This window comes from Oreochromis aureus, linkage group 4 (genome assembly GCF_013358895.1).
Source record: "Oreochromis aureus strain Israel breed Guangdong linkage group 4, ZZ_aureus, whole genome shotgun sequence".
Taxonomy (NCBI): Eukaryota; Metazoa; Chordata; class Actinopteri; order Cichliformes; family Cichlidae; genus Oreochromis; species Oreochromis aureus.
Genome location: NC_052945.1, coordinates 21,826,695 through 21,970,873, shown reverse-complemented (window position 1 = coordinate 21,970,873; position 144,179 = coordinate 21,826,695). Strand labels below are relative to the sequence as shown.

General features: G+C 37.5%; 2 long non-coding RNA genes, 2 pseudogenes and 8 gene segments (V, D, J or C); 11 read left to right on the top strand and 1 right to left on the bottom strand.

The window, feature by feature from the left end:
• Nucleotides 1–11,082: 11,082 nt before the first annotated feature.
• LOC120439861 lies at nt 11,083–11,545 on the top strand. The segment is given in 2 exon segments: nt 11,083–11,131; nt 11,232–11,545. Coding segments are annotated over 2 exon segments (363 nt in total).
• Nucleotides 11,546–17,176: 5,631 nt separating this feature from the next.
• Nucleotides 17,177–17,641, top strand: LOC116329295. The segment is given in 2 exon segments: nt 17,177–17,225; nt 17,325–17,641. Coding segments are annotated over 2 exon segments (366 nt in total).
• Nucleotides 17,642–22,331: 4,690 nt separating this feature from the next.
• Nucleotides 22,332–24,849, top strand: LOC120439860. The segment is given in 3 exon segments: nt 22,332–22,477; nt 22,559–22,869; nt 24,562–24,849. Coding segments are annotated over 3 exon segments (645 nt in total).
• A 7,009-nt stretch (nt 24,850–31,858) lies between these two features.
• Nucleotides 31,859–32,419, top strand: LOC120439889. The segment is given in 2 exon segments: nt 31,859–31,920; nt 31,995–32,419. Coding segments are annotated over 2 exon segments (366 nt in total).
• Nucleotides 32,420–35,296: 2,877 nt separating this feature from the next.
• Nucleotides 35,297–35,747, top strand: LOC120439859. The segment is given in 2 exon segments: nt 35,297–35,354; nt 35,437–35,747. Coding segments are annotated over 2 exon segments (357 nt in total).
• An 8,229-nt stretch (nt 35,748–43,976) lies between these two features.
• LOC120439898 lies at nt 43,977–44,500 on the top strand (annotated as a pseudogene).
• A 937-nt stretch (nt 44,501–45,437) lies between these two features.
• Nucleotides 45,438–47,747, top strand: LOC116314901. 3 transcript variants are annotated; one of them, XR_005612826.1, is made up of 7 exons: nt 45,438–45,653; nt 45,755–46,062; nt 46,191–46,372; nt 46,465–46,555; nt 46,841–47,113; nt 47,221–47,512; nt 47,606–47,747. It is a non-coding gene; the product is annotated as an uncharacterized LOC116314901 (long non-coding RNA). The 3 variants fall into 3 exon arrangements; XR_005612825.1 differs by having other exon boundaries at nt 47,200–47,512; XR_005612824.1 differs by having other exon boundaries at nt 46,841–47,512.
• Nucleotides 47,748–49,295: 1,548 nt separating this feature from the next.
• LOC120439876 lies at nt 49,296–50,755 on the top strand. The segment is given in 2 exon segments: nt 49,296–49,589; nt 50,314–50,755. Coding segments are annotated over 2 exon segments (486 nt in total).
• A 3,084-nt stretch (nt 50,756–53,839) lies between these two features.
• On the top strand, nt 53,840–115,644 carry LOC120439873. The segment is given in 3 exon segments: nt 53,840–53,956; nt 115,004–115,179; nt 115,265–115,644. Coding segments are annotated over 3 exon segments (495 nt in total).
• On the top strand, nt 59,697–60,234 carry LOC120439894. The segment is given in 2 exon segments: nt 59,697–59,753; nt 59,842–60,234. Coding segments are annotated over 2 exon segments (360 nt in total).
• On the bottom strand, nt 100,505–103,390 carry LOC120439908. Its single transcript, XR_005612823.1, has 5 exons — nt 103,340–103,390; nt 101,495–101,553; nt 101,256–101,407; nt 100,684–100,771; nt 100,505–100,594 (listed from the first exon to the last, which is right to left on the bottom strand). It is a non-coding gene; the product is annotated as an uncharacterized LOC120439908 (long non-coding RNA).
• Nucleotides 115,645–135,590: 19,946 nt separating the features above from the next.
• LOC120439858 lies at nt 135,591–136,051 on the top strand (annotated as a pseudogene).
• The last annotated feature ends 8,128 nt before the right edge of the window (nt 136,052–144,179 follow it).

The window sequence follows — 144,179 nt, the reverse complement described above, 5'->3', positions numbered from 1 at the left end:
TTGTTCATTTGCTGTTGTGTTTTTTTCTTTTCCAATTTTCAAAATGTTTTCAAAATGTTTAAAACAGTGAAAAACAATATTTTAACAATTAAATTATTTTTGTTTGGACCAAAATATAGTCCAAACAATAAAAATGATTATTCTTAACCAAAATGAATCAGAAATGAATTGGTGACTACAATGTCAGAGCAAATTATTATTTATTATCTAATAAATCATAAACAAAATTTGCGCATTTAGAAGTGGTGTGCAGAAATTTGTATGAGGTGAAGTGTATTCCTCTTTGAGGAGGAGTTGATACAGATTCTGATATTTACATATGTGTTGCCAAATATAACACAAGAACTACATGAATGGTTTACACAACTATAGACCAGGCAGAGAGACATGACTCTTACAATGCCCTGTCCTGATTTTATGTTTTATTTTCTTATATTCTCAGTTCACTGGGCTGGTAAGGAAAGAACATTTCTTTTGCAAACACTGGCAGACAAATTATAGGCTTGAAATACAAATGCTAACCATGTGTTTGTAGGTACTGAGGGTCAAACTCTGACAGAGTCTGAATCAGTGGTTAAAAGGCCTGGAGACTCTCACAGACTGACCTTTACATACCCAGGGATTAGTAGTGATTATGACACTGCTTGAATCAGACAGGCTCCTGGAAAAGGACTGGAATGGGTTGCTTGGATCAACAGTGGTGGTGGCCCCTCTTACTCTCAGTCAGTCCAGGGCCGGTTTACCATCTCCAGAGACAACAGCAGAAATCAGTTGTATCTGCAGATGAACAGCTTGATGCCTGAGGATTCAGCTGTTTATTATTGTGTTCAAGGAGCAATGCACCACAAAAACTCAGCACACTAAAAATGACAAAAGAAAAAAATGGGCACTTTTTTGTCTGCAGTTCACCTTTATAAATTATCATAAATCAACACATGCAACATGCATTATGTCTAATGGTGTGTAAGTGTAAATGTTTTCTAGTTTGCTAAATGAAATAAAACAGAGCAAACAATCTCTGAGTTGTTTGCAACACAACTTTCATTTATAACAATTAGTGGAAGAAGAATTTATATTGTTTTTATAGTTTGTCATTGCCAATCTGTATCCAAAGCAAACTTCCTTGCAAACTCACACTGATGTTAATGCTGTGCTGACTTGAATGTGCTGTTAATTTCAACGGAGTAAGCTCCCATCAGTCCTATCATATACAAAAATGTATTCTAAACTTTTGACTCACCAAAGTAGCCACCTTTGGCAGATATAACAGCTGAACATACCCGTGGCATTCTTTCTACAACAGAAATCAAATATTCTTCAGAAGGTTTTTCCCTTATCTGTTGCAGAAGTTCCCATAAATGTTTGGCACTTGTAGGTTGCTTTGCTTTCACTCTTCTGTCTAATTCATCCCAAACCAGCTTAATGGGGTTTAAGTCTGGAGACTGTGCTGGCCTCTCCATGTTTTCAAGCTTACTATCTTGTTCTTTTTTCCTGAGGTAGTTCTAAAACTTTTAACTGTTAGTGTATGTGAAATGTCAGATGCTGACAAAGCCAGCCTCTGTGAATGTGCAGCAGGCCAGCCTCTGACCATCACCAGTTGGTCTCTTAGTCTGTGAGCAGCTGGAGAACTTATTGGATCAGAGAGCCTGTAGGTAAAGGACTGGAGTGTATTGGAAGTGCACATTATGGATACAGCACAAGATTCACTAAAAAACAAGTTCACCATCAACTTAAACACTTCCAGCAACACAGCTACTCTAAATAGACAGAATATGCAGCCTGAAGACACAGCTGTGTATTACTGTGCCAGAGTCCACAGTAAAAGCTATTAAAGTTATAAAAACTTGTAATATGTAAATCATGTGTAAATCATGTTCAAATTAAATTAAATTTGTTATTTTTATAATAAATGTCAATATAATTTTTAAATAAGTTTTTGCCAGATTTTAAAATATTGTACTAAATAAATACATAAATGCTGCAGTATTTATTTATTTATTTATAGCCTGAATAATATGAAATTTGTTGCACAGAAATTTGTATGAGACAGAATAAATTTGAGGAGTAGCCGATGCAAAATGATATTTTGTCCATTTACTGCTTCTTTTACAAACATTATGCTTTGACAACAAATTATATGCTATATACAGAAGCTCATTATTGACTCACGGTCAAACTCAACAGTGGTTAAAAGTCCTGGATATTCCCACAGACTGACCTGTACATATTCAGGGTTGAGTGGTGATACTCATGCCAGTTTATGATCTAAAGAGACAGCATCAGAAAGCAGGTTCATCTGCAGATGAACAGTTTGATGACTGAGTATTCAGCTGTTTATTATTGTATCAGAGAGGCATAGCGGCAGAAGAGGAAGCAACACTGTACAAAACCTCACAAAAAAACATTCACTTTCAGCAATTCACATTTTAGTAAAATAAACTGCACTTGAATATTATCAGCACACTGAAAGAAACAATAAAAGTGCAAAGGCATTCAGAGTATTTAGCACCAGTTGAGCTTAGTAAGTGTTTTGATGGCACTGTTCATAGTGGCATAATAAAATGTAAAATTACCTCAGAATCTTATTTACCTTTCAGACCATATTACCCCATGTTTTAAACTTGTTATCACGTGTTACAGTCTGCAGGAAAAGGGCTCACAGGGATTGGATTTATTCCTTGAAATTCATACTGCAAAGATTCAGTAAGCAGCAAGTTAAGCATCAACTTCAAATCTTTCAGCAATGCAGTGACTGGTTGTGCAGCCTGAAGACACAACTGTTTATTACAATGCCAGAAAATCACAGCAATGTAACATAGACCATAGAGAACATAGCTGCTCAGAACCCCTCAGTGCTTGTTTATAACATGGAGCCAACAGAGGAGGAGCCCTCAGACCAATTCTTTGATCCAAGATCAATTCAAGATCATTTTTCTGAGAAAAAACTGCCTTTCACTGCTTAAAATATGTATATTATGTATTTTCTGAAAGCTATTTTTTTTCTTCTGAAGAAAAACTCAAACTCAGTCATACTGAGTTGAACATACAGGCTTGAGTTTGGTCACATCCAATTATTTTGTTCCCCTCCTCCCTTTTCAGAGGGGTGAATGCTAATCTTAATGAGGCTTTAAACTGACACTGTAAAGCAGAATTAGCTGGTTGTTTTCTGTCACAAATCCTTAAAGCACTTGGGTGGCACAGTGTGTGTGTGTGTGTAACAATACTGCATTTCAGTCCCTGCTGCACTGATATGCGCTGTTATAAGTGGAGGTATGCTCACATGTTGTCAATAGCAACTCAGTTGGTTTTGTTAAAGTTCTAATACAATTTTTTTGCTTAACTTTTTTAATGTTAAAATTTGTAAAGTTTGAATCCCCTTTCACCTTTTTAAATTCTGTCTCTAATCACTTTTTTTAATCACAACAGGAAAATTCATTTTTCTCTTGAACCTGTGAAGTGTCTCACTGTTTTAGTCATCAACAACAACAACAACAACAACAACAACAATCTTTATTTATAGAGCACATTTAAAAACCAACGGTATGCCAAAGTGCTTAACATAAAACAAGGAAATAACACAAGTATAATCAGGGTCATAAAAATGTAAAAATGTGAAATTATGTTCACAGGAGAATGCCACCAATACACAATGGCGATATGACATACACAGCACAAATAAAAGCATAATAGGAAAATTAATAGAATAAATCTATGCAAACAAGGCCAGCATTAACCGGTAGAAAAAGCAAGATTAAACAAATACGTTTTAAGCCGTGATTTAAAAGATTGAATAGAATCAGACGCCCGGATGCCAATCGGAAGGTTGTTCCACAACTCTGGTGCAGCCAGGGCAAACGCTCGGTCACCTCTAGACTTCAGCCGAGATCTAGGCTGCACCAACAGTAACTGTGAAGATGATCTTAAAGCCCTAGCAGGAACATATGAGTTTAGGAGTTCCTTAAGATAGCTCGGTGCTGTGTTATTAGTGATTTTAAAAGTAAACAGCAGAATTTTAAATTGGATGCGGTATTTCACAGGCAGCCAGTGCAAATCAGCTAGGACGGGAGTGATGTGGGCAAACTTCCTAGTTTTGGTTAGAATGCGTGCAGCAGCATTTTGGACTGTCTGTAATCTATGAAGGAGGGCAGAGTGGAGACCAAAATAGAGTGAATTGCAGTAATCCAGCCTCGAAGTTACAAAGGCATGGATGAGCTTTTCCAGGTCTTTATGCGGGATATACTGCCTGGCCTTAGAAATAAGGCGGAGTTGGTAACAACTGGATCTAACAACAGCAGACACTTGTTTATCAAGTTTAAATGAGCTGTCAAGTAACACGCCCAGATTCCTAGCAGTGTCAGAAAAGGAGCTAGTGAGAAAACCAAAAGCATCACGAAGTTGGGCACGAAGAACGTTACTGCCAAAGACCACAATTTCAGTTTTCTTATCATTAAGGATAAGAGTATTTGCCAGGAGCCATTGCTTGACCTCGCACATGCACTCTCGAAAACAATTCAAGGACAAAGCTAGGTCATCATTTAACTCAAAGTAGATCTGAATGTCATCAGCATAACAATGAAAAGCGATCAAACCTGTAGTTTCCTGGCTATTAAGGTGCTGTTGTTGCAGCTAAAATGTTTTCAACATCAACACTTCCCTTCAGCATTTCACCACATTAGCAAGAAAATGTACCATGTGAGTTCTCCTGCTTTAGGTTTAGCTTTGGTCCAAAAACAGAAAACTTCCATCTAACATCTCAGTGTGGGATTTTGAATTGTGGGATTCAAGATTTAGGATGCACAATATTAATTATGTGATTATTATGGAAAATTAACAACCTTTCAATTTATTTTTTAAACAAATTACAAAACTCCAAAATGTAAAAAAAAAGCGTGTTTAAGAGGAAAAACATTTTTAAGCTCAATTTGCGTTAGTTTGGAGTATTAGCAAGTACTTTAGTAAACAACAGGTGTAAAAATGCTTTTCCACATCTGTGCATAGCCTGGTCTATTATATAGGTAACTGGTCAGACATATTGCATGATCTTGATGGTAATGATTGTTGAGCTTCTGGTTATCAGAGACTGGTTAATAACGCTCTATTGCTGTTGAAAAGTTCATAAAGGTGATATCTAGTGTTATGTATTTCTGTTTATCATTTCTTTTGAGGTGACACAGGTCTGACCACAGGACAAGAGATGGTTGCCATGGTAACAGGAGTGTTGCTAGCAGAAGGGTGAAGTGGTGTCTCCAAATAAGGAGATGTCCAGACAGTTGCAGAAGAAGACATTTCAAACCAGAAGATCCTGTTGAACTCATCAATGAAAAGACACTCAAAGTATGATCATAATACTCGGTTAAAACAGTCTTTCAGTATTCAGCATTTTTTTCTCCACAGATGTGGAAAGTCAGCAGTTGACACTGACCTGATAAGATCCCCTATTTTATGAGCAACTGGACAGTTCATTGGATCAGCAAGCCTGTGGGTAAAGATCTGGAGTGGACTGGAAGTGCACATTATGGATACAGCACATCCTATGAAGATTCCCTAAAGGACAAGTTCACCATCAACTTAGACACTCTTAGTTACTCAGTTACTCTAAATCAGGGGTCTCAAACTTAAATGAGCTGTGGGCCACTGCTGGCACTGTCATCTCATTGGAGGTCCACTTTAAGGTTCAAGTAGTAAAAAAACAAACAAACAAGGAAAAACCCTCAAATATTCCTGAAAATGTCATGTTTTGTTTGTTTTTTCATTTTTTAAATATTGTGTAACAAGACAAAACCGCAAACGTGAACACAATTTTTTTCTCACGCTTAACTAACTGAAGACACGTGGCAGCACTTCTGCTATAATTTTGTTTGTATTTAACAAAATAAAAATGCAGACGTAAGTGTACACATTAGTTTTTGACTGCTAGTGAAAATTGTTTTCTTTACAAGTAACTCTCTCAGTGAACTAACACAGCCAATCCCTCAACATGTTTGTACTCTCTGCTCATTTATCTCTGACTCATTCTGAGGGTCAAACTCTGACTGAGTCTGAACCTGTGGTTAAAAACCCTGAAGATTCCCACAGACTGACCTGTACATACTCAGGGTTTGGGGTGATATTAGTGCTGCTTGGATCAGACAGGCTGCTGGAAAAGGACTGGAGTTGGTTGCTTGGATTAGCAATGGCTAGCTAAAACATAGGTATAGCTATGGGAAGAGGAAGAAACAATGTAGAAAAGCTCACATCAAACCAACTCTTTTCTTTCTGTCATTCACAGGATCAACAGCACATTTAAAGAAACAATGAAACAACTTCATCAACAGCTTTGAACATCAAGTATTCTGTTGTCTTATTTTTAATTTAAATTTTTAAATTTGCCTTGTATAGTTGTGTTAAAAATGTATAATGAATATAATGCATTGTTCTTTTTTTAATACATCCCTCCACATGCAAAATAAACTTCTTGCCAAACAAATACAAAGACTTAATATACATGTACTGTTGGATGCAAGAGAGAGAAGCTTTGACCCAGTGGCCTTCAACATCAACATGTTCTGTGAGTCTCACTGAAACACTGAAAGCATGGACAGAATATGCAGCTTAAAGACGATGCTGTGTATTATTGTGCCAGAGAGTCACAGTATCATGAACCATTAGGAGACCTTAACAAATACCCTTTATTGGCCAAACAGCTGTTTCTTCAGATCACCAGAGGAGGCGCTCCAAGACCATAAATGAATTCTGAAACTCTGTGAGATTTTTTCCTAAGATGAATCTTAAAGCTGATCCTCAATAAAATGTCACAAAACAAAACTGAAATCACTCATTATATGTTTAAATTATGCCCAATGTTTGAAAACAAGAAAAAAGGAGGCGTTTGCCTGCTGGAGTAAAATCTATTTTTTGTAATATTTGGCTTGATAAATGAAACAGATGTTAAGTTGGACTGGTGAAAACTTAAATATCCTTTTATAGATATTTAACAGAATACTTACATAAGATGTTTACATATGTTAGAAAAAATCCTCTTGGAAAAAAAAAACTTGGTTCAAAAACTCAGCGGATCAAAAAGCTATTTGCATAAATCTCCTGCAGTTCAGTGTCTTTGACAGATGTTTGGAAACAGACTAATAGAAAGATTTATACTTCTGTTAAACAGAACTCATTTTGATTTACTTTGTTCATACTTTACAGTAAAATGAACCATTATCATAAACACAGAAACTCTGATGCTTCACAAAAACCTGACAAAACCTAAAGGTGCCAGTAGATCAGCATGTAGAAAACATTAAACAAACAGACACACATGTATATTGTAGTTTTGAATTCCTGATTTCCTGGCTTCCAAAAACAAATGCTTAAACATGATGTACTTTTTGAAAGGAGTAACAAGTATGATTTTGATACTAAAAAATAAATAAATGGATTGTGGAGTCTTACCTGAAAACATTTGCTTAACAAGTAAAAACATGTCAAATAATAATGTAATAAAATGATCATTACTACAAGTTACAGTGTGGTTCTGTATTTGAGGGAGGAGCTGATGCAAAACTGTTCTAGTTTATCTTTACATAAAACAGAGAGTAAATCACTGATGTACCCACTGTAGACTGAACAGAGATAAATGGTTTTCATCATGTTCAGATCTCATATTAGGTTCACTTTTCTCATTCTTTTAATGAACTGGGCTGGTAAGGATCATAGGTTTACTTTTACTAATGAAAACACATGAAATGTCTGCATCATTGTATCTAATGAGCTGGGGTTTTTTTGTAGGTACTGAGGGTCAAACACTGACTGAGTCTGAATCAGTGATTAAAAGGCCTGGAGACTCCCACAGACTGACCTGTACATACTCAGGGTTCAGTAGCGATTACTGGAACGCTTGGATCAGACAGGCTGCTGGAAAAGGACTGGAATGGATATCTGCTATCAGTGATAGCAGTACCTACATCTACTACTCTCAGTCAGTCCAAGGCAGATTTACCATCTCCAGAGACAACAGCAGAAAGCAGGTGTATCTGCAGATGAACAGCTTGACGACTGAAGATTCAGCTGTTTATTATTGTGCTCGAGAGTCACAGTGACACAAGAGGAAGAAACGCTGTACAAAAACTCAGAAAACCAAAAATGAATAAATAAAAAAGCTAAATTTTATTTTCTGCAATTCACATTTACAAATTGTTAAACATACACACACTGAAAGGAACAATAAATGTTCCCTACCAGAACAGTGAACCCTAAATATTGTATTCATGTGTTTGTAAGTGTAAATGTTATCATTTGCTTTTTCTTTATGTTACATAACATAACAGCTTATGTTGTGTATTAAAGTGCATGCACCAGTGAATTGTTGCAACACGACTGCCATCTGTAGCTACAGTGGCTTGCAAAAGTATTCGCAGTTATTTATTTGTAAAAAATGTTTGGAATCATGTATGATTTTCATTCCACTTCTCACGTGTACACCACTTTGTATTGGTCTTTCACGTGGAATTCCAATAAAATTGATTCATGTTTGTCGCTGTAATGTGACAAAATATGGGAAAGTTCAAGGGGGCTGAATACTTTTGCAAGCCACTGTATTAGTGACAAGATAATTAACATCACCTTTAAATTGTATCATTGCTAATCTAGAAACAAAGCAGAGTGATGATTTATAAATCGTGATGATGCTGTCAGTTGTAACAGAAGTAGAGAAGCTCCCATCAGATCACCTTCAATAATCACATGTTGTGTGTAGCGCTGCTGCTGCCATACAACACTGAATCCTGTGAGTTTTATAATATATGGATATTATAGCAAAATAATATCCAAACTCACACTCTTGATATTACATTTATCCAAAACAAGTGTTGTAAAACCTAAATACTTTGTCTTTATTGTTTGAAACATTTATTAATGATAAATTGTCAATTTATTATTGTCAGATGTTAGGACATTTATATAATAACAGACACATTTATGGGGGAATTACTGACCTTGGTGAGTTAGCCAGAGCCAGGATATCAGGTATCAACACATACCATATGTGGGGCTGAACAAACACATACTAAATTGTCTTTAACTCCTTGCTTGGTTTTAATTTGTCAAACCAAGGCACAGATTGAGAACCCATCTCAGAGCAACAATCAGGATATTGATATTTGGTATGTCCATGATGCACACCAGTAAGTGAGTCTCTAACACTTTACTGCTCTGTTGCCCTTGAGGTAGCCAATGACTGAAGGTTTAAATGTGAGCAGAGCTCAATCAGCAGTCCTCCCTCACCAGTGAAGCAACAAATGAGACATAAGTCTTTTCTCTAAGACCTGCTGTTTGATGGAGCTGGGCACTTTATTTTTGGGTTACAGAGGTGGATGGAAAAGAACTAGAGTGGCTTGCTACCATTACTGACAGTACAGGTTGCATCTGCTACTCTGTAAGTCTAAAGCCAGCCGACACAAGAGGAAGAAATACTGTACAAAAATTTCAAGATCAAACAGTCACAGTCACATAACTTCAATCAACATCTCAAAACTATACTCGAGGAATATAATAAAACTCTTTTGTGAAGCACTGGTAATCTGCAATGTGCATTTGTTTGTGTGAACACAAAATATTCAGTTGGCGTATATGTGTGTGTAAATCTAAAAGTTTGTGCAGCAGCTGTATCTACAGGTGAACTGACTGAGGACCACAGTGATACAAGATGAGAAACTCTGTACAAAAACTCAGCACGTCAAGTTAAAATCTGAAATTCTCATTTACAGAGGATACCCAAGCCATAGAAATACAACCATTACTTTACCACCCAAACCAATAAAAGGTGGCGGTATAAAACATGAAAGGGGATTAAATATCCAATATTCAGTCATAATTCAGTACATTGAATTCAATCCTTTTTATTGGTATGGTGAATGTTATTGCCTCAGGTTTTTGTTTGAAAGACACTTAAAGGCAAAAAAAAAGAAAAAAAAGAAACAAGCCAAAACTATATTTTATATTCAGCCATTATCTGAATTTACAGATAATGTAACTATTAAATGAACATAAATCATTAACATATAAAGAAGTTCTGTGAGATGAACAATTTTTTATTTGGTATTTTTGAACATATATTTGCTTAGCTGATTTTCCATTCACACAAGTTCATCATGTTCTCTCTTGCTTAAAGGTTCTGGACCCTGAGAGAAGCTTTTAAGTGTATTCAGTCTAATAAACACTATAAAAACAACCGAATAATCAGCTTAATTGTAGAGAAAAAATCTTTTTCCACAGTATTGACCTCATCCAGCCAGAATCAGTGGTTGTACAGCCTGGACAGGCTTTGACGTCAACTGTCAGGTTCCTGGTTATTCATAGACTGAACAGAAAGAATGAAGAAAAATGAATGAACTTGATTTTGGTTCATTATGGAGGATGAGACTTTCACAAGGCTTTGAAGAAAAGTGCAACTACCACACATATACTTCAAATAGTACAATGACATTCACAGTGGTAAATCTGCAGCCTGAAGACACAGATGTTTATTTCTGTGTATGTGGCCCCTCAGTGTTACCAGACATCAATAAACCTACACAAATATGCAGTACACATGAGACTAAGCCACCAACAATTAACAAAAAAAAAACACGGACTAATGCATGAATTAAAATATTTTCATTCTGTTCATTAAAAAAACAAAAAACGTGTTGACATATTTTAGTTGTTAGATGTCTTAAAAGCAATTTTCATCTTTTTCATATGTTTTTGTTTTTGTTTTGTCTCATTTCACATGTCTGTGAAATGAGAAAATGTGTTTCAGTGGTTTTAAGCTAATTGTTATTAATGTATGTTGTACTTCTTGGATTACTTTTACTTTCTTGTCTTTTTTTGTTTTCTCTCAGGGTATTACTGATAAAATTCATGTTTTACATATTTTACAGATTTGTATCGTTATTAGTCAAGTTAAATAAACAGTATAATCAGAATTGAATGAATCAGTTTCTTTTCTTTTTCTTGCACACTGTACATAATGTTTTTCTCTCTCTCATGGGAGGAGTCAATGTAAAACTTGAGGTCTTGAGTGTACTTATCTGACTGCTGGGAACAGTGGACTCACAGTTTAACATGATGGACTGCAGGACAGGACTGCTGCTTCTAGTTGTCTTCTGGGCAGGTGATAAGTCCAACAGATCTTTTATTAACATAGTTTATCTTTAGCCTTTTTCAACATTTTTGATATGTTTCACAATTTTTTTTTTTGTTTTCCTTGACAGGTGTTGATGGTCAGACTTTAACAGAATCTGAACCAGCAGTTAAAAGACCTGGAGATTCCCACAGACTGACATGTACAGCTTCTGGATTCTCATTCAGCAGCTTTGAAATGCACTGGGTCAGACAGGCTCCTGGAAAAGGACTGGAGTGGGTTGCTTATATCAATAGTGGTGGTGGTAGCAAATACTACTCTCAGTCAGTACAAGGCCGGTTTACCATCTCCAGAGACAACAGCAGACAGCAGCTGTATCTGCAGATGAACAGTCTGAGGACTGAAGATTCTGCTGTTTATTACTGTGCTAGAGAAGCACAGTGACAGAAAAGAGAGAAATGCTGTACAAAAACCCATCACAACAAACTAAGTCAACATTTGCTTTTCGGTGACAGAAATTAAATTTAACTTATGAACAAACTCAAAGATAAAATCAATTTGCATTATTGGTGTTTAATAAATATTTGCATTTGTTTTTGTGAACATTATCACCTTTCTTGTTTGAAATGTGTTTTTAAGGAATGGAAAAACAAACAAACAAAACCCAAAATGCTATGTTTCTTTTTATGGTTGCAAAAGATTTTGTCTTTGCTAATAATATTCTAAGTCCAAGGAAAATCCATATTTCAGTTCCATTAAATTCAGTTCAATTTTATTTATATAGCCCCAAATCACAACAACAGGTACCTCAAGGCACTTTATATTGTAAGGTAAAGAATCTACAAAGGAGGAAGGCATGACAAAGGCACAGTATGAAAGAGAGCCAGAGATTAATAATAACTAATTATTAAATGCAGAGTGATGTTTAGACACATGTGTGCACATGAGTGCAAAGAGGTAATTGAAGCAGAAACACTCAGTGCATCATGGGAAGCCAGTTGCAGCATAACTAAGGGAGGATTCAGGGTCACCTGATCCAGCCTTAACTAAAAGCAGAGAGGGTGTCTGTCTCCTGAAACCAAATTCAAAGTTGGTTGCACAGAAGAGGGGCCTGCAAGGTGAATGCTATGCCTCCTATTCTACTTTTCAATAAACTATGAATCAAAAATAAACCAGCAGTCTGAGCATGAAGTCAGGAGAATCCCACACACTGACATGTACAACCTCTGGATTCACATTTAGCAGCTACTATATGGGCTGGGTCAGACAAGCTCCTGGAAAAGGGCTGGAGTGGGTTTCCACTATTGATAGTGGCAGTGGTAGCAGTAAATTCTACTCTCAGTCAGTTCAAGGCCGGTTTACCATCTCCAGAGACAACAACAGGCAGCAGCTGTATCTGCAGATGAACAGTCTGAAGACTGAAGATTCTGCTGTTTATTATTACGCTCGACACTCACATTGACTAAAGGTGGTACAGCAGCTTTACAAAAACCTTCACAATTTTCATAAATTATGGCAATCTTTACTTTGTCATCATGGACTTGGTCAAGGTGTTAGCTTTGGACAGGCTACAAACTATTCTATGAAGAATAAATCTGATATAAAAAAAAAAAGATAAAAAGATTTCTGTTTCTCTTCTTCTGATTAAACTCACTTTGTCTGTCTTGTTTAAATGCCCATATTCATGGACAAGCTCACGTCTAAAAACACAAGATGTTTAGACTTAAAGATAATTTCATTGATGGATCCAGATCAGGCAGATTTAAAGGATACCAGTCAAGTTTTGTTTATTGATGGCAAAATTTACCAAATAAAGATCACAGTCAGTGACTAGGACAATGTCATATTTACTGTGCGAAGAAATATTTATTGGGGCAATAACAGAAGGCTGTTGTGCCTGACCATTGTTGTGGGTTGTTGTGCTCATCCCTGACCCTGAGTTTCTGCACCAAGTGGAAGAGTTTAACTATTATCTATTCTCTGGGTCTTTTTCATGAGTGAGGGTGGCGGGAGATCGACAGACGAATTGGTGCTGTGGCTGTAGTGATGCAGACGCTGTACTAGTGCATCATGGTGAAGAGGGAGCTGAATGTAAAAGAAAAGCTCTCGATTTACTGGTCTTGACATGATCACCTATGGGGTTGGGAAGCTTTTCATGACTGAAAAGACCGAGGTCGCGAATACAAGTGGCAGAAATTAGCTTTCTGCTGAGGGTGGCTGGGACTGAGGGTAGATCTACTACTCCTCCACACTGAAAGGAGCCAGTTGAGGTGGTTCAGGCATTTGGCAAGGATGCCTCCTAGGTGCCTCCTGGGTGAAGTGTTCCAGGCATGTCCCACTGGGAGGAGGCCCCAGGGCAGACCCAGGACACGCTGGAGAGATTATATCTGGCCTGGGAATGCTGGGAAAGCTACTGTTGTAGCCACAGCTGCCCTGGGGCAGACTGACAGAAGCGAGGCTGCCATATCGCACCATCGGCCCCTCTGGCCATCACCAGTAGGCGGTAAGTGTCTTGCCCAAGGACACAACAACCAAGACAGACAGAGCTGGGGATCGAACTGGCATCCGGTTACAAGATGAGCATCCCAACCCCATGAACCACGGTCGCCCTTAAAGCAATTTAAATCAGAATTCTAAAAGCTGATCATCATAACATGGAGAGTTTAAAAATATGCCTGATGATTTAGAAATGCGTAGAAAAAAATATTTTTTTGTTTTAATTTTTCAATTTTAAGCTCAGAGACTCATTCTTTTCACTCTCAACTCAATGTAACATTCATTTAAAGATTCACCATGATCATCTACAAAGATTACAGTTTGATTTAGTGTGAGCTGATCCTCTTGACATGTTTTGATGGTCTGTGACAGAATCTGAATTAATGGTTAAAAAAAAAATATAACACAAAATGAACCTGTATATGCTCTTACTCTATCATCTCCAGAGATGACTCTGACAGGAGTTTGCCTGCTGGAGTAAAATCTATTTTTTGTAATATTAAGCTTGATAATTGAAACAGATGTTAAGTGGCATTTGATAGAAACTTCAATATTCTTCAGTGAATATTTAAAAGAATTTACATAAAATGTTTGCATATGATAGAAAAAATCATCTTTCAAGAAACTGGAAATTTCAAGAAACTGAGTTAAAAAACTCAGCCAATCAAAATTTGCATAAATTACTTGCAGTTCAGTGTCATTGACAGAATTTTGGAAACAGACCACTAGAAGAAAACAGACTTGAGATGAAGATTGAGTCTTTACCATTTACTATAATTAGGTGACAATAACATATGACATCTGTTGTGGTTTGATTAACACAGTCTGCAGACACAGTCAGCGCTGGTACGCAGTCTCTAAGGCTACGTCTACACTAATCCGGATAAATTCGAAAACGGCGTTTTCGTCTAAAAACACTCCGCGTCCACACTATCGTTTTCAATCGTTTCTGAACAGCTGTTCCTCCACACTGAAATGACTGAAAAAGTTGGTGTCGTAAACCACCAACTGTCTGCCATCAAAGATGGTCATTCACAGTGGACATAGATCACTTCTTTCACTCCTCTTTCAAACCATCTGTCTTCTATGTCCAAAACAGAGAACAGAGAAGACAGATGATAATCACATGATGGGGTGATTATCAAAAATTCCAAAGCAGGTGTATCTGCAGATGAATAGCTTGACAACTTCTGATTCTGCTGTTTATCACTGCGCCTGTGACCCAAAGTGACACAAGAGGAAAAAACTCTTTACAAAATTTGATTCAGAGAAATTAATTGCTATTGAACATCAGCAACACTATGGAAGAAACAATAAATGTGCAAGGATCTGCAACACATTTAACAGAATTCATTAAGCTCAGACTAATTGGAATTATTGTTCATACATAATTTGCTCTTTGTTACACCATAGTATGCACTATAAATTGTGCAGATACAGTTAAGTCCTTAAATATTTGGATTAACTTTTGGTTCCAAATACTTATGGACTTATCTGTACCTGCACAATACAGACACTAATTATTACTGTTTGTCTGTAGGTACTGAGGGTCAAACACTGACTGAGTCTGTACTAGTGATCAAAATGCCGGGAGAATCTCACAGACTGACCTGTACATACTCAGGGTTCAGTGGTGATTATAATAATGCTTGGATCAGACAGGCTACTGGAATGGACTGTTAAAGTTGTTACTGTAGGAAACAAAATTTTATCACAGTTTTTATACACTTTGCTATTAGTATTTATTTAGAAGATTTTTTACATATTTCTGTGATACATTGAAGATTCAACACTCTCATTTTTTGGTTAAACAAAGGTATTGGGGGGAGATGCACTGTACAGGTGGCAAAATGAATAAAACCAGCACCTGTTTATTTATAAGTTTAGTATCAATAAGCAGAAATGGAAAAGTGTATTCCTCTTTGAGGAGGAGGAGCTGATGCAAACTGATCTACCATATTTGAATATTTTTGTAGACTATAACACAGAGACTATATGACTGACATACACCACTATAGGTTTGTCATAGAAATGGCTTTGATCATGGGTCGACATGAGTTCATGGCTGTTGTTCTCATCCTGTCAATTAACTGGGCTGGTAAGGATATGACAGTGCTTTTAGAAATATTTTTAATACAAAGTAAAATGACATGTTTTAAATACAGAAGCTAATAATGTGATTGTCTGTAGGTACTGAGGGTCAAACACTGACTGAATCTGGACCAGTAGTCAAAAGGCCAGGAGACTCCCACAGACTGACCTGTACATACTCAGGGTTCAGTAGTGATATTTATGCAGTTTGGGTCAGACAGGCTGCTGGAAAAGGACTGGAGTGGATTGCTAGAATCAGTGATAATAGCAACTATATCTACTACTCTCAGTCAGTCAGAGGCCGGTTTACCATCTCCAGAGACAACAGCAGAAAGCAGGTGTATCTGCAGATGAACAGCTTGACGACGGAGGATTCAGCTGTTTATTATTGTGCTCGAGAGCCACAGTGACACAAGAGGAAGAAACTGTGTACAAAAACTCAGCCCAAGTTAAAATGTGAAATTCACATTCACAGAAAGGAGCTGTAATTTAACATGATTAGTAAATTCATAGAAACAAAAAAATGTGTATGAATGATGGACACACTTATTCTCTCCTTGCTGCTCTCTTTATGCCCTGTGAGCGATTTTGTAGCTGTTTATAGTGATGCCAGTGGAAGTGTGAGGACATATAGAGGTCACCAAAGGTAACAGACCCAGTATGATCTATCACACTCATGGCCAGAGGAGTCTGTATTTTCCAAACTGTGAACTCTGTATATCTCTCCCCTTGACATCACATTTTAACACAATGGGAACTCCTTCAGTGTCTTTTTTCAACATTGCATGTAGTCCAATAAAAATGTGCATCTTAACCCAAACCAAGATCTATTCCAAACATAACCATCATCACCTGTCAGAGAGTGGTTTCCAAAAACTTACCAGCAGGAATCAATACAGTCAGTTCAGCCCTTTTTATTGTTATAGTGAATTTTGCCTCACAGTACCTTTGTTGGTTGGTTGAACATAAAAACATAAAATCAGAAACAGGTTTGATTTATCAGGAATCATAACTGCTCAGTGAACACAAAATAACAAATATTCAACATACAAAGAAGTTTTTAAAGCTGTGATTTAAGCTCCACCTTCTCTTTCTAATCAGCTGAGTGACTTTGATAATGTATATAACAGTATGGACTAGAAAGAGTGCACAGGAGACTCTCATAAATACACTTTGAACATGAAATGCAGCCACCAACACGTTTCATAACAGGGGCTGATCCATGAATTTAAATGTCTTTACCCTCAAATTATAAAGTAAATAAATAAATAAATGATTCAAATAATATGTTTGTTCATTGTTTTACATGCCTGTGTTTAATCTATTTCAATAAACACATAATATAATGAATCAATAACTTTTCACACACACACACACTCATCCTGCACATAGTTTTTTCTCTTAATCTCATGGGAGAAATTCAATGTAAAACTTGTGGTCTTGACTCTATTTATCTAACTTCTGGGGGGAGTGTGCACACAGAGTAACATGATGAACAGCAGGACAGGACTACTGCTTTTAACTGTCTTCTGGGCAGGTAAAGAGTCTAAATTGTCTTGTTTTAATATAGTTTATCTTTAACCTTTTTCAGCATTTCTGATATATTTCACAAAATCTGTTTTTGTGTCCTTGACAGGTGTTGATGGTCAGACTCTGACAGAATCTGAACCAGCCATTAAAAGTCCTGGAGAATCCCACACACTGACATGTACAGCCTCTGGATTCACATTCAGAGACTACTATATGGCTTGGGTCAGACAGGCTCCTGGAAAAGGACTGGAGTGGGTTGCTTATATCAGTAGTGGCAGTGGTAGCACCAAATTCTACTCTCAGTCAGTACAAGGCCGGTTCACCATCTCCAGAGACAACAGCAGACAGCAGCTGTATCTGCAGATGAACAGTCTGAGGACTGAAGATTCTGCTGTTTATTATTGTGCTCGAGACTCACAGTGATGCAAAAGGGAGAAATGCTGTACAAAAACCCAGCGCATTAAACTAAGTCAAAATTAGATTATCAGTGACACAAATTAAATTTAACTGATGACACTGTAAACGCTGTTATGGCAATTACACCGACCATGTATTTTTTCACAGGTGCAGAGTTTGAAGAGGTGAGGCAGCCAGCCTCTCTGACTGTGCAGACAGGTCAGCCTCTGAGCAGTCGATATCAAACATGTTTTCTATGATGATTAGTAAGAGAAAAAATATTCTGGGATCGTAAATCATTAATTCCACTCGAGTAATTCTCTCATTACTTGCAAATGCTATTTTTGTTTCCACATGGTTCTATACATATGATAATGCATGCAATACCATAACCAATCTTCTAGCAGTGAAAGAGCCAGAGGCACCTTGTATAACATGCTGATATAATAGCACAGGGCTATTGTTTCATGTTATAATCACATTTATTTTTAATTTCGTACAAAATGCTGTAACAGAAATGAGCACTCTTCTCTGATACAAATGTTCAGTCTGTGGAGTGGAGTGCTGAGTGGTCCTGTGTATTGTGTGGAGAGCAAGAGGGCACATATTCAGCCTCAGAGTGATGAACATAGTCATGTTTCTGCTGCCACTCTCTATTCTAAAAAAACCCCTGTGGTAATAACGTAATTTTAAAGACCTCAAACTATTAATATGTCACATGATAAATATGGTGATCTGTACTGGAGGTCAAATTCAAAATCAATCTGAATGTAATACCTGAAGATGTTCTATGTTTTGTTTTGTAAGTCACAATAACAGAAACCATCAGAGCTGAATTGTACAAAAAAGCATCAGCAACTAACCACCACACATGCCAAGAGAAACTTGTACCACATTTTTATATTAAATATCGCACAGTTTGTCGAAAGTTTTGTCATGTTTGAAATTTTCTGTCACATTAATCACAGCTGAAAATAGACTACTATATTAACATGGCGTTATTTTTGTGCCAGTATTCTGAGCACACGTAAAAAGATTTTGAGCACACGTTAAAAAATGTTTTGCATTTTGAGGAGAAAATTATTTTGAGCGAAGAAAAGCTAAATTTGAGCGAACAAGATTCATTGCTGCGTGCATAAAATGTATTCCAGTGTTTGCTATTATCCATATACACACTAAAAGCCCCTCTCACTCAGTTTATGCATTTGCTCTTTTTCAGATCTCTGTGGACCTGCTCACAGTGTGTTGCTCCCGCTCTCAACATCTCTGCTCCCTGTGTGCTCAACTCTTTCTGTACACCGTTATATTTGTGCCACAAAACCAACCAATCACAGACTTGGATGCAAAAATTCAGATTGGCTGTTTTGGTCTCCAATCAGCTTGCTAGCTACTGTAGCTAAACCAAGCATAATATCCCAGAATGCATTTCGTCCAGAACTCAACCGCAGCAATGGAAGAGGAAAGCGGCTAAAAAGTCTGAAATATTACTCTTTCTGGGTCACAAAATAAACTTTTAAGTTATTTTCAGGCGAGAATGTAGCTGTGTAAACTTCAAATATCTGCTCGATTTATCAAGACATCACATATTTGGAAAAGTGCTCTGACGTTTTTGGAGATGCCTGTTACCCACCAGCTGGTCAAGGCTCACTAGAGCTGGCGAGAGCAACGGACTCCTGGCACATCGTTTTCAAACCGCCCGCGGTCTTTCGGTACTCAGGTTAAACATTATATATAAGTCACTTAGATAACTTCTAAATGTTAATGTTTGGTTTATTTCAGTGTTTGATTTGTTCCTGAGTAAATCAGTTTGGCTGAGATTAAAGTTAAGCTTCATAACTGGACCGTTTTATTTAATACTTAAGTCTTTACTTGGAAAGCTGTCAGTATATTTTGAATTTCACCCGTCATATCCTCCGATGTAAAATGTTCTGTTCTTATTTAAACAGCTGACTCAGAATTAAATCTAAGATTAAAAACATTTAAATTCAGGAGGAAACATTTAAAAAAAAACAGCATGTTAATATGTAGAGATCCTGCAGGCTGCTCCAAAAATGATCAGATTATATGTTAAATATTTGTTCAATTCTCTTCCAAAACCCAGCTGTCTATTGTAAGTTTTGAGTGTCTACTAAAGTAAAAATAAAAGCATTCAAACATCTCACCTGTTTGTTATTATTCGGACATACATGTATACTATTTTTATTAATAGAGAGATTAAGCTTGTGTTTCTGTCATGTAGTGATTGTGCTTAACTGTATGAAGCTTATTAGACATTATGAAACAGATGATACGTAAAAGTGAATTTTGTCAAAGTGCTTTAGATACTTTTTGAAATTATCTTTAAAAAAACCCATCTACATCATGTGTAATTTCCATTGCAAATATTAATCACACTTAAATTAAGAGGGAATGGCAGTAAAAACTCCAGAATGGAGATGTCATTCTTGCGTTCTCGGGAAGTCCGGACTCCCATGTGAACTTACAAAGTCCGGATTAGCGAGAACGCAAGTACGGACTCGCTTGCTTGAGAATTTAGAAACAGACCCATTTTCGGTTAGTATGGTTAATTATTTTATTTTAAAATGTAAAATGTAATTTTTTAAGACCATTGTTGGTTTTAATCTAGTTTAAACCAAACCACTCCACTGGATTTAGCTACATTTTGGACAGTGCTACCAGAATGCAGAAGCTAGTGAGCTGATTGGAGACCAAAACAGCTAATCAGAATTTTTGCATCCAAGTCTGTGATTGGTTGGTTTTGTGGCGCAACTATAATGGTGTACAGAAAGAGTTGAGCACGCAGGGAGCAGATATGTTGAGAGCGGGAGCAACACACTGTGAGCAGGCCCACAGAGATCTGAAAAAGAGCAAATGCAAAAACTGAGTGAGAGGGGCTGTTTTTGTGTGTGTATATAGATAATAACAAACACTGAAATACATTTTATGCACGCAGCAATGAATCTTGTTGGCTCAAATGAAGCTTTTCTTTGCTCAAAATAATTTTCTCCTCAAAATGAAACACCTGTACTTGCAAAACATTTTTTTACATGTGCTCAAAATCTTTTTACGTGTGCTCAGAATACTGGCAAAAAAATAACGCCATATATAAAACGAAATGAGGCAACACTGTGCAAATTCATGCATATTTAAATGCAGTTCTCCCCTCCCTGTCAGGAGGAGTCATGCAAAACCTAGATGTTTCCCCCTTCTACTTATCTGACCACCAAAGAACAGTGGACACAGATCTACATGATGGAGTATTTGAAAGGACTACTAATTTTATTTATCTGCTGGGCAGGTGAAAATATTCTAACATAACACATGCTGGTCTTTTTTTCCCACGAGCCTATTTATGTTATTTATGTTCTTTTTAAAAAAAAATTCTCTTGACAGGTGTTGATGGTCAGACTCTGACAGAATCTGAACCTGTGGTTAAAAGGCCTGGAGAATCCCACAGACTGACCTGTACAGCCTCTGGATTCTCATTCAGTGGCTACTGGATGGGCTGGGTCAGACAGGCTCCTGGAAAAGGACTGGAGTGGGTTGCTACTCTTGATAGTGGCAGTGGTAGCAGCAAATACTACTCTCAATCAGTTCAAGGCCGGTTTACCATCTCCAGAGACAACAGCAGACAGCAGCTGTATCTGCAGATGAACAGCCTGAGGACTGAAGATTCTGCTGTTTATTATTGTGCTCGATACACACAGTGACTGAAGGTGGTTCAGCAGCTGTACAAAAACCTAAAGTACCTTCACAATTGTAATTAAGCAGGAATATTCAACTAAAAGCTAAAGAGGTCCAGTGAGACATTTTGTTGATACAAAGGTTCCTGATGATCATAATTATTTATTGTCTAATTATTTAGTGTGATATGTAAATAAAACACCTGAGTGTCAAATGAAATTAAATCAGTACAATTCAAAAAAAACTTCTGACAAGAAATTTGACAAATAATTCAAAACCTCAAGCACCATAGAACTGAACATATATGTATGACTGCTGAAAATTCCCACCATTGAAAGGTGAAAATTGTGCATGTTCAAATGAAGTGCTTAACTTCAGGGAAGCTTCATCCACTGAAGAAGCTTCATGGATGAGAGGTGAAACATCTTCAAGAAACTTAAAGAAGTCCAGACGCTTTTCTTTCCGAGCTTTTTAGACTACGAAGACCTGGATGACTGAGAACCTTCACAGACATGTTACATATTGATATTTCTTAACCAGGCAACAGTGTACATGTGACTTTCATAAAGCAGGGTGCAGTTTTCCCCTTTCTTCCTGTGAGATTCATGCAAAACTTGTTTTAGCTATTTTCCCTTCTTTTTAATTGTTCCTTTTTCTAGGGTGGAATGACCGTACACTATACATCTTTAAAGACGTAAAAAAAAAAAAAAAGGAATTATGTAAATAAATTTGAATTTATTTTGGATCTTGAAACACATACAGGAATGAACGCCATGTAAAAACTCCATACAAATTTCAATAAAAAATTCTACCATCAAGGTGAAGAAAGGTTTTCTCACTGATTAAACTAAACCTCACAGAGAGCCTTAATTTAATGATAAAGATAAAATTGGATTACTGCCTTTAAATACCTAATCTACTTAATAATGTATTTATATATTTACTGGTTATTGTATTTTATCATGAGCATCACAGCAAATGATATTCATTTGTATATTTACATAACACAATAAAGCCGTATTAGGTTTTGCTTCCTGTGAGGAGGAGTTAAGACTAAACCCAAATGTCTTTCACCTCTATATATCTAAGTATAGAAAGTTTGACAGAGAGCAGCTGGCACACAGTTTACCAGTATGGGCTACAAGACAGGACTACTGATTTTGATGATCTGCTTTGCAGGTGAAATAGATTCTGTTATCATGCTGATTATAGATCTGAAACCAGCACATTTAATCAGGTTTTTTAAAATTCTCTTTATAGGTGTTGATGGTCAAACCCTGACTGAGTCTGAACCAGCAGTTAAAAGGCCTGGAGAATCCCACAGACTGACCTGTACGACCTCTGGATTCACATTCAGCAGCTACGCTATGGACTGGGTCAGACAGGCTCCTGGAAAAGGACTGGAGTGGATCGCTTTTATACAAACAAGGAGTACTTCTAGGTATTACTCCCAGTCAGTCCAGGGTAGATTCACCATCTCCAGAGATGACTCCAGCAGTAAAGTCTATCTACAGATGAACAATCTGAAGACTGAGGACACAGCAGTTTATTACTGTGCCCGACACAACACAGTGAGAGAAAATAATAAGAGAGTCATACAAAAACTTCCTCTTTTACAGCAACGGGGAACAGAAGAGAAAAGATTACTTAAGTTTTGGAAATAATGTTGTTTATTATGAAATTATCTTTGTACTTGTGTATTCTGTTGTTTAAAATATCTACATATTGCAAATATTATAATGTCTCAAAATGATTAATTTAAAAAAAATCGGTATAATTCATTGCCTATCATCAAGAGATCGTTCTTTATTAAAGTAAGAAGATCAATCAGTACATTTTGTTTTTTAAACACTTTTAACTCTTTAATGCTATGAGTGCTGCTGACTCAGCTATAAAAACTTTATCACTGACATCATGCCAACACATCAGTTTGAACATAAACCATGTTTCCTGTACCTCTGTTACTGTTTTGGGGGGTCTGGTGTGAGTCTGTCTGGACTTGTCATAGCCACAGTTGTTCTTTTTCAGTAAATTTTGATATCTTGCAACAAACAGTTTTCTTGTTTTTAACGATGTGAAGTGTGAACAGCTGACACAGTCATCCTCTGTCTCTGTGTATCTGACCATCACCTGTCAGGTTTCTTATTCTGTTAGTAACTATCACACAGCCTGGATCAGACAGCCTGCAGGGAAAGGACTGGAGTTTATTCAAAGTGCACGTTTTGGATCCATGACATACTACAAAGAATAATTAAAGAACAAGTTCAATATGGACTTACAGTCTTCCAGCAACCAGTGACTCTAAATGGACAGAATATGCTGCCTGAGCATGCTGCTGTGTATTATTGTGCCAGACACTCACAGTAACACAAATCATCAGCAGGTCTGAACAAAACCCCTCAAAGTCTGAACACTTGTAACATGAAACCACCAGAGGAGGCGCCCGAAGACCACTAATGATTTCAGGACCAGACCAAGTCTCTTTAATTACTGTATAAAGCATTCTTGATGTGGAATCATATAAAACAGATAAATGATTATATTCACAATATAAGACATACATGTGTTTGTAACTTGTTCATTTATTGACAGTCTGTGAGCTGTTAGTGTCCACGGATTGTTTTGTTTTTATAATAATTTATATTATTTTGGCATATTGAGCAAAACATATGTGACAGAAATATATCAGCATTTAGAACAAAATGATTTGAAAATACTGGCAACATAGTGTTTAGTTTGCCTTTAATCACCCTAACAAGATTAATAGAACATGCACAAAATTTTGTTTTTTTTGTTTTTTTTTTAATTCTGAGGGTTCATCTTTTTGTCTGCATTAAAGTCTTTTATTTAAACTTTTAAATCTACAGTAATTGATATTTTACTAAATAGATTTATCATCATTATCCTCCTTATTATTCTTAACAAAATTCATTGTAATATATTAATAAAAGCAAAATGTATTTTGGGACTATGGGATTTCCAGCCATACTTAAGGTCTGCAGAATAAACAAATCAACTTAACTTAGCAAGCGGATCATGCGCTGGATTAATTCTATGCAAACTCTGTGGCCTTTCCTGTAACACAGCTATAAAAATTTGACAGCAAACTGTCAGTTTGGTTCACAGCAGATCAGTTACAACATAAAACATGTTTTCTGTGGCTCTCCTGCTGCTTTTCAGTGGTTAATTATTTTGTGGTACAACTTAAAAATTTCTTACAAAACATGTTTATTTTTCTTTTAACAGGGGTGCAATGTGAGCAGCTGACACAACCAGCTTATGTGACTAAGCAGCCAGGCCAGCGTCTGTCCATCACCTGTCAGGTCTCTTATTCTGTGGGCAGCTACTTCACAGCTTGGATCAGACAGCCTGCAGGGAAAGGACTGGAGTGGATTGGTAGCAAATTTACTGGAGCTTCATACTACAAAGATTCACTGAAGAGCAAGTTCAGTATAGACTTAGACTCTTCCAGCAACACAGTTACTCTAAATGGACAGAATATGCAGCCTGAAGACACTGCTGTGTATTACTGTGCCAGAGACCCACAGTAACACAAACCATCAGCAGACCTGAACAAAAACCCCACAATGCCTGAGCAGTTGGTTTGAGAGACAGTATACAAAAACATGTTTCTTTAATTGAACTATTTACATCATCCATCCATCTCTACTTTTCTTCCCTCCTAAAGATGACAGTAAAATGTATAAAATGAGATGAAAGGAAAGAATGAAACTTGTGTAAATATGTAACTGTTTCTGAGTGCAATTTCTAGTCAACATTTTAGAGCAGTACATTTTATAAAATGTTGACTACAAATTGAAGTGTTAATCTTATCGTAATAAATACTGTGTATAAATGATAGTATTAATACATTTTAATAAATATTCAGTTTATCAGCAGAGACAGCTGTTCACACTGTGATTCTGTGACTCTGCAGCCAGGTCAACTCTGTCAATCACCTGTCAGGTTTCTTACTCTCTTAGCAGTTATTGGACAGCTTGTGTCAGAAAGCCTGCAGGGAAAGTGTTAGCATTGATTGAAATAAGATAAACCCAAGATTCAAACTACAGTAAGAGTCACTAAAGAATAAATTAATGTTAACTTGGAGACTTCCAGCAACAGAGGGCAATAGGCCATGAGAGCCATACACACAGATCTGTGTATCATAGTTGGTTTGTTAAAAATATCAAATTATGAATCAGACAGCCTGTTGGCTGATTGGCTGCTCAAACTGAAAGAAACTGAAATACTTTCCTGCCTCACAGCGAGGGCAAATCATAATGAGAATCCATGTAATCCATACTGTTTGTCACATAGACTGGATTTTGTGAAATTTTGTCACAAAATCTGTCCCAGATTTTTTTTTATGGGACAGTAGTGACAGGTTTGCAGAGAACAAGCAAGCAGTTTAACAGTGAAATAACATGGGAGTGATCATATATGGTGTGCAAAAAAACTCAAAGTCATTTAGAAATCAGAGTGTGCCTTGAAACAGGCAGAGTGGAAATAGCATGGCAAAATGGTGGAGTGCTTTGGACTGTTGCCTTATAATGTGTATCCACTAATGATGATGTAACATCCCTAAACAATTACGTTTTGTTGAAACACAAAGTTAAGAATCATCATCCAATAGTCAATCCTGGCTTTAAGAGGAGGAGTCTATGCAAAACTGATATCTTTAGTCGGTTTATATATTCTGCAGTCAGGATCTAAAAAAACTCTGACACAAAGCAAACTTTAACTTTTAACAATGACCACCTTTGTTTGTTTGGCTATTTTCTTCATTCTGTTTTTTAGATTGACTGGTAAGTACTTCAAATTATTTAAAAAAAAAAGTGACTTAAAAAGTGACTGCATTAATGGACTGTTAACATTTCTATAGGTACTGAAGGTCAAACACTGACTGAGTCTGAACCAGTGATTAAAAGGGCTGGGGACTCCCACAGACTGACCTGTACATACTCAGATTTCAATGTTCATGAAGACAATGTTTGGATCAGACAGGCTCCTGGAAATGGACTGGAGTGGATTGCTTACATCAGTGGTGGTGGCAGCTATATCCACTATTCTCAGTCATTCAGAGGCCGCTTTACCATCTCCAGAGACAACAGCAGACAGCAGGTGTATCTGCAGATGAACAGTTTGAATAATGAAGACTCTGCTGTGTATTATTGTGCTCGACACTCACAGTGACACAGGAGGGAAAAAACACTGTACAAAAACCCCTAACACCCATGTCAAGTGGAGTCATTGCTTATAGCCTCTTCCTATTCATGACTCAAAGCAAACTTCCCAACAGTCTGTTATGAAGCCTTGATATCACGCTGTCAGTTGCATCAGAACAGAAGCTTCCATGAGAAAACAAAATGCAGCATTGCATTAAAAAATATATATATATAAATAAGAACATACTGAAGTTTCAAATACACTGTGTTTATGTTTACTTTTGTGTTTACTTTGGTTTAAAGGTAATCATAATTCTAGGAAACAAGCACTTCCAGTAAACCCACATCATAATGAAAGGAGGATCAGCAATTTAAACATATGGTAAACACACTGGAGAACTTTAGAAAGTATCCTACAGCAATTCACAGTTTTTTACTAATCATACACAAGTCAAGTAGTGGACAACAGAAGATGTTTTTTGGGTACTGTAGGTGCTCCCTCATTTCCCAAGTTGTCACCACAGTGGATGATGGGGGAGGAGTCAATGCAAAAATGACATCTTTAAAATCATTACTGTATATGTTGCAGAGCAAAGACGAGGGACTCAATCTGATAGACAAACTGTAAAGTGGAAGTTAACTGACTTTTACAATGATCAAATCTGTTTATTTAATTGTTTCTCTCATTGTGTTTTCTACTTTGTCTGGTAAGGATATAAAAATCTGTTGGATAAGAAGACATATGTATACAAATGATTGTGCTAATGAGCTGTTAATATTTCTGCAGGTACTGAGGGTCAAACACTGACTGAGTCTGAACCAGTGGTTAAAAGACCTGGAGACTCCCACAGACTGACCTGTACATACTCAGGGTTCAATTATAATATTGATGGTGTTTGGGTCAGACAGGCTGCTGGAAAAGGACTGGAATGGATCGCTTATATCAGCAGGAGCAGTGCCATCTTCTACTCTCAGTCATTCAGAGGCCGCTTTTCCATCTCCAGAGACAACAGCAGAAAGCAGGTGTATCTGCAGATGAACAGCTTGACAACTGAGGATTCTGCTGTTTATTACTGTGCAGAACAGCCACAGTGACACGAGAGGGAGAAACACTGTACAATAACTTAACTTGCCAGGTGAACTTTTGCATCTTTTCTGTGATTTCACATGTTCACTTTTTTATTCAACTGCAAATTTTCTTGACTCTTAACACCACACCGAGTATTAAAACAATTAGGTAATAAATAAAAAGAAACTAAAAAAGCTTAGCAGTTACTTTTCATATCAGTCTTCAGAAAGCTTCTTATTGATTTCAAATAGAAAAATAGAAAAAGTGCTCCCGTATGAAGGCGTAGTGGTCAGCTCTGTTGTCTCATAGCAAGAAAGTCCTAATTTCAAATCCATCATCTGGCTTGCACGTTCTCTCCTTATCCACGTGGGTACTTCAGCTTCCTCCCGCAGGACTCACTTCAAGTCATCTTTGACATCAGCCATGTTCTCTGTATGAGCTGCATATGAATAAATACAGAAAAAATGCTAAATATTGAGATGAATGATGGGTATCCCACATTGATGCAAACCACACACTAACCTGCACAAATACCCAGCAATCATAAAAATGAATCATGGCTCTTCATTCTTAAATTCTCTTGAACATGATAATATTATTACTATTATTATGTTATTACTTTTTTCCAATCTCTGAATGTTTTTGTTGTTGATATATATATATATACAAACACCCAGCGCGCCCCTGCGGGCGGTTTATCCTTCAAGCTCGGGTCCTCTACCAGAGGCCTGGGAGCTTGAGGGTCCCTCTTGCAGTATCTTAGCTGTTCCCAGGACTGCGCTCTTCTGGACAGAGATCTCCGATGTTGTTCCCGGGATCTGCTGGAGCCACTCGCCTAGCTTGGGAGTCACCGCACCTAGTGCTCCGATTACCACGGGGACCACCGTCACCTTCACCCTCCACATCCTCTCGAGCTCTTCTCTGAGCCCTTGGTATTTCTCCAGCTGCTATATATATATATATATATATATATATATATATATATATATATATATATATAGTCTTAGTGTGAGTCAAACATACTGTTGCTCTTAATCCTACCATCAGATGGCACTGGCCCTTTCAGGATGCCCCTCTGGGCACTGATAGCTGTATAAAATCCTGCTTTCTCTTGAGGCAGTGCAGTTAAAATTTATGTCTTAAACTAAAAAATATTCCTTTATGTATAAAGGCAGTCTCCTGCACTTTCAGCACTCCACCTGGATGTTTTTACCCTTCTTATTGTTTAAAAGGGAACCATACTTCATGATGGGGGAACAATATTGGAATTAAGAATCTCACAGACATCATAAACATTCACAAGATTTCAGAACTCAAAAAGCCTGCTTATAATATGTCCCTTTAAATAAACTCACACTGGCAATATTCTGCAAAGCACTGATGCATTTATTGCCAATATTATCTGGTGTAGGTGAGGAAGGGAGTGTTGGACTGAACATCTTCATGTTCATTATATATCTGTGCTGCTATATTAATAAAACTTTTCAACACTTTTGTTCACATGGAAAAATGAAGTGCAATGTGTCAGGACTATTTCAGCTGTTTGTGCATGAATGAAATGGATCCCACCCTGCATCCTGTTTAAAATATCGCTAAGCTGCCTCAAGTGCCTTGTACGAGCTTTATTTCCTACTAAAATATTACTGCAAACAGGCAAAGCAATATTAAACCCAAACAGTAAAAAGTACAATTTTTGCAGATCTGCAACCTCTGAAGGAATTAACATATTTCCTGTGAAAATGCAGGAAATAATGTCTTTCTGCAAAGCGTTCACCATATTTGTATAAGGCTGGAAGACATCATAACAATAATGTGCTGAAAAAAAATAAGTACAGGATGTACCTGTTTATATTTCTGTTCCTATATTTATGAGTCTTATTGTCCTGCAATTAATCAAAGTGCCTTTTGAAAGAATAGATAATTAGTTAAATTGTGTAATTAAGATGCACTTATAATATATTTCTGAATCTGACAAATGACTGAATTAGTCAGTTTTGTCAAGAAAATAGCAGACATATTTAAAAATCATGGGTGCACAGATGTGTTATAAGAAAAAAAAAACAGGAGATTAAACTTTCCTTTTGATTTGAAAATGTGAACAAGTAATACGGTACAACAAATGCTAAGCAAAGGTGAGTCCTGGCAAGTTTATATCACACTATTATATTATGGCAGACTTTTCTGTTGGCTTCTGTTGGTTACCAACACTGGTACCTCTTGTTTTTATTCTATGCAAACTCGGTGTCCTTCCTTGCTACTCAGCCATAAAAACTCCTCACATCTTTGGGGTGACGATAGCAGGACATCACCCTCAACATAAACCATGTTTTCTGTAGCTTTGCTGCTGCTGTTGGCAGCTGGATCTGGTGAGTCCCTTTTTATTTGTCAAACTCAATAGTTTATCATTAACGGCTTTACCTAATCATCTGTTAAAAATAATATTTTATAGGTGTGAAGTGTGAGCAGTTGACACAGTCACCCTCTGTGACAGTGCAGCCAGGCCACCGTCTGACCATCACCTGTGAGGTCTCTTATTCTCTTAGCAGCTACTGGACAGGGTGGATCAGGCAGCCTGCAGGGAAAGGACTGGAGTGGACTGGTTCCAGATATACTGGAGGCTCTGCTTACAAAGACTCAGTAAAGACCAAGTTCAGTATTGACTTAGACACTTCAAGCAAGACAGTGACTTTAAATGGACAGAATATGCAGCCTGAAGACACTGCTGTGTATTACTGTGCGAGAGATACACATTAACACAAACCATCAGCAGACCTGAACAAAAACCCCTCTGAGCCTGATCACTTACAGTACATGAAGCTGCCAGAGGAGGAGCTCTAGGATCACAAATGATTGCTCAACATGGTTGAAGGAAAAAGGAAAATCTAAAAATGCTATGGTCCATATGTTCTTATCAACAAATCAAACTTTGTTCCTTTTATTCTAGATGGATTTAGCTTTCATATATCATGTTTGAAAGTGCTATGAAGTCAGGTTTTAGATCTATGCACAACAGATAAACTCCTCTAAATGAAACCAGCAACTTAAAAACTTCTTTTGTTATTATCTCTAATGACATTTCACTTTTGAAGGTGCATTTTTGAGAAATATTTAATTTCAAACTTTTGTATTACTTAGAATAGAGTTTACATGTCCCTTTAGAGTTAAATGATAAGAGTCTGCTGAGCTTGTGGTGTATTGTTGATTTTGAGAGTGTTGCTGGCATAAATACCTGCCTACTAAAAGATTTTCTATGTATAACCATGAATTAACATTTTTTTGTGTTTTTTTTTTTGAAGGAGGAGTTGATGAAAAAATGATATCTGTGATGTATTTAAATATGGTGGATTGCACAGACCTCTAATGTCATGGTCTGTTGTGTGGCAAGGTGACAGTGGACCCAGATCAGGACTCAGCAGACAGACTTGAACTCTAACACAGCTTTATTTGCTGGTTACAGGCAGATTGCACTAATGAGCTGTTACCATGTCTTTAGGTATTGATGGTCAAACATTAACTCAGTCTGGGCCCGTGATTAATCAACAAATCGGCCCTTAAGTTGACCAAAAACCCAAAAGACCTAAAACTTATCACTGATTTCAGCAGGAGGAAGTCTGACCTTCAGCCCATCTTCATCATTGGGAAGTGTGTGGAGAGGCTGATCAGCTTCAAATTCCTGGTTTCTGAGGATCCTCACGAGGATCAACCTGAAGTTGAAGCTGCTGACCATCTCCTACCACTTCTCCACTGAGAGTGTGCTGACATATTGCATCTCTGTGTTGTTCTCAATATAACACACAATAAGCCACTAAGAAGGACCATTAACATTACCAGAACATCACTGGACACCTGAAGGACCTCTATAGCACTTGCTGTCTGTAAAGGGCACACAGCACTTTGCAGAAGTGAACACTCCTGATCTTATACATGATATGTCTGTAATTATGATCATAAATTAAAGAAATTCAGCAAACAATCAAATTAAATAACCTTTTATGAACAAACGGAAAACAGCACACTTAACAAAACTGAAGTAAATTAAACTTCACTTTAGAGTTGCATGTTTAAAGTCATATCACTGGCTTGTGATGAAGCACTTTGTGACAGTAGTGAATCAAAGACATAAATCATAGGCTAATATTCAATTTGCATTTATTCACTATCATAATAAGAGCATTATGGGGCAGGAGTTGAAGATCTAAAAGAAACAGTAACAGTGCTGGAGGAATATACTTATGAATCCTTCTTATGAGGAGGAGCCAATGCAAAACCTAAATGTAATCCAGCGCTTCTTATCTGACTGGAGAGAGGACGACAGAGAAGAGACGACAGACACTTCACCATGATGTACTGTAACATGAGACTGTTGCTTTTAACTGTCTGGTGCACAGGTGAGAAAATATTCTCTGTCTTTTAAAATTTGCCAGCTTGCAGAAAATCACAATTTTCTTGTTTTTTTTACCAGGTGCTTGTGCCCAGACTTTAACAGAATCTGAACCAGCCATTAAAAGGCCTGGACAATCACACACATTGACCTGTACAGCCTCTGGATTAACACTGAGCAGCAACTATATGGCATGGATCAGACAGCCTCTTGGAAAAGGACTGGAGTGGATTGCCTGGCACGATAGTGGCAGTGGTAGCGGGAGATTCTACTCCCAGTCAGTCCAAGGCCGCTTCACCATCTCCAGAGACGACAACAGACAGCTGCTGTTGCTGCAGATGAACAACCTGAAGACTGAAGATTCTGCTGTTTATTATTGTGCTCGAGAGCCACAGTGATTAAAGCTGTTTTAGCTCCTGTACAAAATCCTCTAGCTTTCTACATACAGTTTACTTTTACTTATTAATATTGATAAATTTCTTGTGTAGTTGTATAATGTAGTATACAACCACACACACACACACACACACATATATATAGGCCTAGCAATTACAAACAAATTAAGTACATTTTGTGTTGTTTTGTAAGAAGATACATTCTTCGTGATTGGGTTTCTCAGCATTAAAGACAATGGAATCATAAATGACACACACACACATCATAAACAAACTTGTCTGAAATGTAAAATGATTACTTATCCTGTGTCCCTTACAATACACTCACATTGATAAGATCTGGCACACTGTTACTTTACCTGTAGCTGTTTGTGGCTTGACCAAATCATGTATGTTAGTGTGAAAATAGCATATATAAATTAATTTATACATAAATGAATGTTATGACTTATTCATAACAACTTTGTTCCTGTGTTTATCAGTTTTCCCCATAGGTTTGCTGCCTTAGGAATACAGACACTGAAGTGCATTAGCACAATACTGCTGTCTGTGCACTAAATAACATAAGTATTCAAGGCATAAAGTGCCTTGATTGAGCTTTACCTTTGGACATGATAATTAATCTACTAAAATATTACAGTTTTTATGGCAAATTCTGTGTTACAGGGCAAATTTAAATAATGCAACAAGCTGTTCCTGATATTATAGGATAAATAATTAAATACTGCAGCACATTCTTCATGCATATGTTTCAGTTTTGTCAAGAAAAACAGCAAATATGATTTGAAAAAATCAGCGGTACAGGGATCCTTTCCATAAAAAAAGCAATTAAACTTTATTTTTTATGTGATCTCATGAGGTAATACGGTTAAACAAATGTTAGGCAAATGTGATCTGGTGGCAAGTTTGGCAGATAGAATAGTGACTGCGCTACGTGCTTTGTTCTATGCAAACATCACTCAGCTTCCTCGCTGCTCAGTCATAAAAACTGCTCACATTTTTGGGAGGAGATACCAGAACATCAGTCTCAATTAAACCATGTTTTCTGTAGCTCTGTTCCTGCTGTTGGCAGGTGGATCATGTGAGTCTCCTATATTTGTCATATTCATCAGATTATCTGTAACAACACAATTTAATCACATGTTAAAAATAACCTTTTCCTACTTGCAGGTGTACAGTGTGAGCAGTTGACACAGAAAGCCTTTTTGGAAGGCGGGGGGTCATAACTAAAAAATGATGCAAATGGAAGCTCAACTGATGTGTATTCCCGACATAACATATTATTAGTATACATAAATGTCATTTTTTCACAGTACAATTGAACACACAAAAACAACAACATAATATTGTTGTATAAAAATACAATCTGTGTGAATGTGCTTTTGGTTTGGCCCATTTTGTGAATGCACTGACTACAATAAATTTTTTATCAGTAAATCAGTTTAATGATCCATGTTCTTGTTTGTCTTTTCCATATTTGGAAATAACCACGAAGTTTTCTTCACTCAATGAGCGGGGTAGTTGTTCATCTTCTGAAGAAGTATTGTCAAGCCTTCAGGCAAGCTTGAGGCCTAAACTGTGCGTTTTACTTGTAGTTAGTCTCCATAGTTTTCTTTATATGTTATCAACAACATGAAGAGTGCATGATAGGGGATGATAATAATGAGATAATACAATAGAGCCAATATCATAGCAAAAAAATAAGCATGTGTCATTGGGGTCAGGAGCAGAATAAACAGTAAATAAAAGATAAAGAAAGCAATAAATAAATAAATACAATTCTATTCATATCCTGAATGCTGCATCATAGATTGCAGAGAGAATTGCTGCTTGTAGTTTTTGTTGGGCAGATGATGATTTTCCCTGATCTTTAGTTAACATGCCCTTATTTTCTTTGGAGAACAATTCATGTCATTTTTTTTTTAAATTTTCTTTTCTTCTTTTCTGTCTTTACAGGTGTTGATGGTCAGACTCTGACAGAATCTGAACCGGTGGTTAAAAGGCCCAGAGAGTCTCACAGACTGACCCGTTCAGCCTCTGGATTGACATTCAGCAGCTACGCCATGGCCTGGGTCAGACAGGCTCCTGGAAAAGGGCTGGAGTGGATTGCTTTTATACACACAGCTAGTTCTCCTATCTCCTACTCGCAGACAGTTCAGGGCAGATTCACCATCTCCAAAGATGACTCCAGCAGTAAAGTCTATCTACAGATGTTTGAAGAAGAACAGTTTGAAGGCTGAGGACACAGCAGTTTATTACTGTGCTCGACGAGAAACACTGAGAAGAAGTAATAGGAGAGTCATGCAAAAACTACTTCCCTTCGTCATTACCACTTAATAATATACAGTAGTTTTATAGTAGTTGCTCTGATACGCTCTTTTAGTTTTCCTGACTAAAATTTGTCAATACAGGATAAATTTCCATGATTACATTTTATGTGTAATTACTTAAGCACTGACTTTGAAAACAATTACTCATTCAAATCACTTCTAAGTACCACAAAACCTTGCTAGCTGTTAAGGAGGGAGACGTGTTAACAGTCTTGCAAAAAGCGTGTTGTAATTTTGCAAGATGAGTGAATGTGCACTCAGTTTGAATACTGGAGACACTGATAGCAGAAATTGTAAAAAAGAGATAACATTTATAAATATTAACATTATGTCTATTATTTGTTTTTACTGAACAGAAATTTGGTCTGAAGCCTCAGGAAGTGGCAAATGAAAACGGTTCACTTAATCAAACAGATCACATATTTATTTCTTTATTTGTTATTGAAGTGATGTCCAAAACTGTCACTCAATTTAAAGTTTATGCAAACATTTACTTACATGTAGCATCCACTCTAATTTCACCAGTTAATATGTGACGCTCAGTTAAAGTGAGTTCACATGAGTCTAGTTAATGTGAGGAGGAGTCAATGCAAAACTTACATACCTTACACCTCTACTTATGTGACTGCAGGGAGCATGACAGAGAGCTGAAGTCACACAGTTTAACACGATGGACTGCAGGGCGGGGCTGCTGCTATTAGCTATCTGCTGGGCAGGTGAAGATCTACAAGCTTTAGTCATCAATAAAATTCTGAAAAACATAAAGGAACTGATTATTATTCAATTCTGTTTTTACAGGTATTGATGGTCAGACTCTGACACAGTCTGAACCAGTTGTTAAAAAACCTGGAGAGTCTCACAGGCTCACCTGTACCACCTCTGGACTCTCATTTAGTAGCTGGTGGATGGCCTGGATCAGACAGGCTCCTGGGAAAGGACTGGAGTGGATTGCAACTGAGGCTAATGGAGGCACCAACTACTACTCTCAGTCAGTACAAGACAGGTTTACTGCCTCCAGAGACAACAGCAGAGAACAGCTGTTTTTGCAGATGAACAACTTGAAGACTGAAGATTCTGCTGTGTATTATTGTGCTCGAGTCTCACAGTGACTGGAACTAGTTGAACAGCTGAACAAAATCCTCCAGTGATCCTCAGACATCTTTAACTCATATGTGCTTGTGCATGTGATTTTGTTTTGGATTTTTTTTTTTTACTTACAAATCCATTTACATTTTTTCTTTGTTCATAAGACTTTGACAGGCTGATTAAAAGATCCAGATAATCTCACAAACTGTCTACTGACTTCAAGCTTACACAAAGTACTTAAGTGTGAGCTACTGAGTTCCTGTTTTCTGTTGATTGTGTTTAATCCATGGCCCTTCAATTAAGATGTACAACAACAAAGAAATTACAAAAGAGGTCTCTCCTATTTATTTCTTGTCAGCAGCTGTTTATCTCATATGATGCTAAACTGAATATTACACTGAATATTACATAATACATAACATACAAAGATATATTTATTAAATAAATTATTCTACAAATTTGTTAGAAATCCTGCCATAAGCCCGGAGTTCTGGTGACCTTCCTCTCTTTTTGTATTACATGCTGCTTTTACAAGTTAGTATTTTTTCCAGTATTTTCCTTCTCTTTGTTCTTTTCTTGTTGATATTCTTTGAGCATTTTATTGAGTAGTGGAGCAGTGATGAAGTCTGCTGCACCCCGGCATGAGGCATATGGTTACCTGGTCACACACCAAGGTAAATTTGCACCCTAATATTTCAAATCAATATGCAAAGCAAATGACTTCCTGTGACACAGTTATAAAGAAGTTACTTAAAGGGAAACAGTGATCAGAAGGTCACAAGGTAGAGTTGACACAGCCAGCCTCTGAGACTGTGCAGCCAGGCCACAGTAACACAAACCATCAAGGAACCTGGACAGAAACCCCTCACAGTCTGTTTTAATAAAAAGCTTCCAGAACTGGAGCTCTCAGACCACTATCCTGTTCACTTCCACTTTCAGCTGACAAGTTGGCTTTTAGCATATGTATTTAGTAAAAGTATGAAAAAAGTCTCTAGTTGTATTATAAGTTTTATTATTTGAAAAATTATAATTTTCCATTTTTTCCTGATTTGTACTTTAAAATAGTGGTATTCAGTTTTAGGTACTGAGGTTCTCAGTCTGAATCAGTGGTTAAAAGGTCTGGAGACTCCCACAGACTGACCTGGACATACTCAGGGTTTCGTGGTGATATCAGCGCTGCTTGGATCAGACAGGCTGCTGGAATAGTTTTGCTAGACATGTACTGCTGTTGGTTGCAAGCGATACAGAAGCTTTGACCTGATGAATTTCAATATCAACATGTTCTCACTGAACATAAACACTGAAAGCATGGACAGAGTTCATTTCTTTAGAACTGGACTCAACATTTTTTCATGTTTATCACAATCTCACAGTAACCTGTCAGGTCTCTTATTCTCTGAGTATCGTTCACTATGACATCTTCTGTCTTTGATTTTATTTTCATTTTATTTTAAAAGAGAGAAGTGCGAATATTGAAAATAAAACTGGACAACTTTAGTTGCTCCTTAATTAATTTTTAATTTTCCAGTGCTTTTTGTTAATCACATAATCCTGATTGTGGATTAGAAATATCATCATAACTGCTGTTAACTATTTGCTTGGGAGTTGACAGCATTAATAATTCTTGATATTACAGTTTAATTTAGTGTGATTTGATGCTCTTGACATGTTTTTATGGTCTCTGACAGAATCTGAATCAGTGGTGAAAAGGCCTGGAAAATATCCAGAATTAACCTTTACATGCTCCGGATTCACATTCAGCAGCTACAATATGAACTGATACACACTACTGATATCTGTTAGTCCCAGTTCATCCAGGGTAGGTCCATCATCTCCAGAGATGACTCCAACAGTTTGTCTGCTGGAGTAAAATCTATTTTTTGTAATATTAAGCTTGATAAATGAAACAGATGTTAAGTGGTATTTAGTAGAAACCTCACTATCCTTTTATAAATATTTACATATGACAGTAAACAATCCTCCTTCAAGAAATTTAGTTCAAAAACTCAGCCGATCAAAATGATATTTGCATAAATCACCTGCAGTTCAATCTCTTTGACAATCTCTTTGGAGACAGACTAATAGAAAGATTTATGTGTATGCTGAACAAAATTCATTTTTATTTACTTCGTTCATACTTTACAGTAAAATGAACATTAATGATAAACACAGAAACTCTGATGCTTAAACAAATGCTTCAACATAATGTACTTTTCTAAATGAGTATCAAGTACGATTTTATGATTAAAGAAAAATTTAAAGAAATAAATGTAGAATTATAAGGATAGGACTGTCTTACCTGAACACAATTGATTAACAAGCAAATACATTGCAAATAATAATGTAATAAAATGATCAGTACTACAAGCTACAGTGAGGGAGGAGCTGATGCAAAACTGTTCTAGTTTATGTTTACATAAATGTTAGAGAGTTTAAGACAGAGAGTAAATCATTGATGTTCCCACTGTAGACTGCAGAGAGAAATAGCTTTCATCATGTTCAGACTTCATATCTGGTTCACTTTTCTCATTCTTTTAATGAACTGGGCTGGTAAGGATCATAGGTTTACTTTTACTAATGAAAACAAATAAAATGTCTGCATCATTGTATCTAATGAGCTGTTTGTTTGTAGGTACTGAGGGTCAAACACTGACTCAGTCTGAACCAGTGGTTAAAAGGCCTGGAGACTCCCACAGACTGACCTGCACATACTCAGGGTTCAGTTATGATATTGCTGTAGTTTGGGTCAGACAGGCTGCTGGGAAGGGACTGGAATGGGTTGCTCTTATCGGTGGTGGCAGCACCTACTACTCTCAGTCAGTCAGAGGCCGGTTCACCATCTCCAGAGAAAACAGCAGAAAGCAGGTGTATCTGCAGATGAGCAGCTTGACGACTGAGGATTCTGCTGTTTATTATTGTGCTCGATACTCACAGTGACACAAAAGGAAGTAACGCTGTACAAAAACCCATGAAAGTCAAACACTGCTTTCAACTTTCAACATTACTTTACCAGAGACTCACAGAAAAGAAACATCAGTAGAGTTGAAAAAGAACCCATGAATAGGAAAAAAAAATCTAAATCATAGAGTATGAGTTGCACATAAAGGATTTAATTTGGTCACATTCAATGATTTTTTTCCCCTTCACCCTTTTTGGAGGGTGAATGCTAATCTTAATGATGCTTTATACTGTGTGAACTGATGGTTTTCTTTCACAAATTCTTACAGCACTTTGGGGGCACAGTGTGTGTGTGGACCAGGGCTCCATTCCACTCTTTGCTGGACTGATAGGCGCTATTGTTGTTCCTTAATTCCACTCCCCTCATAGGAGGTATGCTCACATGTTCTCAAGAGGACTCAGTTGAATTTGTTAAAGTCTTAATAATTTGTAATGATAATAATAACACTGGATTGCATTTATATAGCGCTTTTCGAGACCCTCAAAGTGCTTTACAATTCCACTATTCATTCACTCTCACATTCACACAATGGTGGAAGCAAGCTACAGTTGTTTCATTTTCTTTCTTTCTTTTTTTTTGTTGCCTGTCCCGTTTGGATCTTTAGCCATCAGAATTATTGTCTGAAGGCCAAGAAAGATGCCAACGGATTTACTTTACCAAGTGGATCATCATGGCCTTGCCATATTGATTCATCTGATTGACATTTATTATTGTTATGTATTTATTTTATTTTATTTTCGGTTGTTACAGACGGGACAGACATGATTGGGGGATAGGAAAGGAAGAAAGAAACAATGAAAGAAAGAGGGGGAGAGAAAGAAAAAAGAGGGGAGAAGAGATAGTGAAAAAGGGGAGAAGAAAAAAAATCACCTGGATCACCTGCTGAGAGAAGAAAAAACAGAAGAGAAAACAAACAAGAAAGAGCAACATAATAAACACAAAACCATCACAATAAACTAGCTAACAGTAGATAACAGAAGATACTAAATATTAAATGTTATTGTGCAGCACGCAAGATCGACAGCGCACAATGTGCTTTCAGGTAGCAGCCAAGAAAGGTGTAGCTTGTGTCGGTGAACACCTGTGTGTACACCTGTGTACCCAAGAACCCAAGGAGGACCATTAACCATGCCGCCTTCCTGGGAAGAGCTGAGGAGAGCCCCAGACGAGGGGTGTTAGGTTTGTAGCATAAACCTATTTGCTGGAACGTTCAAGACAATTCTACTACACAGCAAAGCAAGACACAAGTCAGCAAAGTTCTTTGTATTGCTCGTGCACGAGGGAAAGACCTGTGACAAGCGTTGTTCCTTCGCTTGACCCCAGTTGCTCTCGTCTGCTCCCTCGTAACACTGCTCTTTATTGCGGCTACATGACTATGCATAGGTTCATTAACCTATGATGTCTTACATAGACGTACATGTGAACAAAGAATACCAGTCTGTGCATAGTGTAGGTATGTGTGTGTGTGTGTGTGTGTGTGTGTGTGAAGATGTGACCCTGTGAATGACTCCCCCAAAGCTGGAGCCAGGGGTCCAGTGGTCCACCTAAACAAAAGGCACCTATACTTAAACAGATACAGAGTAGGTGTCCTCCCATAGCATAAATCAGTAAGACAAGGTACGACCTCTCTCATGACCTTAAGATGTGTCTGTATGCCAGAGTGCTCTGGGAGGCACACAGAGTCTTTGCAGACTGCTAAGGATCAGACCTCTATCATTATGCAATTGATTATAAAACTCTAAGCATATATGAGTACATATTTCTAAGCATAAATGACAATCCACAATATAAACCTAACAAGGGGTCACCCAGGAGCCACGGAGCAGAGGCCAGAGGGGGCTGCAGTGACTTACCCGCAGGCTCTGCTGGCAGCCAGCTGTGCCAGAGAGGACTGAGCCCCAGGCTCAGAGGTCAGAGGCCTGAGGGCCCCCCACCCCCTGGAAGGGGCCCAACCGGATCACAGGTTCCAGGCCCTGCCAAGCAGCCACCAGGAGTGAGCCGGTACATACATGGGCGCCCAGCCCCAGACACCAAGAACCATCAACGCACCGACGTCTGAGGGCACCAGCCTGGGTGCGGTTGTTGCACAACCTGATATCACTGCAAAGTTTGAAATAGACATGCACTTGCAAGTGCTGCAGTAGAAATAAAGAATGACAGGGACTGGGTCCATACATATAATGCACACAAATATAAACCTTGTACTACTTCTTTTAAATAGTTTGGAGTTTGAGATCTTTCCTAAAAACAGATGGTTAGAGCATAGGACCTGTGATATGAAAAAGTCTCTTGATGCATTGTAAGTTTTAACATTTGAAAATTTCTGTATTATGAAGTAAAAAGAGACTATAATAAAGTCACTGAAAAAATTATACTTCTCTATTTTTTCACCTTAACGTGATCTTTGCGTGTCTTAGTGACCATAAAAGCTAGACCAGCAGAAGCTTAGCCTTCAGGTGGGACACCCAAGTTGGTCAGGTCTTAGGGTAGAGGTCTGACAAAGTGCAAACCAATTACATGACAAAAACAGTTACCCAGAGTAGGGCTGCCATAATTAGTCGACTAATCACGATTACGTCGACTATCAAAATCATCAACGACTAATTTAATAGTTGGCGCGTTGTTAGAAGCTTTGTAAGATCCTGAAAAACGCAGGAATAAGTAGCAAGTAAATCAGTAAAACGGTAAATCGGTTTGACTGAGATTAGAGTTATCGTTTTCACACAGCTGAAAAAACGTCAAACAGAAAACTGATTAAACAGAAGTGTGAGATGGTAAAGAATTTACTCCAGTGTCCTGTTATATTTTAGATAGCAGGAAGCAGATGACTGAGTTTATTAAACTCCACCGAGACAATCTGCAAATTTCATTAAAAGTTTAATAAACTACCATCTTGTCTTTCTTTTAGTTAGCACATACTTCAAGCTGTAAGCTAAGGATAGTTATATAAAAGCAGACGCATGCTGGTGCAATAAGCTGTTCGTTTTACGTTCAATGGATGTATGATCTGATTAGTCGAATAATCGCAAAAACAATCAGTGACTAGCCAACTATCAAAATAATTTGTGTGTGGCACCCTGAATCCAGAGCACCCCACCCAGCCCCCACACCTTTCTCGCCTGCATTGCCACCTTGTGCCCCCTTTACATTTCTGTCTTCCCCCTCATATATGCCTGTCTAGAACTGGCCCAGAGTACAAGGCCAGTTTACCATCTCCAGAGACAACAGCAGACAGCAGGTGTATTTGCAGATGAACAGTCTGAGGACTGAGGATTCTGCTGTTTATTCAGGCGAAGGCAGTTTTCCCATCTCCAGAAAAACAACAGACATGTGCAGATGAACAGTATAAAAAATGACTGACTGAAGCTGTTTGTGCAAAATCTTAGAGTCATCCTGTCTATATGACAGACATTTATCAAGTGTTATCTTTAATTTTACTTTGAAAATAATTTTTAATATATCAATTTTTTAATGTCAATTTGAACAATGTTTTAGTATATCTGACATGTTAATGTATTATATTCTACACTTTTCATTAAAAATGTATTCTTCCATTAATTATTATTTATTTTGAAGTAACTAAAACAGAGCCATCTTTCATCTTTTATGGAATACAGTATTCAAATATCCATCTCCATGTTTTAATTGTACCAGAATGTGAAGAATTCTAAAGTTAGTATTTGCTAAATCAATTTGTTTGTCACGTTTTTGGGGGTTTTTTTGTTCATAACATGTTAAAAACAGTACAATTAGAATAATATTGGTGCTAAAATTATAACCAGTGATATCACAATACTCAGTGACATTTGGTTGTGAACAGTTTTTGATTTCTGCAGCCATATAAATGTGGATTTAAAATGTGCAAAATGATAACTGTTTAAAAACCACTCATAATAAATACTTTTGGGTAAAATGATCTACCGCTGGTTTATCCCAGCAAACCAAAGCATTAGTAAGCAGTTACAAGGTTTTAAGATTTTTGAAATAATACCAAAACATGTAAAATTTATATTATTTAATATTCTTTTTAATTACTAGATGATCTAAAAAAAGAAGAAAAAAAGCATTTTAATGTATTGATCCACTGATTTTAATACAAAATCCTTAATACTATATTGTTTTCGGATATATTAAATGTAATGAAACAATCAGTTGTTTCACTGCTGTTATTCTGAATTGTGAAATAAAAAATTACGTATGTAGGTCTAAGTAGGTCCATAATAGACACAACTCACTGATTGCTTCCAGTTAGACCAACTATGATGTATATGATCCTATGCAAACTCATAGGCTTTCTCTGTTACTGGGTTATAAAAACTTTACATCAGATTGTGAAGCAGAGTTCACAACACAACAGACACCAAACAATATGTTGTCTGTAGGTCTGCTAGTGTTCTTAGCTGCTGGATGTGAGTCTCTGTAGATTTGTTATATTCAGCATTTCTTCTTTGTGTTGTAATTTACAACAACACATGTCTTTTTTCAACAGGTGTCAAGTGTGAACAGCTGACACAGCCAGACTCTTTGAGTGTGCTTTCAGGTCACCCTCTGACCATCACCTGTAAGGTGTCTTATTCTGTGCGCAGCTATTGGACTCACTGGAATAGACAGGCTCCGGGAAAAGGACTAGAGTGGATTGGAAGAGCAGCTTCTGGAAGCACGCCTCACTACAGTCCTTTACTCAGAAACAAGTTCAGCATTTCCACCGACTCTTCCAGGAACACAATGATTCTAACTGGACAGAATGTGCAACCTGAAGACAGTGCTGTGTATTACTGTGCCAGAGACTCACAGTGACACAAAACACTAGTGGACTTGAACAAAAACCATTCAGTGTCTACACAGCTCTAACATTAACAAACCACAGGAGGAGCTCTTGGACCACTGATGCTTTCAAGTTGTCATAGGTGTTAAAGAAAGTAACTGTATATATGGCAGTGATAAGATGCACTACAAACAATATTAAAAAAAAAAAAAATCAGTTAAGATGAACATAGTACGTGATTTGACTGAAGACTTCAACCACCTTGAGACAAATATATTTTAATGCACTTCTATGTAGAAATAACTACAATCATTCATTAATCCAGACATGACTGGAACATCTGTGTGGCTGGTTGATTTGTGCTCTCTGTACGGTAGCCACTACTTGTTGATAATCTAATTTAAAATAGGGGCTCAAAAGAAAAAAAAGGATGAACACTATATCCTTTCTGTGGGGAGGAGTTAATGCAAAACTTGGATGGTTTTAAAGAATACTCTTGTGACTGAAGTGTGAATGACAGGAGTGAACTCACAGTTTAACATAATGGACATATCGCTCAGACTGCTGATTATCTTACTGTTCTGGGGAGGTATAGTTTCAGTCATTTTGACCTGAATTTCTTTTAATGATTTTCCAACTCACAGCAGGTGACAATTTTCTTGTTTGTTTTGACAGGTGTTGATGGTCAGACTTTGACAGAATCTGAACCAGTCATTAAAAGGCCTGGAGAGTCCCACAGACTGACCTGCACAGCCTCTGGATTCACATTTAGCAGCCATGATATGCACTGGGTCCGACAGACTCCTGGGAAAGGATTGGAATGGGTTGGTTGCCGAAGTTAGTGCTGGTAGTAGCAAATACTACTCTCAGTCAGTCCAAGGCCGGTTTACCATCTCCAGAGACAACAGCAAACAGCAGGTGTATCTGCAGATGAACAACCTGAAGACTGAAGACTCTGCTGTTTATTACTGTGCTCGAGAGTCACAGTGACACAAGAGGAAGAAACACTGTACAGAAACTCAGAAAACCAAAAATGAATAAATTTTATTCTGCAATTCACATTTACAAACTGAAGTTCCTTGAACAGCTGTACAAAATCCAGTCGTCTTTATCCTGTCTACATGTATCTAATATGTTTGGTATAGTATGGTTCAAGAAAATTATATATTCTAGTTCTTCTCATTTTCAGAATTCTTGTACAGAATTCTGAAAAGAATAAATTCTTTGTCCCAATTTTTAGTTAGTGTAAAAATGACATTTTTAAAAACATTCAACATTGTAGACTGTTGTTGCATGAGTTATCTACTGAGGGATGTATTTTTGATACATCCTCTCCTTTTATAACCTGTAGAGTGACAAATTTCCAAAGACAAGAAGAGAGAGCAGCTAAATTGGGTCTTAATGGTACTGCAAACAGAGAAATGGTTAGGGCCGCAGCGATCCACTGTGTAACTCAAAAAACTTTCAGGTTTTAAAATTCATCCATGATTCAAAAAAATAAACGGCATGTGGCCTAAACGATAATCACACTTGGCAATCTTTCTTCTGTAAAAAACTTCACATCAAATTTACAGAGGAATTTATCAGATATTGACAGTGGCTGCTAGAATTACACTAAAGAAAAGAGCAAAAGTGAATAATTCATATGCTTTACACAAATGCTTAAAATATACTAAATTAAAAAAAAGGAATAAAAGTTCTTATTATTAGATAACTACAGGCCAATCCACATCCACAGCTCCTGGGATCAGCAGCCCATGTGATACCAAATATGCAAAATGGTAGCTTTTACAACTGGTTGCATTTTAGTCTATTGTTACAAGATATGAGAACTAAAATCTTTGGCAAATTGATAAGAAAATATGGATGTGGTACACATGCAAACTGACATGAGGAATTGAAATGTGCACTTTGTTTCTCTTACTAGCATAAACACACCTCACACCTGCTGTTTGTGATGCTCCGTTGCTCTTTGCATTCTTTCACTTCTGTGTTTTGGTACTTTTTTGAGACCTAGTTGTTACTCAGTGCTTCCGCTTGCTGCTTGCCCTGATCACTCTGCCTTATTATGCATAACAACTGTGCAACAGACTTCCTGCCCTATTTTCGCCTTGCTGAACAACTCTAAACAATGTAAAAGTACAACTCTAACATAGCTTAATGACAACTGAAATTGAAGAGTTCTGCGTTCACCAGAATCTGAAGGTATGTATAATTTAGATAAGATTAAAGTTGTTCCTTGTTGTGTTCACACATGATATTTATAATCAGTTTTGTAAATCAAACTAATCTCTTCTTTATTTCAGTGCCATGGATTGTGTCACCAAACATCACATTGTACCCAGTCTCGGATGGGGAATTTGGAATCTCACCAGTAAGGCTCATCTGCTAAATGGTTTCTTTCCAGACAAACTGGCTTTGGAGTGCTTTCAGGACAAATCACCAATGAGTCAAAACAAGAAGCCAAGCAGAACGAAGCTACAAAGTGAAGGGACAGAGCAGAAAACCTTTAGCCTGAGCAACAAACTCTCAGTGTGGGGAAAAGGATCAACTTTTACCTGCAAAGCTAATCACAATTATACTGAATATAAGAAGACAATAAGCATTTGTCACAGTAAGTATGTACAGCTACTGTCTCAAAGCCCATATTCAACATGAACATTTGCAGGTATATCTAAAGCAAATTAAGAACAGTCTTAAGATAAAGTTTATAAATTAGCATGTTTTTCTTTAATTCCACAGAAATTCACCTTCTGGCTGATTAATGGAGTGCCACAAATGAAAAAAAAATGTGCAGAGAGTAAAACACAACTCTTATTATCAGTAAACTTTTTTCTTGAGTCAGAGGATGCAAGTAAAGCATTTAACATGCAGAGGAGAGCAAATGTGTGTCAGATCTGCTGAGAAGACTATAAATATTGCAGGTAAGATGATATTAGCATTACAGGAAATTCAGGCATCTTATGACCAAAGAAGACCTTAAATAATATTTTTGCTTTGTTTCATGGTCCTCCAGTTCAAACTCCATAGAAATCAGGATCTTGACCAGATCTGCTGAAGGGAACAACTGTCCTCATGTGACCTCTACATCACCTTACAAGTCAATGGTGATTAAAATTAAAAAAATATATATATTATGATTTTCCTGAAGGCTGAAGGCCCTGGCCTCCTTTTAATCATTAGTCAATTAGGTACTGGAAGAAAGACAGAAAATTTACCTGCAAAGTCAATCAAGGCTTTTCTGCAAGTTTATAGTCAAACTCTACCAGCTATATTTTTGGTAACAAGCTACTCTTGCTTCCCTTTTAGGCAGCTGATTTATCTTTGTTGTTTTATACTTTAATGGTTTCTGTTAAATAGATTAATTGATTCCCTGATTTGTCTCACTTTAGTGGAGCTTCTTCTGGTCCAAAGTAAGGAGTCAAGATCACAGACACTCTTATGCTCTGGATGGGTCTTCAACGCTCATATTAGATGGTTTAACGAGTCTCAGCAAAGATCTCCAACAACCACTGATATCAGCAAGAGAGTAGATGGACATGCTAGAGTGACCAGCCAACTTATAATTGATCACTCTGAGTGGAAAACAGGAAAGATCTTCACTTGTACAGTATCTGACAGGTCTCTGAATAAAAATATCACAAGAAATATCAATCTCTGTTCAGGTAAAGTGAAAACACTATTATTGTGATACACAATAAGATTTTTTTGGTTTTGGTGTTTTTTTCAAGTACCTCCATCATCCTCACAGCTAGTTGGGGTTTATGTTCAGGGACCATCACCACTGCAGCAGCCTGAGAACAAAGGGCCCGTGACTGTTATCTGTCTTCTGGTTGCCCCTAGTCTTAATGATTTCTCCATCACCTGGAAATCAGCTGGCAACAGAATTCCTGACTGTTATGTCCTTACTAATCCTGCAGTGAGTCACAACAATGGGACAGAGACTCAACAAAGCTTCTTTAATGTGTCAGCAGAAAATTGGGATGCAGATAAACAAGAGTTTTGTGAAGGAAAACATCCATGTTCCAATCAGGGCAATGAAGACCATATAAGCAAAAACAGAGGTAATGTTAGAAATATAACAAATTGCTTACAGCTCTTTCTAAACTTCATGTTCCTCTGGTTGTGACTATATTTTTATGGTTCTCTCCCTTTAGTGTTTTTCAAGACCTTTGTGTGCCAACAGTGAAGATAATGCAACCAACTGCCTCTGAACTTTCTAAGTCTGACATCCTAACGCTTGTTTGCCTAGTGTCTGGATTTTTCCTTGCTAACATCATAGTGTACTGGGAAGTAGATGGCCAGACTCTCCCATCCATGCATTACGTTAACAGTCCTCCATGGAAATACTCAGGGAGCAGCTCTTACTCTGTGAGCAGCAGACTAAACATATCCAAAACTGAAGACAAAAGGTCTACGTATTCTTGTGTTGTCAAACATGAGTCATCTGAAGCACCTGTTGAAACCACTATAACTGATGTGTTTGGAGAGCTGCTGTTTAGCATTTAATATTTACCTATTATTTCCATTATATTCATTTGAACAAAACTGACTAAAAATTATCAACTTATTACTAAAACTGTAATGCACACCTTTCCAGCCTCAGTGATCTACAGCCAACCATCAGCCAACCTAAAAAAAACAATGAGGTTTTCACCCTCATTGTTTTTTTCATCATCACCACCTTATTGGGTATCATAGCTGCATTGATTGAGGTAAGCGCCTGTCATTTGATTGTTTAAAAGTAAGATTCCAGTCCAATTTTCAAAATTATACTGTGCATACCATTATTATTATTATTATTATTATTATTATTGATGTTATTTTTTTCTTATTAGTTTTTGTTTTTGTTGATTCATTTTAAGCCTGTGCTATTATTACAGTTTGAACAGCATGTATGCTGACTAGTTTGAACATGTAATGCTTTGTGTTTCCATTGTTATTAATTGCATTGTTTATGCTTTACAAAATGTTTTTTTGTATTTTAGTTTTTTACTAGGTGTGACATATATGCAAGATGAAGAGAGAAAACAAATACAAAATTGAATAAAGGAAATTAATGACTAAATGCCTTAATTCCTGCGTGAATTTAGAAACATGCTATCTTACCTCAAAGAGTATTATGATGACACATACTAGTATAACACCATGTTTATCCTTCAGAAAATTGCTTCATGCACCAAGATATTGTAATTCTCAGATTTTCCACAAGAGTGAGACAAAGCTCCATGTGCAGAAGCAGCAATATAGTTTCCACCTATATGTGAAAAGCTACTCATGTTGTGATTTTAAGATGCTGATAAATGTCGTGTTATGAAGAGGTGCATTCATTTGAAAGCACAAAGACTGTTGTTGCAACCCTTCTTCTTTGCAAACATATGTAGTGTCCTTGTAAATCTGTAAACTCCCAGTCTTTGAATGAATTGCATTTGTGTACTTTGCTGGTTTAGAAGAATTCACAACTGGCAGGGAGAGCACTAAACACACTAAAGCTTACTATTGGCAACCTCTGAAGTGATCTGTTGCACATTCAAACTATCCCATATTTTCACATTAAGAAAAACACATTTATTAACATTGGAATATCAGTATTTAATACACTACCAGGACACATCTTCTTATTTAATGTTTTTTCTTTATTTTCATGACTATTCACATTGTAGATTCTCACTGAAGGCATCAGAACTATGAATGAACACATATGAATGACCTGACATCATGGCTCGTCCTTTTCATAGCATTTGTGTTGAACCTCATCGATTGCTTTTTTGCTTCCCCCTGAGTTCTTGTGCTGCTCACTATTTCACCATGTACCAGGACACACTGATTGATGGTCAGTTAATGATACTTAACATTTTATCTGTCTCACTCGTTTCTCTCTGTTATCATCTCATCAGCTGTTACAGGTCAGAGTATGGAGTCCATTCCTTCCAGTCCTGTAGTGAAAAGGCCTGGGGAGACTCCCAGTCTCTCCTGTAGAGGATCTTGTTTCACATTTTCGCTGCTGTTCTATGGATGGTATAAGACAGCAACCAGGAAAAGAGCCGGAATGGATAGGAGAAGGCTTTTTTAACTTCCAGCAGAAACAGATATGTGAGCTGTTTGAGTGGACATATAGAATTACCAAAGACAACAGCAACAGTATGACATATCTGAAACTTCCATCCTTAAAACCAGAAAACTCTGCTGTGTATTACTTTGTGAAAGAAAAACCATGGTTTAAGTAATGACATAAGCTTTACAAAAACCTTCGGCCATACAGCTTCACAAGAGCCTAGAGGGGGCAACAGATGATCAAAATATGATGTTCAACTCACTGACACAATAACACCTGCGCTTATCGTCTATGAATGCTTTTAAAATATAAAAAATACTTTTGATTATAATGAAAAATAATATGGAAAAATATCATTCAAAAACTCTGAAACATCATTTTTAAGAGGGATACAAAAATAGATAGACATAATGGCACATTCAAGAATCCTGGGGTAATTTTCCAAATTATGCATTCACAAAATATGTTTGTAGGAGCATCCTCTGTGAATCAGAGCTTCTTCCTGAGTTAAATAATAGATACATATTATATTAACACAATTTTAAGTGAGAGTCCTCTTGTGAGAGGGCTCTCAGAGTCCTTCTCGATATGCAAAGTGAACTTCCTGATAGTCTGCTATTAAGACTTGAAATCATGGCACGGGTTAAAGATGAAGATGAGACGTTATCATCAGATCAACTTCAGTACCAACATGTTCTCATTAGCTCTGCTGGCTGCTGGATCCTGTGAGTCTCACTGAGGAACTCACACTATGATAAAAACACAATGACTGTTACACTGTTTCAATATTCCACATGTTTTCCTCCTCAGGTGTAAAGTGTGAACAACTGACACAGCCAGGCTCTGTGACTGTGCATCCAGGGGCTCGTCTGACCATCACCTGTCAGGCGTCTTATTCTCTTAGCAGCGCTCGAACATTTTGGATCAGACAACCTGCAGGAAAAGAACTGGAGTGCATTGGTAGTGTACATATTGGACACAGCACATGGTACAAAGACTCACTAAAGAACAAGTTTAGTATCGACATAGACTCTTCCAACAGGATCGTGACTCTGATTGGACAGAATGTGCAGCCTGAAGACTCTGCTGTGTATTACTGTGCCAGAGAACCACCCACAGTAACACAAAGCATCATGAGACCTGAACAAAAACCCCTCAGTGACTGAACACATGAAGCCACAAGAGGATGAGCCCTCAGACCACCAATGATTTCAGGTCAGCACAATAAGAAGAAATAAAATGTCACTTAAAAATCAACAGCATGTAATTAAAGAGTCATAATAAGTTGGACATAATAACCATAAAAGTCTAAACGATCATTCTGTTGGTCTTGCTTTTTGTAACACTAAGTTTATTTCTACTACATTAACATGAAACACAGGCTTTTGACAGACTGATTACTCACACAGGGTGTACCTTGCCTCTTGCTGGATGACCCCAAGTTAGAAAAGTAGTTGAAAAATTTAATGCATGGATAACAAAATAAATTAAACAACAAAAGCAAAACATTTTATTTTTTGTTTTTCCCGTATTGTTAATTAAATCATTTAACTTCACTTCTGTCCCAGATAGCATTTTTTCCAACATAATAGAAGATAACACAAGACTGAACTCACTGTTATGCTTTATCAAAAATGGGTCTTTGTCTGCTTTATATGTGTTTGCGTGTGTACGTGTGTGTGTGTGTGTGTGTGTGTGTCTCTGTGTGTGTGTGTGTGTGTGTGTACTACATCGCATCTTGAACCTTTTTTTTTTTTTTAAGATATATTTGAATAATATTTAAGCCTGACATTTTAGTCCCTCCCTAATAAAATTTAGATGGCTTACTTCTGTCCTCTTAGAGCCTGGCTGTCATCTTGTCTAATGGGAAGCACTTCCTTCACAACTTCACTTTCAAGATGATGCTCAGACTCTCTGTTCTGGTGACAGCGCTCTGTCTGCCCTGTAAGTCATATAATTTTATAACTGACTCATTATTATTATTATCATTTATTTATTTTTTATTTTTTCTGTTAATTTATGAAGTGACTCTTTTCTCCCAGTTTCATTCATCTCACTGGTTCTTTGCAGGTGTGAATGGTCAGGCTTTGGAGTCCATTCCCTCCACGTCAGTGTTGAAAAAGCCTCAGGAAGCCCTCAGTCTTTCCTGTAGAGGATCTGGTTTTGACTTTGGCCAGTATGGAATGCACTGGATCAGACAACCAGCAGGAAAAACACTAGAATGGATGGGAGTTATTTGGTATGATGCAAGTAAAACCATTTATGCCAGCAGTGTGCAAGGACGTATAGAAATCACCAGAGACAACAGCAACAGTATAGTGCATCTGAGCCTTTCCAACCTAAAGCCAGAGGACTCTGCTGTGTATTACTGTGCTAGAAAGCCACAGTAACACAACCCTTCACTAGAGCTGAACAAAAACCCCTCACTGAATAGTCCTAACATGAAACCACCAGAGGAGGAGCCCTCAGACCACTGATGATTTCAGATCAGCATAAAAAGTCAATACATAACATTGAAACATAATCTGGAAACAAAGCTGATTATTAATTCCAGTTCTAATAAACGTTATTTCTCACAGAGGAAGGTTACTTGTCTTAATCACTCTTCTTTTCTTCAACAACCAAAAGCACAATGCTATATATGTATTCTGCTATACATAACCCTCAAAGTAAACCACATTGCTGTATGCTCCCATGAAAGCATAAAAAATGTGAAAGTGCTGCATAGTTTAGTAGTTACAAGTTCAGACTTGGTCCAGCAGGTGAGTCCATGTTTACAAACAAAAATAATGTTGACCAAAAGAATGCATTTTAATGCTTTTTTTGATTAAAAAAAAAGAAATGAAAAACATTTCACTCAGATATTTTAGAGGCCCAAGGACTTTGCAACCTGGTCTTCTATTGTGTGCCTTTCTCTTGTTCTGTCTATATTCCTGCTGTTTGTATATATCTCTCATGTTTGTTATTTATTCCTGCTATCTTACTATTTATATTTTATACCTGCACAGTTGGTGTGGAGCACAATTTTGTTGTACATGTACAATGACAATAAAGGACTGTTCTATTCTTTTATAGAATTTTGCTCTTCGTTTTATACTGATTTGATATTCAGCATTTGACACCCAGCCTCTATTTCAGGCTTTAATTTGTTTGTGCTTTTTATCCAATTTAATTTATTGCTTTGCAGTACAACTGTACATCCCTCAGGAGTTATGGATAAAGATATAATTTTCCCCTTTTTGCAAGTTGTCATTATGGATTATTCTTCTAAGGGATAAAACAGAGTTTTAAATCTAAAACACATTGAAGTGTGCAAAAAATTACTCATACTCTATATGCATTCAAACAGTAAAGACTGAACGACACTGCAGAAAATAAAACACCTCAACCAATCACATAAATGTACAGGTTAATTTTGCCATGTGAGACAAATGAAATCAACTTTTAGTTGTTTTTACCCCCAAATTTAAATTTTAATGTTGATTCAGATGTTTTTTTTTTTAAATCTTTAAAGCTTAAGTATGTAATGCATATGTAGCATATATATCCTTAAGACAAGGAATGCTAGCAATCTGTATGCTTATTTATTCCATTTATTCATTTATTCACAACAAAGCCAAATAAAAACGTAAATTGACTACTTTCTTTTTCATTACTTCTCTTGTTGTTTTAATTTTAATGAACCCTAATAAAAAACACATTTTGTCATTACACTGCACATATGATAAACCAGCTATATTAAACATCATTAAGTACTAAAAGCTACAATTAAACTAAAGAATAACTATCTTTTTGAGCCCCTCCCCTTTTTGATATCATGATGCAAATCTTCATCCTGTGCTGGTCTTTTATATTGCATAGAGCACCAGAAATCACATCTCCACCAGGATGATGAATACACTCACTCCTCTGCTCATTGTTCTCTCTCTGCCCTGTAAGTTGTATTCCTTCTTATTTTTCTCAAATCAAAAAACATCAAGTGATACTCATTTGTGGCCCCATTACAACTTTCCAGGTGTCTCACTTGTTCCTCACTTCTTTCAACTCATCAGGTGTTACAGGTCAGAGCATGGAGTCCATTCCTTCCAGTAGTCTCTCCTGTAGAGGATCAGGCTTCAGTTTTGATTGCTGTGTTATGATCTGGGTCAGAGAACCTGCAGGAAAACCACTGGAGCTGATCGGGAGCGGCTTCTCAACTTCCAGCAGAAACAGTTATGCAAGCAGTTTGAGAGGACGTGTAGAAATCAGCAGAGATGATAGCAACAGCATGGTGTATTTGAGGTTGTCCAATTTGAGGCCAGAGGACTCTGCTTTTTATTACTGTGCCAAAGAGAAACACGGTGGTTAAAGCAGCTGAAGAGGCTTTACAAAAACATCCTGCCATCTATTTTTAGAAGAACCTAAAGGAAGCAGTTGTTCATCAAAAACAGGGACACCGGCTGATGAGACAGTTGTAAGAAATTTCTTTAATAAAAAAGATGATAATGATAATAAGAAACATTATTTAGAAAAAAAGCAAATAATGAAAATAATGGACATGGATAAAAAAAGATTGCCACCTATCAGACATTTATTAAACGTTTTAAACAAAATATTTTTAATAAGACCAGAAGCTCCCATGCTATCACGTTGAGTACCAACCTGTTGTCTGTAGCTCTGCGGCTGCTGGATCCTGTGACTCTCACTGAAGTCAAGACACTAACAGCAGGATCACAGCACATTAAGTGTTACTGTTATTACAGTGATAGTCAATGTTTTTTCAAAAACATTTAAACATGAACAGTTGGCACAGCTTTCCTCTTGAAATGTGCACTTACTGAATCCTGAAAACAACATTTACAGAAAAAAAATCTGAACTTTTGATGCACAGGTCTAACTGTATATCTCTGTGAATGTAGAATAAGATTTGAAATATCAGTTTTATCTTTTATTTTCTGTTTATGAACGCCCACATAAACTTGGGTTGTAAAACATATATTTGAATAAAAGAAATCAATTAAAGAAGCTCTGAACTGATATGACAAACCCATTTTTTTTTCCAATTCTTCATTAAATTATTTTATGTATATGATATAAAATGAAAGCTTAGACAGATGGATTCATCTTTTTTTAACTTTCAGTGTGTATCAAAAGTGTTTAGAAAACAAAATCTGCAAATTCAACACTTAATTAAACAAGAGACATAAGCTGAATTTTTTTAAAGAAAAAACTGTTTTTTTTCCTGTTTAGTTCATATAAACCTCCACTGTTTTAAATAGTTTAAGCACTAATTAAGCACAATAATTTAACACCTTTTTTTTGCACAACCCATTTTCCATAGTTCCATTTTATAGGAAAATACCTAGCTAGACCCAAATGTTTCTGCAGTCAGAAACACATATTTAACTTAAGGGTTGCATAATATGTGAGAGTTATTTTTACAGGTGGAAACTTCAGTAATCGTTCTGTTATAACATTTTTGTATCCATGTATGCAAATTGCACTTACTCACAGTCTCCTATAAGAGTTGAGATCATGCCATCAGTGACACAAAGGAGGGAAATCATTGAGTGCAACATGTTCTCTGTAGCTGTGCTCCTGCTGCTGCTGGTTTCTGGATCCTGTGAGTCTCAATACGGAAAAGACAGAATATGATTATAAGATTCTGCTGAAACACAGATTCAGTATTCAACATGTTTTCTCCACAGGTGTAAAATGTGAGCAGTTGACACAGACAGCATCTGTGAATGTACAGCCAGGTCATCGTCTGACCATCACCTGTCAGGTGGCTTATTCTCTAAGCAGCTATCGGACAGCTTGGATCAGACAGCCTACAGGGAAAGGACTGGAGTGGATTGGAGATGCACATTATGGATACCCCACATTTTACAAAGATTCATTAAAGAACAAGTTCACCATCAACTTAGACACTTCAAGCAAGACAGTGACTCTAAGTGGACAGAACATGCAGCCTGAAGACACTGCTGTGTATTACTGTGCCAGAGACCCACAGTAACACAAAACATCAGTAGAGCTGAACAAAAACCTCTCACAGCTTCAACATGTGTAACATCCTCCACCAGAAGAGGAGCCCCCAGACTACAGAACACTGTTATCTGCTGCATGTCGCTGTTTAGCGCTGGAAAATGCCATGATAATATATATTCTTTTAAAGTTATAGTTATAGATAAAGTTTTATATTTTGTATTTCCAATTCAACCTTAATAACCTGCTCAATTTTTGACATTTTTTATCTGTAATTAAGTAATTAATTAGTTTTAAAAAGTTCTTAAAAGTTCATTAAAAGTTCTTCCATCTAAACCTTTGTGTAAAACCAGCTGTAATAAAGGTTAGAATTGGTTTTGTTTCATTATTTGAAAAAAAAAAAAAAAGCAGGACTCATGCTAAAGTTCAGTGAATTTATTTAAAGTGAATTCAAATACATACAAAAAGCTTGGCACTAATGAAGGTCCCAGTAGGACAGGGCTGACTTTTCCACAAATCCACACTGATACACAGATTCTCTCATAAAAATACCAAATAGCTCTCCTCTCTTCAGCAGAAATTATGAAAGGACAAAGGTCTAGGAGCCAACTTTTGCTAACTGATGCAATGCAATGATCCAGCAAAGATTGACGGTCGGACGTTACATGAAGTAGTGGCTGCAAACAGTACATAAGGAGCAGGTGTGTGCATGAATAACCTGAGATGGCTCCCACCTCTACACAAAAATAGCACAAAGGATAGAAAGAGAGAAAATAGAGAGAACTGAGGACAAAGCAATCTTCCTGAAATATGCACATTATCTAAGTCATCACAGGGGTAGATGTGATGTTTATTGTTTAGTCAAAGTTTTACAAATAAAAACGTGTTTTAGATTTAATTTTAAAAAAACAATAAAATCAACAGTAAACTTATATTTGTCACTTCCTCCCAATGATATCCTGATATTAATCTTCAGGCTTTGCAATTTGCATGTTTTCTCTGTTTCAATCATCAGAAAAGATGGAAAAGTCAATGACCCTGTGTTTCTGGCTGCCTGGATATCAGGTTGGACCCTCTGGCTTCTTAAAAGAAATCTTAAGGACACTTCACATACAATGTGACGACAGCACTGCTGTGCCCAGAAACCCACTATGTCGAAAGCTTGCTCTGTACCATTCTACTTGTCCTAGTAGAAGAAAGGAATGACAAGGACCGGGTACATACAGTGTATATGAAGATCATAGCTAAACAAAATAAAACACAACAAAACAAAACAAAACAAAACAAAACAAAAATTATGTACTACATGGCAAGCCAGGCAGCCAGTGCGACAAACAGTTCTCAAACTAGCAGTCTGGGCAGCACGCTTTCCTTCGTAAAGCTATTATAACATATCATTCTATTCATCTGTTAGTTGCTAAAAATATTTCCTAAGTTCTTTATATACTGCTGAGTTTACTTTGTAGGAGGAGTCTATGTAAAACTGATACCTTCAGCAGATTTATATATCTTGGCACCCAATCCACCAGAAGCACTGCAGACTGGACAAAGACATCTGACCTTAACAATGATCAGGAAAGTTTATTTTGCTATTTTACTGATTTTGTTTTTTTTCTTGACTGGTAAGGACGTTTTTACATTTTTTGTACAAATTAAATGTTATGAAGTAAAGTCTTTGGAATAATAAGCCATAAACATTTCTGTAGGTACTGAAGGTCAAACACTGACAGAGTCTGAATCAGTGGTTAAAAGGCCTGGAGACTCCCACAGACTGACCTGCACATACTCAGGGTTTGGTGGTGATATTGGTGCTGCTTGGATCAGACAGGCTGCTGGAAAAGGTCTGGAATGGATTGCTTGGATCAGCAGTGGCAGTAGCACCTGGTACTCTCAGTCATTCAGAGGTCGCTTTACCATCTCCAGAGACAACAGCAGAAAGCAGGTGTATCTGCAGATGAACAGCTTGATGACTGAGGATTCAACTGTTTATTATTGTGCTCGAGAGTCACAGTGACACAAAATGAAGAAACTCTCTACAAAAAGTCAGCCAATCAAAAACAGGAACAATTTGCTGCCAGCTATTTTTTCCCCTTAAAGTTACAGAAATTATAGTTAAGTTATCGAAACGCTCAAAAATTTAAAAACACTGCCTCAATGGGAAATGCTTTTGTGATGTCTTGTCTGAATTTAATTTTTCATCAGTTAAAAAAACCCAAAACAAAGACACATTAAAATCTAAATTTCTCTTTTAAATACTTTTCTTTTAATTATGCCCAAACCAATACTACAGTACAACCACAAGGCCATTCATTCTCTCTTATAATTGGTCATTGTCCTTCTGTACAGAAAGCAAAGCTCCTCACACACAGATATAAAGATTAATATCAGCCTGGTGCAGGAGAAAATGAGAAGTTTCGGGTTATCACCCTCAGTACAAGTTCTCTGTAGCTCTGATGGCGCTGTTGGATCCAAAGAGTCTCACTGAGGCAATGACAGTATGAAAAAAATACATGATTTTATTGTATTGTTTTATCATATTAGAGACCCTGCAGGGACAGAACTGGAGTGGATTGAAAATACAAATTATACTGCACAAGGACAAGTTGACTATTATCTTAGACACTTCAAGCAAGACGTGTTTTACTGTGCCAGAGAGTCACAGTAATACAAACCATCAGTATAGCTGAATAAAAAATCCCTCAGAGCCTCAACACTGGTAAGTGTTAATAATCAATAGGTCAGTCATGACAAAACAAGAAAATGTCCATAATTAAATCACAATAATGCATGACAATGACAACAAAATTCAATTTCACATCCCTAATCAAATTTCCACTCCCTCACTGTGATAATCTTCATGCAGTTCATAACAGCACAAAACATCCAAACTCCACTTGTTGCTTGCAGGTTAATCCATATTTCTATTTTATTCTGTCAGTTGTAATCTGTATTAAAAATAAACTTCCTCCCAGACACATATAATAACTTGACATGGTGCATTTTGTTGAACCAGAACAAGAGAAGATTCCAGAAGATCACTTTCAGCACCAACATGTTCTTTGTAGCTCTGCTGCTGGTTCCTGTGAGTCTCACTGAAAAGAGCCACTGACATCATGGATGTTAAGCACTGTTACTTTATGCACAATTAAATGCAGTGTGAACAGTTGACACAGCCAGCCTCTGTGACTCTGCAGCCAGGTCAGCGTCTGACCATCACCCGTCAGATCTCTGCAGGGAAAGGACAGGATATTCTGCAGACTGCAGATTCATACTACAAAGATCAACTGAAGAATAATTACAGTATTGAATTTGAAACTTCAAAAAGAAAGTGACTTTAAAATTGACCAGATTTGCAGACTGAAGTCACTGGTGTGTATTACCATAGAGTCAGAGGAAAAACACAGCCCATCAGCATAGCTTAACAAACCCCCTCAGTTGTAGCATCAAACTACCAGAGGAGGAGCCCTCAGAACATGAATGAATTCAAGATTATTTTTCTCTGGAAGTCAGTTTGTTGATAAATTCTCCAAGGAGAGTCTGTAAGCACATCTTATAATAATAATAATAATGATGATAAAATGTCACAGAATTAAAATAATTTCAATGAGAAATTTAAATATAGTGAGATGAAATTATGCTTGTTGATTTGGGGTTTTGTTTGAAATCTCACCATATTTACTTTTTCAAGTAATTTGTCCCTTTTGAAAGACAGATAACTTGTTTTTAGGTTGAGATAGAAATTATTTAATGAATTAATATAATATATCTGTAAAGAGACATCATCATCCACAGACCTCCAAAAACCTGTGCAGATACTCAAATTGCAGACCACAGTTTCTCATGAAATACATAATCATCCTTTTTTTGCTTCCACAAAAATCATTATATCTATAGTATTAATTATAAAACTGTAGCACTGCAGTTAATGTTCCCATGACTCTTCATTTATGTTTTCTCCAATATTTTTATTACTGATATGATCATGTTTGTGTTTTATTATCAATAAACGTCATTAAGAAAATTGATAATAGTATCTTCACCTTCACCTGTTCTATTGATATAATCAGTGGCTGACTTTAAAACAGATTTATAAATATTACATATGCTAACTATATGGCTAATTGTGACTGGTCTTAAAAATTGTGGGGTGAATGCAAAACCACAATATTTTTGCATGTTGCTCCTCCTCTATAAATCTGACTTCAGATGACAGGTAGCTACGGACACACAGTTTGACAGTATGGACTACAGGACAGGACTGCTGCTGTTAACTATCTGCTGGGCAGGTGAAAATACTCATAGACCCTGATATTACACAACATTTATTTCTCTCAGCAAACTATTTAACTTAGTGTGATTTGATGCACTTGACAGGTGTTGATGGTCAGACTCTGACTGAGTCTGAACCAGCAGTTAAAAGGCCTGGAGAATCTCACAGACTGACCTGTACAGGCTCTGGATTCACATTCAGCAGCTACCATATGAACTGGGTCAGACAGGCTCCTGGAAAAGGACTGGAGTGGATCGCATTTGTACACACAGGCAGTTCTCATTTCTTTTACTCCCAGTCAGTCCAGGGTCGATTTACTATTTCCAGAGATGACTCCAGCAGTAAAGTCTATCTACAGATGAACAATCTGAAGACTGAGGACACAGCAGTTTATTACTGTGCCCGACAGACACAGTGAGACACCGCAACAGGAGAGTCATACAAAAACTACTTCCTCTATTTGCCAACAACACAAGGAATACTGAATTATATCAAAAAAGGTGGAATTTTCTTTAGAAATGCAAGACGAAATTTTCCTCAATGTACTCTAATGCTAAGTGGTAATACACATGTCACATACAATGCTATTCTGTATTAAAGTGATATCAAATTTAAGCACAAATAAGTGAATTTCTGTTCTTTTTCTCAAATTGTTCTGTGTGTAAACAAAAAATGTAAAGAAAAAGACTCTGGAAGATTCATTAAATAAGTGACTAAAGCTTTTTTTGTGATAGTGTTTTTGTACAGTGGAAAAAAGTGTTATAACCTACCAAAAGTCAATCTGGTTTTTGCTTTTCATTGTTTTTTTAAGATTAATGTGCAAAATGTTTAATGGGAAGTGGGTTTTTTTCTTCTAGTATATAATATATTCTAATATATTGCAAGTTTATAGAAACCTGTGCTGTTTTAAGTAATTAATACACTGAGACAATGAAACATACTTGAAATATAAAACATTTTCTACAGTTGCTTTGTGTCACTGCGCTGAGATCACAGGCACTAAGAAGTTGACTATTTTATTTACATTTTTTAAATAATTTTATACAAAACAAGCTATTAAAATAGAGTCATTTATTAGAAAACATCTCATTTGATTTATTAAACACTACAATAATATTTAGCAGTGATTCATTGGAGGTTGTGCATGTGGCTTTGTGATAAATAGGTCCCTCTGGCTTTCCTAGCAAATGGGAAATTAAGGTCTCTTCCTGACAATGTGACACAGTTTGTTGCTGAGAAAAGCAAAGTTGTAGCCAAGCCATCTGGGGCGCACTTACGTCTGTGGTGTGCTGTCAAATACTGTGCATTTGTGTGTTCAATAGAAATAAAGACTAATAAAGGAAATCTGTGCCAGAAAGAGTACATAAAGAGCCCAGCGGCCAGCACTACTAGCAGTATGAGATATAATGTTCTGAAAATAGTGTGCGAATGATTGTCTTGAAAAAATGGTCAGTTTTAATATTTGAAAATTCTAATTTGCTTTAAAATTGCGAACAATATATATATATATATATATATATTAGAGATGGACCGATCCGATATTACGTATCGGTATCGGTCCGATACTGACCTAAATTACTGGATCGGATATCGGCGAGAAATAAAAAATGTAATCCGATCCATTAAATATCAAAAAAAACACCTCACAAAACTTGCGACAAGGCGTAACTCGGCTCATAGCCGTAGCATGTCGGAGCAGTGTGCCTCACCTGATAGAGCGGCTGTGTGTATTTGTAGCCTCTACCAAACCAGCATTTCATCTCCGAGGAAGTTATCCCAGAGAGAAGTAAAGCAAGTGTGTAAGTTCATCTCTGAATGTTTGTAAAGCGTTCCCATGTTAAGCTTAACAACCGATATATGGAGCGACTGACTCTCTCTCCCTCACCTTCCTGCAGCGACTTCAATCGTGAAACTGCTTAATGATCAGCTGATCGGCTTTTCTGTCGCGAGTCCGTCTCTTCTTTGTTTTTTGGTCCACTTTGCACCAGAAAGAGGAAACCAGCGGCGGAACAACAGCAGCACGTTTAACCTTGATAAGCTGTTGTTAGAATTTATTTAATATTACTTTCTACACCAGGATCCTTTTCTACGTAGCTGACGGCTGGTAACTGTGCAGGGGCGGATCTAGCAAAGTGTAGCCAGGGGGGCCGATAGGGCATGAACAGGGAAAAGGGGCACAAAGACATACTTTTCTTTCTTATTCTCATTTAAAATGCCTAGCTTTTAATAAATAATTATCTGAATCTTACACCCAAAGTTTTAATCTGATGTAAAATGTATAGAAGTCCATTACTGTATATAGTAACTGTTAAGTCTAATATACCCTAGTAAGCTATAGTACTTTTTTCTTTGAGAAGGTACCATCTGTGAATTCTGCAATTCTGTTGAAGAAAGATGTTGAATCTATTTAATTATTCTTGAAAAATAATTTATTTCTGTGCATTTTTTTTTTTCACCCTGCATCAAATTAAAGTTGATTACATCGATTAAGCATCATGAGGTGGAGGGTGGGTGGTTCCCTATTTTTTTTTGCTGGGAGTTTGCAACCCTATTAGTTAGGTTGCTTAATATTTCTGCTAAGTACTCTTTAAAATACCAGAATAGGGAGGATTAAGTTTATTAGATTGATCAGTGTTGCTGAACTATGAAATATTTTGGGTGCAGTGTATTTTTACATACAGGTATAACAGAATAGCTTTAGTGTTATTGTTTATTTAAACTTGAGTATGAACTTATACAAAATGCAGCAAGATATTAAAAAACAGTTTTATTGATTAAAAACACACTATATCGGATTCATATCGGTATCGGCAGATATCCAAATTTATGATATCGGTATCGGTATCGGACATAAAAAAGTGGTATCGTGCCATCTCTAATATATATATATATATAAAAAAAAAACAACAATTGGCAAAATGTTTATTATCATTTTTTAGTTTTTTACTTTATCAAAGAGCAATATTTTTTGCTGAGGAGTAGGAGTCAATGCAAAACTCCTATATTAACTAACTTTATAAGTGTTCAAGCCTAAGTCAGGGATGCAACCTCTTATAGACACAGCAGACTGGGCAAAGACAACTGACTTTAACAATGACCAAACCTGTTCATTTAGTTATTTTCCTGATTCTGTTTTGTTTCTTGGCTGGTAAGGACATGCATTTTGCTGAGCAAATTAAATGATATGAAGAAATGTGATAACTGATGAGTGGTTAACATTTCTGTAGGTACTGAGGGTCAAACAGTGACTGAGTCTGAACCAGTGGTTAAAAGGCCTGGAGACTCCCACAGACTGACCTGTACATACTCAGGGTTCAGCAGTGATATTCATGCTAATTGGATCAGACAGGCTGCAGGAAAAAGACCGGAATGGATTGCTTATATCAACCCTAGCAGTGGCACCTACTACTCTCAGTCAGTCAGAGGCCGGTTCACCATCTCCAGAGACAACAGCAGAAAGCAGGTGTATCTGCAGATGAGCAGCTTGACGTCTGAGGATTCTGCTGTTTATTACTGTGCCAGAGACCCACAGTGACACAAGAGCAAGAAACTCTGTAAAAAAACTCAGCACATCAAACCAAGACCTATTTTTTTCTATCATCCATAATCATACATCATCACATTTAAAAACAATGAAAAAGATTTATCAAGAGCTGTCAACAATAAGTATTCTTTCAGCATACTTCTATGTGCTAATATTGACTTCCGCTGTACAATTACGTTAAAAGATTTTTTTTCTTCTTTTAAAAAAAAATGCCCTAAAAAATATTCGGTTTATATTTTGGGGTCAGTGTCCATCTGAATGCAAAGTAAACTTCCTCACAGACTGATATACTGCAGCTGGTTCTAACAGGAGAAGAGAAACTTCCAGTAGATGAATTTCAGTGGCAACATGTTCTTTGTAGCTCTGTTGCTGCTGCTGCTGGATTTCGTGAGTCTCTGTGATGGTGCAGCCAATAAAGCTTCAGACCATCACCTGTCAGATCTCTTATTCTGTGACCACCTATTGGACAGCTTGGGCAGTCTGCAGGGAAAGGACCGAAGTGGATTGTGCTTGATACACTGGGGCACTCAATTTAAACATTAACTGTTGAACACATTCGGTATTAAATGAGAAACTTTAATCAACAGAGTGACACAGAAGTGACAGAATATGGAGCCTGAAGACACTGCTGTGTAACAACTATCATTAGACCTGAGCAAAAACCTCTCAACTGCCTGAATAGTTGTAACTTCCACCTAGTGGTATGGTTATGCAAATCTTCAGGCTATGCAGTTTGTATCTTCTCCCTCTCCTTTTTGTAAAGATTTTTGGTTCCTGTTTAAATAAATGTATGAAAGTTTGTCATCTCATGAAGGGACGGGAAAAATATCTCACATTGTTTGTGCATTTTTAAGGTCAGTCTGAATTATTTAACATACAATGTGTTATGTAGAAATTGCAATGACAGAGTTTGTGTTTGTCTGTGAGGGGGAGGAGCTGATGCAAACAACGACCTATATGAAACTATGATGGCTGAATATGTGATAAAGAATATAAGGCAGGAAATAATGATTAACCTCCACTGTAGATAAGAGCACACATGAGAATTCAAAGCCACCTGAGGAATTGTATTCCCAGTAAAACTAATTATATTATCGATCAGAAAAGCCTCAGTGTTGACAAGGCAGAGTCATGGCAAATTAATCTAAATAATTTATTTAACAAATGAGATCAAAAATAAGACCTGAGTGGCAACAAAAAGAAAAGTTAATCCACAGGGCAAGAACAATACCACCAAGGCAACGACAACAGTTTGATGCTGAGTCAAGCAAAGTCACAGCTATGCCATCTGAGACACACTTATGTCTGTGGTGTGCTGTCAAATACTGTACATGTGTGTGTTCAGTAGAAATAAAGAATAACAGTGAGCAGAAAAAAATAAAATGATGAAGTACAGGTAGAGCACAGTGGCCAGCACTAGTAGCAGTATACGATAAAATGTTATGAAAGTAAATTTTAATATGTAAATATTAAAAAAAAATTAATTACAAACAGAATATAATAAAATCATAGAAAACTGGCAAATTTTACATATTAATTTTCTATTTTATTCGTTTTTTTCTTTGTTAAACAGCAGTATTTTTTACTGAGGAGGAGGAGTCAATGCAAAACTCCCAATTCAATAACTTTATAAGTGTTCAACATTACGAGTTAGGGACCCAACCTCATATACACACTGTAGATTGGACAAAAACAACTGACTCTTACAATGACCGGACCTGTTCATTTAGTTGTTTTCCTGATTCAGTTTTTTTTCTTGGCTGGTAAGGACTTTTTTTAAACAACTGATATAACTGATATAAAAAAAAACTGATTAAACCAATGAATGGTTAATATTTCTGTAGGTACTGATGGTCAAACACTGACTGAGTCTGAATCCGTGGTGAAAAGGCCTGGAGACTCCCACAGACTGACCTGTACATACTCAGGGTTCAGCAGTGATATTTATGCTAATTGGATCAGGCAGGCTGCTGGGAAAGGACTGGAGTGGATTGCTTATATCAACCCTGGCAGTAGCAGCATCTACTACTCTCAGTCAGTCCAGGGCCGGTTTACCATCTCCAGAGACAACAGCAGAAAGCAGGTGTATCTGCAGATGAACAGCTTGACGACTGAGGATTCTGCTGTTTATTATTGTGCCAAAGAGCCACAGTGACACAAGAGGAAGAAACTCTGTACAAAAACACAGCACATTAAGCCAAGTCATAATTTGCTTTCTGCCATTAACAATTTCATCATGGAACAATAAAAAAGCTTCTTTAATCAAACATTTTAAAAATGCCATAAATATTTTGGGTTCATGTTTTTTATTTTTTATTTATTCATTTTACACACTCATATAAAAATCGGATAGGACTGGTTGGCGCTAAACAGCAGTGTGATCTGGTGCCTTCCCTTGCTAAGCCCCTCCCACACACTTCAGAGGAGATGTTAGGTGGTATTTCTGTAATACAGCAGCAACTGAATTAGTTTTGTTCGAATTTGGATTAAATTGTTTTATTTTAATTTTTTTTCGTTTGTTCCCTTTTCTCTTAATCCTGTGAAGTCTCTCACTGTTACAGTCATCAAACCTGTAGTTTACTCACTGCTCAGGTGCCATATTTGCAACTTAATGCAAGTTATTATGGAAAACAAGCCTTTCCTTCACTGTTTCACCACCTGCTGCTTTCAGGTTTAACTTTTGTTCAAAAACACTAAGGGAGCGTTACGTCACCATGATGAAGATCTAGGGGTGTGTGTGGGGACTGGTAACAAATGGGTCCAGAACGGAATGAAAGGAAAACAGACAGGTGTTTAGTAAATAAACAAATACACACAAACATTTTAAATATCACATTTTTATTTGTTTATTCACAGGGGATATAAAATGATAAAAAAAAAAACTGTACATGGACATACATAACTATAAAAATCATGATTAATAAATGAACTTTAATAGTTACTTTGCTGAATAAAAATGGGTATTAACTCAATCAAACCTGCAACAGTTATATTTTTTTATTTAAAAAAAAGCTGTAAAAAAAATAAAAATACATAAAAACAGTGCCAACTTATGATCTACTAATTTGTTATGAAACATGTCATTTTTTTTATTTACAACACATGAAATCTCAGTAATACACTTTCAAATATTATTAAATTTCAACTTAAAAATCATGTAATGAACTTTAGAAATGGTTTTGTTTTCTTACTTTCAAAGAATCAATGCAATGTTCCTGAAATGAGCACACTATCAGCAAAACACTATATGTGTAAGCAGCCTACTGTTTAGTTGAAGGCATAAATATTACATATGAAATAATATATCATGCTTTTTATTTATTTATTTATTTTTTATTTATATTAGTTTTTACAGCAAATGTCAGCATCACTGGAAAATAAACTTGCAACAATTATATTTTTGCAATAAAAACATTGAAAAGGATTAACATATCAGAAAGAATCATATTTAATTCATTACTTAAATGTCCAGCATTAACATATTTAACATTTAGCATTTAAAGTTACGCATTTGGCTCCCTGAAAATAGGTTATGCCCCTCTGGCTTTACCAGCATGTAAACAACAAACCGCACTGCTGTGCCTGCAAACCTATTACTTCCAATTGCTTCTGTGTGTCCTGTAGAAATGATCAATGGCAGTAAGCAGGTGTATACAGGTATATACATCTGCTTACTGCCATTATATACTAAATGGCATTGAGCAGGTGCAAAATATATACAAAAAAAGTACAGAAAGAAGTGGCCAGCACTAATTCAATATAAAGATAATGGTATGAAAATAGAGTGTGTCCGTTTTAATATTTGAAAATTCTAATTTGCTTTAAAATTACAAAGTATAATAAAATCATAGAAAATTGTCAAACTGTACATGTTCATTTTCTAGTTTATCACTTTGTTAAACAGCAGTATTTTTTGCTAGGGAGGAGGAGTCAATGCAAACACCATTTATTCTGTAACTTTATAAGTGTTCAAGAGTAAGAATCAGGGACCCAACCTCATATAGACACTGCAAACTGGCAACGACAACTGACTTTAAAAATGATCAGATCAGTTATTTTACAGATTCTGTTTTGTTTCTTGGCTGGTAAGGACATACATTTTTGTTAACAAATTAAATAATACGAAGAAATGTGGTAACTAATGAGCTATTAACATGTCTGTAGGTACTGGGGGTCAAACACTGACTGAGTCTGAATCAGTGATTAAAAGGCCCGGAGACTCCCACAGACTGACCTGTACATACTCAGGGTTCAGTTATGATATTGCTGTAGCTTGGGTCAGACAGGCTGCTGGGAAAGGACTGGAATGGATTGCTTGGATCGAGAGTGGCAGTGGCAGTAGCAAGTACTACTCTCAGTCAGTCCAAGGTCGGTTTACCATCTCCAGAGACAACAGCAGAAAGCAGGTGTATCTGCAGATGAACAGCTTGACGACTGAGGATTCAGCTGTTTATTATTGTGCCAGAAACCCACAGTGACACAACAGCAAGAAATGTTGTACAAAAACTCAGCACAGTCATAATTTGCTTTCTGCCATTTTAAAAATGCCATAAATAATTTGGGTTCATGTTTTTTTTATTATTTATTAATTCATTTTACACACATATAAAAATCGGATAGGACTGGTTGGCGCTAAACAGCAGTGTGATCTGGTGCCTTCCCTTGCTAAGCCCCTCCCACACACTTCAGAGGAGATGTTAAGTGGTATTTCTGTAATACAGCAGCCACTGAATTAGTTTTGTTCAAATTTGAATTAAATTGTTTTATTTTAATTTATTTTTCATTTGTTCCCTTTTCTCTTAATCCTGTGAAGTCTCTCACTGTTACAGTCATCAAACCTGTAGTTTACTCACTGCTCAGGTGCCATATTTGCAAGTTATTGCAAGTTATTATGGACAACAAGCCTTTCCTTCACTGTTTCACTACCTGCTGTTTTCAGGTTTAACTTTTGTTCAAAAACACTAAGGGGGCAACAGAAAAACTTCAAACAAATCCCACTTGAGTGGGATTTGTTTGAAGTGAAAGCATCTAATACAAGGCACTGCTTTCACTTCATATTTGTTTGAAGGATGTGGTTTTTGGAGACTTTTGTAACTGGAATCTACAAATACACACAAACATTTTAAATATCACATTTTTATTTGTTTATTCACAGGGGATATAAAATGATTAAAAAAACTGTACATGGACATACATAACTGTAACAATCATTATTAATAACTGAACTTTAATAGTTGCTTTGCAGAATAAAAATGGGTATGAACTCAATCAAAGCTGCAGCAATTATATTTTGTTATTTAAAAAAAAGCTGTAAAAATAAAAATAAAAAAACAGTGCCAACTTATGATCCACTAATTTGTTAGGAAACGTGCTATTTTTGTATTTATTTAAATTTCAGGAGTTAGACTGGAGTTGATTGCTTGGATCGATAGTGGCAGTGAGAGTAGCATCTACTACTCTCAGTCAGTCAGAGGCCAGTTTACCATCTCCAGAGACAACAGCAGAAAGCAGGTGTATCTGCAGATGAACAGCTTGACAACCGAGGATTCTGCTGTTTATTACTGTGCTCAAGAGTGACAGTGACACAAGAGGAAGAAACTCTGTACAAAAAGTCAGCACATTAAACTGAATCTAAATTTACATTCAGGTTTTCTTCCCCAAAGGGGAACCAGCATTGATTTTTGTGGACCCTTTGTCAATATGTATGCTAGATGACTTTTTTTCTGCACATGCTGATCTGGTGCCAGGGCAAACAGATCAGACCTCTGACTCAGTCTTAGTTATCTCTGTCCCATCTGCCTGTACGCACAGTCCTGACACTGAAGCAGCTCCACTGATATTTGAAGAAGGAGGTTAGTCAAATACATTTTGTCTAAAAGTGTCTAATTGCAGGCTAATTGCGCTTGGGAAAGGTATTTTTATTTTGTAATAATAAATTACATAAATCATTATATCCCATATAAATAGAGCCCTTTTAGAGATGTAAAAAAAAAAAAAAAATCCTTTACCTGATTTTATATACAGAATGTGAAAATCAATGTTTAAACACACACACACACACACACACACACACACACACACACACACACACACACATATGTATCTTTGCCTGGCAGCACCCCTGCTCCTCAGTGCCTGAAAAATTACAGGAAGTCACCAGAGGAGGAGCCCTCAGACCACAGATGATTACAGTACCAGGCCACTAACACAAACAGTCTCTGTTCTATGCCACTCTGTAGCACTAGTTTTAATTTCAGTGGTAATAAAATAGTACTAACTGAATTATAATTTAAGATACAGTATACAATTCCACTTTAATAGCTCAAAGCTCAATTGTTGACAAAAGAAAAACAGTACTTTTATCTGTAATTAAGTCCTAGTAACATATGACATGTATATTTGAAGCATTTGAACTAAGCTTCTACTTAAAAATCATCCTGTAACTGAGTTTTGAATTGGTTTTATTTCTATTTTTGGAAAGAAATCAATGCAGTATTCATGGAATAAATGTTTTATCTCCATTATCTCCATAGTTTACTGTTTAGTAAAAGATAATTCATTTTGATTTATTATTAGATTTCACAGTTAAGGATACTTTGTCACATTCTTACTCTCTCCCAATGATATTCTGATACAAACCTTCAGGCTCTGCAGTTTGTCTGTTCCCTGTCTGTTTTCTGGGTTTTTATCTGCCTTCAGAAAAGACACTGAGTTAACGGTGTCTAAGGCACTGTCTCAGAACAGATCCTTCATCAAAAGATGTATAAATATAGATCTATGCAAGGTGGTAAGCTAGTGAATCGAGGAGAAAACGATAATACATAATTTTTGTGCATTTTTAATGTTAGCCTGGATAATTCAAATTGTGTTCTGTCTGAGGAGGAGCCGATGCAAACTATGTTCTCTAACATGTTTAAGTATGTGATGTAGAATATAAGCCCGTGACTACATGATTAGCCACCCATATACACAGAGCAGAGACAAATGGCTTTAACAATGAATCGTCCTAATTTTATGGTTGTTTTTCTTTCAATTTGCTGGGCTGGTAAGGACAGCACAGTTCATTTACATTATTGTTATAAAACAGTACAGAGGTTAATTGTTTCTGTTTGTCTGTAGGTATCAAGTGTCAAACACTGACTCAGTCTGAACCAGTGGTAAAAAATCCTGGAGAATCCCACAGACTGACCTGTACATACTCAGGGTTCAGTGGCCATTCTGCTACTGTTTGGATCAGACAAGCTGCTGGAAAAGGACTGGAGTGGATCGCTTATATCAGCAGTGGCAGTATAACTATATCCTACTACTCACAGTCAGTCCAAGGCCGGTTTACCATTTCCAGAGACAACAGCAGAAAGCAGGTGTATCTGCAGATGAACAGCTTGACAGTTGAGGATTCTGCTGTTTATTACTGTGCTCCAGTGCCACAGTGCCACAAGAGCAAGAAATGTTGTACCAAAACTCAGAACATAAAACCAAGTCTGTTGTTACACAAAGTCACACAAACACCAGACATTACACACTCTTACTTTAAGAGCGTACAGACCACTCATCGTTGGTCCGTGCTGCAGCGGTCAGCCCTTTTGCTGTTCCTTACTCCGACTGACCTTAGAGGAGCTACTGAGGTTTACATAGTATGTATGCATTATCTTCTCATGCGCAATTGTTCAGTCAAAAACTTTTTTCTTTTTTTTTAAATCATATCTCCTGCCAAGTTTTTTTTTTAATCTTCCCCTCTCATTTCAACTATTCATATCGTCCTGACAGTCTACTTCTCAAGCACTAGTCAGGAGTTTACTGTTGTCCACCAAGAATTCCCTTCAACAAAGCACAACAAATATTAGTAGTAACTCGATCAATTGGAGCAATTATAATTCACAATAAAATCTACACTACCATACCATTGTGCCCAGAAACCCATTATTTCCAATGAGAATTTGGGCCACACAAACAATGTGCATGCACATTTTCTAGGTTGTTTTTTTTTTACTTTGTACAACAGTAGTATTTTTTGCAGTAAAGGAGTTAGTGCAAAGCTCATATGTATTCTAATATACACACTGCAAACTGGACAAAGAAAACTGAATTTAAAAATGATCAGACCTGTTCATTTAGTTATTTTCCTGATTCTGTTTTATGTCTTTGCTAGTAATGATACATTTTGTTGCACAAATAAACATATGAGGAAATGTGATTACAAAGCAGAACAAATATCAGTATTACCTGGGGATCAAACCTGGAAGAATTATATTTTCATTATATTTTATGTCCAATGGCTTCTGTGTGTTCAATAGAAATGAAGCATGAAAGAATTTTTTTTTGCCAGGTAGGAGGAGTCGACACAAAACTGATATATTTAGTCACTCTATATGTGTTCAAAAGTAAGAGGCAGGGACCAAACCTCATATACACAGACTGGACAAAGATAAATGATTTTAACAATGATCAAACCTGTTTATTTAGTTATTTTCCTGATTCTGTTTTGTTTCTTTGCTGGTAAGCATACATTTTGCTTTAAAAATTAAAAGATATGAAGAAATGTGATAACTAATGAGTTGTTGACATTTGTGTAGGTACTGAGGGTCAAACACTGACTCAGTCTGAACCAGTGGTTAAAAGGCCTGGAGACTCCCACAGACTGACCTGTACATACTCAGGGTTCAGTTATGATATTGCTGCAGCTTGGATCAGACAGGCTGCTGGAAAAGGACTGGAGTGGATTGCTCGGATCTACGATACTGGAAGTAGCACCCGCTACTCTCAGTCATTCAGAGGCCGGTTTACCATCTCCAGAGACAACAGCAGAAAGCAGGTGTATCTGCAGATGAACAGCTTGACGACGGAGGATTCTGCTGTTTATTATTGTGCTCGAGAGTCACAGTGACACAAGAGGAAGAAACTCTGTACAAAAAGTTAATGCATCAAACTAAATCTAAATTTCAATCATCAGCAGAAGAAAGCGATATGTTAGGGTTAGTGTTTATCAGCCTCAGTGTGTGTTCTCTGTGAGTCTCACTGAGGCAGACACACTCACAATATTGCCACTACACATTAACTGCTACTGTAATTTATTTGACCAGGACATCTTTTCCTCAAAGGGTGTAAACAACGACCACAGCCAGCCTCTATGACGTGCAGCCAGGTCTTCTGTCCATCACCTGCAGTGTCAGACACCTGAAGTGTGTCTTCTTCTGTCTTCTTCTACCACCTGTCTCTAATTCCTAAACAATTTAGGCACAATGTTTATTAAACACCTTGAATTAAAGCTGAAAGTCTGCATGCCAATCACATCTTGCTTGACTGATTTAACATCACTGGTGTATATGTAGCTTGACGACTGAGGATTCTGCCGTTTGGTTCAACGCTCAAGACTTCCAGTGACACATAAAGGACAAATGTTGTACAGAAACCCAGTGCATGAAACTAAGTCAATATCTGCTTTCTGCATTTCAGTTTTCAGAAATTAAGTACATTTCATCATCGCTGATTATTAATCTGTTTCTGAATTAAGGCAAAATAAAACAGAGAAAACAATATGTTGTTTATCAGACTGTCCACCATTAAACCAGAGGACTCTTCTGTGTACAGTATTACTGTGTCTGATACACACATTGGTACGAGGAAATGTTGAAGCTATACAAAAACTCAATCATTTCCTTTGTTGTGTAAATACCACCAAGTGGTAGTATGGCTCTAAATATGAATGTACAAATGGAGACTAAGAGGGAGCAGCTGCTGTTGTGGTTTGTGGTCTTCTGTTCCTTATTGTCAATATAATGTTATTTTCGTTTAATACGCGTACACGTACACATGCTTGCTGGTGCTGATTGCTGAGGCAATCTTTTCAGCAACTACTCTGAGTACCTGGTCGTGTCATCAACGATACCAACCATCGGCCAGGGCCTTTGGGCAGCTGCTGAGGAGGTGTTCAAGGGTCCCTCTTCCAGAGCACAGGGGACAGGCAGGTGTCTCACTCTTCCCCCACAGAGGTTTGCTGGGCTGGGCAGGTCCTGAAAATACACAAAGCACACAAAAAATGAAAATATTTTAAAATGTTATACTTTTCCAGAGGTGTTACAAATTTTGTATTCCTTTCTGGGTCATATTTGACTGTTACCTGTTTAAATGGGTTTTACATCAACGAGTTTGGGTCAAACAACGTGTATTTTTAAAGAACCTTGAACAGTGACAGGGTGTGTCATGTCTGAGTGTATTTTTTATGGGGAAGCAGTGAAAGAGTTCTGGGGGATTTTGACACTGTTACGAGAATTGTCTAAAGTTGTTGAGTTGCAAATTGAAGAGATGGCTCAGCCGCCACTCTGGTTAAAAGAGAGTAGGCTCCTGCGTTCAGATGCCAATTAAAAGTCCAAAACACAAAAGTCACAGAAGAAGAGCAGAGTTCTATGCCAGATGTTTCATTGAACAATCAAGTTCAACAAAACATAGGAAAAATAGCAAAAAGCTCCCCCGGGGTGTTCGCCGTAAGCGCATGCAGATCAGAAATCACACAAAACTAACAACAGCGGACAAAAAAGCTTCCCAATGCATATCGGAGTCATCTTATATAGGGACAATGATCCCCCCTCCCATTTTTAGGTATCCTTTGATCCTCTGTTTTTCCCTTTTCATCTTCCACTTATGATATACACGACCCTACACCATAACAATATCTCTCATCCATTACTGCATACGGTCCCTTTGTCAGATTTTTGGCCAAAGTGAGTCTGAAAGTCTACAGAAAGACAGTTAATCAGTTAATCCAGCTAACACTTTTGTTGGGCGCGCATGCTAGACATAAGCTGCTATCCATGCTGAGTAAGGGTTATTTCAGCGCCTTCTGGTGTTTGAGGCGAGGGCCAGAACTTCAGGTGCCTGCCCTGCAGAGGCCAGGTTTGTTTTGCTTATAGAAATATTGAAAGGCTGTACGCTTCTGGCTTTAGTCACTCACAGAGTGATCTGCTTTTACCTTACAGGTGTTCACATAACTGGATGTTTTTATCTTAGCATAAGGAGCCCTATGTTTTTCCTTATAGCCATTTGAGGGGCTTATGCATTTATCTTATAGCTAGTTGCGGGGGGTCATGGTTTTTTAGCTTATAACTCCAGAAAAGGCCACAGGAACTTGCTTTGCAGCCATCCAAACAACTGCATGCCTCTGTTGTACAGCCAGTTGAAGGGCGGCACACGCCATGAAGCAGTCCACTTAAACACAGCTGCATGCTCCTGCTACACAGCCGTCTCAAACCACTGCGTGCTTCTGCTGTACAGTTAAATGCAGCTGCATGCCAAGAAAGGTCCAATGCACATACCTTAGCAGTGCCAAGTTGAATTAACCCTTTGTTGGACTACTCACAGTAGGGCATAAAGCTATCAAAAGTTTCTTACTGATCCTCATTGTTATTTTTTAATAACTATTCGTCAACATTTGTTCATACAACAAGTGGCACAGATCTTTTTTCATTAGTACAATGGTGGATATATTTAACCTAAATATATGGGGTATGTGATTGGAACATGCACGTTAAATGGTTAACACAATGACTCCACTATAAAAACACTTCATTGTGACTATGCATACACTCTCTCAGATAAGAGATCTTGATCTTAAGGTTTTCATTTCCTCTTTAACTCAACGTATTCAAAATTGTATGAATAGGTGACCTGAGGAAAAAACAGTCAATACACATTGTTTCTGCATTTAGAAGGTTGGCCTGAATATTTCAAAATGTGGAGTGTTAACTTGAAGGAGAGGATGTGTGTTTGCCTTTGAGGAGGAGGAGCTGATGCAAACTATGATCTCTACCATGTTTGAAGACATGATGCAGAATATAAGACAGGGAATACATGATTAACCACCACTGTACACGGAGCAGAGACAAATCATCTCGACAATGAATCATCCTGAATTCGTGGTTGTTTTTGTTATCCTTTCGATTTACTGGGCTGGTAAGGAAAGTGCAGCCATTTTACTACATTGTTGTGAAAGTAAAATGATATACTATATAAAACAGTCAATAATTATTCTTGTTTGGCTTTAGGTACAGAGAGTCAAACACTTACTGAGTCTGAATCAGTGATTAAAAGGCCAGGAGACTCCCACAGACTGACCTGTACATACTCAGGGTTCAGCAGTGATATTCATGCAGTTTGGGTCAGGCAGGCTGCTGGAAAAGGACTGGAGTGGATTGCTTACATCAGTGATAGCAGTGCCTACATCTACTACTCTCAGTCAGTCAGAGGCCGGTTCACCATCTCCAGAGACAACAGCAGAAAGCAGGTGTATCTGCAGATGAACAGCCTGACGACTGAGGATTCTGCTGTTTATTATTGTACTCGAGAGTCACAGTGATACAAGAGGAAGAAGCTCTGTACAAAACTCACCACATTAAAATGATATTTACAAAAATTACTGGCAGTTAAAAGTAATTGACCGACTGATATGAAGAACAAAAATGGAAAGTTTAATTTATACTTGCATGCTAAGCAGATTTTATTTTGATGTACTTTGTTCATCCTCAGAGTCAAATGAACTAGTGGTGTGCGATATTGCATATTTTGGTATCGATCCGATACCAAGTAAATACGGGCCAGTATCGCCGATACCAATACCGATACCGATACTTTTCAATAAATCAGGTGGATGCCTCATTGAATTGCTAAATCACAATTAATTTTCATGACCTTAAGTGTTTTTGTGATTTTTCCTTTTGTATTATTAATTACTTAAAACCCAGGACATAATTAGGAGAAATAATTTATTTATAATTAAATAAAAATGCTTTATTATTGTGGCGGGCGTGGTCTCGATGCTGCTGCAGATGAGGTGGACTCACCTTCACTGCATCTACAATCATGCCTCACTGGCTTAAAACCTGTGCCCTGCTTGTGCTGTTGTTGTTTTTGGTGTTGATGTGTACAGCTGGCAGCAGGAGGGCTGCAGCCATTGAATGTAGGCTACTGTTACAGCAACCGGGTGATCACTGTAAGGTGGACAGCGCGCAGCTCGGGTGAGCCGGAGGCTGGCGCGCCAGCGGGACCTGCCAAGCTGGAGATGGAGGTCGAGGTGCGCGGGGTCCTGCCTGAGGGCGGCATGCTGTCCGCTTCAGCACGCAGGCTGCATGGTCCCGCGTGCCGCCGCCCTGCCCAGCTGCCTCTGAGCCCCGGCTCACTTCCACTCCTGCTCCACTGCCTCTGCTTGCCATATGGGTGGCCATCAGGCCTCCGCTGGAGGCACGGGCGACCGCCAGAGTGGACACTTCCCCATCGGTGCATGGGGCGCCGATGGTCCGGGCCGATTCCCCGCCTGCTCGCGGGTGGGGTGAAGTGGGCGATGGGGGTATGTGGCAGGGTGTGTTCTGCGATGCCGCTGCAGGTTTGGTAGTGGTGATGTGTACGGCTGCAGCTCTCCCGCTGCAGCCGTTGAATGTACTGTTACAGCAACCGTGTGATTATTGTAAGAATAAATGATGCGGCGAAGCATGAAAATGCCATCGGGTCTGCCGTGGTGGCGATCTTTTTTTTTTCTTTCGCTTTTTTAATCTTAAGTGCACGCAAACCAGTAAACAAATTAAAACAAATAGTGTTGATAAACTATAATACGAAAATTACAATTAAAATTCTCAACAACAAAAACAATTGGTAAAAATATAATTAATATGTAAACAACTTAATAACCCCAAAGTGTCTAAGTCACGTGACGTGTCAGCGCAACACCAAACATAAGAGAGGGGGCGGGGAGCAAAGTGTGCCTGCTCTCCGCTGACACAGGAGCGGCTAGTCCAGTGACCTGGCTGTTTCGCTTTTGCCGAAAGCACAGCATAGCAAACAAGCAGAACTCAAAGTAAAGAATCGATCTAACCAGGCTAGTATCGATCCGATACCGATCCCGACTTGGGATCGATACTATCGATATTTGGATCGATCCGCCCACCACTAAAATGAACCATAATCATAAACACAGAAACTCTGATGCTTTACAAAAACTTGACAAAACCCTAACGGACGAATAGATCAGCATTTAGAAAACATTAAACAAACAGACACACATGAAAGAAAGTATGTCAGAGTTTTCAGTTTTTGACTTTCTGGTTTCCAAAAACAAATTATTTAACATAATGTACTTTTCTAAATAAGTATCAAGTAGGGTTTTATCATAAAAGAAAAACATAAAAGAATAACAAAAAAAATTGTGTAACTATACGGGATAAGACTGTTTTACATGAACACAATTGCTGGCCTGGGGCAATGGCCTGGAGAACATCCAGAATTAACCTGTACATGCTCTGGATTCAGCAGCTACAATATGAACTGGGTACACAGCTTGGATCTGTTAGTCCTAGTTCATCCAGGGTAGGTCCATCATCTCCAGAGATGACTTCAACAGTTTGTCTGCTGGAGTAAAATCGATTTGTGTAATATTAAGCTTGATAAATGAAACAGATGTTAAGTGGCATTTAGCAGAAACCTCACTATCCTTTTATAAATATTTAACTGAATATTTACGTAAGGTAGAAAACCATCCTCTTTCAAGAAATTTGTTTCAAAAACTCAGCCAAAATGATACTTGCATAAATCTCTTTGGAAACAGACTAATAGAAAGATTTATGTGTATGCTAAACGGAATTCATTTTTATTTACTTTGTTCATACTTTATAGTTAAATGAATATTAATCATGAACACAGAAACTGTGATTACGATTAAGTCTGGGAAGTCTGGGTTCAGGAGAGCGCGATTGTCCTGGAGGGACGTTTCTTGACGGTACATGATGCAGCAGTGATGCGTCGTGTGGCTGGCGGGACTGTCGATTGAGGACATAGAAGATTTATACCTATTCGACACCATGATAACAGGGTTCTTGCTGTTATCTGAGCTAGCCCGCCCTTGCTTATCGAAGATTAAAGAAGGTGTTTACGATGCAGACGGCGGGTTGACTGGACCAGTGCAGAGATGCCGGAGGATCAGATGCTGATGTCTGTAGTGGCTTACTCTAACCCAAGTTCTGTATTTGAGGGAGGAGCTGATGAAAAACTGTTCTAGTTTACCTTTACTTAAGTGTTAGAGAGTTGAAGACGGAGAGTAAATCATTGATGTACCCACTGTAGGCTGATCAGAGATAAATGGCTTTCATAATGTTCAGAGTTCATATTTGGTTCAATTATCTCACTCTTTTAATGAACTAGGCTGGTAAGGATTATAGGTTTACTTTCACTGATGAAAAGACAAATAAAATGTCTGTATCATTGTATCTAATGAGCTGTTTGTTTGTAAGAAGGCAAACACTGCTTGATTGCTGCTCAAATTACAGAAAATACATTTAACTAATTCCTCACACTCAGAAAAACAATATTTGCTGGTTTTGTGAAGCATTTGTGTTATAAAGTTTTACAATAAATAGTTTTTTGGTGGATGTTTAAGTGTAAATATTGTTATCTGCCGTGTCTGAATTGAGAGTTTAAGATTTTCCGTTTAAAAAAATCCAAGACTATATTTGTTTTAAATAATATTTCCTTTTAATTGTACTAAAATTGTTCTTACTACTTATACTGACAGCCACAGTGTGATCTGTTTTCTCTTCTAATCTGTCAGCATCCATCTGTATGCAAATCAAACTTCCTTACAGGCTGAAATAAAGTCTGATGTCATGCTGTCAGTCACAGAAGAAGATGAGAAGCTCCCATCAGATCATCTTTAGTACCAACATGTTCTCTGTAGCTCTGCTGCTGCTGGCTGCTGGATCCTGTGAGTCTCACTGAACAGAAACACTATGACCATAGCAGACTGATTCTTACTGTTACTACATTCAACATGGTTTCTCCACAGGTGTGAAATGTGAACAGCTGACACAGCCAGCCTCTGTGATTGTGCAGCCAAGTCAGCATCTGACCATCACCTGTCAGGTCTCTTATTCTCTTGGCTGGTACACAGCTTGGATCAGACAGCCTGCAGGAAAGGACTGGAGTGGATTGGGATGAAACATACTTCAACTTCATACTACAAAGATTCACTAAAGAACAAATTCAGTATTAACTTAGACACTTCAAGCAACACAGTAACGTTAAATGGACAGAATGTGCAGCCTGAAGACACTGCTGTGTATTACTGTGCCAGACGCCACAGTAGCACAAAACATCAGCAGAGCTGAACAAAAACCTCTCAGTGGCTGAACAGTTGTAACATGAAGCCACCAGAGGAGGCGCTCCAAGACCACTGATGAATTAAAGGGTGTTTATACTTAAACTTGGTTTATATCTGACTCAGATAGACTGCAGGTCATAACTTCTTACCTGAAGTTCAGTTCACCTGACACGCGGACCGGTGGCCGCTTCGGGTCTCTCCTCTTGCCTCCCTTCTCCTTCATCCACCTGCTGGCTTCCACCACTTGCTAATGTTATTGAATCTGTGGAAGCTCCGCGATATCCACCACACGAAGTAACGAGTAACGAGCCTATCTAAATCCCAGTAACGAGTAACGCGTTCCTGGTTTTGGCATAATAACTAGTTACCGTGCTCGTTACCGCAATAATAACGTAGTTACTGTAACGCGTTACTTAATAACGCGTTAGTCCCAACACTGCTAGTTTCTAGTTCCATGTACCTGATTCATGCCTAGCCATTCCAAGAGTCATTTGTGAATCCTGTTTGTTAGAGATTATAATCAACATGAGCGTTAACAGTAAGGACTCATAATGTTCCAATTATTAACTTTAAATAGCTGTTTAAACCTTGGATGCGTAAGTGGGTCAAAAATGACCTGATGAGATTGTTTTCTTACAATAAGTAATCAATGAAAAGTTGTTATTATTTCATGTTCCAGCTGTTCCTCAAAAAACACGTTTTTGATACCATGCCTTTTAAAATTTGAACTTATCTTTTATACATTTTACAAAATTGTCATTTTTGTATTACTACCCCAAACTTCCATAAGTGGGTCAAAAATGACCTGCATTAATTTCCTGTGGAACTTCATGGAATATTTTGATTCTTAGCAACTGTTACTGTCAGGAATACATATTTTGTGGGCCACAAAGGGTATCACCCGTTGAGAACAGCACATCCGTATGGCCTGAAGATCTTCTGTAATTGTGATGCCCACATCCGCTATGTAATTTTGGAATATTTTACACAGGGAGATAAACAGGGGAGTTCAGAAGAATCTGAGGAAAACATTGTCCAGCAGTTGTGTAGTAGACTCAGAATGACAAGACACAACATCACCATAGATAACTTTTTCGCCACTGTGCCTCTTGCCCAGTGTCTATGGAGACACTATTTTTTTGGGAGTCTACAATAGGACAAGGCAGACATCCTTCTCCTGCTGCAGGCTTCTGAGTTCTGAGAGGTTTAAAGCATGGAGTGGATTCAATGGCAGTCTTAGCATGGTTAGCAATGTCAGAAAAAAGGACTGGCTGTTGTACTCCTGAATACAATGTATCACAACAAAATGGTGGATGAAAATACCAGAAAGGGGAAAAAACAATCATCACATTGTACAACCAACAGACCAAGGAGGTATAGACACCATGGACCGGACTGCTGGCGCCTACACCTGCCAGTATAAAACACAAATCTGGCATTGGCCTTTGATATTCCCACTCTGAATCCCTACACCTTTTTCACTGCTCAGCACCCAGAATTCAAAATGGTATCATCAGTGCATGACAGGTCTTCCTCACTGAGCTCTTGAAGGAACTTGCCACAACACATATGAGGAATCGACTGGAAGATTGTCCCCAAATGTAAACCCCAACCAGTGGAGCAATGGGAAGGTGTGGGGGTGACAAAAGCCACAACTTGGGCAAAGGAAAAAAGCAGACAGGGCCAGCAAAAGACAACAAAGATTTCAGATCCAAGTGATGAAGATCTTAGAGTCAGCAGTTGGTATAGGAAATGCAATGGACCTGTGTGCAGGGATTACAGCCAGAAACAGGTACTATTACTACATACAGTGAGGTGACACATAGTACATAGTACACAATGTAATGAAAAATGAAAAAAAGTGGCATATAAATACATTGATTTTTAACCATTTGTCACCCAGTTTACGGTCCAGTCACTCATGCATCTGTGGGTTAATAATAAATATATTTGGAGATTTTTACTCATGAATCAGAAATGAATTGGTGACTACATTTTGAGAACCAATTATTATTTATTATCTAATAAATCGTAAACAAAATTTGTGCAGTTACAATATTTGTTTGAATAATTTGATGTCAGTGCTGTGCTGACTTGAATCTGCTCTTAATTTCAACAGAGCAAACGCCCATCAGTCTCATCAGGTAATTCCTTTATCCCAGTATACAAAGCAGTCTCCTATAAGAGTCGACATTATCCTTTTTTTTTTCCTCCACATACTGTATGTGAAATCTCAGATGCCAACACAGCCAGCCTGTGTTAATATGCAGCCAGACCAGCCTCTGACCATCAGCAGTCAGGTCTCTTATTCTGTGAGCAGCTGGTGGACAGGTTGGATGAGAGAGCCTGTAGGTAAAGGACTGGAGGGAAGTGGAAGTGCACATTATGGATACAGCACATCCTACAAAGACTCACTAAAGAACAAGTTCACCATCAACTTAGATGCTTCCAGCAACAGAGTGACTCTAAATGGATGTAATATGCAGCCTGAAGACACTGTTGTGTATTACTGTGCCGGAAGCCACAGTAAAAGGCCTGGAGACTCCCACAGACTGACCTGTACATACTCAGGGATCAGTGGTGATATTCATGCTGCTTGGAAGGCTGCTGGAAAAGGACTGGAGAGGATTGTTTGGATCGACTATGATGGCAGATTGATCCAATACTCTCAGTCAGTCCAGTCAGGTGTATCTGCAGATAACTGAATGACAACTGAGGATTAATTCAAATGATCAGAGCAGTCACATGGCATTTTCAAAACATGTCATTTTTTTCCTTACCCTCAAAGGAGACTGCTTTTTGTCTGTTTCTCTGCAACATCATTCAACAATGAAATTTAAAAAATAAAATGACCATTTCATATGGTTTAATTTAATTTTTAGAATTGGTGACTATATTTTGAGAACAAAATATTATTTATTAAGTAATAAATCATGAAACAGTTGTGCATTTATAAGATTTACTTGAATAATTTAATATGTGTTGTGCAGAAATTTGTATGAGATGATGTGTATTCCTCTTTGAGAAGGAGTTTACACAAATTCTGATATTTACATATGTGTTGCTAAATATAACACAGGGACTACGTGATTGGTTTACTAATCATACCACTGTGCCACCGCTGGGCAGAGACATGACTTTTACAATGAACTATCGTGGGTTTATGTTTATTTTTCTTATATTCTCAGTTTACTGGGCTGGTAAGAATGGAACTTTGATATTGCAAAAACTGATTATAACACAAATTATATGTTTGAAATACAGCTAATTATGCGTTTTCTGTAGGTACTAAAGGTCAAACTCTGACGCAGTCTGAACCAGTGATTAAACGGCCTGGAGAATCCCACAGACTGACCTGTACATACTCAGGGATTAACAGTAATTATGATACTGCTTGGATCAGACAGGCTGCTGGAAAAGGACTGGAGTGGGTTGCTTGGATCTACTATGATGGTAGCCTGATCTCTTACTCTCAGTCAGTCAGAGGCCGGTTTACCATCTCCAGAGACAACAGCAGAAAGCAGGTGTATCTGCAGATGAACAGTTTGATGACTTTAAGGTTCAGCTGTTTATTATTGTGCTCAAGAGCCACAGTGACACAAAAAGAAGGAACGCAGTACAAAAATCCTCTGCACATAAAAAAAAAATGATATTTTTTTTCTGCAGTTCAACTGTACAAATTATTAAAAATCAACACACTGAATGAAACAATGAAACTCCTAAACTGTTTCATCAGGAAGTTAATGGATGGCTCAAAACTTTTTAAATTTTAATGAACGTAAAACGGAAGCAATTGTGTTTGGCCCGAATCGTTCCTCTGATATCCCTGATGTTGACCTTGCTGCTCTGACCCCTCACCTGAAGAGCTCATTACCAATCTTGGGTTAAAATCGATTCTGCTCTTACCTTTGATGGCCACGTGAATGGGGTGGTGAAATCGTCATTCTATCACCTCAGGCGCCTGTCGAAGGTTAAACCTTTCCTTTCAAGGCGTGACTTGGAGACTGTCATCCACGCTTTTATAACCTCACGCTTGGATCATTGTAACTCCCTTTTAATTGGGGTTGGACTGGGCACTCTGACACGCCTGCAATTAGTACAGAATGCTGCGGCACGGTTTTTATCTGGTAAAAGGAAATTTGAGCACATTACTCCAGTTCTGGCCTCCCTGCACTGGCTTCCAATTGAATTTAGGATTCATTTTAAAGTTCTTTTATTGGTTTTAAATCTTTAAATGGTCTGGCACCTGCATATATGTCTGATTTGCTTGAAGCCCTATGTCCCCACTCGTTCGCTCCGGTCAGCTGAGCAGCTGTTGCTCTCAGTCCCCAAATCACGGCTGAAACTGAGAGGCGACCGAGCGTTCTCTATTGTGGCTCCTAAGCTTTGGAATAACCTTCCTCTTCACATTAGGCGATCGACATCAGTGCTGGTTTTAAATCCAGATTGAAAACGCATTTTTATTCACTGGCTTTTGACTCAGTGGTTGACTGACTTGTATTTACTTATATTTTATTGTTTTTGCTATGTTTATAATGTTTATTATTTTTATCGTATTTATTATTCTTATGGAATCTATTATGTTTCTATTGTTCAGCACTTTGGTCAGCCTTGTGTGTTTTTAAAGTGCTATATAAATAAACGATGATGATGATGATGATGATGATAACCTGCAATCTTGTGTTCATTGGTGTGTAAGTGTAAATGGTTTCATTTGCTTTGCTTTAAGTTTTATAAATAAAATAAAAAAGGTGAAAGAATCTCTGAGCTGGTGTTGTGAATTATATATTTATGTGTATTGTACACAACTCTTCTTCTTCCTCCTAGCGCTTTTTCCGCTCTGCGGGTCCACTTCATAGTGACACAAGAATTCATATCACTTTGATAATTTGGCATTGCCAATCTGTTTACGGAGCAAAATTCACAGACTCACAGTGATGTCAGTGCTGCTTGAATGTGCTGTTCATTTCAACAGAGGAAGCTCCCATCGGTTCACTTTCTGCTGCTGTTAGTTTGTGGATCCTGTTGAATTCATCAGTGAAAAGTAACTCAAAGTATGATCATAGTACTCGGTTAAAACAGTCATTGAGTATTTAGCATTTTTTCCACAGATGTGGAACATCAGCAGTTTTGATTGACCATCGCCTGATAAGATCTCCTATTTTATGAGCAACTGGATGATTCATTGGATCAGCAAGCCTGTGGGTAAAGATCTGGAGTGGACTGGAAGTGCACATTATGGATACAGCACATCCTATGAAGATTCCCTAAAGCAGCGGTCCCCAACTCCCGGGCCTCAGACCGGTACCGTCCGTGAGTCCTTTGGTACCGGGCCGCGAGAGTTGAGGTTCAGGTGTGAAATGTATGGTTTTCATGGTTTTTATCGGTTTTCAGCGTTATTTTGTTATCTTTTTATCGTTAACTCGGTTTTCCTGGGACTTTTCACGTGTGTTATGAATAAATCTTCTTTTTTTCCGGTACCGGTACTAGTTTTATTTTGTTGTATTTATCCGCGACACCTTAAAGGCCGGTCCATGAAAATATTGTCGGGCATAAACCGGTCCGTGAGGCAAAAAAGGTTGGGGACCGCTGCCCTAAAGAACATGTTCACCATTAACTTAGACACTCTTAGTTATTTAGTTACTCTAAATCAGGGTCTCAAACTTAAATGAGCTGTGGGCCACTGCTGGCACTGTCATCTCATTGGAGGGCCGCTTTAAGGTTCAAGTAATACAAAACAAAAAAAAAATCAAACAAGAAAAACCCTCAAATATTTCTGACAATGTTGTGTTTTTTTAATGTTATTTTAAATATTGTGTAAGAAGACAAAACTGCAAATGTGAACTGAATTTTTTTTTCTCACTCTTAACTAACTGAAGACACGTGGCAGCACTTCTGCTATAATTTTGTTTGCATTCAACAAAATAAAAATGCAGACATAAGTGTACACATTAGTTGTTGACTGCTAGTGAAAGTTGTTTTCTTTACAAATAACTCTCTCACTGAACTAACATAACCAGTCCCTCAACATGTTTTTACTCTCTGCTCATATTGCCTTCATATGAAATAATTTTTGCTCTTTAAAGAACTTATTTTAACACTATACTCAACAACAAATGAATCCTCCCTAACAAAAAAAGTAATGTCAAGGGACAAATTGCATTATATTATTTCACGTAAATATATGGGCAAGTAGGAGACCCCTGCTCTAAATAGCCAGAAGATGCAGCCTGAAGACACTGCTGTGTATTACTGTGCAAGACACCACTAACAGTTATAAAAGTTATAAAAATGTGTATTTAAGAAAAGAGACAAATGGCTCAATCCTGAGTTGATGGCTGTTTTTCTTATCCTGTCAGTTTACTGGGTTGGTAAGGACAAAGTATTTCATCTACAAACATTATGTCTTCACCACAAATTATATATGAAATACAGAATCTAATTATTTGCTTATTAACACTGACTCCTTCTGAGGGTCAAACTCTGACTGAGTCTGAACCTGTGGTTAAAAGGCCTGAAGAATCCCAAAGACTGTCCTGTACATACTCAGGGTTCAGTGATGATATTGATGCTGTTTGGATCAGACAGGCTGCTGGAAAAGTGGATTGCTTGGATTAGCAATGGTTAGTTAAAACATAGCTATAGCTATGGGAAGAGGAAGAAACAATGTACAAGAACTCACATCGAGCCAATTCAGAATTTTCTTTCTGTCATTCACAGGATCACCAGCACATTTAAGGAAACAATGAAACAACTTCATCAACAACTTTGAACATTAAGTATTCTGTTGTCTTATTTTTAATGTAAATCTTTAAATTTCCTTGTATATTTGTGTTAAAATGTATTATGAATATATTACATTCTTCTTTTTTTATATACATCTCTCCACACGCAAAAATTAACTTCCTGCCAAAAAAAAAACTTTATATACATGTACTGTTGGCTGCAAGAGAGAGAAGCTTTTGACCCAGTGGCCTTCAACATCAACATGTTCTGTGAGTCTCACTGAAACACTGAAAGCATGGACAGAATATGCATGCTCTGTATTATTGTGCCAGAGAGTCACAGTATCATGAACCATTAGGAGACCTGAACAAATACCCTTTATTGGCCGAACAGTTATTTCTTCAGATCACCAGAGGAGGCGCTCCAAGACCATAAATGAATTCTGAAATTCTGTGAGATTTTTTCCTAAGATGAATCTTAAAGCTGATCCTCAATAAAATGTCACAAAACAAAACTGAAATTACTCATTATATGTTTAAATTATGCCCAATGTTTGAAAACAAGAATAACAAGTTTGCCTGCTGGAGTAAAATCTATTTTTTTGTTACATTAAGCTGAAAAATGAAACAGATGTTAAGTTGCACTGGTGAAAACTTAAATATCCTTTTATAGATATGTAACAGAATACTTATATAAGATGTTTACATATGACACAAATGATCCTCTTGAAAAAAAAACTTGGAAAAAAAAGCTATTTGCATAAATCTCCTGCAGTTCAGTGTCTTTGACAGATGTTTGGAAACAGACTAATAGAAAGATTTATACTTCTGTTAAACAGAACTCATTTTGATTTACTTTGTTCATACTTTACAGTAAATGAACCATTATCCTAAACACAGAACTCTGATGTTTCACAAAAATGGACAAAACCTAAAGGTGCCAGTAGATCAGCATGTAGAAAACATTAAACAAACAGACACACATGTATGTTGCAGTTTTGAAGTCCTGATTTTCTGGCTTCCAAAACAAATACTTTTTGAAATGAGTATCAAGTATGATTTTGTGATCAAAGAATAAAAAAAAATAGATTGTGGAATTATAAAGGAAAGTCTTACCTGAAAACATCTGCTTAATAAGTAAATACATATCGAATAATAATGTAATGAAATGATCATTACTACAAGCTACAGTGTGGTTCTGTTTTTGAGGGAGGAGCTGATGCAAAACTGTTCTAGGTTATCTTTACATAAATGTTAGCGAGTTTAAAACAGAGAGTAAATCACAGGTACCCACTGTAGACTGAGCAGAGAGAAATGGCTTTCATCATGATCAGACCTCATATTTGGTTCAATTTTCTAATTCTTTTAATGAACTGGGCTGGTAAGGATTATACGCTTAATTTTACTAATGAAACACTTAAAATGTCTGGATCATTGTATATAAAGAGCTGTTTGTTTGTAGGTACTGAGGGTCAAACACTGACTGAGTCTGAATCAGTGGTTAAAAGGCCTGGAGACTCCCACAGACTGACCTGTACATACTCAGGGTTCAGTAGCGATTACTGGAACGCTTGGATCAGACAAGCTGCTGGAAAAGGACTGGAATGGGTTGCTACTATAAGTGATGGCAGTAGAACTATCCGCTACTCTGAGTCATTCAGAGGCCGCTTCACCATCTCCAGAGACAACAGCAGAAAGCAGGTGTATCTGCAGATGAACAGACTGACGACTGAGGATTCAGCTGTTTATTATTGTGCTCGATACTCACAGTGACACAAGAGGAAGAAACTCTGTACAAAAACTCAGAAAACCAAAAATGAATAAATAAAAAAGCTAAATTTTATTCTGCAATTCACATTTACAAATTGTTAAACATACATCTTATCATTTGCTTTTTCTTTATGTTACATAACAATAATCTTTGAGCTTATGTTGTGTATTAAAGTGCATGCACCAGTGAATTGTTGCAACACGACTGCCATCTGTAGCTATTAGTGACAAGATAATTAACATCACTTTTAAAATTTATAATTGCTAATCTACAAGCAAAGCAAACTTTAGCCAATCTGTAAACAAAGCAGAGCGATGATTTATAAATTATGATGATGCTTTCAGTTGTAACAGAAGTAGAGAAGGACTGTAGGTCTGCTGTTGCCATACAATACTGAAACCTGTGAATTTGTTATATAACATCCAAACTCACAGTCTGGATATTACATTTATCCAAAACAAGTGTTGTAAAACCTAAATACATTTTCTTTGTGTCTGAAACATTTATTAATGATTAATTGTCAATTTATTACTGTCAGATGTTAGGGCATTTATATAATAACAGACACAGTTATGGGGGAATTCCTGACCTTGGTCAAAGTTAGCCAGAGCCATGATATCATGATATATAGAATATAAACAGTCACTCCAAAATATTCATAACAGGTTAGACTAATCTAGTTTTATTTTCTGCGGGGTGGTGTAGATGCAAAACCCAAATGTTTTTCTTCTCTATACATCTGACTTCAGAGAAGAAGACAGACTTAAGGACACATAGTTTAACAGTATGAACTGCAGGACAGCAATTATTGCTGTTTGTCTGGAGATTCCCACAGACTGACCTGCACATATGGGTTCAGCAGTGATATTCATGCTGCTTGGATCAGACAGGCTACTGGAAAAGGAGTGGCGTGGATGGTTAAACTGCTTAGTATCACCCACTACTCTCAGTCATTAAGAGGTCGGTTTACCATCTCCAGAGACAACAGCACAAAGCAGGTGTATCTGCAGATGAACAGCTTGACAACTGAGGATTCTGCTGCTTATTACTCTACTCGATAGCCACAGTGGAAGAAACGCTGTACAAAAACATAACTTGCCAGGTGTACTTTTTGCAGCTTTTCTGTGATTTCACGTTCACTTTTTTTCAACTGCAAATTTTCTTACCAGTACTATTATAATTCTTGACTCCCAACACTACACTGAGTATTAAAACAATTAGGTAATAAAAAGAAACTAAAAAGCTTAGCAGTTACTTTTCATGTCAGTCTTCAGAAAGCTTCTTATTGATTTTAAATAGAAAAATAGAAAAAGTGCTCCTGTATGAAGGCGTAGTGGTCAGCTCTGTTGCCTCATAGCAAGAAAGTCTTAGTTTCAAATCCACCATCTGGCTTGCACGTTCTCTTTTGTATCCGAGTGGGTTCCTCCAGGTATGTCAGGTTCCTTCTGCAGGACCTTACTTCAAGTCACCTTTGACATCAGTCATATTCTCTGTATGATCCATCTGCTGGCAGTTGGACTCTGTGAGGAGCTGCATATGAATAATAAATACAGAAAAATGCTAAATATTGAGATGAATGATGGGTAACCCACAGTGATGCAAACCACACACTAACATCCACAAATACCCAGCAATCATAAAAATGAATCATAGCTCTTGATTCTTAAAGTCTCCTGAACATGATAATAATAATACTATTATTATGTTATTACTTTTTTTTCCAATCTCTGAGTGTTTTTGTTGTTGATATAGTTAGCTTTAGCGTTTTCAGAGCAATTGGACAAATTAATATAACTGGGTGGGAAACATACTGTTGCTTTTAATTGTATCACCAGATGGCACTGACCCTTTTGGGATGCCCTCTCGGCACTGGGAGCTGTATAAAATCCTGCTTTCTCTTGGGGCAGTGCAGTTAAAATTCATGTCTTAAACTTAAAAATATTCCTTTATGTATAAAGGAAGCCTCCTCCTCAGGACTATTCCAGCTGTTTGTGCAATGAATGAAATGGATCCCACCCTGCATCCCGTTTAAAATACCGCTAAGCTGCGTCAAGTGCCTTGTAGGAGCTTTATTTTCCTACTAAAATAAACAGTAAAAGTGCAATTTCCTATTATCCCTGTTCATTCCAGATCTGCAACCTCTGAAGGAATTAACATATTTCCTGTGAAAATGCAGGAAATAATGTCTTTCTGCAAAGCGTTCACCATGTTTGTTTAAGGCTGGAAGACATCATAACAATAATGTGCTGAAAAAAAATAAGTACAGGATGTACCTGTTTATATTTCTGTTCCTATATTTATGAATCTTTGGGTCCTGAAATTAATCAAGTGCCTTTTGAAAGAATAGATAATTAGTTAAATTGTGTAATTAAGATGCTCTTATAATATATTTCTTAATCTGACAAATGACTGAATTAGTCAGTTTTGTCAAGAAAACAGGAGACATATTTAAAAATCACAGGTGCACAGATGTGTTATAAGAAAAAAACAAGAAATTAAACTTTCTTTTGGATTTGAAAATGTGAATGAGTAATACGGTACAACAAATGCTAAGTAAAGGTGAGTCCTGTCAAGTTTATATCACACTATTATATTATGATTTGCTGGCAGCTGGATCTGGTGAGTCCCTTTTTATTTGTCAAACTCAATAGTTTAGTTTACCTAATCATCTGTTAAAAATAATATTTTCTATTTACAGGTGTAAAGTGTGAGTAGTTGACACAGCCAGCCTATGCGACAGTGCAGCCAGGCCACCGTCTGACCATCACCTGTCAGGTCTCTTATGCTCTTAGCAGCTACTGGACAGGCTGGATCAGGCAGGCTGCAGGGAAAGGACTGGAGTGGATTGGAATGAGATGTGATGGATGCAGCAGCTCATATTACAAAGATTCACTAAAGAACAAGTTTAGTATCAACTTAAACCCTTCCAGCAGAACAGTGAGTTTAATTGGACAGAATATGCAGCCTGAAGAGACTGCTGTGTCTGACTGTGCTAGCGTACCACAGTAACACAAGCCACCAGCAGACCTGAACAAAACCCCTCTGAGCCTGATCACTTACAGTATATGAAGCTGCCAGAGGAGGAGCTCAAGGATCACAAATGATTGCTCAACATGATTGAAAAAGGAAAACCTAAAAATGCTATGGTCCAACTTCTTATAAACAAATCCTTTTATTCTAGATGGATTTAGCTTTCATATATCATGTTTGAAAGTACTATGAAGTCAGGTTTTAGATCTTTGCACAACAGATAAACTCCTCTAAATGAAACCAGCAACTTAAAAACTTCTTTTGTTATTATCTCTAATGACATTTCACTTTTGAAGGTGCATTTTGAGAAATATTTAATTTCAAACTTTTGTATTACTTAGAATAGAGGTTACATGTCCCTTTAGAGTTAAATGATAAGAGACTGCTGAGCTTGTGGTGTATTGTTGATTTTGAGAGTGTTACTGGCATAAATACCTGCCTACTAAAAGATTTTCTATGTATAACCATGAATTAACAGTTTTTTGGTGTTTTTTGAAGGAGGAGTTGATGAAAAAATGATATCTGTGATGTATTTATATATGGTGGATTGCACAGACCTCTAATGTCATGGTCTGTTGTGTGGCAAGGTGACAGTGGACCCAGATCAGGACTCAGCAGACAGACTTGAACTCTAACACAGCTTTATTTGCTGGTTACAGGCAGATTGCACTAATGAGCTGTTACCATGTCTTTAGGTATTGATGGTCAAGCATTGACTCAGTCTGGGCCAGTGATTAATCAACAAATCGGTCCTTAAGTTGACCAAAAACACAAAAGACCTAAAACTTATCACTGATTTCAGCAGGAGGAAGTCTGACCTTCAGCCCATCTTCATCATTGGGAAGTGTGTGGAGAGGCTGACCAGCTTCAAATTCCTGGTTTCTGAGGATCCTCACGAGGATCAACCTCAAGTTGAAGCTGCTGACCATCTTCTACCACTTCTCCACTGAGAGTGTGCTGACATATTGCATTTCTGTGTTGTTCTCAAGCTCCACTATGGCACACAATAAGCCACTAAGAAGGACCATTAACATTACCAGAATATCACTGGACACCTGAAGGACCTCTATAGCACTTGCTGTCTGTAAAGGGCACACAGCATTTTGCAGAAGTGAACACTCCTGATCTTATACATGATATATCTGTAATTATGATCATAAATTAAAGAAATTCAGCAAACAATCAAATTAAATAACCTTTTATGAACAAACGGAAAACAGCACACTTAACAAAACTGAAGTGAATTAAACTTCACTTTAGAGTTGCATGTTTAAAGTCATATCACTGGCTTGTGATGAAGCACTTTGTGACAGTAGTGAATCAAAGACATAAATCATAGGCTAATATTCAATTTGCATTTATTCACTATCATAATTAGAGCATTATGGGGCAGGAGTTGAAGATCTAAAAGAAACAGTAACAGTGCTGGAGGAATATACTTATGAATCCTTCTTATGAGGAGGAGCCAATGCAAAACCTAAATATAATCCAGTGCTTCTTATCTGACTGGAGAGAGAACGACAGAGAAGAGACGACAGACACTTCACCATGATGGGCTGTAACATGAGACTGTTGCTTTTAACTGTCTGGTGCACAGGTGAGAAAATATTTTAATGTGTCTTTTAAAATTTGCCAGCTTGTAGAAAATTACAGTTTTCTTGTTTTTTACCAGGTGCTTGTGCCCAGACTTTAACAGAATCTGAACCAGTGGTTAAAAGGCCTGGACAATCACACACATTGACCTGTACAGCCTCTGGATTAACACTGAGCAGCAACTTTATGGCATGGATCAGACAGCCTCTTGGAAAAGGACTGGAGTGGATTGCCTGGCACGATAGCGGCAGTGGTAGCAGGAGATTCTACTCCCAGTCAGTCCAAGGCCGCTTCACCATCTCCAGAGACGACAACAGACAGCTGCTGTTGCTGCAGATGAACAACCTGAAGACTGAAGATTCTGCTGTTTATTATTGTGCTCGAGCGCCCCAGTGATTAAAGCTGTTTTAGCTCCTGTACAAAATCCTCTAGCTTTCTACATACAGTTTATTTTTTACTTAGTAATATTGATAAATTTCTTGTGTTGTTGTATAATGTAGTATACAACCACACGCACACACACACACACAGACACACATATATATAGGCCTAGCAATTACAAACAAATTAAGTACATTTTGTGTTGTTTTGTAAGAAGATACATTCTTCATGTTTGGGTTTCTCAGCATTAAAGACAATGGAATCATAAATGACACACACACACACATCATAAACATTCAAACCACCTCCAAGCTTGTGTGAAATGTAAAATGATTACTTATGTGTCCCTTACAATACACTCACATTGATAAGATCTGGCACACTGTTACTTTACCTGTAGCTGTTTGTGGCTTGACCAAATCATGTTTGTTATTTAGTCTGAAAATAGGATATATAAATTAATTTATACATAAATGAATGTTATGACTTATTCATAACAACTTTGTTCCTGTGTTTATCAGTTTTCCCAATAGGTTTGCTGCCTTAGGAATACAGACACTGAAGTGCATTAGCACAATACCGCTGTCTGTGCACTAAATAACATAAGTATTCAAGGCATAAAGTGCCTTGATTGAGCTTTACCTTTGGACATGATAATTAATCTACTAAAATATTACAGTTTTTATTCCAAATTCTGTGTTACAGGGCAAATTTAAATAATGCAACAAGCTGTTCCTGATATTACAGGATAAATAATTAAATGCTGCAGCACATTCTTCATGCATATGTTTCAGTCAAGTAAACAGCAAACATGATTTCAAAAAATCAGTGGTACAGGGATCCTTTCCATAAAAAAGCAATTAGACTTTATTTTTTATGTGATTTCATGAGTTAATACGGTTAAACAAATTTTAGGCAAATGTGATCTCATGGCAAGTTTGGCAGATAGTGACTGCGCTACGTGCTTTGTTCTATGCAAACATCACTCAGCTTCCTCGCTACTCAGTCATAAAAACTGCTCACATTTTTGGGTGGAGATACCAGAACATCAGTCTCAATTAAACCATGTTTTCTGTAGCTCTGTTCCTGCTGTTGGCAGGTGGATCATGTGAGTCTCCTATATTTGTCATATTCATCAGATTATCTGTAACAACACAATTTAATCACATGTGTACAGTGTGAGCAGTTGACACAGAAAGCCTCTGAGACTGTACAGCCAGGTCAACGTCTGACCATCACCTGTCAGGTTTCCTATTCTGTGACCAGCCGCTGGACAGCTTGGATCAGACAGCCTGCAGGGAAAGGCCTGGAGTGGATTGGAAGCAGAGTTGGTGCAACTTTAGCTTATAAAGATTCACTAAAAACAAGTTCAGTATCAGCTTAGACTCTTCCAGCAACACAGTGACTCTGACTGGACAGAATATGCAGCCTGAAGACACTGCAGTGTATTACTGTGCCAGAGACCCACAATAACACAAAACATGACTAGAGCTGAACAAAAACTGCACTCTGCCTGAACATCAGTAAAAGCACCAGAGGAGGCGCTCTAAGACCACTAATGATTTTAAAGAGCGTCCTCACTCTAACAAGATTTATATGAATTGATTGCTTCATAATCTTCTCCTCATCTAATGAAAAACAAAAAACAACAACAACAATACTACTACCACTAATTATACAATTAATTACAATTTTACAATTTTTTTGAAGGCGGGGGTCATAACTAAAAATGATGCAAATGGAAGCTCAACTGATGTGTATTCCCGACATAACATATTATTAGTATACATAAATGTCATTTTTTCACAGTACAATTGAACACACAAAAACAACAACATAATATTGTTGTATAAAAATACAATCTGTGTGAATGTGCTTTTGGTTTGGCCCATTTTGTGAATGCACTGACTACAATAAATTTTTTTATCAGTAAATCAGTTTAATGATCCATGTTCTTGTTTGTCTTTTCCATATTTGGAAATAACCACGAAGTTTTCTTCACTCAATGAGCGGGTAGTTGTTCATCTTCTGAAGAAGTATTGTCAAGCCTTCAGGCAAGCTTGAGGCCTAAACTGTGCGTTTTACTTGTAGTTAGTCTCCATAGTGTTCTTTATATGTTATCAACAACATGAAGAGTGCATGATAGAGAATGATGATAATGAGATAGTACAATAGAGCCAATATCATAGCAAAAAAATAAGCATGTGTCATTGGGGTCAGGAGCAGAAAGAGCAGTAAATAAAAGATAAAGAAAGCAATAAATAAATAAATACAATTCTATTCATATCCTGAATGCTGCATCATAGATTGCAGAGAGAATTGCTGCTTGTAGCTTTTGTTGGGCAGATGATGATTTTCCTGATCTTTAGTTAACATGCCCTTATTTTCTTTGGAGAACAATTCATGTTATATCTTTTTAAAATTTTTCTTTTCTTATTTTCTGTCTTTACAGGTGTGGATGGTCAGACTCTGACATTATCTGAACCGATGGTGAAAAGGCCCAGAGAGTCTCACAGACTGACCCGTTCAACCTCTGGATTCACATTCAGCAGCTACGCCATGGCCTGGGTCAGACAGGCTCCTGGAAAAGGGCTGGAGTGGATTGCTTTTATACACACAGCTAGTTCTCCTATCTCCTACTACTTGAGACAGTTCAGGGCAGATTCACCATCTCCAGAGATGACTCCAGCACTAAAGTCTGTCTTCAGATGAAAAGTTTGAAGACTGAGGACACAGCAGTTTATTACTGTGCTCCACGAGAAACACTGAGAAGAAGTAATAGGAGAGTCATGCAAAACTACTTCCTTCGTCATTACCACTTAATAAGATACAGTATCTTATAGTAGTTGCTCTGATACACTCTTTTAGTTTTCCTGGATAAGATTTCTCAATACAGGATAAATTTCCATGATTACATTTTATGTGTAATTACTTAAGCACTAACTTTGAAAACAATTACTCATTCAAATCACTTCTAAGTACCACAAAACCTTGCACCAAGCCAGCAAACATTGCAAGTCTTGGAAGTGAAAACCAGTTGAAAGGTTGAATTTTCTTTTACATGACACACAAGCCATCAATTAAATAAAAACACAAACACAAATTACAAACTAACATAAGATTTTGTCAGACTGTCATTGTCATTTCTTAGTATTTATAAGAAAATTCAGCACAGAAATTATTGCTAGGTGTAAAGGAGTGAGACGTGTTAATATTCTTGCAAAGAGCGTGTTGTAATTTTGCAAGATGAGTGAATGTGCACTCAGTTTGAATACTGGAGACACTGATAGCAGAAATTGTAAAAAGAGATAACATTTATAAATATTAACATTATCTCTATTATTTGTTTTACTGAACAGAAACGTGGTCTCACGCCTCAGGAAGTGCCAAATAAAATTGGTTCACTTAATCAAACAGATCACATATTTATTTCTTTATTTGTTATTGAAGTGATGTCCAAAACTGTCACTCAATTTAAAGTTTATGCAAACATTTACTTACATGTAGCATCCACTCTAATTTCACCAGTTAATATGTGACGCTCAGTTAAAGTGAGTTCACATGAGTCTAGTTAATGTGAGGAGGAGTCAATGCAAAACTTACATACCTTACACCTCTACTTATGTGACTGCAGGGAGCATGGCAGAGAGCAGAAGTCACAAAGTTTAACATGATGCACTGCAGGACGGGGCTGCTGCTATTAGCTATCTGCTGGGCAGGTGAAGATCTACAAGCTTTAGTCATCAATAAAATTCTGAAAAACATAAAGGAACTGATTATTATTCAATTCTGTTTTTACAGGTATTGATGGTCAGACTCTGACACAGTCTGAACCAGTTGTTAAAAAACCTGGAGAGTCTCACAGGCTCACCTGTACCACCTCTGGACTCCCATTTAGTAGCTGGTGGATGGCCTGGATCAGACAGGCTCCTGGGAAAGGACTGGAGTGGATTGTTAGTAATACTAATCGAGGCACCAACTACTACTCTCAGTCAGTACGAGGCAGGTTTACTGCCTCCAGAGACAACAGCAGAGAACAGCTGTTTTTGCAGATAAACAACTTGAAGACTGAAGATTCTGCTGTGTATTATTGTGCTCGAGACTCACAGTGACTGGAACTAGTTGAACAGCTGAACAAAAACCTCCAGTGATCCTCAGACATCTTTAACTCATAAGTGCTTTGATGATTTATAAGACATTAGATTTTATTGTGATTGCTGTCCTGTTTGAAAATATCTTTTTTGATTTGGAGAAATTACTTTAACTTTCAGTGTCAGTTATCATTAAAAATAATTTTGAAAACAGGTGGAGCTTCAAGAATATATGTATGTTTCATGCATATATTCTATTTGTATGTTATTTCATACAAGTTTTGCTCATTTATCAGCTAAACCAACAGATAGCTCATTATAATCACACAAATACATAACTGAAAAAAACAAAATTAAAACAGTTTTGTTCATTTTTAGGGCAACTTTGACCAAAGCGCACTATCAAAGGAGCCCTCCTGCACTGTGACATACATTCATACAACTAATAGAAACAAAGATTGATAGGCACTCAGCACATGCAGTGCTGAGCGTATGACCTGGTACAAAAATGTCGTGGTACAGATAAAGCTCAGCAGCCAGCACAACAAAACTTTGGGCCGGTTGCTCAACCTTGCAGTCAGTGAAATGCTGACCTCTTCTATCAACTTCTAAGAACAGGGTGCCACACACACCACTACAATTAGAGCCATATTGTATATTTTAAAGATTGCTATTTTTAAAGGCTGTTGCCAGGACCAGAGGGGAGAGCAGTTTGGCAAAATAAAAGGAATCAATAAATAAATAAATACAGAGAAAGGCTTGCTTCTAGAGCCTCTTTTTTTTTTATTATTATTATTTTTCTTTTTCACAGGTGTAAAGTGTGAACAACTGACACAACCAACCTCTGTGACTGTGCAGCCAGGTCACATTTCACCACCAACTGTAAGCTCTCTTATTCTGTGAGTGGCTACTGGACAAATTGGATCAGACAGCCTGGAGGAAAAAGGACTGGAGTGGATTTGAAGAGTAGCTGGATCTTCCACAAACCACAAACTACAAAGATTCAGCAAGTTCAGCTAAATGCAAAGCCACCAGAGGAGGAACCCACAGACCATATATTGTTTTAGTTCATTTGTAATTAGAGATGAAGTCCATTTGGCTTTTAGCAAATGGAAGTTCATTTTCATATAGGTATAAAAAGTCTCTTATTGCATTGTAAGTTTTATAATTTAGCACACTCTCAGAAATAGGGGTACCAAAGTGTACCAAAAAGGGTACAAATGCTTGTCGCTGGGGGTGTTCCTTTTTGAAGGACATTTCTGTACCCTTTAGGCGTGGTACATTTTTGTACCTTATGAAGTTGTACCATCTGAAGTACAATCATGTACTTTCCTAAGACATAAATGTACCTTCAAACTATAGTACAGAAATGTTCCCTTGAAAAGGGTACAATAGGGTACCTATGAGGGTACCCCCCCAGCGACAACCTATTTCGTACCTAAAGAGACAAAAATGTACCCCCAATAGTCCAAAATATTTGGTTATTTAACCATTTATTTTCGATAATAGAATCACATCAAAGCATTTAAACAACCACAGGAATACATCCTTGATTACATTCGTATATTGCCATAGGACATGTCAAGAAAAATACATTCATTTAAAAAAGTAAACAATCACATAAAGACATTAAACACCTGAACACAATGTTTTTGACGGATCACAGAGATGGCATGTATTTAAAAACTGTCCACACAAATGTTTTGCTCTACTTCAACAAGCCAGAATATATATATGTCATATATATAGACAAAGTGGAAAATGTGCTTGCAACGTCACACAGAATACCTCAAGGACACAAACAGCCTATCATCAACTAAATAGGTGTCTAGAGCTTGAAAGTCTAATTCATTTCCTGGATTGAACAGGATCCAGTCGTTGTCAACTGCCACTTGGTAAGCATGGAAATGACATTCATAAGTGCAAGGAAGTAACAGTTTCCCACACAATACCCAACAAGTATCAACATTCAAAATATACTTGATTTTAAAGAATATAGGTATGGCTTCAGTGTGTACATGGCCAACTACAAAAACATCCTCAAGTTCATATTTGACACTGCTGACAGATATAGCAGACACACGCTGAAGCACTTTATCCTGAAAATGCACATCTGTAAAACTTTTGTTCATTTCCAGAGCATTCTGTAAGTCTGTGGATTAACAGCAGTGTTTCCCCTACATTAGCTTAGCTGTGATGCTGAACCGCAGCTGAATTCAGCTCCATGCCAACAAAACACCGAGAATGAAACTTGTGGCCAAAGGCTATGCATTGCATCATGCATTTACCTCTCCAAGGATGATGAAATCTTCTATCTTCTCCTTGAAGATGGATGGCAAGAGGAGAAGTGCCCCTTGAAGTCAATTCCTAGGTCATACAGATGCAAATGCACTTCATTAGATTTTGATAGCATGCAAATTCCCATTAACATGCTCTTGACATGGCACTATGGTACATCAATTATCTTTGGAAGAGAGCGCAAATGAATTGTCACAAAATTTACTATTTGTATGAGGTCAAATTAGTACCTGTAATGTCTTCAGCCAGTGCATTCTCTCTTGCCTCCATGTAGACCTTCTTCAGTGGCAAATCCTTGGTCATTTGAAGAACATTTTGAAGAACAGCAGTGAAGTTCTCGCTAAAGCGGCAACAGATGTTGTCTTGGCAGGGATGCATTAAATCAACCTCATCACACAACTGGAAATGAAAAGAGCAGAATAGACAAAAGAATGACATTTTACATTGAGGATTTAAACTTTTGACATGTTTAAAGACACAGACTGGAGATAAATGTAAAGTGCTTTAACCCTTGAACAAAAATTCTAAAGATAATAAACAGATTGATTAATCAGTTAGTACAGAAAATAATAATCAGATTTACAGACAAAAAATCATTAGCTGTTTGCCCAATCATCTTAACAATTCTTACCCCTGCAGATGTCCCCAGGAATGGATATCTCTTTAATAGGTCCACAGTACACATTCCTTCAGCTACCTCTTGACGTCTCCATGCAAAGGTTTTTGTCATGCGGTCTTTCACCAGTGCTGTGTCAGGATGTAGCGTCCTGTGCTGATCATTTAGCACCTTGATATGAGCATCAACGGAGGCTGCATCTTCCCCACAAAGAACGAATCCTTTGTCAAAGCAGATATCAGTATTATCATAAGTAAAATCTGATAAGTTAATGTTACTCGAAATGCAGTAATTTGTGCACCAAATGCTTTGAAAAAATGCAAAATGTTGAATAGGAATTGCAAGTTGAGCTGACTTTTGTTAAATCAACTGTGAAGTTCCTTTTTCTATGTTAATGTTATCTGTTAACATGTTTCTTTCAATTAATGTTTACTTTTAGCTTTACAGTGAACATAATAAGACTACATATGTTACCTTAGCTCTTAGAGGCTGAGGGTGTGAGGATTTACGAGAGGGGCTTCAGTCTCTTCAGACAGGAGCTGCTGGATTCCTCTGTGGTCCGATGTTTCTGCGTGCGTCAAAACTTTTCTTTAACCCGGTTCACTTCTTCGTTGCTGATTAGGGGAGCCCGTTCTGCTTTGAACTTTCTCTTGAGTTGGCTGTGCCAGGTGTCCTAGTTGTTTCAAATGTATATAAGTAGTTAATTATGCTTACTTTATATTAATATAATCTATAAAAGAAACAAAAAGGAGAGGTACTCACATAACCATTTCCGTGTACATCTCTTAAGAAAGGATACTTCACAATCAGGGCTTTGATGACCTGGATGTAGTCTGAGTGGGTTGGGTACCTGTTTCAAACATAAGAAAAACAACACACAGTACACTGATTACTCTTATCCTTTTCTGGGGGCTTTTCTGTTCTTCAATTCTTCTACTCATATTGTTATTACCGTAAATAGTATGTTATAGACCAATGTCAAATCAATGTAGCTAAAGTTGATTTTAATTTTTTTTTTAAAATGGGCGCGGACAAACAGCCACACCTCTCCCAAACTTCATTAATTAATTGACTGCAGTCCTGAATTATTAATTTACTCTTGAGCAAATTCGAAAATGAACACTTTGGATATCATAGTCCAGACAAGGTCTGGAGACACAGGATGTATGGTTTTACCACTATTGCCAGTTCATTGGAACCGTGTGTCACGCCAGACTCGAACGCTGGTCTCCAGATTGGGAGGCAGATGGGCTAACCATTTGTTCTCTGCCTCTCGTACAACAGCAATATTAATATTAAGAAATTAATGTAATTATTCAGAAAGGAACCCTTACATTGTGTACTGTGACAGCATTTCATAAAGAGTCCCAATTATTTTGTTTCGGTACTTCTGTTCTTTCTGGACTGGTTCTTTGAGATCCAAGCGACTCTGGACATCTTGTGGGAATTTTGGAATGGAAATAACTGCAGGCAAGAAGGTATAGAACTGCAATACAGTAGGAAAACAGCATTAACTAGCCATTTTGCAAGCACTTAAATGCATATGCAAATTTAGACATTTATCACAACCTACCTCTGGTTTGCTTGGGACACTGGACCTTCAACTGTACCTTCAATGTTGTACATCGTTATCTGAAATATAAAGTACAGTATGAAATAAAAATAAAACCATTTTCAAATTTCTTTTGGGGGGGGGGGGGAATCCTTGCGCCGATTGCCTGTTGGCTGTAGGCATTATTCATTGCAACCAAAACAATAACCCGAGTTGTGGATAGAATAGAATTAGGGATGCAACGATACCAATTTTTTCAAACCGATCCGATACCGATACTTGGATCTGAGTACTTGCCGATACCGAGTACAAAAACCGATACTTCTACCACACACAAGTTAAACTTAACCGGTAGTAAAGAAACGACCCCACACAACTCTTTAACACAAACGAAACGTTTACTGAACGTAAGGGCAGAGACAAATACTGTACAACACATCCCTTTTTTAAACTCAAATGATATTCCAATTCCTTAACCAAATGAAATACACTGTATAAATGAAATAATTCCCTTTCAAATTATATTAAACAACCCAACTTATGTTATCACCTTTTGGTAAGTGACTCACTAATATACACTCCAAAACACGTTATATAAATCCACTAAACATACAATATTCACACATGGGCGCCACACACACACATTCACACTTGTTGCAGGCCTGTTTGCTGCTCACGCCCGGACGATGGAGAAAATCCTCTTCTCCCCAGTAAGAGCACAAAAGTCTGACTTACAGTTCCGTTGCTCGGTAGGTCGCCGTTCACCAGTCCCACACTAAATCCACTCCCTGCGGACAGATGCTGTCTCTGCTACAGCGCGTTAGCCAGTCACTGTCCAGCTCTCCGACAGTCCATAGCAGCTGCCTCCGTGGCGCAGCCAAGCAGTCTGGGCTAGCCTTTAGCCTCGGCGGTCATGGCTGGAAACACAGTTTTCCACGGACGGTGGTGCGACCGTTGAAACAAAAAGTCACTTCACCCACACTCTGTTGCGAAGCTCTCACACGGTTAGCTTTCTAGTCACACACTCTTTTGTGCAAGTTAACCTCAGTAAAACTAGCCGGGTCTCTCACTTTGGTTCAGCTAACCTCGTGCATCTCTCCATGCCGTTCTCTTCTGTGAACTGTGAACACCTTATGTGGCGTTCAAGTCCATGGGAATTATGAGTATCTACTACCAAATTCCCATCCGGGCTACATTAGTATCGGTTCATGGTATCGGTTGACTTTTACGAGTACGAGTACGCACACATTTTACAGTATCGGCACCGATACCCGATACCAGTATCGGGATCGGTGCATCCCTAAATAGAATCCTAGGCTATCTTGTCTGTTTTTGCTGCCCACAATTTGCCTCCTTGATTTTGGTTTATTTGAAATTATAAATCGATCCCTGATCGAGCAGCTAGCTGGCATCACAGGTGTTTGCAGACAGTGTCCCTGCGCAGAGCTTACAGCTCTCATATTCGAAAATCCCACTAAGTAGGTGGAATGGTACAAATGTGTACCTTCCATTGTTTAAAATCCTTTGAGCGGAAACAAGTTAGATGCGATAAATTTTGCTTAGAAAACGATTTTGTTAATAGCTATATTTACATACTAGCACGTTTTGAGAAATTATTGATTTTTCTACATTGTTGTACACGGTTAGTCACTATTTATTGATAAAACACTCGAATACGGCGGGCAGACAGACGTTGAACATTCCACCAACAGTCTAAATAGTCCACATTTGTATCTTTCTTTGTTTAAAACTTAGCTAACTGCTAGCTTTCACCCATGTTAAATCTAGCTCTTGGGACTTTTGCTAACTCTACTGTAAAATTACACGTTGTAATTTTTATAAAACACAAAATCACACCCGACTTACCTCTAAACCTTTGCGCCTCGTCGTCTGACACATCAATGCCTTCTTCCATCAACTTTTAAGGAGCTCCTCCATCAATAACCCCTGAGAGTCATTTTCTGTGTCAACGCTAGTCAGCGCGGAGGCGGAGCACTCATCGCTGCTGGCTTTTCAGCCTTTGGGATTAATGCGCGTTGCGAACTTGACACATGAAAATACAACATTGTGGTATTAATGCGCAGTTGTTTAGAAACCGTTATGCTGTCTTGGCGAACTATATTTGTAACTTACAAAATGTAGTCACCGTAACATAAAAATCTGCTTGACATTTTAACTTCCAAAGAACCTCGGTTTAACTTGATGTTGCAAATTCCATAAAAACCTCACAATTAATGAACAATTCTAGGATGTAGTAAAAGCGAAAAAGTAAATGGCCAAACATAACAGTAAAATGATTTCACGTTTTTGAAGGCTACAACCAAGATTTAAAACATTAAAAATTATAACTGGAACTTAATAAAATGGAAATGGACCAGTTTTTTTAACATCATTTGGTTGTGCCTGCATGTCATTGTGTGTGTGTTTTTTAATATAATTTAACATAACTTACACAAAGGTAGGTTACAGATATTCTTTGCATCATAGGATAATTTACGTTACAGAGGAGAGGACCAACAGATTTGATTATAACATGTAGCTTTTATGAGCACACTCACATCTCATATGAATTTTACAATTAACCAGGCCCATCCAGATTTTCCCATGCTGACCCATTACCACATTCTGCCACTGTCACTGCAGTACAGGTCAAAATGGTACAGATTTGTACTTTATTTCAAATTGAACCTTTAAAGGGGCATTTCTGGACTTTTAAAGACCAGTATTGTACTTTTAAGGGAACATTTACAAAAAATGTACCTATAGGTACAAAAATGTTCTTCTCTCGTACCTCTATTTCTGAGAGTGCAATTAAAACACAAAAACATCAACATCTATCTATCTATCTATCTATCTATCTATACATGTGATAGTTCTTTTACTTACAAATCCATTTTCATTTTTTTTTTTTGTTCATAAGACTTTGACAATCTGTCTACTGACTCTGAGCTTACACAAAATACTTAAGTGTGAGCTACTGAGTTCCTGTTTTCTGTTGATTGTGTTTAATCCATGGCCCTTCAGTTAAGATGTACAACAGCAAAGAAATTACAAAAGAGGTCTCTCCTACTTATTTCTTGTCAGCAGCTGTTTATCTCATATAATGCTAAACTGAATATTACACTGAATATTACATAATACATAACATACAAAGATATATTTATTTGAATAAATTATTCTACAGATTTGTTAGAAATCCTGCCATAAGCCCTAATTTCCAGTATTTTTCCTTCTCTTTGTTCTTTTCTTTTGATATTCTTTGGGCACTTTATTGAGTAGTGGAGCAGTGATGAAGTCTGCTGCACCCGGCATGAGGCATATGGTTACCTGGTCACACACCAAGGTAAATTTGCACCCTAATATGTCAAATCAATATGCAAACCAAGTGACTTCCTGTGACACAGTTATAAAGAAGTCACTTAAAGTGAAACAGTGATCAGAAGGTCATACCGTCAGCTTCAATCAAAAAAACATGTTTCCCCACTGCCTTCCTACTGCTGTTGGCAGCTGGATGCCGCAAGTCACTGTAAATTTGTAAACTGTAAATGTGCAGCTTTTCTTTTAAAATAAAATTCAATCATTTGTCCTGCTTTATATCCACCTTTTACAGATGTAACATGTGTACAGTTGACACAGCCAGCCTCTGAGACAGTGCAGCCAGGCCACCGTCTGACCATCACCTGTCACATCTCTTATTCTCTTACCAGCTACTGGACAGCTTGGATCAGGCAGCGTGCAGGGAAAGGACTGGAATGGATTGGTTCCATTTATACTGGAGACTCTGCTTACAAAGATTCACTGAGTTCAATGAGTTCCATATTGACTTAAACCCTTCCAGCAGAACAGTGAGTCTAATTGGACAGTGTGCAGCCTGAAGACACTGCTGTGTATTACTGTGCTGGATGCCACAGTAACACAAACCATCAAGGAACCTGGACAGAAACCCCTCACAGTCTGTTTTAATAAAAAGCTTCCAAAGCAGGAGCTTTCAGACCACTATCCTGTTCACTTCCACTTTCAGCTGACAAGATGGCTTTTAGCATATTGATTTAGTATAGGTATGAAACAAGTCTTTTGTTGTATTATAAGGTTTATTGTTTGAAAAAATTATAATTTTCCATTTTTTCTGATTTGTACTTTAAAAGAGTGGTATTCAGTTTTAGGTACTGAGGTTCTCAGTCTGAATCAGTGGTTAAAACGTCTGGAGACTCCCACAGACTGACCTGGACATACTCAGGGTTTCGTGGTGATATTAGCGCTGCTTGGATCAGACAGGCTGCTGGAATAGTTTTGCTAGACATGTACTGCTGTTGGTTTCAAGAGATACAGAAGCTTTGACCTGATGAATTTCAATATCAACATGTTCTCACTGAACATAAACACTGAAAGCATGGACAGAGTTCATTTCTTTAGAACTGGACTCAACATTTTTTCATGTTTATCACAATCTCACAGTAACCTGTCAGGTGTCTTATTCTCTGAGTATTGTTCACTATGACATCTTCTGTCTTTGATTTTATTTTCATTTTATTTTAAAAGAGAGAAGTGCAAATATTGAAAATAAAACTGGACAACTTTAGTTGCTCCTTAATTAATTTTTAATTTTCCAGTGCTTTTGTTAATCACATAATCCTGATTGTGGATTAGAAATATCATCATAACTGCTGTTAACCATTTGCTTGGGAGTTGACAGCATTAATAATTCTTGATATTACAGTTTAATTTAGTGTGATTTGATGCTCTTGACATGTTTTTATGGTCTCTGACAGAATCTGAATCAGTGTTGAAAAGGCCTGGAAAATATCCAGAATTAACCTTTACATGCTCCGGATTCACATTCAGCAGCTACAATATGAACTGATACACACTGGAAGTGCTGATATCTGTTAGTCCCAGTTCATCCAGGGTAGGTCCATCATCTCCAGAGATGACTCCAACAGTTTGACTGGTGGAGCAAAATCTACTATTTGTAATATTAAGCTTGATAAATGAAACAGGTGTTAAGTGGCATTTAGCAGAAACCTCACTATCCTTTTGGTTTAGGCATCATATTTACATATGATAGTAAACAATCCTCCTTCAAGAAATTTAACTCAGCCGATCAAAATGATATTTGCATAAATCACCTGCAGTTCAATCTCTTTGACAATCTCTTTGGAGACAGACTAATAGAAAGATTTATGTGTATGCTGAACAAAATTCATTTTTATTTACTTCGTTCATACTTTACAGTAAAATGAACATTAATGATAAACACAGAAACTCTGATGCTTAAACAAATGCTTCAACATAATGTACTTTTCTAAATGAGTATCAAGAAGGATTTTATGATTAAAGAAAAATGAAAAGAAAGAAATGTAGAATTATAAGGATAGGACTGTCTTACCTGAACACAATTGATTAACAAGCAAATACATTGCAAATAATAATGTAATAAAATGATCAGTACAACCAGCTACAGTGTGGGAGGAGCTGATGCAAAACTGTTCTAGTTTATGTTTACATAAATGTTAGAGAGTTTAAGACAGAGAGTAAATCATCGATGTTCCCACTGTAGACTGCAGAGAGAAATAGCTTTCATCATGTTCAGACTTCATATCTGGTTCACTTTTCTCATTCTTTTAATGAACTGGGCTGGTAAGGATTATACGTTTACTTTTACTAATGAAAACACATAAAATGTCTGCATCATTGTATCTAATGAGATGTTTGTTTGTAGGTACTGAAGGTCAAACACTGACTGAGTCTGAATCAGTGGTTAAAAGGCCTGGAGACTCCCACAGACTGACCTGTACATACTCAGGGTTCAGTAGCGATTACTGGAACGCTTGGATCAGACAGGCTGCTGGAAAAGGACTGGAATGGGTTGCTCTTATCAACCCTGACAGTAGCAGCACCTACTACTCTCAGTCAGTCAGAGGCCGGTTCACCATCTCCAGAGACAACAGCAGAAAGCAGGTGTATCTGCAGATGAGCAGCTTGACGACTGAGGATTCTGCTGTTTATTATTGTGCGAGAGCCACAGTGACACAAGAGGAAGAAACGCTGCACAAAAACCCATGAAAGTCAAACACTGCTTTCAACTTTCAACATTACTTTACCAGAGACTCACAGAAAAGAAACATCAATAGAGTTGAAAAAGAACCCCTCAGTGCATGAACAGAAAAAAAAAAATCTAAATCATAGAGTATGAGTTGCACATAAAGGATTTAATTTGGTCACATCCAATGATTTTTTCCCCTTCACCCTTTTTGGAGGGTGAATGCTAATCTTAATGATGCTTTATACTGTGTGAACTGATGGTTTTCTTTCACAAATCCTTACAGCACTTTGGGGGCACAGTGTGTGTGTGGACCAGGGCTCCATTCCACTCTTTGCTGGACTGATAGGCGCTATTGTTGTTCCTTAATTCCACTCCCCTCATAGGAGGTATGCTCACATGTTCTCAAGAGGACTCAGTTGAATTTGTTAAAGTCTTAATTAATTTGTCCGAGACCCTCAAAGTGCTTTACAATTCCACTATTCATTCACTCTCACATTCACACAATGGTGGAAGCAAGCTACAGTTGTTTCATTTTCTTTCTTTCTTTTTTTTTTGCCTGTCCCATTTGGATCTTTAGCCATCAGAACTATTGTCTGAAGGCCAAGAAAGATGCCAACGGATTTACTTTTACCAAGTGGATCGTCATGGCCTTGCCATATTGATTCATTTGATTGACCTTTATTATTATTATGTATTTATTTTATTTTATTTTCGGTTGTTACAGATGGGACAGATATGACTGGGGATAGGAAAGGAAGAAAGAAACCATGAAAGAAAGAGGGGAGAGAAAGAAAAAGAGGGGAGAAGAGATAGTGAGAAAGGGGAGAAGAAAAAAAATCACCTGGATCACCTGTTTTTTTTTTTTTTGTTTTTTTTTTGTTTCTTTTTTGTCTGTCCCATTTGGTTCTTTAGCCGTCAGAATTGTTGTCTGAAGACCAACAAGGATACCAAATGGATTTATTCTGCCAAATGGATCATCATGGCATTGCCGTATTGGTCCATTTGATCAAACTTTGTTGTTATTATTTATTTTATTTTCAGTTGTTACAGATTGGACAGACATGACTGGGGATAGGAAAGGAAGAAAGAAAGAGAGGAAGGAAAAGAAAAACAGAAGGAAAAGGGACAGTGAGAAAGGGCACTTACAAAGACAAAGAGAAAGAAAAAAAAATCCCTGGATCACCTGTTGAGAGAAAAGAAGAGAAGACAAGCAAAAAAAAAACAAACAAAAACAAAGCAACATACTAAACACAACACCATCACGTTAATCTAGCTAAGTGTGAACAGCAGTAAATACTAAATATTGAAAGTTGTTGTGCAGCACGCAGCACAGACAGCGCACAATGTGCTTTGAAGTAGCAGCTAAGAAAGGTGTAGTTTATGTCTACGAACAGTGAACACCCGTGTGCACACCTGTGTGGATCAACGCGCTTGTATACAAAAGGTTTCCCCATGTAACGGTTTGCTAGAGGGTGTGGAGGCCCATAGCCCCGTCCCCCAGGGCATGAAGCAGGCATGGAGGAGATCCAGGCTCCAGACATCCAGACGCCCCAGAGTGCGAGAGCCCAAGGAGGACCACCGGAGGGGCATCCGTGCCACCTTCCTGGGAAGGGCTGAGGAGATCCCCAGACGAGGGGGTCACCCAGTAGCCACGGAGCAGAAGCCAGAGGGGGCTGCACCGGCGTGCCCGCCGGCTCTGCTGGTAGCCGGCTGTGCCAGAGTGAACCGAGTTGCAGGCCCCGAGGCTGGAGGCCCGAGGGCCCCCTTTGCCCCGGAAGAGGCCTGACCGAGCGACAGGCACCAGGCCCCGCCAAGTAGCCACCGGGATCACCTGTTGAGAGAAGAAAAAACAGAAGAGAAAACAAACAAGAAAGAGCAACATAATAAACACAAAACCATCACAATAAACTAGCTAACAGTAAATAACAGTAGATACTAAATATTAAATGTTATTGTGCAGCACGCAAGATCGACAGCGCACAATGTGCTTTGAGGTAGAAGCCAAGAAAGGTGTAGCTTGTGTCTGTGAACACCCATGTGTACACCTGTGTGCACACCTGTGTGGATCAGCGCACTTGTATTCAAAAGGTTTCTCCATGTAACGATCTGCTAGGGAGTGTGGGGAGCTATAGCCCCGTCCCCCAGGGCATGAAGCAGGTATGGTGGAGATCCAGGCCCCAGACATCCAGAGGCCTCAGAGTATGAGAACCCAAGGAGGACCATCAGAGGGGCAACCGTGCCACCCTCCTGTGGAGAGCTGAGGAGAGCCCCAGATGAGGGGTCACCCAGGAGCCACAGAGCAGAGGCCAGAGGGGGTTGCAGTGACGTGCCCGTGGGCTCTGCCAGCAGCCAGCTGTGCCAGAGAGGACCGAGCCCCAGGCCCAGAGGCCTGAGGGCCCCCCACCCTCTGGAAGGGGCCCAACCGGGTCACAGGCGCCAGGCCCTGCCAAGCGGCCACCAGGAGTGAGCCGGTACATACATGGGCGCCCAGCCTCAGACACCAAGAACCATCAACGCACCGATGTCTGAGGGCACCAGCCTGGGTTCAGTTGTTGCACAACCTGATATCACTGCAAAGTTTGAAATAGACACGCACTTGCAAGTGCTGCAGTAGAAATAAAGAATGACAGGGACTGGGTCCATACATATAATGCACACAAACACAAACCTTGTACTACTTCTTTTAAATAGTTTGGAGTTTGAGATCTTTCCTAAAAACAGATGGTTAGAGCATAGGACCTGTGATATGAAAAAGTCTCTTGATGCATTGTAAGTTTTAACATTTGAAAATTTCTGTATTATAAAGTAAAAAGAGACTATAATAAAGTCACTGAAAAAATTATACTTCTCTATTTTTTCACCTTAACGTGGTCTTTGCGTGTCTTAGTGATCATAAAAGCTAGACCAGCAGAAGCTTAGCCTTCAGGTGGGACACCCAAGTTGGTCAGGTCTTAGGGTAGAGGCCTGACAAAGTGCAAACCAATTACATGACAAAAACAGTTATCCAGAGTAGGGCTGCCATAATTAGTCGACTAGTCACGATTATGTCGACTGTCAAAATCGTCAACGACTAATTTAATAGTTGGCGCGTTGTTAGAAGCTTTGTAAGATCCTGAAAGACGCAGGAATAAGTAGCAAGTAAATCAGTAAAGCGAGTAAATCGGTTTGACTGAGATTAGAGTTATCGTTTTCACACAGCTGAAAAAACGTCAAACAGAAAACTCATTAAACAGAAGTGTGAGATGGTAAAGAATTTACTCCAGTGTCCTGTTATATTTTAGATAGCAGGAAGCAGACGACTGAGTTTATTAAACTCCACCGAGACAATCTGCAAATTTCATTAAAAGTTTAATAAACTACCATCTTGTCTTTCTTTTAGTTAGCACATACTTCAAGCTGTAAGCTAAGGATAGTTATACAAAAGCAGATGCATGCTGGTGCAATAAGCTGTTCGTTTTATGTCCAATGGATGCGTGATCTGATTAGTCGAATAATCGCAAAAATAATCGGTGACTAGCCAACTATCAAAATAATCGTTTGTGGCACCCCGAATCCAGAGCACCCCACCCAGCCCACACCTTTCTCGCCTGCATTGCCACCTTGTGCCCCCTTTACATTTCTGTCTGCCCCCTCATATATGCCTGTCTAGAACCGGCACAGAGTACAAGGCCGGTTTACCATCTCCAGAGACAACAGCAGATAGCAGGTGTATTTGCAGATGAACAGTCTGAGGACTGAGGATTCTGCTGTTTATTATTGTGCTCTAGAGGCACATTGACACAAAAAAAGAAAAATGCTGTACACCTAGCACTTCAAACTCAGTCAAAATTTGCTTTTCTCCAATTCCAAGATAAAATCAACCTGTTTCATTGGGATTGGGTTTAATGATTATTTGCATTTGTATTTGGGAACATCATCAACTGTTTTGTTTCAAATGTGTTTTTAAGGGGAAAAAGAAAAAAAAAACCTACTATATTTATCTTTATGGTAGCAATAGCTCGCCTTTGCTTATGTCCATATTTCTCTTATAATCTGTCAGTATATGTCTGCATTCAACCTGGGCTAATTACAGACTGAAACAAAGAATTATATTTGTGTGATGGAAAGCTTCCCTTTGCAGCTGTTGCTGCTGGTTGCAGCATCCTGTGAGTCTCAACAAGGCAGAAACAGTGCTGCTGTGATGAGAATTACACTGAACATATTTTTCCACAGGTACAAAGTGTAAACAGCTGACACAGCCAGCCTCTGACTAATTTTAAAGACCTCAGGCTGTTAATATGTCCAATGATAAATATGGTGATCTGTACTGCAGGTCAAATACCTAATCAATTTGAATGTAATACCTGAATATGTTCTATGCTTTACTGTGCTGAATAGTTACAATAATGCAAACAATCAGAGCTGAATTTAAAGAAAAGCATCAGCACTTGTAAACTGAAACCACAATACACGCAAAGAGAAACTTGTAGCACATCTACTTACTACATATTGCACATTTCATCAAAAGTTTTGTCACGTTTGAGATTTTGTCTCACACTAATCACAACTGAACACACACTGTATCAATCAAAATAAGGCAACACTGTGCAAATTAGTCCAAATTTAACAACAAACTTAAATGCAGTTCTCCCTCCCTGTCAGGAGGAGTCATGCAAAACCTGGATGTTTCCCCTTCTACTTATCTGACCACCAAAGAACAGTGGACACAGATCAACATGATGGAGTATTTGAAGGACTACTAATTTTATCTATCTGCTGGACAGGTGAAAATATTCTAATATAACACATGCTGGTCTTTTTTCACCAGCCTATTTAATTTTCCTTTTAACTTCTCCTGACAGGTGTTGATGGTCAGACTCTGACACAATCTGAACCGGTGGTTAAAAGACCTGGAGAATCCCACACACTGACATGTACAGCCTCTGGATTCACATTCAGAGACTACTATATGGGCTGGGTCAGACAGGCAACTGGAAAAGGACTGGTGTGGGTTGCTACTCTTGATAATGGCAGTGGTAGCAGTAAATACTACTCACAGGCAGTTCGAGGCGTTTACAATCTGAAGAGACAACAGCAGACAGCAGCTGTCTCTGCAGGTGAACAGTCTGAGGACTGAGGATTCTGCTGTTTATTATTGTGCTCGAGAGCCACAGTGACTGAAGGTGGTTTAGAAGCTGTACAAAAACCTAAAGTATCTTCACAACTGTCATAAAGCAGGGATATTCAACTAAAAGTTAGTCAAAGATGGCCAGTTAGAGAAAATTTCTTGACACAAAGGTCCAGATGATCAAAATGTCTAATTATGTAGCATGTGATATATATATGTAACGCTCGAGTGTCAAATCAAATGAAATCAGTACAATTCAAAAAGGTGAAAGGTGAACAGTGGGCTTGTTCAAATGAAGTGTTTCACTTCATGGAAGTTAAATAAAGGGAGGAAAAGATTGTGGACTTGTTTCACATCCTGACTAAACAGTCTCAACTAACTTTACAGATAAAAATCTCGACACGTCTTAACAGTTGTGAACAGTTTTAGAGGTAAACTTTCTTTCCTTCTTTTAATCAACTCCCCACTTTTTTTGCTCACAGAGAGAATTGAGATCCGTTTATCCTGCCAGGATTTTAAACCTGGGCACAAATGGAGTCGGGAGATCCTCATTCTCGTATGGAGGTGATCATTGATGACCTGGGAACAATATTTAATTTTGATTATGTTCACTGTGGAGAAAACTGCCTCACTTGTGTGTGTGGAGCCAAACATGGTCAAGATGCTAAGGGCTATTTTCCTCATACCTGAGAAAGTTGTGTTAGGGTCCATTTGGAGCCAGAAAGCCAGGAAGGGTCAGGTCTTACAATCCACTCTTTGAGATGAACACCTGCTTGGAGATCAACCAGCTGCATCTGGAGAAGTCCAACATTTACCCATTGCTCCATTTTCACTGTCCACTTCATATCACTGTTTGTTCCTTATTTTCTCCTCCGTTCTCTTTGTCACTTCTCTTTTTTCAACTTTTTCTGGTTTAGTCATCTGTATTTCTTTCTTTCTTTATTCTACATGTATCGCTATCTTTCTTCTTCTTTCTACTATCTTTTCATGTATAACTTACTAACTCTTAGCTTTTGGCACAGTGTTTACTGCCTTGAATGGACAGAGCTGATTGGCTGACTGGCATCACGTGGGATGGCTTAACATGTGCATTTCTTCAGCCACTGAACCACTATTGTAAAGACCTGAAAATCTGCAGCAGTTAAAATAGAACCACCCATCAGGTTTAAAATCATAACCTTCTGTTTTGCCTGTACGTCTGGGTCCGTATGAGACAGCTTCTGGGTCCGAACCCGGATAGCAGACCACCTGTTAGTGACCTCTGTCATAAAGTATGGCAGTCTTTTCTTTGTGTCAGGTTTTAGTTAATGGACTGAGGCGCAGACCGGGAATCCTAGCAGAGTTGACAGTTTATTAGTACAAACGACACCAGGTGATACTATTTACAACGTGCTGGAGGGAGGGGAGGGGGGTCCAGGGCTCCGGGGCATGTGAGGGAAGGACGGGAATCAGGCACACTCAATGGCTCACTCTTCTCTCTCACAACGGGCAACACAAAATCCACTCACTCGTCCACACGATAACATGCAGGCAGGAAAGGTCCGCGGAAGATCTGTACACAGAAACCAGAGTTAACGGCGAACAGATTCTGAGTCTAACTCACAAACGGTAGCGGGACTGACGCTGATAGCTCAACAATCCAGCGACGAGTGGCACAGCGCTGCCGTCTTAAATAAGCCTTGCGATCACCCCGATAGGCAGCAGGTGCGTGGGCCAGGGCGGGGAGCCCATAATGAGCACCGCCCCGGCAGGTGAGAGAGAGAGAGAGAGAGAGAGAGAGAGAGAGAGAAAACAAAACACATGTTGCCTAAAACAGGATCAGCTGGTGAGGCACAGGGACCATGACACTTTGTCTATATGCATTTGGTTTCTCTATAAGGACTTGTCAAGGTGTTAGCTTTGAACAGGCTACAACACCAAGATCCTGTATGAAGAATAAATGTTATACAAAAAAAGAAGAAAATTCTGTCTCTCTTTTTCCATCATAGCCATTTCTGTCTGATTACATACTTTGTCTGTCTTATACCCATCAGTAGTGATGGTAAATTTGATTCTTTTTACTGAATCGAGTTTTAATGAGTCACTCACCAAAGTGAATCGGGTTTTTTGAGTCATTTGATTCACTGAGTCAGTTGACCAGAGAGTGCAAAAAATGTACATTTTCACTCAAACTTAATTTCTTTTCTCTTTTCATGTATATCCTACTGCTAAGATGAGTGATTCTAAAAGAAAACAACTATTTTATAGAGCAAAAAAGAGCAAAAAAATTTCTAAAGGGAACATTTATTTTGTTTATTTTTATTTTATTAGTATTTTCCTTAAAGAATGTCTGAATTGATTTGACAAAACCACTTTTTTACAATTCTTTAGATCTCTTTAGATCTCTTATAATCTGTCAGCATCCATCTATATGCAAAGCAAACTTCCTGACAGTCTACTATAAAGACTTGAAATCATGCCGCCAGTTAAAACAGAAGAAGAGAAGTTCCCATCAGATTATCTTGAGTACCAAAATGTTCTCTGTGGCTCTGCTGCTCCTGCTGGCTGCTGGATCCTGTGAGTCTCACTGAAAAAAAAACACTGACAGAATGATCACAGCATACTGACTGTTACTGTTAAATAAAACATGTTTTCTCCACAGGTGTGAAGTGTGAACAGCTGACACAGCCAGAGTTTGTGACTGTGCAGCCAGGTCAGCGCCTGACCATCACCTGTCAGGTCTCTTATTCTCTAAGCAGCTGGAGGACATCTTGGATCAGACAGCCTGCAGGGAAAGGACTGGAGTGGATTGGAGGTGCACATTATGGATACCCCACATTTTACAAAGATTCACTAAAGAACAAGTTCACCATCAACTTAGACACTTCAAGCAAGACAGTGACTCTAAATGGACAGAATATGCAGCCTGAAGACACTGCTGTGTATTACTGTGCCAGAGGGTCACAGTAATACGAAACATCAGTAGAGCTGAACAAAAACCTCTCACAGCTTCAACATGTGTAACATCCTCCACCACTAGAGGAGCCCCCAGACTACAGAACACTGTTATCTGCTGCATGTCACTGTTTAGCGCTGGAGATTGCCTTGATAATATATATTTTTTAAAGTTATGGTTATGAATAAAGTGTTACATTTTATATTTACAATTCAACCTTAGTAACTTGCTCAATTTGAGATGTTTTCCAAGTGACAATAATATATTTTGATACTCATTTATATGAGAAGTTTTTCCAGCTAAACCTTTGTGTAAAACCACCTGTAATGCATGTTAGAATTGGTTGTGTTTCATTATTTGCAACAACAACAACAAAAAAAAAAATACAAATCTTGGCACTTAGCAACAAACAAAAGCTTGGCACTAATGAAGGTCCCAGTAGGACAGGGCTGACTTTTCCACAAATCCACACTGATACACAGATTCTCTCATAAAAATACCAAATAGCTCACCTCTCTTTAGCAGAAATTATATTTGTCACTTCCCATATATTTGTCCTCCCAATGATATCCTGATATTAATCTTCAGGCTTTGCAGTTTGCATGTTTTCTCTGTTTCAGTCATCAGAAAAGATGCAAAAGTTAATGACCCTGTGCTTCTGGCTGCCTGGAAATTAGGTTAGGCCCTCTGGCTTTTTAAAAGAAATCCTAAGGGCACTTCACATACAATGTGACGACAGCACTGCTGTGCCCAGAAACCCATTATGTCCAGTGGCTTGCTCCGCACCATTCTACTTGTCCTAGTAAAAACAAGGAATGACAGGGACTGGCTGAAGATCATAGCAGAAAAAATAAAATAAAATTATGTACTACATGCCGAACAGGGCAGCCAGTGCAACAGACATTTCAGGTCATTTACTCAAACTAGCAGTCTGGGCAGCACGCTCTACTTCTTATATAAAGCTATTATAACATATCATTCTATTCATCTGTTAGTTGCTAAAAATATTTCCTAAGTTCTTTATATACTGCTGAGTTTGCTTGTAGGAGGAGTCTATGTAAAACTGATATCTTCAGCAGATTTATATATCTTGGTACTCAATCTACCAGAGACACTGCAGACTAGACAAAGACATCTGACCTTAACAATGATCAGAAAAGTTTAAATTGCTCTTTTACTCATTAATTTATTTTTTTCTTGACGTTTTTACATTTTTTGTACAAATTAATTGTTATGAAGTAAAGTCTTTGGAATAATAAGCCATTAACATTTCTGTAGGTACTGAGGGTCAAACACTGACTGAGTCTGAATCAGTGATTAAAAGGCCTGGAGACTCCCAAAGACTGACCTGTACATACTCAGGGTTCAGTGGTGATCATAGTAATGCTTGGATCAGACAGGCTGCTGGAAAAGGACTGGAATGGATCGCTTTGATCAGCAGTGGCAGTAGCACCATCTACTACTCTCAGTCATTCAGAGGCCAGTTCACCAGACAACAGCAGAAAGCAGGTGTATCTGCAGATGAACAGCTTGATGACTGAGGATTCTGCTGTTTATTATTGTGCTCGAGAGTCACAGTGACACAAAATGAAGAAACGCTCTACAAAAAGTCAGCTCTACAAAGAGTCAGTGCTTAACATCCATGATGTTAAGCACTGACTCTTTGTAGAGCTAAATGCAGTGTGAACAGTTGACACAGCCTCTGTGACTCTGCAGCCAGGTCAGCATCTGACCATCACCTGTCAGGTCTCTTGTTTACTGAGCTACCACACAGCTTGGATTAAAAAAAAAAAAAAAAAAAAAAACCCTGCAGGGAAAGGACAGGATATTCTGCAGACTCCAGATTCATACTACAAAGATTCACTGAAGAATAATTTCAGTATTTAATTACAAACTTCAAACAAGAAACCGAACTTAAAATTGACCAAATGCGCAGACTGAATTACCAGAGAGCCAGAGACACACGGCTCATCAGCATAGCTTAACAAACCCCCTCAGTTGTAGCATCAAACTACCAGAGGAGGAGCCCTCAGAACATGAATGAATTCAAGATGATTTTTCTCTGGAAGTCAGTTTGTTGATAAATTCTCCAAGGTGAGTCTGTAAGCACATCTTACAATAATAATAATATTGATGATAAAATGTCAAAGAAATAAAATAATAACAATGACAAATTTAAATATAGTGACGTTAAATCATGGTTGTTGATTTGGAGTTTTGTTTGAAATCTTAGACTGAAGCTCAGAGACTCACTCTTTTTTTTCAAGGAATTTCTCTCTTTTGAAAGACGGATAACTTGTTTTGTTTTTATAAGATAGAAGTTATTTAATGAATTAATATAATATTCTTGCAAAGAAAACCTGTGCAGATATTCAATATGCAGACCACAGTTTCTCATGAAATACTTAAACATCTTTTTTTGTTCCACAAAATAATTATAATATCTATAATATATAATTGTAAAATAATCATATTAATTGTAAAACTGGAACACTGCAGTTAATATTCCCATGACTCTTCATTTATGTTTTTTTCCAATGTTCCTATTACTGATCTGATCATGCTTGTATTTTGTAAGTATTATCAATAAAAGTCATTATAACATTGATAATAGTATCTTCCCCTTCACCTGTTCTATTGATATAATCAGTGGCTGACTTGAAAACAGATTTATATATATTACATATGCTAACTACATGGCTAATTGTGACTGGTCTTAAAAAATTGTGGAGTGAATGCAAAACCACAATATTTTTGCATGCTGCTCCTCCTCTATAAATCTGACTTCAGAGAAGATGACAGGTAGCTACGGACACACAGTTTGACAGTATGGACTACAGGACAGGACTGCTGCTGTTAACTATCTGCTGGGCAGGTGAAAATACTCATAGACCCTGATATTACACAACATTTATTTCTCTCAAAAAACTATTTAACTTGTGTGATTTGATGCACTTGACAGGTGTTGATGGTCAGACACTGACAGAATCTGGACCAGTCATTAAAAGGCCTGGAGAATCCCACAGACTGACCTGTACAGGCTCTGGATTCACATTCAGCAGCTACCCTATGAACTGGGTCAGACAGGCTCCTGGAAAAGGACTGGAGTGGATCGCATTTATACACACAGGCAGTACTTCTAGGTATTACTCCCAGTCAGTCCAGGGTTGATTTACTATTTCCAGAGATGACTCCAGCAGTAAAGTCTATCTACAGATGAACAATCTGAAGACTGAGGACACAGTAGTTTATTACTGTGCCCGACAGACACAGTGAGAAACAATAACAGGAGAGTCATACAAAACTACTTCCTCTATTTACCAACAACATGTGGAATACTGAATTTTATCAAAAAGGTGGCATTTTCTTTAGAAATGTTGATGAAATTTTCCTAAATGTACTCTAATGCTAAGTGGTAATACATGTGTCGCATACATTGCTATTCAGTATTAAATAGTGAAAAAAACAACTTTTCAGAATTAAAAAGTATTTATGAGCAGCTATGGCAAAAGTCTAACTGTGTATCTTCATGAATGTGCAAAGAGTTTTGAAATTTGTCGATTAAAAATAAAATAAAATACTGTCCACTACTGTGTTGCAGTGTTTATATATTAAATATATATTTTCAAAACTTTATTTAAAGTCAAACTGCTATAAAATTTAGGAAAGCACAAAAAAGTGAATTTCCCTGTGTGTAAACAAAAAAACAGAAGAAAAAGACACTGGAAGATTAATTAAACAAGTGACTAAAGCTTTTTTTGTTATACTGTTTTTGAACACTGGGAAAACGTGTTATAAACCAAATGTCGAGGTTTTGCTTTTCATCAGTTTTTTTTTAGAATTAATGTTTCATCGGGAGTGTTTTTGTTCTTCTAATCCATTGCAGGTTTATAGAAACCTGCACTGTATTAATACACTGCTGCGACAATGAAACACTCTTGATATATAAAACATTTTCTAAAGTTACATTTCACAGAAAAATAAACTGAAACTAAACGAAAAAAACATTGCATTAGATGAAATGTATTTCATATGAGGAAACTGCAGATTTATTTACATTTTAAGTTATTTTATATAAAACAAGCTGTTAAAATAGAGTCACTTATTAGAAAACATCTAATTCGATTACTTACACATTCAGCAATACCACATTAAACTATGATTCATTTGAAGTTGTGTGTGTGGCTTTCCCAGCTTACAAATGGGAAATTATGGTCCCTCCTGGCAATGTGACAGTAACACATTTTGTTGCTGAGAAAAACCAAGTTATAGCCAAGCCCTGTGGGGCGCACTTACGCCTGTGGTGTCATGTCAAATACTGTACATTTGTGTGTTCAATAGAAATAAAGAACAATAAAGGAAATTGGTCCAAACAATTATGAAGTACATAAAGAGCCCAGTGGCCAGCACTACAATGTAGTGTGTGAATAATTGTCTTGAAAAATGGTCAGTTTTAATATTTGAAAATTCTAATTTGCTATAAAATTATGAACAATGTATGAAAAAATAATCAATAATTTGCAAGAGCAATATTTTTTGCTGAGGAGGAGGAGTCAATGCAAAACTCATATATTATCTAACTTTATAAGTGTTCAAGCCTAAGTCAGGGATCCAACCTCTTATAGACACAGCAGACTGGGCAAAGACAGCTGACTTTAACAATGACCAAACCTGTTCATTTAGTTATTTTCCTGATCTTGTTTTGTTTCTTGGCTGGTAAGGACATGCATTTTGCTGAGCAAATTAAATGATATGAAGAAATGTGATAATTAATGAGTGGTTAACATTTCTGTAGGTAATGAGGGTCAAACGCTGACTCAGTCTGAATCAGTGGTTAAAAGGCCTGGAGACTCCCACAGACTGACCTGTACATACTCAGGGTTCAGTTATGATATTTATGCTGCTTGGATCAGACAGGCTGCTGGAAAAGGACTGGAATGGATTTCTTGGATCGAGAGTGGCAGTGGCAGTAGCAAGTACTACTCTCAGTCAGTCCAAGGCCGGTTTACCATCTCCAGAGACAACAGCAGAAAGCAGGTGTATCTGCAGATGAACAGCTTGACGACTGAGGATTCTGCTGTTTATTATTGTGCCAAAGAGCCACAGTGACACAAGAGGAAGAAACACTGTACAAAAACTCAGCACATCAAACTAAATCTAAATTTACATTCAGCTTTTCTTCCCCAAAGGGGAACCAGCATTGATTTTTGTGGAGCCTTTGTCCATATGTATGCCTAATCACTTTTTTCTGCACATGCTGATCTGGTGCCAGGGCAAACAGATCAGACCTCAGGCTTAGTTATCTCTGTCCCATCTGCCTGTACGCACAGTCCTGATCAGCTCTACTGATATTTGAAGAAGGAGGTGAGTCAAAAACATTTTGTCTAAAAGTGTCTAATTGCAGGCTAATTGCCGTTGGTAAAGGTATTTTTTTTCTATACATTATTTACCCCATTTTATAAACAGAATGTGAATTTAAATTTACCTCCAGACAAAAAATCAATGTTTAAACACACACACACACACACACACACACACACACACACACACACACACACACACACACACACACACACACACACACACACACACACACACACATATGTATGTTTGCCTGGCAGCACCCCTGCTCCTCAGTGCCTGAACAATTACAGGAAGTCACCAGAGGAGGAGCCCTCAGACCACAGATGATTACAGTACCAGGCCACTAACACAAACAGTCTGTGTTTTATGCCACTCTGTAGAACTAGTTTTAATTTTAGTGATAATAAAATAGTACTAACTGAATTATAATTTAAGGTACAGTATAAAATTGAACTTTAATAGCTCAAAGCTCAATTGTTGACAAAATAAAAAACTACTTTAATATGTAATTAAGTCCTAGTAACATGTGAGATGTATATTTGAAGCATTTGAACTAAGCTTCTACTTAACAATCATCCTGTAACTGAGTTTAGAATTGGTTTTATTTCTATTTTTGGAAAGAAATCAATGCAGTGTTCATTAAATAAATGTTTTATCTCTATTACCTCCATAGTTTACTGTTTAGTAAAAGATAATGCATTTTGATTTAATATTAGATTTCACAGTTAAGGATACTTTGTCACATTCTTACTCTCTCCCAATGATATTCAGTTACAATCAGGCTCTGCAGTTTGGCTGTTCTCTCTTTTTGGGGTTTTTATCTGCCTTCAGAAAAGACACTGACTTAACGGTGTCTAAGGCACTGTCTCAGAACAGATCCTTCATCAAAAGATGCATAAATATAGATCTATGCAAGGTGGTAAGCTAGTGAATTGAGGAGAAAAAGATAATACATGATTTGTGTGCATTTTTAATGTTAGCCTGGATAATTCAAATTCTGTTCTGTTTTGAGGAGGAGCAGATGCAAACTATGTTCTTTAACATGTTTAAGTAGATGTACAATATGACTACATGATTAGCCACCCATATACACAGAGCAGAGACAAATGGCTTTAACAATGAATCATCCTAATTTTATGGCTGTTTTTCTCACCCTTTCAATTTGCTGGGCTGGTAAGGACAGCACAGTCCTTTTACATTATTGTTACAGAACAATACAGAAGTTAATTGTTTCTGTTTGTCTGTAGGCATCAAGGGTCAAACACTGACTCAGTCTGAACCAGTGGTAAAAAATCCTGGAGACTCCCACAGACTGACCTGTACATACTCAGGGTTCAGTGGCCATTCTGCTACTGTTTGGATCAGACAAGCTGCTGGAAAAGGACTGGAATGGATCGTTTATATCAGCAGTGGCAGTATCACTATATCCTACTACTCTCAGTCAGTCCAAGGCTGGTTTACCATTTCCAGAGACAACAGCAGAAAGCAGCTGTATCTGCAGATGAGCAGCTTGAAGGTTGAGGACCAAAACTCAGAACATAAAACCAAGTCTGTTGTTACACAAAGTCACACAAACACCAGACATTACACACTCTTACTTTAAGAGCATACAGACCACTCATCGTTGGTCCATGCTGCAACAGTCAGCCCTTTTGCTGAAAGTTACTCCAACTGACCTTAGAGGAGCTACTGAGGTTTACATAGTATCTATGCATTATCTTCTCATGAGCAATTGTTCAGTCAAAACGTTTTTCTTTTTTAATCATATCTCCTGCCAAGTGTTTTTTTTTAATCTTCCCCTCTCATTTCAACTATTCATATTGTCCTGACAGTCTACTTCTCAAGCACTAGTCAGGAGTTTACTATTGTCCACTAAGAATTTCCTTCAACAAAGCACAACAAATATTAGTAGTAACTCGATCAATTGGAGCAATTATAGTTCACAATAAAAACTACACTACCATACCGTTGTGCCCAGAAACCCATTATTTCCAATGAGAATGTGGGCCACACAAACAATGTGCATGCACATTTTCTAGGTTTTTTTTTTTTTGACTTTGTACAACAGTAGTATTGTTTGCAGTAAAGGAGTTAGTGCAAAGCTCATATGTATTCTAATACACACCAGACTGGACAAAGAAACCTGAATTTAAAAATGATCAGACCTGTTCATTTATTATTGTACTAATTATTGTACGTATTGTATTGTATCTACTGTGCAATATAAAGCGCCTTGAGACGACTGTTGTTGTGATTTGGCGCTATATAAATAAAATTGAATTGAATTGAATTGAATTTAGTTATTTTCCTGATTCTGTTTTATGTCTTTGCTGGTAATGATACATTTTGTTGCACAAATAAACATTTGAGGAAATGTGACTACAAAGCCGAACAAATATCAGTATTAACTAGGGATTAAACCAGGAGGAATTATATTTTCATTATAGTTTATGTCCAATTGCTTCTGTGTGTTCAGTAGAAATGAAGCATGAAACTTTTTTTTTTTTTTTTTGCCAGGTAGGAGGAGTCGACACAAAACTGATATATTTAGTCACTCTATATGTGTTCAAAAGTAAGAGGCAGGGACCAAACCTCATATACACAGACTGGACAAAGATAAATGATTTTAACAATAATCTTTGCTGGTAAGCATACATTTTGCTTTAAAAATTAAATGATATGAAGAAATGTGATAACTAATGAGTTGTTGACATTTGTGTAGGTACTGAGGGTCAAACGCTGACTCAGTCTGAACCAGTGGTGAAAAGGCCTGGAGACTCCCACAGACTGACCTGTACATACTCAGGGTTCAGTTATGATATTGCTGCAGCTTGGATCAGACAGGCTGCTGGAAAAGGACTGGAGTGGATTGCTTGGATCTACGATACTGGTAGCAGCACCTACCACTCTCAGTCAATCAGAGGCCGGTTCACCATCTCCAGAGACAACAGCAGAAAGCAGGTGTATCTGCAGATGAACAGACTGACAACTGAGGATTCTGCTGTTTATTATTGTGCTCCATACTCACAGTGACACAAGAGGAAGAAAAGCTGTACAAAACTTAACGCATCAAACTAAATCTAAATTTCAATCATCAGCAGAAGAAAGTGATATGTTAGGGTTAGTGTTTATCAGCCTCAGTGTGTGTTCTCTGTGAGTCTCACTGAGGCAGACACACTCACATTATGGACACTACACATTAACTGTTACTGTCATTTATTTGACAAGAACATCTTTTCCTCAAAAAGTGGTAAACTGTGAACAACGACCACAGCCAGCCTCTATGACGTGCAGCCAGGTCTTCTGTCCATCACCTGCAGTGTCAGACACCTGAAGTGTGTCTTCTTCTGTGTCTTCTTCTACCACCTGTCTCTAATTCCTAAACAATTTAGGAACAATGTTTATTAAACACCTTGAATTAAAGCTGAAAGTCTGCATGCCAATCACATCTTGCTTGACTGATTTAACATCACTGGTGTATATGTAGCTTGACGACTGAGGATTCTGCCGTTTGGTTCTACGCTCAAGACTTCCAGTGACACATAAAGGACAAATGTTATACAGAAACCCAGTGCATGAAACTAAGTCAATATCTGCTTTCTGCATTTCAATTTTCAGAAATTAAGTACATTTCATCATCGCTGATTATTAATCTGTTTCTGAATTAAGGCAAAATAAAACAGAGAAAACAATATGTTGTTTATCAGACTGTCCACCATTAAACCAGAGGACTCTTCTGTGTACAGTATTACTGTGTCTGATACACACATTGGTACGAGGAAATGTTGAAGCTATACAAAAACTCAATCAGTTCCTTTGTTGTGTAAGAACCACCAAGTGGTAGTACAGCTCTAAATATGAATGTACAAATGCAGACTAAGAGGGAGCAGCTGCTGTTGTGGTTTGTGGTCTTCTGTTCCTTATTGTCAATATAATGTTATTTTCTTTTAATATGAGTACACATGCACACAACAACAGCTCATCATGTAGTTTATGAATTCCTGTTTCCATCACTGTGAGCTTTAAAGGTAAGGTGTCATAATGCTCCTGTTACTGACGTTCAACAGCAGGTTTTAAATGATAAATGATTGTTTATGGGCTCAATGCTTAATACTATTGTCTTGCAGGAGTTCAGGGTTCAGGAGTCTCTGATTCTCTGCTCTACCTGTGTTGATCTTCTTTGTTTGTTCTGTTTTTAATGCTGCCTATAACAGTCCTGGATACTCAAAAGAGTCAAAAGAGATTCTAAATCTCAAGAGTTTCTTTTCCTGGTTAATATCAGAAAAAAATTATTTCTGAGGAGAATAAGCAGACAAGACACCACCACCCAGTGTGACTGTCAGAGCTACCCTAAGGTAAAAAATAATGGTACTTACAATAATATATATATTTTTAATGTTATTACTTACTGATCTTATCCATGCTTTTTTTAAATTATTTTTTATTAAAAGATCTATTTAAAAAAAGGAAATCACATTATTATGTTTTATTAAGATGTTAAATTAGAGATATTTATTTCCTGAAATGAAAAAAATACTTTTATTGGTTGACTGTTATGCTTGATTAATTTCTGACACAGAAGTCATGTGTACCGCTATTTCAAAAACAGGTTTTGACAGATTTATAATTTTTTATGACAAGTGCTGTAATAAATCTTTTAAGCACTGTAGTATTTGTTTCTTTATAATGATAGCCTGAAGACTTGCTGAATGATGCATTTCTGTCCCCTGGAGTGTGGTTCTCTTTGAGGAGGAACACATGCAAATTATATCCTCCATCTTTGAATATGTGTCACAGGATAAAAAACAAGGACCAAATGATTGAATCACACCAATGTGGACTGGGCAGAGACAAATGGCTCCTACAATGAACCATCCAGCGTTGATGGCTGTTTTTCTTGTCCTGTCAGTTACTGGGTTGGTAAGGACAGAAGTATTTCTTTTACAAACATTATGACTCGATGACAAATTATATGCTTGAAGTACAAAGGCTAATTATATTTTTATCTGCAGGTACTGAGAGTCAAACACTGACTGAGTCTGAATCAGTGATTAAAATGCCTGGACAATCCCACAGACTGACCTGTACATACTCAGGGTTCAGTGGTGATATTTATGCTGCTTGGATCAGACAGGCTGCTGGAAAAGGACTGGAATGGATTGCTTATATCAGCAGTGGCAGTAGCAGCATCTACTACTCTCAGTCATTCAGAGGCGGTTCACCATCTCCAGAGACAACAGCAGAAAGCAGGTGTATCTGCAGATGAACAGCTTGACGACTGAGGATTCTGCTGTTTATTATTGTGCCAAAGAGCCACAGTGACACAAGAGGAAGAAACTCTGTACAAAAACTCAGCACATCAAACCAAGTCCTATTTTTTTTCTATCATCCATAATCATGCATCATCACATTTAGAAACAATGAAAAAGCTTTCTAGAACTGTCAACAATAAGTATTCTTTCAGCATACTTCTATGTGCTAATATTGACTTCTGCTGTATAATTATGCAAAAGATTTTTTTCTTCTTTTCAAAAAAATGCCCTAAAGAATATTGGGTTTGTATTTTGGGGTCAGTGTCCATCTGAATGCAAAGTAAACTTCCTCACAGACTGATATACTGCAGTTGGTTGCAGCAGGAGAAGAGAAACTTCCAGCAGATGAATTTCAGTGGCAACATGTTCTTTGTAGCTGCTGCCGCTGCATGTCCTGAGCCTCTGTGATGATGCAGCCAATAAAGCTTCTGACCATCACCGGTCAGATCTCTTATTCTGTGACCACTTAGTAGGCCCCTAGTGAGCAGCTTGGGCAGTCTGCAGGAAAGGACTGGAGTGGATTGGAATGAAATACACTATGGCACTCAATTTAAACTTTAACTGTCAAACACACTTGTTATTAAATTAGAAACTTTAAACAACAGAGTGACACAGAAGTGACAGAATATGGAGTCTGAAGTCACTGCTGTGTAACAACCATCATTAGACCTGAGCAAAAACCTCTTTACTGCCTGAATAGTTGTAACATGAACCCACAAGAGGAGGAGCTCTCAGACCACTGATGAATTTGAGAATAATGAAAATGAAAGTCCTTCACAGACTTAGTGTGCGAAAAGTCTGTGAAATGCAGATCTTAAATAAAAATATTTTATCATGAAACTAATATATATTCAACATTAAAGTTTAGTTTTAAATGGAGCTTTGATTATAAAAAATATGGTTAACGTGGCATTATCTGAGTTAGTAGATGTTTATTTATTATAGCTTACTTTTCATATTCATATTGTTTTGCTTTCAGATATTTTTCCCCTTAAATTTACAGAAATTGCACTCAAGTCATCAGAACTCAAAGATACAATAACACAGCTTCAATAGGAAATGTTTTTGGTGATGCTATAATGTTCTGCTCTTTTATATTACAAATTTTGGTGGTATGTGTTCATGTAAATGTGAATATTTTCATCTGCCTTGCATGTAAAGGAATTTTAAGAAATAATAATTAACAAAACCATTGAAATCTAAATTTATGTTTTAAATAACAATTTTCTTTTTTTACTGTTAGTACTACAGTAAAACCATAAGGTGATCCATAACAAAAAAAGACTGCATTTTGGAATTAATATTAGATTCAACAGTTAATGACATAAAAATCAATAAAAAAATATATGGTATAATTTCTCTGTTACGTCCACCTAGTGGTATGATTACGCCAATCTTCAGGCTATGCAGTTTGTATCTTCTCCCTCTCCTTTTTGTAAAGATTTTTGTTTCCTGTTTAAATAAATGTATGAATGTTTGTCATCTCATGAAGGGACGGGAAAAATATCTCACATTGTTTGTGCATCTCTAAGGTTAGTCTGAATTATTTAACATACAATGTGTTATGTAGAAATTGCAATGACAGAGTTTGTGTTTTGTCTGTGAGGGGAGGAGCTGATGCAAATAACGACCTATATGAAACTATGATGGTTTAATATGTGATAAAGAATATAAGGCAGGAAATAATGATTAACCTCCACTGTAGATAAGAGCACACATGAGAATTCAAAGCCACCTGAGGAATTGTATTCCCAGTAAAACTAATTATATTATCGATCAGAAAAGCCTCAGTGTTGACAAGGCAGAGTCATGGCAAATTAATCTAAATAATTTATGTAACAAATGAGATCAAAAATAAGACCTGACTTGCAACAAAAAGGAAAGTTAATCCACAGTTAATACCACCAAGGCAATGACAATGTGCCGCACACAAACAGTTTGATGCTGAGTAAAGGAAAGTCACAGCTATGCCATCTGAGACACACTTACGTCTGTGGTGTGCTGTCAAATACTGTACATGTGTGTGTTCAGTAGAAATAAAGAATAACAGTGAGCAGAAAAAAACAATGAGTGGATGTAAAAATGATGAAGTACAGGTAGAGCACAGTGGCCAGCACTAGTAGCAGTATATGATACAATGTTATGAAAGTAGTGTGTGAATGACTGTCTTAATACATTGTCAGTTTTAATATGTAAATATTCAAAAAAAAAATAATTACAAACAGAATATAATAAAATCATAGAAAACTGGCAAATTTTACATATTAATTTTTATTTTATTCGTTTTTTTTTTTGTTAAACAGCAGTATTTTTACTGAGGAGGAGGAGTCAATGCAAAACTCCTATATTCAATAACTTTATAAGTGTTCAAGATTACGAGTTAGGGACCCAACCTCATATACACACTGTAGACTGGACAAAAACAACTGACTCTTACAATGACCGGACCTGTTCATTTAGTTGTTTTCCTGATTCAGTTTTTTTTTCTTGGCTGGTAAGGACTTTTTTAAACAACTGATATAACTGATATAAAAAAAAAAAAACTGATTAAACAGATGAATGGTTAACATTTCTGTAGGTACCGAGAGTCAAACGCTGACTGAGTCTGAATCCGTGGTGAAAAGGCCTGGAGACTCCCACAGACTGACCTGTACATACTCAGGGTTCAGCAGTGATATTGATGCTGCTTGGATCAGACAGGCTGCTGGAAAAGGACTGGAGTGGATTGCTTATATCTATCCAGGCAGCAATTATATCTACTACTCTCAGTCATTCAAAGGCCGGTTTACCATCTCCAGAGACAACAGCAGAAAGCAGGTGTATCTGCAGATGAACAGCTTGACGACTGAGGATTCAGCTGTTTATTATTGTGCCAGAAACCCACAGTGACACAAGAGGAAGAAATGTTGTACAAAAACTCAGCACAGTCATAATTTGCTTTCTGCCATTTTAAAAATGCCATAAATATTTTGGGTTCATGTTTTTTTATTATTTATTTATTCATTTTACACACTCATATAAAAATCGGATAGGACTGGTTGGCGCTAAACAGCAGTGTGATCTGGTGCCTTCCCTTGCTAAGCCCCTCCCACACACTTCAGAGGAGATGTTAGGTGGTATTTCTGTAATACAGCAGCCACTGAATTAGTTTTGTTCAAATTTGAATTAAATTGTTTTATTTTAATTTATTTTTCATTTGTTCCCTTTTCTCTTAATCCTGTGAAGTCTCTCACTGTTACAGTCATCAAACCTGTAGTTTACTCACTGCTCAGGTGCCATATTTGCAACTTAATGCAAGTAATTATGGACAACAAACCTTTCCTTCACTTTTTCACCACCTGCTGCTTTCAGGTTTAACTTTTGTTCAAAAACACTAAGGGGGCAACAGAAAATCTCACTTCAAACAAATCCCACCTGAGTGGGATTTGTTTGAAGTGAGAGCATCTAATGCAAGGCACTGCTTTCACTTCATATTTGTTTGAAGGATGTGGTTTTGAGAGACTTTTGTAACTGGAATCTACAAATAACCACAAACATTTTAAATATCACATTTTTATTTTTTTATTCACAGGGGATATAAAATGATAAAAAACTGTACATTGACATACATAACTATAAAAATCATGATTAATAACTGAACTTTAACAGCTGCTTTGCAGAATTAAAATGGGTATTAACTCAATCAAACCTGCAACAGTTATATTGTTTTATTTTTAAAAAAGCTTTAAAAAATAAAAATAAAAAAACAGTGCCAACTTATGATCTACTAATTTCTTAGGAAACATGTCATTTTGTTATTTACAGCACATGAAATCTCAGTAATACACTTTCAAATATTATTAAACTTCTACTTAAAAGTCATGTAATGAACTTTAGAAATGGTTTTGTTTGCTTACTTTCAAAGAATCAATGCAATGTTCCTGAAATGAGCACACTATCAGCAACACACTATATGTGCAAGCAGCCTACTGTTTAGTCAAAGGCATAAATATTACATATGAAAAAATTTATCTTGCTTTTGATTGATTTATATTTTATTTATATTACTTTTTACAGCAAATATCAGCATCACTGGAAAATAAACTTGCAGCAATTATATTTTTGCAATAAAACATTGAAAATGATTAACATATCAGAAAGAATCATATTTAATTCATTACTTAAATGTCCAGCATTAACATATTTAACATTTAGCATTTAAAGTTGCATATTTGGCTTTCTGAAAATAGGTTATGCCCCTCTGGCTTTACCAGCATGTAAACAACCAACCGCACTGCTGTGCCTGCAAACTTATTACTTCCAATTACTTCTGTGTGTCCTGTAATGATCAATGGCAGTAAGCAGGTGTATATAGATGAAATTGAGCAGGTGCAAAAAATGTACAAAAAATGTACAGAAAGAAGTGGCCAGCACTACTTCAGTATAAGACATAATGGTATGAAAATAGAGTGTGTCAGTTTTAATATTTGAAAATTCTAATTTGCTTTAAAATTACAGACAACATATAATAAAATCATAGAAAACTGTCAAACTGTACATGTTCATTTTCTATTTTATCACTTTGTTAAACAGCAGTATTTTTTGCTAGGGAGGAAGAGTCAATGCAAACGTCATTTATTCTGTAACTTTATAAGTGTTCAAAAGTAAGAATCAGGGACCCAACCTCATATAGACACTGCAAACTGGCAAAGACAACTGACTTTAACAATGATCAGTTCAGTTATTTTACAGATTCTGTTTTGTTTCTTGGCTGGTAAGGACATACATTTTTGTTAACAAATTAAATGATATGAAGAAATGTGGTAACTAATGAGCTATTAACATGTCTGTAGGTACTGAAGGTCAAACACTGACTGAGTCTGAATCAGTGGTTAAAAGGCCTGGAGACTCCCACAGACTGACCTGTACATACTCAGGGTTCAGTTATGATATTGCTGTAGCTTGGATCAGACAGGCTGCTGGGAAAGAACTGGAATGGATTGCTTGGATTGATAGTGGCAGTGGCAGTAGCAAGTACTACTCTCAGTGAATCAGAGGCGGTTTACCGTCTCCAGAGACAACAGCAGAAAGCAGGTGTATCTGCAGATGAACAGCTTGACAACTGAGGATTCTGCCGCTTATTATTGTGCTCGAGAGTCACAGTGACACAAGAGGAGAATCTTTGTACAAAAGTTAACGCCAGCCTCTATGACGTGCAGCCAGGTCTTCTGTCCATCACCTGCAGTGTCAGACACCTGAAGTGTGTCTTCTTCTGTGTCTTCTTCTACCACCTGTCTCTAATTCCTAAACAATTTAGGAACAATTTTTATTAAACACCTTGAATTAAAGCTGAAAGTCTGCATGCCAATCACATCTTGCTTGACTGATTTAACATCACTGGTGTATATGTAGCTTGACGACTGAGGATTCTGCCGCTTTGGTTCACGCTCAAGACTTCCAGTGACACATAAAGGACAAATGTTGTACAGAAACCCAGTGCATGAAACTAAGTCAATATCTGCTTTCTGCATTTCAATTTTCAGAAATTAAGTACATTTCATCATCGCTGATTATTAATCTGTTTCTGAATTAAGGCAAAATAAAACAGAGAAAACAATATGTTGTTTATCAGACTGTCCACCATTAAACCAGAGGACTCTTCTGTGTACAGTATTACTGTGTCTGATACACACATTGGTACGAGGAAATGTTGAAGCTATACATAAACTCAATCGATTCCTTTGTTGTGTAAATACTACCAAGTGGTAGTATGGCTCTAAATATGAATGTACAAATGCAGACTAAGAGGAGCAGCTGCTGTTGTGGTTTGTGGTCTTCTGTTCCTTATTGTCAATATAATGTTATTTTCTTTTAATATGAGTACACATGCACACAACAACAGCTCATCATGTAGTTTATGAATTCCTGTTTCCATCACTGTGAGCTTTAAAGGTAAGGTGTCATAATGCTCCTGTTACTGACGTTCAACAGCAGGTTTTAAATGATAAATGATTGTTTATGGGCTCAATGCTTAATACTATTGTCTTGCAGGAGTTCAGGGTTCAGGAGTCTCTGATTCTCTGCTCTACCTGTGTTGATCTTCTTTGTTTGTTCTGTTTTTAATGCTGCCTATAACAGTTCTGGATACTCAAAAGAGTCAAAAGAGATTCTAAATCTCAAGAGTTTCTTTTCCTGGTTAATATCAGAAAAAAATTATTTCTGAGGAGAATAAGCAGACAAGACACCACCACCCAGTGTGACTGTCAGAGCTACCCTAAAGTAAAAATAATGGTACTTACAATAATATATATATTTTTAATGTTATTAATTACTGATCTTATCCATGCTTTTTTAAATTATTTTTTATTTAAAGATCAGTAGATATTTATTTCCTGAATTGAAAAAATACTTTTATTGGTTGACTGTTATGCTTGATTAATTTCTGACAGAGAAGTCAGAGAAGTGTACCGCTATTTCTCAAAAACAGGTTTTTGAAAGATTTATAAAATGTTTGTTATGGCAAGTGCTGTAATAAATCTTTTAAGCACTGTAGTATTGATTTCTTTATAATGATAGCCTGAATACTTGCTGAATGCTAAATTTCTGTGACCTGGAGTGTGGTTCTCTTTGAGGAGGAACACATGCAAAATGATATCCTCCATCTTTGAATATGTGTCACAGGATAAAAAACAAGGACCAAATGATTGAATCACACCAATGTGGACTGGGTAGAGACAAATGGCTCTACAATGAACCATCCAGCATTGACGGCTGTTATTCTTGTCCTGTCAGTTTACTGGGTTGGTAAGGACAGAAGTATTTCTTTACAAACATTATGACTCAATGAAAAATTATATGTTTGAAATACAAAGGCTAATTATGTTTTTATCTGCAGGTACTGAGGGTCAAACATTGACTGAGTCTGAATCAGTGGTTAAACAGCCTGGACAATCCCACAGACTGACCTGTACATACTCAGGGTTCAGCAGTGATATTCATACTGCTTGGATCAGACAGGCTGCTGGAAAAGGACTGGAATGGATCGCTTGGATCCAGTATGATGGTGGTAGCACCCGCTACTCTCAGTCATTCAGAGGCCGGTTTACCATCACCAGAGACAACAGCAGAAAGCAGGTGTATCTGCAGATGAACAGCTTGACGACTGAGGATTCAGCTGTTTATTATTGTGCTCGAGAACCACACAGTGACACAAGAGGAAGAATCTTTGTACAAAAACTCAGCACATCACAACAGGGAAATTTACTTTCTGCTGTTCACATTTATAATGAAAACTGCAAGTCAACATCATTAACACAAGAAGAAACAACAAAAGCACAAGAATCTCCAAAATATTTAACAATATCTGTTGGGATTAGTCATCAATTTGATAATCTATTTCAAAAATTTACTATAAATTGCACTCACCATCTTGTTTAGTTTTCAGACCACATGCATTAATCTTTAATAGTATCTTTTTAAAGATAGACTTATTTATCATTACTTATTGCAGCATGCAGGGAAAGGACTGGTACGGATCTGAATATAATCCGGTGATTCATTCAGCAATGATTTAGTAAAGAATAAGTTTCGCATCAACTTAGACTCTTCCAGCAAAGCACTGACTGCAAGTGGACAGATTGTGCAGGCAGAAGACACTGCTGTGTATTACTGTGGAAGAGAACCATGGCAACAAAACATCCATAGAGTTGAACAAGAACCCCTCAGTGCCTAAACAGTTATAACATGAAGCCACCAGAGGAGGAGCCCTCAGACCACTGATGAATTTAAGATATTACATAATTCCAAAAAGTGATTTTACAATGTGAGTTAAAATGCTAGAAGAAAAGTTGAAAATATGTGAGTCAGGAAATATTCCTTTATTGTAGTTCACTTTGACATCTACAAACTAAAACTCTGCACAGATACTTTGGGGCTACAGTGTTTGCCTCAGATTGTTATTAAATAAGCAAACATCAGAATTTGTCTGAGGGTGTTTTTATTGTTGTTTTTGTTGTTGTTTTTTGGCAGCTGTCAAAAGGCCCAGTTTAATAAAAAAAACTATTTTAATTGACTTGGCACTGTATAAAAAACAAGTTAAATAATATAGTAAATATTATAATTTCTTTTTTTATTCAGTCAGAAGCTAACTTCCACCTAGGCTAATATAAACATAATATATTTATATTATAATATTTTATTAATATAAATAAAATATATACATTTACGGAAGAAGGGAAACTTCCAGAAGATTTTATTTCCACCTAATTTTTTTTTTTTTTTCGATAATGATTAGTTTTAGTTTAGATTCATTGGTTTTAGTTTTTTGTTTTTTCTCATTACTGTATGGAGGACATTTGTCAGAGGCAGAGGAAAATCAGTGTAGGAGTTTTTACTACTTGGCTAAAATTATTGACATTTTAATAATTTTATTGCACTTTTAATTTTACGCCCTATCTTGGTTGTGATGATCCATTTATAAGCAGTATGTTTCTCACTGTTATGTTGTCATGTTATATTACAGTTCAAACAAGTGTGTATCACATGCCTGTAGTGTGAAGTGGAAGTCTAGTTTTCTAATTATGTAATATTGAGAAAATATAGATGTTTGTTTAAGGAACTGTTTTTGTTTCTTGCGTTTGTGCTTTTAATTTTTTAGATATTTCTTGTTGAATTTTACAGATTTACAAAATGCATGTATCATTGACAGTCACTGAGAGCAGGTTAACCAGTGAATATTTATAAGACTAATTTGATTAAATGACAAAAAAACCATAATATACAAACATTTTAAAAAGCAGTTTAGCAGATATAATTGAATATACAATTATCAAAATGAAATTATTATGCCAGTTTTACATGAGGTGACCAAAACATTTATATAAAACAGTTTAAATGTAAACATAAACACTGTGTGTTACATTAAGATGAGATAAATGTAAAGATTTCAGGAAATAAAAATATAAAAATATTTTTAACATCAAAATGTACTGTTTTAACACAGAATATATAATATAAATTTATTGCATGTAACAAATGTACAGATTTTTCATGTTCTTGATGACTTAACAGAGGATTTTATTGTTTGTTACAGAGATTACATTTAACTCATCAACATATACTCAAAGACTAAATAAAGCTGCTTCATTGGGAAATTGTTTTGGTAAAATTGTTTTTGAATGAAAAAAACATCAAACTTTATGTTTGTGTTTTAAATAATATTTTTATTTTAATTATTTCAGTTTTTTATTGTTAATTCTGATTGCCACAGTGTATCTCTTATAATCTGTCAGCTTCCATCTACATGCAAAGCAAACTTCCTGACAGTCGACTATATAAAACTTGAAATCATGCCGCCAGTTAAAACAGAAGAAGAGAAGTTCACATCAGATTATCTTGAGTACCAAAATGTTCTCTGTGGCTCTGCTGCTCCTGCTGGCTGCTGGATTCTGTGAGTCTGACTGAAAAAAACACTGACAGTATGATCACAGCATACTGACTGTTACTGTTACATAAAACATGTTTTTTTCACAGGTGTGAAGTGTGAACAGCTGACACAGCCAGAGTTTGTGACTGTGCAGCCAGGTCAGCGTCTGACCATCACCTGTCAGGTCTCTTATTCTCTGAGCTACTATCGGACATCTTGGATCAGACAGCCTGCAGGAAAGGACTGGAGTGGATTGGAAGTGTACGTGATGGATACCACACATATTACAAAGATTCACTAAAGAACAAGTTCACCATCAACTTAGACACTTCAAGCAAGACAGTGACTCTAAATGGACAAAATATCCAGGCTGAAGACACTGCTGTGTATTACTGTGCCAGAGAGTCACAGTAGCAGAAACCATCAGCAGGCCTGAACAAAAACTCTTCAATGTCTGATTAGTTGTAACATGAAGCCACCAGAGGAGGAGCCCTTACACCATTTATGGTTTTAGGTGTGGTTAAATAAGAAAAGGCTTGTATACTTTCTATAACAATGAAAAAAAAGAAAAAAAAAATTAAAATAAAAAAAAATAAAGAAAATATGAAAATACAATAATTTTACTCAAAGACATAAAAAAAATTTCTGATATATGCTACACCCATAACTTAACTTGATAAGCCTAAGTTTAATCAAACTCACTTGTGCCCAACATAAAGACATAACATAAACAACTATAATGCAAGTCTTTAATGAAATGTCTTCAAATTAGAACTTAAGATTTAGTTCGGTTGTTATAACTTCAATGAAGTTTGAGTTTATAAAGCTTCATAGATGTCACTGAAAGAAAAAAGTGTGCATGCTTTAAAGCCTCTTATTCTATATTATTAGACTTTACGAAATTAACAAACTAAAAGTGTGCTGCTTAATATTCGCAGTGTAAGAGCACATATTCAAGTATTCACAAATAATAGCAAATGTTTACAGTAGAAGAATAAGATGAACACATACCCAGACATGCTGCAGTTCATGAATTCCTGCTAAAAAATGCAACATGATAAAAGTTATGAGTGCTATTGACAATTTTGCATGAGTTAAGGTGTGGTTCTCTAACAGGTGGAGGAACTGATACAAGGTTCACTTTTCCCTGATTAGATGTTTGTTTGTAGGTACTGTTAAATCCTACCTGAGTGTGAACCAGTGGTCAAAAGGCCTGAAGAATCCCAGAGACTGATGGGTATAAAGTGAGAGTTTGACAGTCATTACTGGAACCCTTGAATCAGACATGCTGCTGGAAAGGTAGTGCACTGCTACTCTGACTGAAATGAATGTTACTCTCAGCATTTACCATCTTCACAGACAGCAACTGATTCTGCTAAAGAATAATTAAAGATTGAAATGTCTGTGAAGCACAGTAACTGAAGTATAAATTTATGTGTCTGCTGCCAGTAAAATAATTTTGTAAAGGTAGGTGGGAGGAAAGAGGAGAAATACATATTGTAAATTCAGTCTCACTGTCTTGTTAATTGTTCATTTTAATCATTAGAAAATTCTGCACTGTAATCACATACAGTACATATGATTTACTGATAAATGTGATTTATACATTTTCCAACTTTTGCGTCTCACTTTGTGAAAAAGAGGTATGTTTTGTAGAGTAGGAGGAGCCAATGCAAAACTGATATGGCCAATGCCTTCAAATGTTCATCTGCAGAGTAAAAGTCACAGACTGCAGAGAGACCAACAATGACTTTTACAATGATCAGACCAAACTGTTTAGTTGTTTCTCTCATTCTGTTTTCTACCTTGGCTGGTAAGGATACATAAATCTGTTGGACAAACAAACATTTTTTTAATGAAAATGTGATCACAACAATGTGTTATTAATCTTTCTGTAGGTACTGAGGGTCAAACACTGACTGAGTCTGAATCCGTGGTTAAAAGGCCTGGAGACTCCCACAGACTGACCTGTACATACTCAGGATTCAGCAGTGATCTTTATGGTGCTTGGATCAGACAGGCTGCTGGAAAAAGACTGGAATGGATCGCTTATATCAACCCTAGCAGTAGCATCTACTACTCTCAGTCATTCAGCGGCAGATTTACCATCTCCAGAGACAACAGTAGAAAGCAGGTGTATCTGCAGATGAACAGCTTGACGACTGAGGATTCTGCTGTTTATTATTGTGCTCGACACACACAGTGACACAAGAGGAAGAAACTCTGTACAAAAACTCACCACATTACAATTATATTTAGACAAATTACCTGCAGTTAAATGTAATTGACCGACTGATATAAAGAACAAAAAATGGAAAATTCAATTTCTACTTGTATCCTAAGCAGATTTTATTTTGATGTACTTTGTTCGTCCTCACGGTAAAATGAACCATAATCATAAACTCTGATGCTTTACAAAAACTTGTCAAAACCCTAAAGTAGGAATAGATCAGCATTTAGAAAACACTAAACAAACAGACACACATGAAAGAAAGTATGTCAGAGTTTTCAGTTTCTGACTTTCTGGTTTCCAAAAACAAATTCTTCAACATAATGTACTTTTCTAAATGAGTATCAAGTAGGATTTTATCATAAAAGAAAAACATAAAAGAATTAAAAAAAATAAAATGTGTAAATCCTATGCCTACCTTAAAAAAAAGAGAGAGGAAAAAAAGAGTAAATTTCAAATTCTTTTCAATCTAGTCGCAGGGTGGGTAAATTGCATTGTACTAAGGAAAAGATTTGAGAGATTCCACAAAGGGTGTCCACTTGCGGATAAATTTTGCAGAACTACCTTCTGAGTGAGATCTTCTCCACCCTCTAGAATGTCCGGACAGTATTAAGCCATTGCAATGCAGATGGAGGCGTGAGATTTCAAAGAAGTAAAATACAGCGCCTAGTGTGAGATTATCATATTATCTTATGCCATGTTATACCCCTAATTAAAGATTGTGAAATTATTATGTAGTTTTAGTTTGCATTATTCTCCTGAATTAGAAGAAGGTGATAACTATTACATTTGTTAAACTGATTTGTATGACATTAGACTGCTGATTTATTGTGAATGGATGATATTGTTTTATGATGCACTATACTGCTGAGTTAAGAAGAGTCAGGGCCTTTCTGTTCTGATAGCAGAAAAACAAGGAGCCGAGGTCATAACCTCGGCTCCTGTGAGAGGAAGAATGTGAATGTTTAGGTTTTTACGACTAGGTGGGGGCCACTAGAGGCTATAAGAACTTGAGTAACCCTCCACCAGTTGGAGATTTGCTGTGACCCTCTGCATGCATGTCTCCCCATCCGGATGGTTTATGCTCATAAAGTGTTGAATTGTATGGAAATAAATAATTGTTGATTGAGCATTTATACACTGAGTATTGTCCTTCCTTCAGCCCAAAGATTAAAAGAATTGGGAGATTTTAACAACTTGGTGCCGTGTGACCCGGATCTTTGGCGTGCTGAGGACGGGCAGATTTGGCCTGTGGTGAGATCGTGAGGCGAGGCGAGCAGAGGACCGGTCCAAACATAAAAAGGTAAGCACAACCTGTTGTATTATAAATACCAAATGTGCATATTGGGCTTTCCAAATTAATCTCTTTGCTGAGTTACACGATTTTCACATTAAATTTGTCGGTGTCTGGTTTTCGGCGCGAGATACTAACAGAAGTTGAGGCTGAATTCCAGTGTCATAGGAACAGGCTCTAACAAGATACTAAAAACATTCTACGTTGAGACTAGAGTTGCAGCCCACGTTACCTTCCACATTTAACTTTGTCTAAGACTGGCTTCTGTGGCAATAAGATAGTAGAAACTGTTTCGGAGATGTGGCCATAAGTTCAGTATAAGTGGAAGCTGGTTTGTGGTGCGGTTACGCTTTGGATTAGTTCTAAATTGAGCTCAGAAGGTGTGTGTTTCTGCTCGTGGGATGCGCTTTTGCGTGTTGGCATTGCATGAAATAAACATGGTGACAGTGACGGTTTATGTGTGAATTGGAGGACACTAGAGCAAAGACACATTTTAGGATCAAAGGTTGATGCCTAGTGGACCTGTGGAAATTGATTTTGTTCAAGGTGTGGCAACCCCTGTCTGTGGACGCACAGGCCGGTCCAGCAACGTCTGGTTAGCCGAGGTGGCGACTTGGGAACTGAGGACTCCCGCATAGCTACAGAATAACACTGATACCGCTGTGTAATCACGGGTTTACATTTATTCTGGACTAGAACAAGACACATTTTGAGATCAAAGGTTGAGTTCTAGATTAGTCAAAAAAAAAAAAAAAAAGGTTGAATTCCTCGTTTCAGGGGTTGAAATTGTGATTGCTTTGTGCCTGTCCCCTGACGAGTGTGTAAAATTAAAATAAGAGATAAAAGAGGACAATTTGGAGCCACATAGAGATAGACGGGCGTAATTGGGTGCAATACTCTGTGGTGTAAAAAAAAAAAAAAAAAAAGCAGGAAGAGGTGAGTAGTGGTGTGAAAATGTTGGGTTTTAAATCTGACGAGAGAAAGGAGAAATAAAGGGAGAGTTGAGAATTATTGAGAAGCATAGAGAGGAATGTGTTGTGAGACTGGTGTGCAGTTGTTGCCTGCTTGTCCATTTAACAGTGATGAAAATTATATTAAATAGATCTCTTAGTGTGTTAATACAGGTGGCTATGGACCTGGACCAACCGCCCACCACAAGCACAGCGGCCAGAGCAAAATTATAGTAATGGGAACCACACCCAGCACGAATCAGCAGCTGTGGAAGAGACAGCAGCGAGGAGAGAATTAGAGGAGAAATTAAAAGAAGTTTTAACACATAAAATTGGGGCCAACGGACTTGTGGAGGTTGGGAAGGCGTCCGGAGCATCACAACAAAAGGTGAAACAAAAACACACACAAGCAGAGAAATGTGAGAGAAAGGCTCCTTTTAAGGTAATGCCTTGTTTGAGAAAAAAGTAAAAATAACCCGCCCACAAATGCACACACACACGCAATGAAAAACAGCTTACATTCATGAACACGTGAAGATTTTCCAGCAAGGTTAAAGCAGCGAAAAATTAACATACACCTGTTGTTAAATGATGAATTTTATCTATTACTAACAAATAAACTCTCTGGGTTGCAGGACAACAACTTAACTTCAAAAAGAAAGAGACTGGTATGACCAACCAGCGATGAAACAACAAATTTAGTGGTTAAGTGATTACTCAAGGAAGGAAAATTCATTTTTTGTGCTTTTAAACATGATCTTAAGAATTTAAACACGTACCTGTGTTGTCCTGTCAACTTGGTGGGTTATGAGTGATTATATCGTGAGAAAAAACGGAAAAAAGGGGGAGAGAAAGCTGACACAGGGCCTGGCCCGGTGTTTCTCCCCTCTCTGAATAACACAGCCAATACAACATCATTTTCCTGTTCGTCTGTTTTTGTTTTGAAAACAATGTCTGTGCGTGATGTCTGTGTACGGCTGCTCATGGCCTTGATTGAATTGTTTGCTGTGCTTCACAAAGCCTGATGAGGAGCAGTGGTACAGAGTGAAAATGATGAACTAATGGTGTGAGTTTTATTTCGGAGCACCGCATTTTTTGTGATTGAGATTTAATTAAAGGAGGAACAAAAGGTGCTACAGTACCTGAGGTTCTCATTCCCATACAATATTGTCTCAGCAGGAAGCAAAACCTTCCTGTGAATCTTTGGCTGAGGTTTGGGTTTTGCTTAGCATTAGGGTGATTTTATCAGTGAGGTTTGGATTGTTTTCTTTCTCTAAGAGAGAGAGAGACGGTCTTATGATTGGACATGTCTGCAACGGGCCCTAGTATGTGTTATTTTATTAGTATTTTATTGGTTACGTTTGTTTTTGCTTTTGTTGCAGTGCACTGAGATAAGAGCATCTGGGAGGTGTGATCCACCGGTGGTGATATTTTGTGAGTTCATGATTTAACAATCAGCTCTTTAAACCAGGCCTGAGAGATTGAAATTTAGAGCGCTATGAAATATTCTTACTGAAAACAGTCGCAAAGTGTTTTTCTCCATGATTATAATGGGCTTGGGAGAAATTCATTTATGTGGGACACTGATCACATGAGAAGTCCTGAGTCTAAAAGGATTGCAGCGACTCAATCCAGTTCAAAAAACAAAGAATTGTTTTCCTTTAAAATGATGACGTCATCGTGCTGGTGATGGATACTCGAATAGATTGCGCTTGAGACTCCATTATCAGCAATATCTGGTATGAATGTGTGTGAATGAATGCTGCAACTGGACTGGGATGGACTGACGACTAAAAGTTTTAACTGACTTGATACTGAGATAGGATTAGTAAATGTCCACAAACAATTCACCCAGTCTGTAAGAGAAGGGTGGATGTTTTGTCTTGCTTAGTTTTGTTTTGTTTTTGCAGGAGCAGGAGGATAAGAGCATAGGGGGAGACTGTAGCTTCACATGAGTGTGTGGAACTGCAGACTTAACCCTTTGGTTGCTAATTTTGAGTTACTGATGTTTGCATTAAGAAAATTGTGTTTTATTAGCTGTGTTTCGATTAAGGGTATCACATTATATTGCTGGGAATGTCAAATGCTACAGTGGAGAAAACGTTTGATTTCACTCATGACTGGAATATTGTTCTATTAACCATAGCAGGCCACTGTAAAAGCCAATTAACTTAAAGAGGGAAAAAAGCCAAAACTTTAACAATATCTATGAATAACAGGGGAATGGTAGTCTTGTCACATTCAAAATAGAGATATGTAATAACAAACACTGGTCCACGTGATTCAGGTTCTCCCACTGAAATAGTCAATAATTTAAAAACAGAATATAACCGATAGGGACATGTGACAGGATGTGGTACTGCAAAAGAACAAGAGCAAGCTAAAGAAAGAAAAACCTATTGTGTTTAGTTAAAATGTACCATTACACTCAGAGGATCAATATGAAATCAAAACATATGCCAATTTTGTGTGGAGCACATGACTGATAACTGTTCTGTCCTGAGTTTTTGTTTCCTATAGCACCCGCTTGACCACACCAACAGTTTTTCGCCACCAAAGGAGTAATTGCAAATATTCAAGGGAGGAATATCACCAAAAGTGGAAAGGTAAGCCCGATGGGGGTGATAATACCATAAATTTCACTTATGGTCAAATTCTTAGAATTTGACACCAAACATAGAATTCTCCAAAACTTAGAGACAGAAAGGAGTTCTGGTTAAACATAATTTGGCAAACCACGTAAGGATGGAGGTTTGAATCTATAATATTTTGAAACAACACTCAGCAAAATGTTGACCATGTTGACTCTGTTTACACTAGTGTGCATAGGTTGGCTAATCTGACCAGGGAATGCAATAAACAGGATTGTCAGAACAGTCGACGTTAAAGTCACTTTTGACAGTCCAGACTGGGATGGCGCTTGGACATCCTCAGGGTGGAAAAGGGTTGTGTGACCAAGGTGTGGTTTGGCTTGTTGTATGTATATTTCAAAATGATACAGCTCTGATGGACCAGTTGCCAGGGCATGGAAGGATGACAGACTTTATTAGATGAGGAGAAGGAATTTTCTGGGATTGAAGATCCTCTGGGTAAGTGGTTGACTAAAGCATGCATAAAGTAAAGAAAACAAAATAAAAATCATTATGTTATCGATTGGTAGTAGATTGATAATTGGCCATATTTACAGCTGTATTGACTTGTTGTGATGCAGTCCTTTCATGTTTAAGCACTCTAATTGACAGATTGAAAATAGTGACATCAAGGGAATGATATGCAGTGGCACACTATCAAATGCCAGTGACGGTTGGACTCAGTGATGAATCAGGTGAGCTGGATTGATGGCTGAATCAAGACATAAATTCCTCTGCTGTGGTCAGTGAGGGGAAAACAGTGGTAAAAGGGAGTTACAAATGTGTAGTTCATATTAACACACAGGTTTTGTTTCTAGGCAGTTCTGCAGATGCAGGCTCTGGGCGGAGCCAGGAGTTTAACAGACTTGACATAATAACTAAACTGATTTCATTCCCCAACACAGGATGGCAGCGCTGGAGCAACAATACTGAGAGGAGAATTTCCGATACTTTCTGAGATATAAGGTCACTAACCTTTTTCTTTTAATTTTCTAGTTCGATGAATTGACACATGGGAGTGTGTCAAAAGGGGAAGTTGAGTTTTAACATCAAACAATGGTTTTATGAACATGTTATGACTTTATTTGTGTGTTTAATAATTTAGGGATGGTAAAACTTAAGCTTATAATGTGTTAGAATTAAAAATGGTTCATTTGTTTTGATTTCTTTTACTAAACTAAGCGGTTATAATCATTTTCATACAGACATTGCAAATGTGCTCATAATGAGTTGGCACTCAGTCTTTTGAAGGTCATAAGCTTCGTCATGTGATGTCCGGACTGATATATTGCAGGAAATGGCTTTGAGTGCAGAGGATGCAAACACGCTTACACACACATAGATTATGATTAGAATAAGTCCCGGGTCAGAGAGTCCTGAACCTGATATGCTAAACCAAACCAAATTTGCATCACTGGAAGAACAATGGACAATAACA